This window comes from Arvicanthis niloticus, chromosome 8 (genome assembly GCF_011762505.2).
Source record: "Arvicanthis niloticus isolate mArvNil1 chromosome 8, mArvNil1.pat.X, whole genome shotgun sequence".
NCBI lineage: Eukaryota > Metazoa > Chordata > Mammalia > Rodentia > Muridae > Arvicanthis > Arvicanthis niloticus.
The window spans coordinates 74,952,702-75,074,451 of record NC_047665.1 but is presented as its reverse complement, the minus strand read 5'-3'; the positions used below and the strand labels follow the sequence as shown (position 1 = coordinate 75,074,451).

Sequence of the window (121,750 nt, the reverse complement as noted above, 5' to 3'; positions counted from 1 at the left end):
CAGCACTGGTTTAGTCTCTGAGAGCAATTTCCTAAAAACCTGTCAGTCAAGCTGCCCTTTCTTTGACTTCCAAAAAAAAAAAAAAAAAAAAAAAAAAAAAGCCACTGTGCACCCACTGTTGTCAATAGGGATTTAGCAGGAGCCATTAGGCAAGGAAGACGACTTTGGTGACTCCAAAAGCAGTGACATTATTTTGGGTTTTGGGTTTGTTTGTTTGTTTAGATGGTTTGGTTTGGTTTAGTTTGGAGTTTTTGTTTTTGTTGGTTTTGGCTGTTGATTTGGAGAGGTATATTTGATTCCATTAGGGGCTTTCACTAACAGCTGGATGGGCTCACTTACTAGACCAGGCTGGCCCAGGAATGAAAGAAATCTGCCTGCCTCTGCCTCCCATATGCCAGGATTAACAATATGCACCACCACACCCAGCCATATTTGCAACTTTTTCTTAGCAGAAACAAGCACCACTTAGCCTGATAAGTGAGAAGCCATCCAGTCTTTTTTCTGCCCTTTGGAGCAGTCTGTCCTTCACTGTATCTACGCTGTTGGATGTGTCTGCTTGAGTTAGGAACATTTTCAACATTTGAATTACTTACTCCTTTACTTCTCATGAGCCCTGTAATTTCTTTATTCTCTGGGTAATAATGTCAGTGTGATATGGGACTGAAGATGAGCCTGGAAACACTAACAAAAACTGCATAATATTTGCATAAAAGCAGACAGGTTGGCCAATGAAACTGATTGAAGACACAGAAAACAACCCTCACATCTACTGACACTAGATTTTGACAAAGAAGCAAAAACCATACAATGGGGGAAAAAACAAGGTATCCTCAATAAATGCTGTGAGTCTAACTGGATGTCTTCATGTTACAAAATGCAAATAGATTCACAACTCAAGCCCAAGTAGATCAAAGAGCTCAACATAAAACCAGATATAGTAACTCTAATAGAAGGGAAAGTGGGGACTAGCCTTGAATGCATTGGTACAGGAGACAACTTCCTGGACAGAATACCAACACCTCGGTCACTGAGATCATCACTTAATAAATGGGACCTCGGGAAGTGAAAAATCTTCTGTAAGGCAAAGGACACCATCAACAGGACAAAACAGCCTATAGAATTGGAAAAGGTCTTCACCAACCCTACATCCAACACAGGGGGTAATACCCAAAATATATAAAGAACACACGAAATTAGACACCAACAAACAAAATAGCCCAATGAGAAGGTAAGGTACAGAACTAAACAAAGAATTCTCAACAGAGGAATCTCTAATGGCCGAGGAGCACTTAAAGAAATATTTAATGTCCTTAGTCACTGGGGAAATGCAAATCAGAATGACTCCAATATTCCATCTTACAACCAATAAAATGGCTAAGTTTAAAATCTCAAGTGATATTCCCATGCCATTGGTGAGCATGAATCCCTGACACTGTTAATGATACACTGTTGTACTTGCAGATGAGATACTAACATGGCTGTCATCTGAGAGGCTCCACCCAGCATCTGACTAAGACAAATGTGGAAACCCACAGGCACAGTGAATGGAGTTTGGGGACTCTTAAGGAAGAATGGGAGGAAGGGGTTTAGCACCTAAGGGGTTATGAACTCTATAGGAAGACCAACAGGATCAACTGACCTGGATCTTTGGGGCTCTCAGAGACTGAACCAAAACATACATGGGCTGAACCTAGGCTATCCCAGAAATATATAGCACATGTAAATCCAGGCCTTCATGTGAGTTTCAAACAACTGGAGAAAGGGCTGTTCCAACAGCTGTTACCTACACTTGGAATATGTTCTTCTACCTGGGCTACTTTGTTGGCCTCAGTGGGTAAGGATGTGCCTGGCCTCAAGACACTTGATATGCTTGGGTAGGGGGATAATAAGGAGGCCCCCAACCACGCAGAAGAGATGGGGAGGTGGAATAGGAGAAGGATTATGAGAGGGGGTGTCTGGGAAGTAGGCAATAGTGAGATGTAAACAACTTACAAAAATAATAATGAATGAAATTTATTTTTTAATTTATTATTTTATTTATTTACATTTCAAATACTGTCCCACATTCTACTATCCCCTCTGCAAACCCTCTATCCAATTTCCTCTCACCTTTGCCTCTAATAGGGTGTCCCCCCACCCACCTACTCACTTCTGTCTCACCCTTCTAGCATATAGCATCTCCCTTTGCTGGAACAACAAGCCTCCACAGGCCCAACCACCTTCCCTGCCACTGACACCAGATAAGGCAATCCTCGGCTAAGTAGTATCAGGAGCCATGGACCCTCCCATGTATGTTTTGGTTGTTGGTTTAGTCCCTGGCCACTCTGAGGGGTCCAGTTAGTTGATATTGTTGCTCGTCTGAGGAATTGCAAACCCCTTCAGCTCCTTCACTACCTTCCCTAACTCTTCCATTGGGGTCCAAGGGCTCAATCCAATGGTTGGCTGTGAGTATCTGCATCTGTCTTAGTCAGGTGCTGGCAGAGCCTCTCAGAGGACAGTCATATTAAGCTCCTGTCTACAAGCACTTCTTGGCATCAGCAATAGTGTCAGGGTTTGGTGTCAGCAAATGAGATGGATCCCAAGGTGGGGCAGTCTCTGAATGGCTTTTCTTTTGGTCTCTACTCCATTTTTGTTCCTGTGTTGCCCTTAGACAGGAACAAAAATGGCTAAAAATTATGAAATGGGTGGGTGGCCCCACTCCTCAACTGGGGGCCATGCCTGTCTACTAGAGGTAATCTCTTCAGGTTTTCTCTTCCTGCTGTAGTGTATTTCATCTAATGTCATCCCCATTGGGTCCTGGAAGACTCTTGTAACCCTGGCATCTGGGACTTGGTAGCAGGTCCCCTCATTTCCCATGCACCAGTGTTATATATTTCTATTCATTCTCCTGGCACTCTGGACTTCTTTCCTGTCTCTTCCTATATCTGGTCCTGCCCTCCCTTTTCCCTCCCAGCCCCCACTCCCATGCAGGTTGCTCCCTCTCTCTACCTGCAATGATTATTTTGTCCCCCCTTCTAAATGGGAATGAAGCATCCAGACTTTGGCCTTCCTAATTCTAAGCTCTATATGGTCTGTGAGTTGTATTATGGATAATCAGAGCTTTAGGCAATATCCTAAATCACTAATATCAGTGAGTATATACCATGTATGTCCTTCTGAGTCTCTGTTACCTCACTCAGGATGACATTTTCTAGTTCCTTCCATTTGCCTGCAAAATCCGTGATGTTGTCATTTTTAGTAGCTGAGTAGTATTCCATCCTGTAAATGTACCACAATTGATGGGGATTGTATTAAATCTGTAAATTGCTTTTGGCAAGATGGCCATTTTTACTATATTAATCCTACCGATCCATGAGCATGGGAGATCTTTCCATATTCTGAGGTTTCAATTCTGAGGTCTTCTTCAATTTTTTTCTTCAGGGACTTGAAGTTCTTGTCATATGGATCTTTCACTTGCTTGATTAGAGTTACACCAAGATATTTTATATTATTTGTGACTATTATAAAGAGTGTTGTTTGTTAGGAGCCGCGTGAGCGTGACAACATTCTCCATTACAAGATGGTGCGGGCATCCTGTCCTCCCACTAGTAAACAACTGACTACGCAGGTGCAAAAGGCAAAAAGCGAGCCAAAGTCACTGCCCATCCCAGGGCGTATTATGGGTAATGAGTGAACAACCAATCAGAAGTGAACATGCCACTCTAGGGTGTATATAAGCAGTGCCTTTTCTGGGCTTTCCGTCTTTCCACTTCTGCTTATACAAGAATAAAGCCTCGCTGTGGTAACCACCCAAACACTGCCTCACGTGTCTCTTTCGCGGGCGAAGGGGACTCAAAAAGGGGCGCAGAACATCTGGCGTCGAAACCCAGGATCTTCAAGGCGCCGGAGACTCCCCAAGTTTTGGGGCCGGTTAAAAGACTACAGGAACGAGGTACGTCTCTGAGAGGTATGCCTGGGGTGGAAGCCTTCATTCCGAGCAGACTTTTATTCACCGCCACCGCTCCACTAGCTAGCCTCTTGCTTGCGTTGCTTTTGCTTTCAGCTATTAGTGCAAGTCAAGAGGTTTCAGGAGAGGGCCACCCTAGCATACCAGAACCAGAGCATGTTAGCCGGCATCAGGCCAAGGAGCCTGGAGATCAGGCCAAGGAGCCTGGAGAAAAAGATCAGGCCAAGGAGCCTGGAAAGGGGAAGCAGGCAAGAAGGCCTGGACAAAAGAAGCAGACCCAGGAGTCTGGTAAAAAGAGAGAGTACTCAAAAGAAACAAGGGCTATTGCAGAGCCTGTTAAGGTTAAGGACCCTCCACCAGCTAGTGGAGAGAGAGTGGAGGACAAAAGGACCCTCCTTTATGGCAGAATCTTTGGGGAACCAGAGCAAGCAATGCCAGTGATAGAGCAGATGATCCTTGAAAATGCCACAGCTGAATGCCATGCAGCCATTGTCCCTCGTAGGAACAAGGGGCTACAAGACTGGCTGAGAGCCTGTTGTGGCCTGGGAGGCCTCCTCACTAAGGCAGGACTTGCTGCGGCCCTTCTCCAAGGTCAGGGACTCGATAGGCCCCCACCATGGCCGGGGAGGGGAGCTGTTTGTGTTTATTCCACAGGTGAAGACAATCCAATTTGGGTCCCTACACGGCTGGTGCAGATTGTGAAGAATGAAGCTAGATTGCAAGATGACGGCTCTGATTCTCCTGATACTGATGTTCGATTTGGGGATAAGTATACCACTATGGGCCATAGTTAGATCTTGGCCTGTTCCCATGCCAGTACATTCAAATTCTGCAGTGCTGCCATTGTTTACAGCTATTGAGTGTTACTTGGTTGTCCCGTCCTCACTGCACACCCACCAGCAGCCTGAGTTATATAATGCTACAAGTTTTCCATTAAATTTTACACTTTGTTTTGTGGCAGCAAAACTTTATAGCATAAAGGTAATCTACTTGGTGTTGATTTTAGAGAAAATAGATTGCTTACATCGTTAAAGATTGGTTTTGTTTCTCAAAAATATGGTTATACTCTAATATTACAAAAGAGGCTTAAAAACATAGTTAAACTGCCAATATTCCATTGGCTACAGTTGGTAGTTCAACCAAGAGTTTGAAAATTTTTGATTTGCCTATGTTTATAGAGAAAAGATACAACACGTGTCTTTTAAAGTTTACAGTTTAAATTTAAGGTTTAAAGTTAAAGTCAAAATCGCACAGTTCAGGCCTAGCCAAGCCTCAGAGAACAGGCTGGAGGGAGGTTAAGCGCATTTACATTTGAATTAAGACAATGCAGACTGAGCTGCAGAAGCCCAGGTGCTAAGCATCCCTTTTGTTCTGGGTCTTCACCACCTGGTCCTAGAAATGTGTTTACCGGAATTCATCTTTTGTCTTCATTGTTTCTTGTGAGAAGAGGGATAAATCTAAGACCCAAAGACTTTACAACAGTCTGTGGGCTAAAAGTTATGATTATGCTGGAGACATTAAAATTATGCCTACTTCCCTCCATGAGTATAACTGTACCTGCTGATAAAATATTGTTCAAATTGTTTTAATTCCTTTATATTCAAAGTTGTTAAAAATGAGATGCTTTGGATTCCTCTAATATATGTAACAATTATTAGAGAATAAGGTTGGCTTTTATCTGATATATTCATTGGACTAAAAAAGATTGGTTATTAAATTAATCCAAAATAAAGTTCAAATTTAAGATTTATACAGCCTAACTTGCCTACTCCAGCTGCCATTTCAGTAAATGCTTATAGAATTATTATAGATATAAAAGATGTTTTTATACCATCCCTTTACATTTCTGGTAAAGGTGAGAGGTTTACAGTCAGTAAATTTATTCATAATTTTTAAGAGCCCATGAAGCGATATTTGTTAGAAATAATTGCTTCAGAAAATGGTTAATTGTTTTACATTTTATATATATAAATATTGTTGTTGCTTTAATACAAAAAATTAAGAGGTTAAGTCTTTTAGTGTATATTATTCATTGTGTGATGCTTTATTAGTGGATTTCTCTAAAGAAGTTTTTCCGCAAGCCTTTGCTCCAATATAACGAGCTTAAAAAAAATTTTTTTTAGAGTACTTGTTGCTCCAAAAAAGGTTCAAAGACAGTGTCTTTCAATATTTGAGACCTCAGTTATATCCTAATCAGATTGTGACACAGAAAATTCTAATAAAAATAGATAGTAGGGGCTGAAGAGGTGGCTCAGTGGTTAAGAGCACTGACTGCTCTTCCAGAGGTCCTGAGTTCAATTCCCAACTATTTTCTTGAGTTTACCCTACTTCAACACAATTAAATTATGTGTTGTAGCCACTGTTTAGGATGTTAAAAAAGGTGTATCTGCCTTTGTCTTGTTGAATGGTATATTTCATGAAGTGCAAAATGTTTCAGCTACACGAGCTAATATCTCTAGCCATTTGAATAACATTAAAATTAATAAGGTGTTTAGAAATGCATCTTCACAACCGGTGTCGGTGTGTGTGGACCCCCCCATTTTTCTTTATGTTATCCAACTTTCAAAATAATTCTGATATCTTGGATTGTAAGAATGTTACATGCCTTTTGGCACAATGCTGGAATGGATCACTAGACCTAGCCTTGGTTGTGCATGTGCCTACCTTTGTGCCCATCCCAGTAGAAGCTGATCCTGAAACTTTCCCTACTACATCATTATTGAGACATAAAAGAGACTTTGGCATTACTGCAGCCATTATCACTGCTATTACCATCTCTGCAGCTGCAGCTGTGACAGTCGGCATAGCCTTGGCTAATCAAGTTACAGCAGCTACTGTTGTTAATCAGATTTCAGAAAAGACCTCTGAGGCTTTGACCATTCTACAGAAAGTGGATGCATACCTGGCATCAGGCATCCTGTTGGTCAATCAGAGAGTTGATTTGCTCCAAGCCCATGTGGAGCAGCTCACGGATGTGGTTCAAATGAGCTGTGTGTCAGCAACCCCACATGTTGTATTACACCTCTGAGATTTGTGAATGATGCATTTGTTCAAAGCCATAATCTTTCTGCTTATTTACAAGGGAAGTGGACTAGGGAGCTGGACCAGGTGCAGCAGCAATTGCAGATCCGGATTTTGAGCCTTAATGGAACACAAGTGGACCCCGTTACCCCTGGCGATTTTACTTCTTGGCTTATCTCTGCCTTTTCTTTCTTTCTTAAAGGGTGGGGATAGGCCTGTTTGGTACAGCCCTATGTTGTGGATTAGTGTTCATGTTATGATTGGTCTGCAAGCTCAGAGCCCAACAAAAACGTGACAAGGTCACTATCGCCCAAGCACTCGTAGCCTTGAGCAAGCATCTCCCCCTGAAATTTGGCTATCTAGGCTAAGAAAGTAGCCGATGACTGAGACCCTCAGTCGATGCACCCCAAGGGTTCAGCCCATTGCACTGGGTCTATGAGAGGTCTAAGTCTAGCCAGCCCTTGCCTGAGTAACTGTGGTACCTGAATATTTAGAGATGTTGCGAGTGGGTACTCGACAGGGAATGTTCCACGAGTGTGGATAGATTTCCCGAAAGTATGCCTGATTGCACAAAGGTTTGATGCCAAGAAACCTCCCCTGGTGGTGCCCCAGGGTGGAGGCTCCCTTTCCCTGCCAAAAGGCATCGAGATGGGTATGGGAAGTATTCCTCATTGCATGACTACGAGAGAAGAAACCCATTACAATATCTCATTTTGCACAGGGGATCAGGCCTCTGCTTTCCCTCACTGAGTTGGTGCCGTGCTTGATAGGCAATAGGCTGTTCCATCTTAAATATATAGATGGGGGGAGATGTTAGGAGCCTCATGAGCATGACAGCATTTGCCATTACAAGATGGCGCGGGCATCCTGTCCTCCCACTAGTAAACAACTGACTGTGCAGGTGCAAAAGGCAAAAAGCCTCACGTGTCTCTTTCACGGGCGAAGGGGACTCAAAAAGGGGCACAGAACAGTTGTTTCCCTAATTTTTTTTTTAACCTGTTTGTCCTTTGTATAGAGGAAGTCATCTGATTTGAGTTATTTTTATATCCAACCATATTGCTGAAGTTGTTTATCACCTGTAGGGATTCTCTGATAGAATTTTGAGGGTTCATTATGTATACTATCATATCATCTGCAAATACTGATATCTGGACTTCTTCCTTTCTAATTTGTATCCCTTTGACCTCCTTTTGTTGTCTTATTTCTCTAGTTAGAATTTCAAGTATTGTATTGAATAGATAGGCCAAGAGTAAGCAGCCACATTTTATCACTGATTTTAATGGGATTGCATCAGGTTTCTCTTCGTTTAATTTGATGTTGGCTATTGGTTTGCTGTATATTGCTTTCATTATGTTTAGGTATGTGCCTTAAATTCCTAATCTTTCCAAGATGTTTAATGTAAAGGGGTGTTGTACGTTGTCAAAGGTTTTTTCATCATCTAATGAGATGATCATGTTTTTTTTTCTTTCAGTTTGTTTATATGGTATATTGTGTTGATAAATATTGAACCACCCCTGCATTTCTGGAATGAAGCTTAATGGCTCCTGGTGGGTGTTGTTTTTGATGTGTTCTTGAATTCTCTTTACCAGTATTCTCTTTTCTTTTCTTTTCTTTTCTTTTCCTTTCCTTTCTTTTCTTTTCTCTTTTCTTTCTGTCATTTTGTTGTTGAGTATTTGTTTTGTTCATAGTGGAATTTGGACTGAAATTCTCTTTTTATGTTGAGTCTTTGTATGATTTAGGTATCAAGGTTGCTGTAGCCTCATAGAATGAGCTGGCAAGGTTCCTTCTGCTTGCATTTTGTGGGATAATTTGAGCAGATTGGAATTAGCTCTTCCTTGGAAATCTGGTAAAATTTTGAGCTAAAGCCACCTGACCCTGGGCTCTTTTTAGTTGATAAACAAGGGAGAGAGGACCAAGAGAGAGGAGTGAAATCAGTTGGGTTGGAGGTCACATCTCTGGAACTAAGCAGAGACCTGGGATATGTAAAGCTCCAGAGAGTCTATGGGATTGACCCTTGCTGAGATGACTAGCATTGAGGAATATGGAATCTGAAGTGGCCTCCTTTGGTGGCCAGGCAGGACTTTCAGTGTAGGGGTAATGACACCAACCCATCCACAAAAACCTTTGGCCCAAATTTGTCCTGCCTACAAGATATGCAGAGATAAAGATGGAGCAGGGATTGAGGGAATGGCCAACCAATGAATGGCCCAACTTAAAACTCAAGCCCTGGGTAAGGTCCAATTATTAATTGGCTCTATTAATGAGTCTCTGCTCTGCTTGCAGACAGGAGCCTGGTATAACTGTCCTATGAGAGGCTTTACCCAGCAACTGATGGAAACCATTACCCAGAGCCAAACATTAGACAGAGAACAGGGAGTTTTGTGGAAGAGTTAGGGGGTGGGAGGAATAAGGAACCTGGAGGGCTCCTGGACACTGCAAAAAGACCTACAGAGTCCACTAACCTGGGCCCTTGAATGCTCACAGAGACTGAACAACTAACCAAAGAACATAACACGGACTGGAACTTAGCCCCCCCCACACACACATATATGTAGCATATGTCCAGATTGGTCTTTATTTGGTTTCCCAACAAATGGGTTGGGGCTGTCACTGACTCTGTTACCTGCCGTTGAATCCCTTTCTCTGTGCTGAACTGCTTTGTCTGCCCTCAGTGGGAGAGGATGTGCCTAGTCCTGCAGCAAGGTGATGTACCAGGGCAGGTTTGCCACCAAAAGGGCCTCTCCCTTCTCTTTAAAGAAGGAAAGATGAATTGGGGAAGGGGGAGTTTTGAGGGGAGATGAGCTAGAAGGAGAATAGGTAGGGGACCTGTGATTGGGATATACACTGAATGAACAAATTGGTGGGAAAAAAATAAATTCTAACTAAGAAGGAAAACAAAAGAAAAAGGAAGGAAGGAAGGAAGAAACAAAGGAAGGAAGGAAGGAAGGAAGGAAGGAAGGAAGGAAGGAAGAAAAAAGACAGAAAGAGAAAATCCTAACAAAAAAAAACACTGTGTAATATTCCTTTTAATTTATTTTTATTGAACATGTTATTGATTAACGTTTCAAATGTTATCCCATTTCCCAGTTTGCCCTTCTCAAAACCCCTATCCCAAAGCCCCTCCACACTGCTTCTATTAGGGTGCTCCCCCTCTCACCCTCCCACCCTCCCCCCACACTGCCCTGACATTTCTCTAGCCTGGGGCATGGAGACTACACAGGACCAAAGACCTCTCTTCCCATTGATGCCAGATAAGGCAGTCCTCTCCTTCATATGCAGCTGGAGCCATGAGTCCCTTTGGTTGGTGGTTTTGTCCTTGGGAAATGTGGTGGTGGGGGGGGGTTGGTTGGTTGATATTGTTGTTCTTGCTATGAGGTTGAAAACCCCTTCAGCTCCTTCAGTCCTTCTCCTAATTCCTCCATTGGGGTCCCCGTGCTCATTCTGATGGTTACCTACAAGCATCTGCATCTGTATTTGTCAGGCTCTGGCAGAGACTCTCAGGAGACAGCTATTTCAGGCTCCTGCCACCAACCACTTCTTGGCATAAGCAATAGTATCTGGGTTTGGTGTCTGCATATGGGATGAATCCCCAGGTGGGGCAATGGCCTTTCATTCAGTCTCTGCTCCACTCTTTGTTCCTGTATTTCCTTTAGACGGGAGCAATTTTTGGATGAACATTTTTAAGAAGGATGAGTGGCCCCATCCCTCAACCAGAGACTGTGCCTAACCTCTGGATATGGTCTCTACAAGTTCTTTCCCCCTTTGTTGGGTATTTCAGCTAATGTCATCCCTGTTGTGTTCTAGGAGCTTCTTGCTTTCCTGGCATCTGGGACTTTCTGGTAGCTACCCCCAGTTCCCCATCCCCCATGGCTACACACCTCTGTTCAATTTTCTGACCCTCTGTACATCTCCCCTGTCTTCTTCCACAACTGTTCCTGCCCCCTTTTTCCCCTTCTCCTTCTCTCTCCCTCTCAACTCCCTCCGTCTAACCTCTTGTGATGATTTTGTTTCCCCTTCTAAATAAAACTGAAGCATCCACATTTTGGGATTCCTTCTTCTTGAGCTTCACACGATCTATAAGTTGTATTGTGGCTATTCTGAGCTTTTTGCCTAATACCCACTTATCAGTGAGTACATACCATGTATGTCCTATTGTGACTGGGTTACCACACCCAGGATGATATTTTCTAGTTCCATTGATTTGCATGTGAATTTCATGAAGTCATTGCTTACAACAGCTGAGTAGTACTTCATTGTGTAAATGTACCACAATTTCTGTATCCATTCCTCTATTGAGGGAACATCTTGGTTATTTCCAACTTCTGGCAATTATAAATAAGGTTGCTATGATTACAGTGCAGTATGTGTCCTCGTTATATGTTGGAGCGTCTTTTGAGTATACACCCAGGAGTGGTATAGATGGGTTCTCAGGTAGTACTATTTTCTGAGGAACCACAAGATTGATTTCCAGAGTGGTTGTGTCAGCTTGCAATCCTACGAGCAATGGAGAAGTGTTCCTCCTTCTCCACATCCTCACCAGCATCTGATGTCACCTGAGTTTTTGATTCTTACCATTCTGACTGGTGTGAAGTAGAACCTCAGGGTCATTTTGATTTGCATTTCCCTGATAATTAAAGATGTTGAACATTTCCTTAGGTGCTTCTGGCCATTCAAGATTCCTCAGTTGAGAATTCTCTGTTTAGCTTTGTACCTCATTTTTAGTATGGTTATTTGGTTCTCTGGAGCCTACCTTTTTAAGTTCTTTGTATATATTGGGTATTAGCCCTCTATCAGATATAGAATTAGTAAAGATCTTTGCCCAATCTGTAGGTTGCCATTTTGTCCTGATAACAGAACCTTTGCCTTACAGAAGCTTTTCAATTTTATGAGATCCCATTTGTCTATAGTTGATCTTAGAGTTTGAGCCAATGGTGCTTTGTTCAGGAGATTTCCCCCTGTGCCGATGTGTTTGAGGCTCTTTCCTACTTTCTCTTCTATTAGATTCAGTGTATCTGGTTTTATATGGAGGTCCTTGATTCACTTGAAATTGAGCTTTGTACAAGGAGATAAGAACATGTCTATTTGCATTCTTCTACATGCTGACTGCCACTTAAGCCAGCACCATTTGTTGAATATGCTGTCTTTTTTCCACTAGATGGTTTTGGCTTCTTTGTCAATGATCAGGTGACCATAAGTGTGTGGCTTTAATTCTAAGTCTTCAATTTTGTTCCGTTGATCTACCTACCTGTCTCTGTGGTTTTTATCACTAATGTTCTGCTGTAGAGCTTGAGGTCAAGAATGTTGATTCCCGTGGAAATTCTCTGTTTTTGAGAATAGTTTTCACTCTCTTGGGTTATTTATTGTTCCAAATCAATTTGAGAATTGTTCTTTCTATCTCTGTGAAGAATTGAATTGGAAATTTATGGGAATTGCATTGAATTTGTAGATTGATTTTGGCAAGATGGCCATCCTATGGCTATGTTAATCCTGCTGATGCATGACCACAGGAAATCCTTCTATCTTCGGAGGTCTTCTCCAATTTCCTTCTTCAGAGACATGAAGTTCTTGTCACACAGATCTTTCACTTGCTTGATTAGAGTTACTCCAGGGTATTTTATATTATTGTAGTGGTTGGAGATCTTTGAGACCTCCCTCACCAACAACCACAAAAGAGGTCATTCATTCCTTGGATTGGACGTTCTGTTTCAATGTGATACCCAGAAAGAACATTGTCATCCTATTATGAGATCTTTTTTTTCTTACAAGTGCATGTTTTTAGGGAGCTCCTCCAAAGGATGTTTATGTACAGCTTTTTTGAAAGGTCTTTAGTGTTATTGTACTTAAACACTCCTATGGTCCTTCATTCGTGTCTGTTTTATCTACCTTACTGTAACTGTGTAAGTATTTTTAAATGCTGTTCATTCTGCAGAGTCATCACATTACTGGACAGAAAATTGTTTATATTTTTGTTATCCCTCCTACTAGAGGCTTCTTTCAATTATTTATACTAAATTTTGTTGCCATTGTCTCGGCTGGATCCAGAGTGAGCCTCTGAAGACCTTCTATTTTCCTTTATTAGCCTTCTCTAGCTAATCTTTATTTCTGATTTGAAATCCAGTTCTGAGTTATATGATATTTTCCACTTCCTCTCAGAAACCCACAAATATTATCATTCTACTTTTTATACCTCTACAAAATTCCATTGTGGGTGAATCCTACGATTTCATATTCTCAAGTTTCAAAAGAAAATAAACAGTTTCTTTTGCGGAACTTGTGGATGTGGAGCTAATTGGCAAAGTATTGACCAGCGACGGCTGCTCGCTTGTCAATACTAGGACATAAGTGAACTGTAGACATAAGCCAGGGCACAGACTCCTTTTGTTGACCCAGTCCCTCCTTTTGTCACAGAATTCTGTCCTTGCCACTGGCAGGTGATTTGGGTTTCAGCTTAATTCTCTATGAGGTGAAGATTTAGGTTAAAGGCTCTTTTCTTCCATAAGTGGCCAGAAGTGAAATTCATACTCCCAAATTTAAAAAAAAAAAACAACTTTATTTTGGAATTCCACCTGACTCTCTGCAGTACACCCATACATTTTCCTTTTATTTGTTTCTTAGTATGTGAGTGCGAATAACCTGGTAAGATTTGAAATTATACTGGCCAAATTAGAGAGCCTTTGGAGGCCCCCAAATTAGTGATACCTACTTGTAGTGGGCCTGTTTTAGAACAGACAAGTAGGTAGGTGTCTTGATTTTACAGGTATGCTGAAGCATTCAAAAACACATTGGAAAAGATTGTTTCCAACTGCACTGTAGCCAAATACAGTCTTTAAGACAACATGTGTCCTAGGGCTGCCATCTATTCTGAAGATGTTTTTCCTGCTCTGGCCTAAGTTCCATTACTTCTCCTTTACTTTCTCCTCCTCTTTTTACTCCTCCTCATATTACTCCTCCTCCTGCTTCCCCTCTTAGTCCTACTCCTCCTCTTCCTCCTCCTCCTCCTCCCCTTCCTTCTATCCTCCTATCCATACCTCCTTCTATGATTGTCCTCTTCTTTTTTTCATCTTCCTCCAACTCCCAACTCAGGTGTTTGTATACCATCACAAGTCCCAGCTGTAATGTTTCAAGGACCCTCCTAGGCTTTCCATATAGCAGTGATTTAGCTAAAGTGCTTGTTCTTTCTGGTGGGTCATGCTTCCAACCACCCACCCAAGAGCTCTCTGGATTTGAGAAAGAATCACACACATACACACTTCCATTAATTTTGATAAACCTTGACTAACTTAATGGCTGAGCATCTTTAAATCTCACCACTGCTATTCTCACCTTCAACTTTCCTGAGTCAACTTGCAAAAACAGTATTTTGTCTCTGCTGCCCCAGACCCAATCTGGGAAGTGGCACTAAGAGCCACTTACTGAAATTCTTATATGGCTGGTTGGCTTTTTCTCCTGTAGCTCTTATGTCTCATGCCTCTGCCATGCAAGTCATGAAGAGTCTCCTTCCTTTCTCCAATTCTCTCTCTCTCTCTCTCTCTCTCTCTCTCTCTCTCTCTCTCTCTCTCTCTCTCTCTCCCCAGCCATTGGAGACAAGCACATTCAGCATTTTACAAGAAAACATGGGAATTCCCATGTAATTTGGGAATCAATTAAATCAAGTCCTCAACATTTCCCTTTTTATATATCATTTGTGTTGCCATTTTAATGGTAGATTTATTAGAAATACACATTTCTCAAAATACACACATTTTCTTCTCCTGAAAGGGTAGCACCTTTTTAATGGAGCATTCTGAGAAAATAAAAACAAGTACAACAACCAAAATACCCAGATTCACATCTTATTTTTCCATAACTCAACAACAAAAACACCAGAAAACAGGCTTTCACAAAGCTTATGACACTAAACCTCATATTCACAGATATTGTAAGAATTCATTCAGCTACCCTAATTAAAATAGAAATCCCTCCACACTCCCTTCTGAGTTTGAGAACATCTATCGGCAGAATCTCTTGAATTAAAACCCATTATAGAATAATTTATTAAATGAATACTAACTAAATAATACATTTAATTTCATGCACCATCTCATGCAATACCCAAACTCTTCATGCTAAAATGACAAATGCCAAAGGATGGCAGTTAGCAGCCTAAGGGCAATTTGCACCAGCATACCTCAGCTTCCAACCATCCCCAACTTCCATACCCTCCTGTCCATGCCAAGAAACCACACACAGCTGTGTATATTGCAGCCAGCACACGTCCCGTCAGCATCTACGTGGACTCCAATAGCCAAAGTTTTGTTTCCACTTGAAGCAACTACCACCACATCTGAGCTGGCATTTCCTAGGACCATATTCAAAAACTCAACTCTCACAAATTCTCCTCTGAACTGGTAGGTGTAGCCCTTTTTTTAAATCAATGCTCTCAGAACATATACTCTCTTCTCTGTACAATGAGTACAACAAACTCACATGAGTGTAGCCTCCACCTTTGAAGGCAATCAGCACTGAAGGAGCAAAAACCTCTGAGGATAAAGTCCAATTTATAACTCACTTAAGTACTAGGACAGCCTGATGCCTCCATTCAGAGAGGGAACAACAATCGGTCCTATAGGACTGTGTTGAGTATAGGGGACTGTGTGCCTGGCAAAAACAGAAACTTGCCACAAGAAGAGTATGTTATCCACAAACTTCTCTCTTCCTCATATGCCACATTCTCGTGCCCTCTAAGCATGCTTCAGAAATGGCCGCACTTGCCTCATGCCCCCAAATACAAGAAGGCTTGTGTTGACAAATCGGGAATACTTGTTGTAATAGTTCATCCTACAGGAAAGACGCAGCAGCACTGAGCATTTAGTGGCTCACTCCCTATTCCAGCTTTACACTCCATGCCTGAGGTAGGAGAGCAAATTCAAGACCAGACTGAGCAACATCCCAAGACCCTGTCTCAAAAATAAGCATGTGCCAAGAGGTTAGCAAGCATTTGTTTCTCCAGCTCTGAATAATGTCAGCTTAATATCAGATTCATGCCAAACCTGATAAAGTTTAGCGCATTGTGAGGCTGAATTACAACAAACAGTGAAATTAAACTACATATGTATTGTTTTCTTTGTACCTCCATGTTCCCTCCTCTACTTCTGTAAGCGTCCTTTTTCCTCTGCAGGGTTATTTATCAGAATTATCATTATTATTACTGAAAGGCAAATACAAAATCTCTGAACGTAAAATGAAACACAATTATGGGATCAGAACAATGATTTAGTTAATTTGTGAGGAAAACATTATTATTATTATTATTATTATTATTATTATTATTATTATTTTATTATTATTATTATTATTATTATTATTATTATTATTATTAGGCTAAATTTCAAGAGCAGCCTGCTCTTCATAAGGAGTCCCAGGACAGCTAGGGCCTGTCTTCTAACAAGACCTGTCTCCTCAATAACCAATAAACAGATGGATGACAGACAGATAGACACACAGGTACACAAACAGAAGATGAGTTTTAGAAAAATTTTAAAATAACATTGAAGTTTACACTAAGCCACAATGGATGGACTCCCATGACTGGGAGGGGGCAACCCAGGAGGTCATAATTTTTCCCTTGTAGGAAGATCTTTCTGTGAGATAAATGGAGAGAGAGGGGACACACAGGACATCAAGGAGACTCACTTTGGAGAGTCCCCATACATTTTCCACACAGATTCATCACTGTTCGGATCCCATTCTTACGTTTCCCATTCTTACATATAATTTTAAGTTTTGAGCACTATGTAAAGGATGTTAATTATTCAGGTATTTCCTGAGGCTTCGCTATCCAGGGGACTCCTGCCTCCAACTCCATCCACAGGCAATTAGAAAAGGATTAGCACAAAATTGTCTTTCAGGCTGTGTGTGTCACATTTTCGGATACTGAACATGTTTATTATGTGTTTTACCAAGAAAGCAAAAGTCCTGTTTTGAGGGAAACAATTGTTTACTTTTTTTTTATTAAGTTATTTACTTTACACTTTACATCCTGATTGCTGCCCCCCCCCCACGTGATCCTTACAAACAATACTTCACCATCTCCCCTCTGCTTCTCTAAGAGAGTGGAGGGCCCCTGGATATTCTCTCATCCTGGCACATCAAATTCCATTACAGTTTCACACTGAAATAAGTACAATGTCATTTCAATTTCTTTAATAACACTCTGCCTCCCTCTACTGGTCAGTTTTAAAAATTTAGTAGGAATCTCACTTTTTTTTTTTAATTGGTTTTTATTTATTTACATTTCAAATCTTATCCCCCTTCCAGATTTCCCATTCTCAAATCCCCTATCCCATTCTCCCTCACTCTGTTTCTATGAGGGTGCTCCCCTACCCACCATCCTACTCCCACCTCGCCGCCCTTGCATTCCCTTACTTTGAGAAATCAAGCCTTCACTGGACCAAGGGCCTCTCTCCCATTGATCCCAGATAAGGCAATCCTCTGCTACATATGCATCTGGAGACATGGGTCCCTCCATGCAAAATGACACCCAATTTGATCCAATTTGGATCAAAGTTTTAAAAAAAATAGTGATACATGAAGATTCTAAAGACCAAATCACAAGTCTAAACCATTGCTACCTATTACCATAATCTCCTAAAAGTTACCAAAGGTCAACCCCGAGGTCCCTCTGATAACACTCTGGCTTAATAGTGCTTAATTTACAATAGTCATGATATAAAATATCTTGGTGTGACTCTAACCAAGCAAGTGAAAGATCTACACATTCCATTCTAAAAACACAAGGCAATCACTTCACATAGGAGAGCTTAAAGGAAAGTGATTGGAGCTGATTCTTTAACTATTTTAACAAACATTAGATACATTTTTATGTTAATTCCTAACATTTGTATATAGAGTGATATAATAACATGTCTCCCAGAAAATTTTAAGCTTTAGATCAAAAAAATCAGGGGCATAAAAATATCTCTAATACATTAATTTGACATCTCTCTTTATACATTTAGGGGAAATTATATCTTGGTTAGAAAATAAAGATTCACTTTAATCTTAGCACTTGGGAGACAGAGGGATGTAGAGCTCTATAAATTTGAGGCCAGCCTGAACTACAAAGAAAGGTTCCCGATAGCCAGAGCTGTTACAGAAGAAAACCTGGTCTTGAAAAGGAAAAAGGGAAATAATGATACATGAAGATTCTAAAGACCAAAACCCAAGTCTAAACCATAGCTACCTATTACCATAATCTCCTAAAAGTTACCAAAGGTCAACCCAGAGGTCCCTCTGATGGCACTCTGGCTTAAGCTCCAGGGATGTGGAGCAATGTGTCTTCACATGACAGGGTAAAATGATCTGACTTTCACTTAGCCAATTACAAGATGCAGTTGTCTATTTCTCTTTGATCCCTCCTCTCCCCATCACTGACAGGCAAGGAATTAAGACTCAATATTCATTCTCCCAAGATGCACAGCCACTGAAATGGTAGCAAAACTATGGGTCTCACAGGTAAACATTGGACTTCCAGTGCTGTTGCCCTCAAAAGAATCATGGGAAATGGGACACATCTTGTGGTTCAGTTTGGCAGAGTGTTCGCCTACCATGCTTGAACCCTGAGTCCAGTACCTGGCACTACCTAAAACTAGACATTGTGGAGCTTACTTAAGAGGTCATCCTCAGCTACCACAGCAAGTTTCAAGCCAGCCTGAGCTACATGAGACCATATCTGATACCATACCAGGTGTCCCCAGTGTCGGCTGATGCTTAGACTCCTGGGGAGTAGAGTGGGGGTTTCATGTATCCTGATGTGATCAGACTTCCACAGACCAATTAACACAATATTGGTAAAGCTTTCTGAAGAGTTCCACAATTGAAAACTACTGCTCCAGGATAGAGTGTAATAACATTCTCCCTGGAGGAACAGCATAAGCATTTAGTCTTTGTAGGCTATATAATCTTGCTACAATTGTCATAATTACATAACCAGTTATTACCAAACATGAACAATGCGTAAATGAGCACTGAAAATCGAATTAGGCAGAATTTTCACATCTTTGTATATTACCATTCCTTTTACTTTTTGCAGTCTCTTTCTTCCTTTTCTTTCTTTTGTCATCCTTCTCTCTCCCTTTTTCTCTCTTTTTTTTTCATTTCTTCTTTTTTGTCCCTCCAAGCTCTATTTCCATCCATTCTGTTTCATACAGGCCCCCACCACTCACATATGTCTTAGTTAAGGTTTTAGTGCTGTAAAGAGACACCATGACCAATACAACTCTTATAAAAAGTTATGATACTTATAAAAATATTTAATTGAGTCTGGATTACGCTTTCAGAGGTTCAGTCCATTATTAACATTGGGGTAGCACTGCAGTGTGCAGGTAGACATGGTAATGGAGGAGCCAAGAATTCTACATCTTGATCCTGGTACACATGATTCTTGATCATGTGCTTGAACACTTGGTCCTGGGTTCTTGTTATTGTTACAGAAGATTCTGAAACCTTAAATGGGCAGAGCCCCACTGAAGGATGTAGGTCCCCTAGGAATAGGCCTTGAGGTTTTGCCACCCAGCTCCACTTCCTGTTTGTTCCTGGTTCCTGCTCCTATGCCTTCCCAGACACTAGGGGTCTTGTCCCCTTCCTATACGATGAGGTAAGCACATCCTTCCCCTCCCTCCTTGTTTCTTACCAGGTCACAGAAATGAAGAAAGTAATACCACTGAATAGATAGATGATAGATAGATAGATAGATAGATAGATAGATAGATAGATAGATAGATAGATAGGCAGGCAGGCAGAGCCATCTCCCATGCTGGCATCTCATGGGTGGCAGGGCTGGTGTTTCTGGCCATTTCTAGCTTCAGCATGCATGTAGCCTCTGGCCATGGAACATGGTAGCTGAGCTAGGCAGAGCCACTGCAGCTTAGATAGTCGCCTTGACCAGATTTTAATAATTACCTCAGCAAAGTGCCACACCAGTTTCGGGCACAAATTCACTAGAAATCTAAGTCTATTCACCTGAGAGTAAATGTTGTATTTTAAGAAAGAGAGAGAGAGAGAGAGAGAGAGAGAGAGAGAGAGAGAGAGAGAGAGAGAGAGAGAGAGAGAGAGAGAGAAAGGAAGGAAGGAAGAAAGAAAGAAAGAAAGAAAGAAAGAAAGAAAGAAAGAAAGAAAAGAAAGTGAATGATTGGCACTGATAGGAGTCACGTGACTCCAGCGCAGAAACTGTGAACAAAGAAACTGCTGGTGGGCAGGTTCTCTGCTGAGAGAAATTTGTAGGCTGCTCTGAGCCAAGAGAGCCAAATAAATAAGCCTCCATTGTAGAGCAGTTACTGATTTAAGTATAAAGTTAAAATATAGGGATTATTTGCTTTTAGGAAAGATTTATAAACAGATTTGTCCGAATAAGGTGGGGATTATCGCCCATGGTTTGGAACTTAGATAGGGAAAATTGTCACTGGCTCTAGAGTGGAGACTACAGTGTACAAGTGAAAGCTGCTCTGGAGTACAGAGCCAAACAGATAGATGGTAAAAATAAAAAACTGTTCTGGGCAGAGGGCTGAACAAAAAGATAGTGTAAGTCAGGCGTATTCAGATGATATAAAGTTATATTGCCTCACAGGAGACTCGGGTTCTGTCTAACATGGGCCCCACAGGAATTCTGGGTTTATTTCCTGCCTCTATTGGAAAATAGAGGAAGCCTAAGAATAGTCACATACAGTATTTTAATTAAGATAGGGAAAATTGTCACTGACTCTAGAGTAGAGAGTACAGTGTATAAATAGAGATTGTTCCGGCAGAGGGCCGAACAGAAAAACAGTGTAAATCAGGTGTATTCAGATGATATAAAGTTATATTGCCTCACAGGAGACTTGGGTTCTGTCTAACATGGGCCCCATGAGAATTCTGGGTTCATTTCCTGTTTGGCAAAATAGGAAAAGCCTAAGAATAGGCAAATACAGTACTTTAGTTATTAAATTGATTTCATTTTCAAGATGGGTGTGATTTTCAGGTTTTTGGTTATTTTCCTCTGGGAAAGAGGTCAAGATAAAGGTTTTTCTGGTTACTGGCTCAAGGATATGCTGTTTAGGAAAAATGTTTTGTCTGTGTGTTGTCAGAAGAGATGATTAAGATATTTCTACCTCCTGGAATTATATGGATTAGACAGGACAGAAGACTAGATTCCAGAATTCAAACAAAAAATTATCTTGATACTAAAATCTGTTTTGAGAATTGTATATTGCAGAATACGCAGCCTTGGTGTATCTACTCATCAAGCAAGCTGAGAAGACCTGCTCGAACCTCTGATGCCCTGGAATTTCAGCTAGATGCAGTGAAGACACAGCGTCAGAGGCTTATCAATTTACCTTCCCCCCACCCCTCTTCTAATATCTCAATGCCCAAACTCAGCTTGAAGAAGTTAATGAAGAGTCATCACCCCTATTCCCTGGGATTGGGGGCTGAGGTGGTTAATAGTAGGCTGTCCTTCTAGGGAAAACTAATGATTTTATTGGAACAGGGAAGAATAGTTAAAATTGATTACTTAGCTATAACCTATTTGGTAGAAATCTATATAATTGTTATTAAGCTAAAGTTATATTTCTTAAATGCTACAAAATTTACTTTGATTCCAAACTTAAGGTTTTCATTGGTATGAGTTTCTTATTAATATAAAAGTGAGATTAATAGTGTTACTCTCATAGGCATTGTGCCTATATAACACATCTAGGAATACAAGGCTTAGACCCAGTCCTTCTTTAACTTTTTTAACTGATTTGAGATGGTTAGACTGTGAGTTAAGGGCCTATAGCAAATTCATGGCTCTGAGTTTATTGTTAGGGTGTTTTCTATATTTTATTTAGAAATAGCTGAGAGAAGTTAACAGACAACAGTCCAAATTGCCTTACATGGCTAGTTGGTTTTTAAAACATCAGAAGTCCACAGAATTGAGGTTACAAACATTTCTGTATTGATGTTCATTTTGATTAGAGACCTGTCTGCTCTTGACAGCTTCCATGTCTTGGGTTCTAAGAAGAAACTGAGCATCTTTGGAGTTACTCCAGTTGTGGTGAGACAGCCACTAAGCAAGAATTGCCTCTTTCCATCTACAGACAAATTACTGTCCAGAAAAGGACACACTTGAGGAATAGTCGACTGATTATATCTGCCAATACAGAGTAATCAGCCCTTAATAATTCTGCATCACTAGGTCTGTCAGATGATCCTGGGCCAGAAGGCTGAAGATCAGATGCTCCAACGTTTTGAGGTTTAGGGACTGTCCAGGTGTTCAGCAGTCTCTATAATTTGGCTAAGTTTTAGAAGCTATGTTTAGTGCTTCCCATAATTTCAGTTAATTCAGTCATTCTGAATTTCTGATGGGGTTGAAGACTTATAGTCTCATAGCCAACCCAGGCTATTTACTTTGAGAGAACAGATTTGAAAGGATAGTTTTCAGCTGACATTCATTCTAAAGCCAAGAAAAAGGCCAGGTTCAGAACTAAGTCTTTTTGTTAGGAGAGATGACAGAGGTTCTGGTTAGTCAACAAAATGATGGACTGGGTATTAGGTCTATCTTGGACCTTACTGATACAAATTGGTATAGTTATGCTCTAATTATATTTTGAGAGAAATTTTTTTTATTTTAACAGAGAGGGTGATATGTAGAAGGAGCTAAGGTGGGAGGAGTAAAGAGAGGAAGAGGAGGAAGAGGAGGAGCTAGAGAGAGAGAGAGACTAGAGAAAGAGGGGAACATGGAGGCAGATGTTCACATGTCTCCTGCAGTCAAAGGTAGTTGGTATATCTAGGTTGGCCATTGAGTTACACCTCTGATTGAGTGGGCATCTTGTTATTGTTCATTACCAAATATATAAGCCTTTGGATAATCTGAGCATTTCGAGTCTCATTTGTACTGAGCCTTCATGGTTGGCAGGATGGTCTGGGCAATGCCCAGCCTTTCGGAGACAGCATGGGAGATTGGCAGAGCCATCTCCCATGCTGGCATCTCATGGGTGGCAGGGCTGGTGTTTCTGGCTGGCCATTTCTAGCTGCAGCATGCACGTGGCCTCTGGCCATGGAACATGGTGGCTGAGCTAGGCAGAGCTGCTGCAGCTTAAATAGTCAGCTTGACCAGAGGTCATTTTTAATAATTAATTCAACACCTGAGTGCAAAGATTAAAATGCATGCATTACCATGCCTGGATTTTATTTATGTGTAAAAGTTAGTAAGTGTATAGTATGTAGGTGTCTGTAGAGGACAGTAGAAACCATTGTGTAAGAGTCAGTAAGCTTATAACATATATGTAGGTGTCTGTAGAGGACAGTAGAGTCAATTGTGTAAGAGTTAGTAAGCATATAACATGTATGTAGGTGTCTGTAGAGAACAGTAGAGACCATTGGATCCGTTGGAGCTGGTGCTATAGGGTTTAGGAGCCTCCCAGTATGGTTTATGTACACAAACAAACATTAAAAAAAAAACAATGCGCTGGGCGGTGGTGGCGCACACCTTTAATCCCAGCACTTGGGAGGCAGAGGCAGGTGGATTTCTGAGTTCGAGGCCAGCCTGGTCTACAGAGTGAGTTCCAGGACAGCCAGGGCTACTAAGAGAAACCCTGTCTCGAAAAACCAAAAAAAAAAAAAAAAAAAAAAAAAAAACCGCACACTTTAAATGCAACTTTAAAAATCAATTCCATTTTTAATATTTATTTGAGAGTAGGTGCATAGGGCAGAACATATATGTAGAATTCCTAAAACAACTTCCTGGAGTCAGTTCTCTCCTTCCACCATGTGAGACCCAAGGAACTCAGGTTGTCAGGCTTGGCAGCAAGTGCCTCTACCCACTGGCCCATCTTGTCTGCCCTAGTAAAGCTTTTCAAATGACTGGAGAACATGGAGATATCATCTAAAGAGTGACCCTTCCTTCCTGCACTATTTTAGCTTTTAAAGAACATTTAAAATAAGAAGTCAGGTTGTGGGAGGGTAACCTGTGAGGCTGTAGCTCATGCGTGGGCGTGGGTCCTGTTGGACTGTGTTGTGGTTCTTACATGTCTGCCACAGCTCAGGGAGGCAGAAGCATGGGAATTTGACTGAGTTCCCTCCACATTGTGTCAGGCAGACACTGGGCTGTAAAAAGCCACCAAGCTCCGCTCAGGTGTGAAGTTCTCAACCTGAAGTCCCATGGGGGCAGAGCTCCTGAGTGCAAGTCTCCAGGCCGGAGTGTCTGACAGGGAGACTGGTGGTCTCTGTCTTTGGGCTCCCAGATGCCATTGGACTGGCCCACAGCCAAGAGGGACAAGGAAGATCAGCTCTGGCACCACCCCGTGGGGTGAGAGACTCTTGGTTATGGCACTTGCTTGGCTGGATCACTGCTGGCTCAGCTAGCTTGCTTGAGTTGGTGGCCTTCGTGGCTGGAACGTAGAAAAGTCTTCTAGCAGGAGATTAAGCAGTGGCTTGGTAATCAAATGCCTTCTCTACCGTTCTCCACGCAGGCCCCAAAGACACAAGTCAGTCCATGGTTTTAAAAGGTTTATTGTCATGGCAGAAAGTGGTTGAAGCTGTACCCTCACACCCCCAGGGTGGGCCTTTGGTTAAGCACTGTTTGTAAGGAGAAGGGTCTTGGAAGGAATGCTTAATTGGCTACATCCTCTGGCCTTTAGGTATCTCATTAATATAGAAATCTCTTGAGGCTGAGGCCTGTAGTCACGCCCTCTACCTGTGGAGGGGCTGTAGGGGCGTTGCCCTATGTGACTGAAAGGCGCTGATCAATGGAGGTCTTCGGCCATGTGTCAGGAGCCTGGAGTCTGGGAATGTGGTGAAATGTGTGCCATCCCTTGTAGAAATACCTGTTGGGTCTCTGGCCATCTCTAGCCAGTGCTCTACCAGAAACCAAACTATCCTTTCATGGTCCCACAGTAACCCTTCATGTGAAATATGAGCCAGCACCTTTTCAGCCAGGACACTTCCACTCAAGCTCACATGTGCTCAAGTTGAATAGGCTGGGAAAATTTGCCAGTTACAATTTGAGTATATTTATGAGTATCTGTGAATGTTATGTTTCTAAACCTCAACCTAAGTCAACAGCGACCCCGTCCTTGTCCACAAAGCCACTGCAGTCTAAAACCTTTTTGTTTTGAACTCTGGTTAAGTTTTAAGACACTCCTCATATTGAGAAAATAATGGTAGATGATGATGATGATGATGATGATGATGATGATGATGATGATGATGATTTTTCTGAAGGATTTTGAAAGTTAGTCCTCTGATTAATGACTCACCCACACAGAGATTAAAAACCAGTCTGAACATATTTTTATAGTAACACTTCTTTGAAATTTAACCGTCTGTTTTCTTTACAGTATCAGCAAATATCATGGCCAAAGTAGAGAAAACAGAGGTTCAGATGGGTTAGATGTCCATGCCTGAGCAGCAGAGAAAGTTAATACAAACACTATGAGCACATCCCAGGGACCCTGTCCCTGGCCACAAGACTCCAGTGAAACAGGCCTTTGTTACTCTTCCTATTCTTACAGCCATAGTGGGTTTGTTTCAGCAGTCATCGTCAAACAAGATGTATTCGAAAAAACAATAATCAGACACAGTGGCCTATGCTAATGTCCCATCTACTGAGGGAAGGGAATGGGAAGGTGAAGGCAAATTAATATTACCATCAATTAATAGTTTCAGCCCTGGAATTGCTATCCTTTTCCTGTTAATTTCATGTTTCATATCAAAACTCACTGCATTTGAGATGTTCAAAGGCTTGTTACCTAATAGTCATTACTGTCACTTATGGAGTCATCAAAGCCTACTAGTGCTTTCATCCGCAAATACATATTCTCAATTTGTTATAATATGCAGAACTTGGCATCTTCTAGGCAACAGAATATAGTTTCAAAATGTATAGTCAAAATATACCATTACACTCACAATGAATAGTTTCTATGTAACATCACTAACTTCTAGCATCAGGATAGACTCATCAGAATCGCCACCACACCGGCTTCGATAGCAAATAAACACTAAACAACCAAGCAGACAAAGTAGTAGAGAAGGGAGCCTATGGCAGGGAACAGAGACTAAGACAGTCCCTGTTCTACTTGTTAGCAGACCCACATGAAGACCAAGTCACATATTTGCTACAATGTGTAGTGTGTCTAGGTCCAGCTCCTGCATGCTCTGGTTGGTGATCCAGTCTTTATGAGGCCCCATAGTCCCAGGTTAATTGACTCTGTGGGTCTTCTTGTAGTGTTCTTTAGACTTCCAACTTCCTCACTTCTATCTCCTGCTCTTCCACAAAACTCCCCAGATTCCACCTGAAGTTTGGCTGTGGGTTTATGCATCTGCCTCCATCCTCTGCTGGATGAAGCCTCTCAGGAGACATTTATGCTAGGGGAGAGGATGTGTCTAGACTGCTGGGACTAGATGCCCCGGCAAAGGGTGGTATCCAAGGTGGGGCTTCCCTTCTCTGAGGAGAAGGAATAGGGAAAGTAGGAGAGGGATTAGTAAGGGTGGGACTGGAAAGAAAGGAGGGAGGGGGTTGTGATCAGGATGCAAAGTGAATAGAAAAATAAAATAAAAAGTCAGGACTCTGCAGGTAGGGGTATAAAATATCCAGTACGACACCAGGCCTGACAACCAGAAGTTCATCCCCAGGATTCACACAAGTTATCCTGTGATATTCACATGTGGCCTATGAAATACATGCCTACACAAATGCATGCATAAGGTACATGAATAAAATATTTAAATGATTGAAGAGCCATCCCTGGTTGAGTGACGGGTGCACAAGCACTTTGACCTTTATACCTAATTTTCAAGTTTGTTCTAGTCACCTAAAGTAATCAGGGGGGAAAAAAGGTAAGCAACATTTCTAACTTTGCTAAGTAAGTACTGGCTTTAAAGCCATTTGTTGGCTAAAAATATATATGCCTTGGAAACAACTTATATGCTAGCTACATCTAATAGCTCACTCCACTTCCATGTTGATCTGCACCTCTGTGCCCTTGAAGAAAAAGCTACAGTTGAAGGATTTCCTTTTTGAATTTTGCCCAGTATCCCCTCCCTCATACTATTTCACCCAGACTCATCCATTGCTGTAAGACTATCTCACTAAACTTGAGAAAACTTCTTTGACCCTTTTGCCTTCATGGGACCATGGCATACTTGGAGAGTCTGTAATGAGAAAGAAATGGTGCTCATTGCTTGTTTTCTGGTATCCAGTAGAAGATTTATTTCTTGAGGGTTCAATCCCAACCACTCATTCAGGAACCAAGTAACACAGACCATAGGGGCTAGGCCTGTGAATTCCCACTGATGTGGACAGCAATGGAAAATAAGGAGGAAGAGAGTAGTTGAGCCTTGGCTCCATACACAGCTCCCCCAATGGAGATGTCTCCCTCTGGTTGGTTAGAGTAGATAGAGTAGACCCTGACAAGAACATTAGAATGCTCAATCAACTTCACGGATTTCTTGAGGCTTTTAGCTTCCCTCCTCCATCCAAGCTACCCTCACTCTGTCACTTACCTGTATCCCAGGGGTGCCATTGTCACACTCACAATTAACAGCATCTCCTCATGGTAGACACCCTCCTTTTAGGCTGAGTGTGACAACTGGTACTATAATTGTCAGGGATGGCCATGACACTGAGTTTAGGTGTAAGCTGTGGGTAGGTTCTTGCTCATGGATGCTACAGTGTAATATATGTATGGAACATAAAGGATAACCCCGAGAACACAGTTCTCTCCTAGAATGTGAGTTTGAGAGGCCAAACTCAGGTCACCAGACTTGGAGGCAAGGGCCTTATCTACAGAGCTCCCTCACTGAAAGAAAAGAATCTGAAAATATTCTCCTAGTCCTCTTAAAATTTCAGACCACCTTAGAAATAACATGAGCTCATTTTATTTGAGCAAGTATAATTAAGTATAGCAGAGCTCAGCTCACTTTCTCCTTTATCATTTTCTGTCCCTGATAGAATTATGTTTGAAGAAATTGGTTGTGAAGATTCTTAAATCTCATAACTAAACTGTCATACAGTAGTTTCAGACAAAAGATCTCTCAAGAATAAATAGTGTATTGAAAATGGTTTGTAGAACAGAAAGCATACATATAGTTTAGTAGTCAGATGCTTGATTAACATGTGTGGGATTCTGATTTACACACAAAAACATATTCTTTACATTAAAATATTTAAGCCCCTAGAATATGCTAGGTGTAGTGACATGTGTATATAATCCCGGCACTCAGAAAGCTGAAGTAGACGAACCATATGAGTTCGAGGCCAATTTGAGCCATCTAGCAAGTACCAGGCTAGGCAGAGGCTAATAGCAAAGACCCTGTCTCATAAAACAAAAAAGTTCTATAATATAAAGTGCATGCATGATAAAATATTTCATAGAAAAAGTCACAAAGTATAAAAGATACTGTGGCTCACAGATTCATGGCTTGGTAAGATTAATGACTCCTTTTTCCTCTAGTAACATACACAGCACTTTTCAGCACTATGAAAGCTAGCCAATAGAAATGAAGCTTCTGGGTCACAAACAGCTTGATTTGTCCATATTCCATGACTAAACATGTATGGAGTCTACAGCAATGGGGTCTTGCCATCAAGTTCTGGAGGGTAGCCAAGAGAACTGGCCAATAATATTTAGGGTTATATGAGACCTCTGTGGGCAACAACTCCAAAAAAAAGCAACCCATTCCTGGCACTGAACTTTTTATATATTGTTTGGCAAAGACATGCCACTGGAGCAGCAATCACAGGATTGTCATGGGAGTAGTCAACCATTTTATGGCCAAATTTAAGGCCTGCTCCATAAGAGAGAACCTACACCTAGAACTGTCGCCATGGCCAGGAAGTTGGACCTAGAAAGCTCATGGACCATAGAGGAGAATTGGCTAATATTACTCTCCTAAATTGTGATAGTATTAAATCAAATCCTAGTGACTTATCATTACACTCATAAATTAGTGCATCTCTCAATCCTCGTCAGACAAACTTCTTTTTACAGTAGATGGAGATTAACACAGAGACTGACAACTGGTCAAAGTGCAGAGAATGAGACACTTTACTCAGCCCTAAAACACACACACACACACACACACACACACACACACACACACACTCCTCCTCCTCCTCCTCCTCCTCCTCCTCCTCCTCATCATCATCATCATCATCATGTCACTTCCATCACATCACATCCTCTCTCCCAAGGGGTCAGGAAAAAGGGGTGCAAAATGATTTTAAAAGCCAGAGGTGGTGGTGGATATCTAATAAAGATGTGTTTTCTAGACACAGAAGGTAAGTTGCATGTGTAAATTCATTGTGGTTGTGACTGCATGCACAATTTCAATGCAGGCAAAATTCCCACAGTGGAGAGGGGAGGTAAACAGGTCAACGCAGAGCCTCATCCCTAGCTATTATGAATCAGTGGCTGCTGTGATATGGAGAGTCAGTTGTCTCTAATGGTGTGGCTCCTATTAAGTCAACCATGTTCTGATAAATGACACACTCAAGAGTATATGAGAAAGCTGAAGGTATTGCCCAGTGGTTATGAGCACTGACTGATCTTTCAGAGGACCTGAATTAGATTCTCAGCACCCACATGGCAGCTTGCAACCACTATAGCTCCAGTTCTAGGAGATCCAATGACCTCTTCTGGCCTTCAAGTTACTGCATGCACACATGTGGGGCACAGATACACATGCTCATGTGCAGGCAAGACACTCTCACATACATAAAGATCAAAAAATTTGAGAAAGGCCTTATCTGTGTAGACTTGGCTGTCTGGAGAGTTGCTCTGTAGACCAGGCTGGCCTTGAACTCAACAGACCACCTGCCTTTGCCTCCCAAGTAAAAGATTAAAAGTGTGCACCACCACCAGGCAGTGGTGGCACACGCCTTTAATCCCAGCACTTGGGAGGCAGAGGCAGGCGGATTTCTGAGTTCGAGGCCAGCCTGTTCTACTGAGTGAGTTCCAGGACAGCCAGGGCTACACAGAGAAACCCTGCCTCAAAAAAAAAAAAAAAAAAAAAAAAAAAAAAAAGTTTGAGAATTTCATTATATGCAAATAATGCATTTCTATCAAATTCACCCTTTATAAAAAAAAAAAAAAGTGTGCACCACCACTATCCCAACTTAATCTTTAACAAAAAAAAAAAAAGGATATGGTTAACAAAAAATGTGGTTGATAGAATTTTTTTCTTAAGGACACAAAGTTGGGTTGGTAGAAAAATGGGGAGTGGATCAGAGAGGGAATTAGGAAAGGGTGTAAATATACTGTATGAAATTCTCAAAAACTATCAAAAATATATCCCTTGTATAACACACACACCACCACCATTTATAATCTCATCTGTGTCCTTTGGAATTGTTAGTTTTAATTATCAATTTGACCAATGTAGAATCATCTGGGAAGAGAGTGCCACTGAGGAATTGTTTAGGGCCAGCTTGCATGTCAACATGTCTGTGGGGGATTGTCTGAACTGCCTTAACTGACAAAAGGAAGATCTAGCCTCAAAGTGGGCAGCATGATCCCTGGTTTAGACCATGTAGCAGAGTACAGAAAAACTGAGCCTCAGACATGCATGAGATCATTTCTCTCTGCTCTTGACCCAATGTGATGTGTCTGTTTGAAGTTCCAGCACCTCAACTTCCCTGCTATGATTGACTGTAACTTGGAATTGTAAGCTAAAACAAGCTCCTCCAATGTTTAGTCAGTTTATTTTATCACAACAGAAATGAAGCTGGGACAGAAACAAATAGAAAAGATGTGAGCTTGCTGCTGTGACAAACCTGACCATGAGACCTTTAAGCTTTGGAACTGTCAGAGAAAGATGGAACCATTTGGTATGTTGGACTAGGAAAGCCATAAATGCTGGAAGACGAGACACATGGACTATTCTTATGTGAGCTTCAAGACAGTGATGCTGAGAGACAGACAGACAGACAGAAAAGGCCTGCCTCATGGTTCAGAGGGGAACAGGACTGGGTTTGGGACCATTCCAATGTTATTTTAGACAAGAATTTGCCTTTATTGTCTGTGTTCTGAAAACCTAGTGAAGTTGAATTTAAAGGTAATGGACTAGCTTGTTTGACAGAGAAAATTTTGGGTGGGAGAGCCTTCAGGCCAGTGCTGCAGAAGCAGCTGTTATTGATAGATCTGTACCATCATACGAAACCTTGTTCACTGCATCAATAGTGTGCTTTCCTAAGGGTCAGCTTCCAAGAGGGCTCAGCTACATCCCACGTGGCAGCAGAACTTGGTAATGCTGTGTATGTCATCCATGTTGTTTTGGTTTTGAGAGTATGAAAGATGAGAAAGGATGAAAGGGCATCCTGGAGAGCAGGCACCCTGGGGCAAGAGTTGCTGCAGAGGCACTTGGAGGCCACGGCACAAAAATGTGCCAGTGAAGCCTCAGTTACGATGGAGATACTAGGATACTAAAGACTGTGAGATATTCCCCAAGAAGAAATCAGGTGTAGAGCTGGCCTAGGCCTGCAAGTGAAGCCATCTGTGCTGCGAGTGGCAGAGCTAGATGGGTGGAGCTACCAAAGCCCTCCAGAACCAGAAGACAGCGTCCTGAGCTCCACGTGCTACACATGCAGCTGTAAGACCTGGTGTTCTGACTGCTGATTTGTGGAGGTGTTGTGGTATGATGATTCATTTTCTATGGTGTATTTTCCTGCTTAGAAGAAGGCTGTGAACATGTAAACATGTGGAAAGTGTGTAACTTGTTTTTCATTTTATAAAGGTTCTAAGTTAAGATATTTTGGACCTTCAAAGACTTTGGTGAGTTTTCAAGTTGACCTATATTTCTTGAGGTAAATGGGAGACTCTGGGTAAAAGACTGTGCTTTAAAGTAATATTTTTGCATGTCAAGTTCACAAAGGATCAAGTTGTGACCATTCCTTTTCATTGTCAATTGATACAACCTGAGAAGATAGTCTCAAGTGAGGGGCTGCATTAGCAGCCAGGAACTCTCTGCTGTGACTGTAGATGTAACATGACAGCATCACACTCCTGCTATCTTGGCATTCCTGCTTTAATGAAGTACAACCTGGACTTGAGATAAAATGAGCTCTTTCAACTCACTGGTTGCTTCTTGTCAGTATATTACACCACAGCGACAGAAACAAAACTGGGACGTGAGGGATCTCAAGAAACAATTAAGGTCCATTGGATTTGAGTTCTAGAAACAAAGAGCTGCTACAGTAAAGCAGAATGGAATCAGCTATATTGTGGAGAGCCAAGTGCTAACACCTATGCTTGCCTTACATGTCAAAACTATCTGGTTTTGGTATGTGCAAGAAAAAAAGTATTGATTTTAAGAGCCTTTTAGACACATAAAAGACAGTGTGCACTGAACATAACAAAGAGTACATGAAGAAAATTTACACACATGGATGATGAAGCACCAGGTAGAGCCTGACCAATAAAGATGCAGAGGCTCGCAACCAACCATCAGACTGAGCATGGGTTCCCCAGTGGAGGAGTTAGGGGAAGGACTGAAGGAGCTGAAGGGGTTTACAGCCCATAGGAAGAACAACAATATCAACCAACCAGACCCCCCACAGAACTCCCAGGGACTAAACCACAGACCAGAGTACACATGGAGGGACAAATGGCTCCAGTGGCATATGTAGCAGAGACATATGCCTTGTCTGGCATCAGTGGGAGGGGAGGCCCTTGGTCCTGTGAAGGCTCAATGTCCCAGTGAAGGGGAATGCTAGGATGGTGAAGTGGGAGTGGGTGGGTGGGTGGGTGGGTGGGCTAGCACCCTCATAGAAGCAGGGGAGGGGGGGGGATAGGAGGTTTGTGGAGGGAAAACCAGGAAGAGAGATAACATTTGAAATGTAAATAAATAAAATAACCAATAAAAAATTTTAAAAAGAGAGAGAGAGAGCACCAGGTAATAAAACAGCAGCCATCTATCCATCTATGGCAAGTATGATGATTCTGGTGTTCTCAATGTGGGACAAGTATAATAGTCACCTGCACATAAATGCATTTTCTGTGTCCTTTCATCATATGGGACTTACCATCATAAAGTGTCCAATTAAATAACACAATCACATGCTGTAATCTCATAATCCAGGATGAGTCCTTTGTACAGCACATAACCTAGATTCTAAAACTGTTAATATGGGTGGGAGAGATAGATACAGTGACAGCTCTGGATTCTAGATGACACTGAAGTACAGGATATACAATGTTCATGAAAAGTTTCCAAATTACTGCTCCTTCTATTCACTGGGAGACAACAGGCAACATCTGATGGTTCTGTATAAGTGGCAAAGGCTTGGTTTACAGAAACAAAAAATAGATGAGAATGAACATGAGTTCCTGTGTATCTCTGGGAGTTTGGCCCAAATCCCAGCTCTCTCCCAAGCTGTCCTCAATTTTATGAATGCTTTTAAGCACTCATCAACCCACAGAAGTCATTCCTAGTTGCTTATTTACATCTTTTCCAGGCCCAATCCTGTCTCACAAACAAGAGAAGACAAGAGTGTAGATGCTGAGAGTGCCTGCCCTTGCTAGCCTTGTTGCCTGGAAGTGTGCCATCAGCATTAGGATCAGGAACCAGCAAAGGACAGCAGCCCAGATGAGGAGACTCTAGCCAAATCTCCACTGTTAAGTGACTGAATTAAGCAACTTGTGGGATCTCCTGATTGTGGACTTTTTTGTGTGAGATTAAAAAATATATCCTTACTATTTAAGCCGCTGGCCTTGAGTGGCTGAATAGTCCCCACCCTCTGAAATAACATGACACTATAAATCACACATATGCATTCATACACAAACATTCACCTCCCTACTTTATGAATGGAACCAAGTCTTGTAGGAGTGCTAACATTATTACCTCCTTGAACCCTAAAACCCAGCTTGAGGTGAAATGCAGGTTCTGCTCTCCATCTGGAATCATTCCTCCCGGCACTCCCAGGTCAAACTCAAACTCCTCCATGAAGCCTCCTCTTTAACGCCCCTGAATCTCTAACTCAAAACACCTTACAGGTCCGCATCTGGTCTACCAATCCTTATGTCTTGCAATATTAACCATGAGCACACAATTGCACTGGCCAAGGGATGCACTTTACTTCACCTGAAACCTGGGCTTTCCTTTCCCATTTCTTTTTGTATTGTCTCCTCAACTGACCATAAAAGAAATCACAGAAAGGAGATAAAAGAAATTTAAAGATGAGACACCACAGGAAAAATAATTTAGAATAAAGCCCAAATTGGTATTTCTACTAAGGTTATGATGTTTCAAAGATTTATTTATTTTTATTTTGTGAATGAATGTTTTGCCTGCATGCATATATGTGCACCACGTGCATGCCAGGTGTCCATAGGGATCAGAAAGCTGCATCAGACCCTCTGGAGCTAGAGTTATAAACAGATTTGAGCACCGTATGGGTGTTGGAAACCAAGCACAGGTCCTCTGAAAGAGCATCATGTGCTTTTAACTGCTGAGACACATCTCTAGTCCCTAAGCTGGTGAGTTTTAATTGTTAACTTGACACAGTCTAAATTCACCTGTGGAGAGAGTCACAGTGAAATACTGTCCAGATGTGGTTGGCCTGTGGGCATGTCTGTGGAAGGTTACCTTGATTCTGTCACTAGATGCACACCATTCACTGGTTTTGAGTCTTGGATTTTATAAAAAAAAAAAAAAAATGAGCTGAATATTGGTAACCAGGTATACATATTCTCTCTTTCCCTCCCCTTCTCTCTCTCTCTCTCTCTCTCTCTCTCTCTCTCTCTCTCTCTCTCTCTCTCTCTCTCTCTCTCTCTCTCTCTCTCTCTCTCTCTCTGTTCATGCTGTGTGTGTGTTCATGTGTGGATGTGACCAGCTACTTCAAATTCCTGTTGCCTTGACTTCCATGCCTTGATGGTTTATCCAACCGGGGTAAGTAAGCTCTTTTCTACCCTAAGTTGTTTCTGTCCGGGTATTTTATCACAGAAATAAAACCAAGACAAAACCTACATTTTGGAAGTTATAGATAAGGAAAAGACACACTGGAAATGGCAACTGGATGCCAAACCACCTCCTACTCACTACCAGATCCACTATCAACCCTGTTGATAGTGAAGGAAGGTGGGCAGATTCTTAACAAATCAGAGGTCAGCCACAGGCAACTAAGCAACTCTAGCCTGCAGTCCAGTCAGTACCTGCTGGTGAGAGAAAGATGCCGTAGCAGCATAGGGTTAGGGATTCAAGCTTATACCTTGAGTTTTTTCCTTATAAAAACAAACTATGGATACTACTAGCAACAAAGCTATCCCGATTGTAATGAATTTCATTTGAACGTTCTGGCATAAGGATATTTTATCATGAGGCTGGAGAGATGGCTCAGCCGTTTAAAACATGTGCTGCTCTTGCAGAATACCTGAGTTCAGTTCCCAGCACCCATGTTGGGAGGCTCACAACTATCCATAACTCTAGCTCCAGGGGAACCTGATGCTTCTGGCCTCCTTGGGAACCTGTATTCACATACACATAGACATACACACAGGCAATTAAAAAGAAAGTAGTATTTTCTAAAAGAATACTTGATCAAACTGGATATTCTAGCCCACATCTGTAATCCAAGCACTCAGATGCTGAGGCAAGAAAATCGTGAGTTCAAGGCTAGCCTGAACCTACATGATACATGTACATAGCTATAGTCTAAAAAGCAAAACAACATTGATCCAAGTTGCGAAATCAAAAATGACACCTTGGGTTGTTTTTAAAATGTTAACATTCCTGAGGCTGCAAGAATTCACAATGGAGGGCCATCAGCAGAAACTCTCCAGACCATCAGCAGGAAGCCTAGTACAGCACAAAGGCTGACTCTGACCTCTGCCCCTCATCCCATGTGCAGACCTCTAGGTCTTCCCTTTCAAACACTATCACTCAGTTTTGTTACAGTGCTGTTGATTGAACATGTAGCCTTGCACATGTTAGGCAAGTGCTCCACATTGAACTCTGTCCCTAGAACCCTGCAGTTGTCCTCTGATGAAACAGTCCAGTATTTGCAAGGTTGACCCAGTATAGCAATAAGTTCATACTTGTGGAACTCATTCCAAATAATAAAAATATGTTGTCTCTTTCATTAGGTAATAGCAAAGCAGCACAAACTTCTGTAGGATTACACATACTAGGAAGCTGTAGTAAATGTTCAAATACTTAAATAAACACCACATAGTACAAAGAGCAACCAACATGGTTCTATTGAAAACTGTCTTTAACTGCGGCACCCAAGGACAGCAATACAATATTTTCTTTACAAAGTGACGATTATAAAAATCTATAAATGCACAAATTCATTCCTAGGCTATTCTCATATAGCCATGTCATCAGGATACACTTCCTTTCATTGTTCCTGAGGTATCTCTGTGGGTTGATTTTATCGTACTACTGGAGAGATGCACTGCCTTTGATCATCCTTCCCTAAAATGATTCTTAAAACCCGCAAAATTTGTATTGCATAGGACACTATTCATGACAGGGAGACTTGGGAACTGCAAATATGTTGCACTGGAACAAGTCTTACAAATATTTCATTTTAAGAATTTGTTACATACATTTTTTACAGTTTGTCTCTTCTAAAAAATTGACCTTAGAGGTAAGAGCAAATTAAATACAATGAAGCATCTTAGGAATGTTAGTTTTAGAAAGTTAGATGAATGATACAAAGGAAAAAGCCATAATTCTTGCCGGCTATATATTGTATTGCATTCAAAAGCAACTGTACATGCTGTAATCAGTTCATAGTTAAATATTTCTACTAATCTGTTTTGGGAGAGCAAATGTCTTTCAAGGTTTCAAGCTCCTCTATAAGCTTCTTGTTCTGAACTTCCAGCACTGCGACTCGACTCTCCAGACACTTCACATACTCTTTCTTTCGACGTCGACATTCTTTAGCAGCTTCCCTGAAAAAAGTAGAAGCAAAAGGGCAAACAAAACATATGTTGCATGCTATTGGCAATAGAGCAAGCTTGGTTGTGAGGAGAGCTGAATTCCAACCCAGGGAATTGAGAACAGAATTCCCAACTCACACCCTACAGCAGACTTGCATTCTTAAGCAACCGTTAAGAGACCCATCTACAAGTCCACATGGCCATTATAAGGATGCTGCCATCACCTGCCCCGATTAGAGTTCACAGTCAACAAGGTCCAAGTCAAACACAGTTACTCTGCTTTATGGCAATAAAGGTCTTTGAGGGCCTTGAGTTCCTCAATGAGGGTCTTGTTTTGATTTTCAAGCACAGCCACACGATTTTCAAGACATTTGACATATTCTTTCTTCTTCCTGCGACACTCCCGGGCAGCTTCCCTGGAAGCAACACAAGGCAAATGACAACAGGAACAACCTCCCAGCACAATCCAGAATGGCTCCGTGAACATCCCCCGCCCCCTTCTACCCAGTCAACAGCCAATCCATCTGAGGAAAGTTATACAAAGCTGCACAACAAACAGAACAAAGCAGATGGCTTGTAGAGAACAACAGAGCAAAGGAAGATCACTGGTAGCTTCTCACAAACAGTGTTCTCTTGGGCCATCCATCCATGCCAAGAATGACCCTCTGTGTACAATAAACAACAACAAAAGGACCACATGCCCAGCACAATCCCTCCTACAACACTCACAGAGCCTTTCAGCACAATCCCTCCTACAACACTCACAGAGCCTTTTAGTCCTCTCAGTTAATTTTTGGTTGTCAAAAAAACACATGCTCATCACCACGAGAAAATGTCACTTAATGAAAATGAGTATAAGAGTCCTATGAAGTCTCAAATGCCAATATTGAACAGTTGTGTACTTTGAGACTAAATCTCAACAAAACAAGCACAGTTGTCAGAAAAAAACCTGACTAGAAAACACAACATAGATAAATTATAACAATAAATAAAACATGGATGCTTATGCACCCAGGGAAAATGGGCACTGCTTGTGAGAATTATAGACTGGTATAACATGACACAAAACAACGCAGACAATTTAAGCCAACAAATGTTAGAATACCACAATTACAAATATTAAAAAGGAAGCTGGCATGGTGGTACATGTCTGTAGACCTGGCACTTTGGAGGTAGAGACAGAAGAACCATAAGTACAAAACCAGGGGCTAGAGAGATCAGTGGCTACAAACACTGGGTGCTTTCCCAGAGGACCTGGAAGATTCAATCCCAAGCATCCACATGCTGCCTCATGACTGTCTATAACTCCAGTTCCAGGGTGGCCACCAGGCATACAAGTGTTGCACAGATATACACTCAGGCCAAATACACATACACATTTTTTAAAACAAAGTCAGGGCCAGCCTCATTTACTTTACAAGCACAAGGCTAATCGGGGGTCTATGGGAGCCTATCATAAATAAACAGACAGACAGACAAACTTATGATAATGGAAGCTACTAGCTAACTGAAAAGAACTATTATGCAGTTCTCTAACCACATGCATTTCATTTACATTGAACACATTTCACAGCACTTTAAGCAAACCAAGCAAAAGGACAGGCCAACCAGCACCCAAATAACTGAAACTAACAAAGATAAGTTAGTCACTTTTATGCATGATTCCAGTAAACAATACCTAATATTGGCCCCATTTTCTCTCTCCTTTTTTTCAGAGAGGGACAGGATAGAGGCTACTTCACTTAACTGCTCTAAGGAGAGACCCTCTGATAAAGCTTTATATGAGAGTACTCAGTTCTCAGAAGTTGCCAGTCACTGTCACTCAACTGAATTCACAAAGGTAATGTTGCATGAGTAGGTAACAGTCACTGCACTGTCAGCAATGCCATCCTCCAACTGTGACATGAGCAACAGACATGGCCAAGTGCTGTATCTTTAGAAGAATTGAATTGACTCTCATGGACTGGATCTGTCTTGTCTTTCCTCATGCAAAGCAAGTCAGCAGAAAATGAATGTTGAAATCTTGATGGGCTGCAGAAAAAAGAATAAGCCCTAGTTCCTAGCCAAGAGTGCTGTATTCACCCTGTGAACTCACCAAGGGCTGCACAACTGGGCAGTGAAAAACTAAAACATGTCAAAGTAAATGGAGCTTGGTAAAGCAGTGGTTACAGTAATCCAAACGGTGCACAGGCGAGAGTGTCGGCATGTCCAAGCACACATAGCTGCCATAGGGGAACTGAAATGTATTTATAAGTATCTATGTTTTCATCATTAAATATGTTAAACTCTAAATATAAAAGGAAGACAGTCTTTCCATACAGACTTTAAATGTAAGTTTAAATACAATGTTGTGAGGTGGTCAGCTTTTAGCCTCTTGCTTACTGTAAATATCCACACTTCATATCAGACAAACACTGTGTGTGAGATGTGACTGGAGTCAAAATGTCCCAAGCACAAAGCTTTAGTGATCGCACAAGTGGTTGGTACATTCCTAAGTATTCTCAGCTGTGGGGAACACCTGTTTCTTCTATTAATAGGTAGCTCAGTTTGCAGGCTTGAGTTTGACTAAATCCATCCTCAGCACTGAGAGGAAACCACTTGGCAAACCGCAGGAAAAGAGTGAAGAGCCAGCTGTGCTGCACACCTGTGCCAGCAACACTCAGGAGGTGAAGGCAGGCTAGAGAAGCACTCAGTCTCAAAGCCAATGTCAAGCTAAACAGGCAATGGGGACCGGGCTACAAAGGAATCAAACCTACTGCTGATCAGTGTGGCAGGGATATAATTATCTGTTATCAATGTCAGCTGACACCTGACCTTACCCTTCCTAACTGTAAAACCTGCATCCTCTCCATGAAGTCCAGACTGAAGCTTTACATCAAGGTCCTTTTGAGGTGACCTTGCTGTAAGGACAGAGGAAGGCTCTGGAAGAAAGAACTGCTAGGCAGCATATCCTACTTCTGGTTCCCTGGCTCTATGATTTTGGCCAACTTGCCACTTAACCATTCCAACTCCAGTTCCTCATCTCCAGAGTGAACCAGGACCACTCTGTGCTTACAGACTTGGGTGAGACTTAAGGAAACTGAAGGAAGAAGCACTTGAAATTTGCTAAGCTAATGCTGAGTCACCAAGAGCCACATGCTGCCGCTTTTCTCTAGCCATCTCTAATCTGACACTGGCAGGATAATAATGCTTCTCAGAGTCCCTTGTAGTGGGGACCCATTTCTAGCCAATGAAATATAGGTAAAGACAGCTAGAAACATCTTCTAGGAAAAAATCTTCTGGAGAAACAGACTGAGTTAGCTGAATTCTTTGACCACAGCCATCCTCTCCTCTTCCTGTCAGCAGCAGCAGCAGCAGCAGATATCCTGTGGTCACAACAACAAAATGTACACGCTGAAGATGCAGTAGTAAGGAGCCTGGCTCCCTGGAGACACCAGGAAACATTGTTCTGGCTGTACATACCTCTGTACCTGCCATAAAGATCAAAAATCTGACTACATGTTTTAGCATCTAGTCCCATATGTGCCAATAATTAGTAATTACATAATTGAAATATAGATGTGTAACAGTCTGACCTATATGCTGGAAACCAAACTTGGTTCTTTCAGAAGAACAGCAAATGCTCTTGACCTCTGAGCCACCTCTCCAGCCACTGCTTCTGGATCTTTAAACAACAACACTGCTGATGAAAAAATATGACCTGGGACAAAGCACTGATAAATGTTTCTATTTTTACGATCCCACTTCTAGTGTATGTGTACTCACCATTTACTGATCTAGGCAAGCAATAAGTTTGGCAAATGTAGCCAACTTAAGGAGTTACACAGTATATGAAACTGAATCTTTTTTTAAAAAAAGATATATGTTTGTTTCTTTTATAAAAATTTTTGTTGTAGTTTTTGATTATTTGTTTATCATCCTAGGTAGCCTAGAACTGTATATGTAGACCAGGCTGGCCTCAAACTCACTATATCTACCTGACTCTTCCTCCCAAGTGATAGGATAAAAGGTGTATATCACCACACTCAGCCCTATTTTTATGCATATAGGTGTTTTGCAAGAATGTATGTATGTGCAACATGTGCATGCCTGGTGCCTACTGAGGCAAGAGCAGGGTACCAATCACCCAAGAAATGGAGTTACAAGAAGTTATAAACCCCAAAACCTCCACCAGAGAACTCCTAATCCTGATAAACAACTTCAACAAAGTGGCTGGATATAAAATCAACTCAAACAAATCAGTAGCCTTCCTCTACTCAAGGGATAAACAGGCTGAGAAAGAAATTAAGGAAATGACACCCTTCACAATAGTCACAAATAATATAAAATACCTTGGTATGGATCTAACCAAGCAAGTGAAAGATCTGTATGACAAGAACTTCAAGTCTCTGAAGAAAGAAATTGAAGATCTCAGAAGATGGAAAGATCTCCCATGCTCATGGATTGGCAGGATTAATATAGTAAAACTGGCCATCTTGCCAAAAGCAATCTACAGATTCAATGCAATCCCCATCAAAATTCCAAATCAATTCTTCATAGAGATAGAAAGAGCAATTTAGAAATTCATTTGAAATAACAAAAAACCCAGAATAGTAAGAACTATTCTCAACAATAAAAGAACTTCTGGGGGAATCACTATCCCTGACCTCAAACTGTACTACAGGGCAATAGTGATTTAAAAAAAAAAAAACAACAACAACAACTGCATGGTATTGATACAGAGACAGGCACAAAGATCAATGAAATAAAATTGAAGACCCAGAAATGAACCTGCACACCTACGGTCACTTTGATCTTTGACAAAGGAGCTAAAACCATCCAGTGGAAAAAGGACAGAATTTTCAACAAATGGTGCCGGTTCAACTGGAGGTAAGCATGTAGAAGAATACAAATCGATCCATTCTTATCTCCTTGTACAAAGTTCAAGTTCAAGTGGATAAAGGACCTTCACAAAACCAGATACACAGAAACTAATAGAAGAGAAGGTGGGGAAGATCCTTGAATACCTAGGCACAGAGAAAAAGTTACTGAACAGAACACCAATGGCTTATGCTCTAAGATCAAGAATTGACAAATAGGACCTCATAAAATTGCAAAGCTTCTGTAAGGCAAAGGACACTGTCAATAGGACAAAACAGCAACCAACAGATTAGGAAAAGATCTTTACCAATCCTACATCTGATAGAGGGCTAATATCCAAAATTGTAATACAAAGAACTCAAGAAACTAGACTCCAGACAACCTAATAACCCTATTAAAAAATGGAGTACAGAGCTAACAAAAAATTGGGGGGTAGGGTTCAAGACAGGGTTTCTCTGTGTAGCCCTGGCTGTCCTGGAACTCACTCTGTAGACCAGGCTGGCCTCTAATTCAGACATCCGCCTACCTCTGCCTCCCAAGTGCTAGGATTAAAGGCGTGCACCACCACTGCCCAACAACAAAGAATTCTTAACTGAGGAAATTAGAATGGCCGAGAAGTATCTAAAGAAATATTCAATATCCTTAGTCATCAGGGAAATGCAAATTAAAACAACCCTAAGATTCCACCTCACACCAGTCAGAATGGCTAAGATAAAAAACTCAGGTGATAGATGCTGGCAAGGATGTGGAGAAAGAGGAACACTCCTCCATTGTTGGTGGGATTGTAAGCTGGTACAACTACTCTGGAAATCAGTCTGGTGGTTCCTCAGAAAATTGGACATAGCATTACCTCAGGACCCAGCTATACCACTCCTGGGCATATACCCAGAAGATGCTCCAACATATAACAAGAACATACACTCCACTATGTTCATAGCAGCCTTATGGACACAGATGTCCTTCAACAGAGGAATAGATACAGAAAATGTGGGACAGAAACTGAAGGAGGAGTCATCTAGAGACTGTTCTACCTGGGTATCCATCCCATGTGCAGTCACCAAAGGTAGACAATGATGTGGATACCAGGAAGTGCATGCTGTATATGTAGGGGAGGATGGCACCATTGGGCATAGGTGGCGAGGAGGTCCTTTGTCCCATAAAGGCTGGATGCCCCAGTGTGGGGGAATTCGAGGGCAGGGAGGTGGGAGTGTTTGGGTGGCTGGGTGAGTGGTTCCTGGGTGGGGAGAAATGGGGAAAGAGGGTAACATCTGTAATGTAAATAAAATATCTAATAAAAAAAGAAAAAGTTATAAACCACCATGTAGGAGCTGAGAATCAAACCTGGGTCTTCTGTAAGAACAGCAAGTGCTCTTAACTGCTAAGCCATCTCTCCAGTCCTTATTTTTATTTTTTAAGTGTGTGTGTGTGTGTGTGTGTGTGTGTGTGTGTGTGTGCAAGCATGTGCCTCTGAATGCTAGAAGAGGGACCTTGGAGTTACAAAGTACTGTGAGCCACCAGATACAGTTGCTGGGAACAGAACTCAGGTCCTCGGCAGGAACACTAGATGCTCTTAACTGTGGACTCATCTCGCTTAGCTCCCAAACTGTCTTCTAAAGAACCACAAATGCAGTGAATGTAAACACCTCAGACAAGACCCAGTTTCCAAGACAGTGATGATCTCGGAACTGAGTTTCAGGGATTCCACTGCCACAATCTGTAGATTAACTAGGTTAGAAACATCCAATAAAACTGTGTCAAAGACCACAGTCTGCTTCTGTTCTACAGACAAGCAAAGCAGCTGACCCCACCTAATGTGCTTTATTTTCTTGCAATTAGGATATAATTTAACACAAAAGAATAGGTGACAAAATATACTTGGAAACAGTTAAGGCAACTCTGTTCATTTTGAAAATCAAACTGAGTTGTACCATTCCCCATAATAACTAAAGAATTAATATGCAAATCGTATAAATAAAATGTTATTACTTAAGTATGATTTTCACACGGCAGGCTGGTGCCTAAGCAGAGAGAGAAGTGGAGGCGATCAAGAGACAGACTCAGAGCACAGGTAGGAGAAGATGAGAGAGGACTGCAAGCGTTCCTACTACAGCATTAGCCAGTAGCTAGATGCAGGGGCATGAGTAGGTTTTGTTATTTTATTTATGCATGACTAAAATGTCAAAAGAGCATGTACTTCATTATTCTGGAGTAAAAACAATACAAAGTAGCTAGAATGATAAAATATAAAACAATGCTTTAACACTTAAATTTATTTTGCTAATAAAGAAGCTAAAAAATCAGGGTCAGAGATATATCTCAATGTTTGCCTGGCATGCCCTAGGTCCTAGGTTCTATCTATAATACCAATTTAAGGGGTGAAATGTACTTACCAGAACTATTTCACAAAATATATAAAACAAGTTTATCATCAAGAATATAATAATGCTGTTTTTAAAAATTACATATCTTTTGATATTCCTCACAACATAAAGGAACATATCTGCTGCTTGTGAAGCATCAGTGACGAGGAACTCACCAGAAGATAAACTATCATCATGGGCAGAGCATAAGCACACACAAGAAGCCACAGGACACTAACCTGAGAAACACTTAACACACGTACACTAAGAGCCCCGCAGTAGTGAATGTTTCCTGCAGTGGCTCTAGATTACCCAGTACTTTACCTGTTTTTCATCAGCCTCAGCTCCCGCTTGCGAGTTGCTTCTTCTGCTAGTTGCTGGGGACTGTGCAGACTTCCTGGTGAGGCAGCCATCACCACACCTTGTGGCAAAGCGGTAGTAGGAGCTCGGATCTGGTAAGTTGGCATGTCACCTGTGGCAGCTGCAATGAAACAAGGCATTACAAGCTTATATCACCAATTCACTCACTAATATTTTACATAAAATTAACCTAGAAATGGTACGCTTTGTACATGTCAGTAGAGCTTGTTTTGAGGTAAAAAAAAAAATATTGTTCTTAGTATTATAGGGATATTAAGCATAAAGAACTTTATTTGACAAATTAGAACAAAGTTACAAATATTCTAGCCTGTTCCTGACATTTTAGAAAATGTCTTAGCTCATTTTAGACCTCTTTTTATCACAGGCTAAAGCAATAGGGTTTTTTACCACAGTTCATTTAGCTTGTGTTAGCAGTGTGTTGGTAACTATAAGGAGTTATTCTTCCGGGACAGAAACAAGGATTCCTTCTCTTCAGTCTGATGACTTCCACAGTGAAAACACTTGCACTGTAGCAAGTTCCACCAAGTTCAAAGACATCAACATGACCTCACTCAGTGTCAAGCTAAGGAGAAAAATGCTCACAAATGGAAATGACCTGAAGATTATTTGAAATTATAAGTATTTGAGGACTATTGCTGCTTTCAATAGAATCTATTTAAATGTGTGGACATATAGATACACTGATAATTGTTAATAACAGCTATTTTCACAACCATCTCACAAAAGTCCTGAAACTTAACAACTGGCTCTAGCAAGCCAGTAAAGGCAACACGAATACTCTAAGTAGGCATGGCCATCCTCTGGAAGCTTCAACTCGGGCTTCCATTTGCCTACACCTAAAACAGATATAGAAAGCCTCCCAATACCGAAATTTTAAAAGGGGAGGGGGGTAAGGCAAGGGAAGGAATCTAATTGGCTGTATATTCGTTAATGGTAACAGGAAGAAAGGGAAGAAAAAAGTGATGTTCTTAAATCAGTTTCTTAAGTCCTCAATTTTATTTCATGATAGTTGCCAATGCTATACACAAGGACATCTCATTAGAAGTGCAAATTGTGGAGCTGGAGAGATGGCTCAGTGGTTAAGAGCACTGATTGCTCTTCCAGGGGTCCTGAGTTCAATTCCCAGCAACCACATGGTGGCTCACAACCATCTGTAATGGGATCCAATACCCTCTTCTGGTGTATCTGAAACAGCAGTAGTGTACTCATATACAATAAATAAATATTTTTTTAAAAATAAGAAGTGCAAATTGTAAATATTTAAGGAGAAATCGACATATAAAAACATGATAGAATCTCCTTATTCTGTTGGTCATTGTGTAGCGAGAGGTAAGAGTGGGAACTGAGGCCACAGTCCTCCCACTTTCCTTTACCCACATCCAGCTGTAAATCAACAAATACTGAAACAATACCCTAGCTGGCGGCTGTCCAGAATTTCTAAAGTGCACATAATAGCCAGTGACCAAATTTGCACACTCCAGCCCTCAAATCTTGCTGGCAGCCTGAATATACACCTGCTTCCAACCCTTCTTTGAAACTGCTCACAAATATGTAAAAACAATACTAAAAAAGTACAGAGAGTGAGGGGTTCTTCTGTTGCTACCATATCCTAAATATAGAAACTGCTTTTCTAAGAGGGAGAGGAAGACAGGAAAGGGAGGAAGCAATGGTTTCACTGCACTCCACTGTTGTACACAATCATTATTTTCTATAATATGAGTGAGAACAGAATGTTTGAAAGCTGGTTTAAGGGCATTCTTTTCATTCTTTTAAGGGAAGAGAAGAGACATGTCACAGATGAAATACATATTAAAAATAAAACAAAGCAAGGCAACAACAAAAGACCTTTTGTCTGTCTGCAGAAGCTAGAGAAGCCCTTGGAGAACCAGACTTGGCAACATGCAGGAAAAGGGAAATGCCAAATAGGGCATTCTTCAAACCTGTCAGGCAGAACCTCAGTCATTTTGTATCTTCAGGGGATGATATATAGGATATATCAGAGAAGTGTGGTTTCATTGTACCTCAGATGTATATTGACTCTATTTGTTATAACACAAGTCCAGGATGCCAACTCACTACTTCAAGCAAGTAGGAATTAGTGTAGCTTAGGAGTCTAAAATAAATTTCTACCACAACCCAAAGACTCTATGATACACTTCTAATGGTGAATGGATACAGTCTATACATGCAAATGTAATCTTAGTAAAGTACACTACAACAATGGAAAAAGTCTTTTGAGGTAATCTAAATGTCAGATTTTGAAACAAGTTATGAGAGATGTTTATGTTAGCATCAGTCTCTATCATTGTAAATTCAGTGGTAATTTCTAAGAACCATCCTACATTCTCTAGTGATATAATTTTACTTCTGTACTATTTATAAAGCCCAATCCTAGCCCATCTAAGTACTAAAGGTGTCAGAACTATTTTGTAAGGCTTTTTTTAGAGAAGATCTTGCCATGTAACTTAGATTGGCATTAAGCTTTCAATTTTCTTGCCTTAGATTTCTAAGTGCTGGAGGTTACAAGAAGATGCCACCACACCTGACTTTAGAATTTCATATTTATCTTTTGAGAATTTACAAGTCATGTATAGGGGCTTAAAATCATGACTGAAGATAAATAATAAGAAAATATGTTTATACTGCTATAGTTTACCCCAAGTTTATTCTCAGGCAGGCAAGAATGTTCAGACAAGTCAAGAACAGTATCTTTTCACTTTATGCTCTGGAATCTAGCACAGGACTTTGTATGGAGGGTGCTTAATGGGCTGATGTGCCCTCTACAAAGTCAATTTTAAACTCCCTAGGGGATTGCACAGGCATGCTGTCATCTGAGTGTTTAATAAGCATTCTTCTGTGAACATGTTATTGTAACTGTCTTTAACACAGATAAAGTCCCATGAGATGCCACATGTTCATTCAATCTGGCATTTCTTGACAAAAGACATTGTTCCTCCTTAATACACTTTAGATATAGCAAACACGGCACCTTAGAGGCAGGGATTCTGATAGTGTGTTTCTAACCATGTAACTCCTGGCATGAAAAACAAGTCCTGGGGCTGTCAATTCTGATCATGAACTTCATACCTCTCTTTTTTCAAGCTCTAACACGGTACAGCAGAAAAGGCATTGGTTTGGGGGTCTGGGTTCTAGTCCAGCTCTGCCACTTACCAGCCATGTGACTTGGGGCAAGGTCAGTCTCCTCATCTGTAAAATGGGGATACATCATCTCATTTCAAACTCACAAGAAACCCTGTAATATATGTCAAAGTGTCTAGCACAGTGCCTGGCACACAGAAGACATTTAATACATTAGTTCCCTTCCAATCCCCCCCCCCCTTGATGCCGGAAATACAGTGTTCCAAATAACATATAATACACATATGTTCCAAATAACATATACTACACGTAGCTAAAAGGTCTATAACACCACCAGTAATTTTTCCCATTACAGTTTACCCTTCTAGCAAGTCTGATAAATCAAAGTCTATGACTCCTAGTTCTTAGGGAAAACAAGTCAGATACGGAAACAAATAAGTAACAAATATCCCAAGTGCCTGTTTTGATAGCTATCAAAAAGGAACTATTTGTGAACACCCCGAAAAGATTGTTATTCTATGTAATTATTTATTATCAGGGTGCATATGGACTGAGTACACGGGGCTTTGTTGTTTGCTTTGGTGCTTTGGGACAGGACCTTGAAATCACAATCTGTCTACCTCAGTTTCCAGAGTACTGGGACCATAGACATAAGCCATCACACCTACACAACCCCCACCTTTATGCCACTTCACTGATCATAAGAACAGTAAACAGAAAGGGTGACTCAGCAGTCATTCTTGTAACTAAGGAGAGTTGCTTTCCCAAAGCTCCAAAACCCATTGGCATCTTCCTTATCCCTCCCCCAATTTTTTTTTTTAATTTCAGCCCGAAGGTTTTTATTTATTTACTATAGCTATCTTCAGACACCCCATAAGAAGGCATCAGATCTCATTATGGATGGTTGTAAACCACCATGTGGTTGCTGGGATTTGAACTCATGACCTCTGGAAGAGCAGTCAGTGCTCTTAACAGCTGAGCCATCTTACCAGCCCCCTCCCCCAATTTTCTATCTCTTAAATAGCACACCAGTGCTTCTAGCTCCATATCAGGCTTCTCCATGCCTTGTATCCCATTCTGTCACAGTTTCCCTTCCTTCTTTTCCATGTAAATGAAATCACATAAAGGTGACTAGCAAGCAGTGAGAATTTTCAACTGTATTTAAAGTCCTACACAGAATTAAGTCATTAAATGTTTTCTGTTTGAGGGTGGAAAAACAGCTCAAGGTATAAAAATACTTGTCATGCAAACTGACAACCTTACTTTGATCTCTTGGAATACAGGAGGGAAGAGAATCAATGCCTCAAATCTGTCCTCTGACATCCACATGCATGCCATAGCATGAGCTGCAGGTGCCCACACACACACAGAAACACACACACCTGCACATATACATATTAATAATAAATAAATTTTAAATAAATATTTTCAGTTTTTATTTATTTATTGAGGTATAGTTAACAAATTAAAATTTTATATATATGTGTGTGTAATCAAAGGTGTACAAATGATACTTTGATATATTTATATAAAATATGAAATAATTAATATATTCAACCCAAGATACACATAAAAAGTCTTCTTAGATTGTTTTTTTTTTTTGATGAAAGTCTTAAAAGTTAGGAAATCTATGAAAAATACAGGAAATTATGAATACTGGAAGTTTAAGGTTCTACAGAAAGACAAATACCCCACTGCCTTATCAGAATAGTAGTCTAGGAAAAAACTCCATTTTGATTACTTAAAAGTGATGCTAGCTTCAATTTATATTGTAAAAACTATGTCTTGCATGCTATTATGACCCATGCTACATTAGCATTTACTTATCAGTGTCATGAGAGCAGCATAGTACAGAATGAGCAGAATCAGAGGTTTCTGACGAGCTGAGCCGCATCACTGCTTGCTAGCTTGGTAACTCAGAAGAGTCCCTGCCTACTCTGATCTGCATTCAGTCATACCACTATCTGTGCAGTAGTGTGTCCCCTGTGTGATCAGTGAGCATGAATGGAAAGCACCTGTCCTTTTCCAGTGTTTCAGATGGCTTCCTCTAGGTGGGTCTCCAGGGCTCCGACCTCTATTTCCTTTCTTCTGGGTCTTCTTTACAATCTGAGTACTTTGCTAGCTCTTTTATTCATTTGTATTTATGCTTACTTGTAATATTTTATACATATTTACATAAATGCAATTTATTGCTTTATCAGACAATATGTTCAGATAGAAAACAAGATAGAAAAAAGTAAAATAACGATACCAAACACTGCATTAAGACATGCTGACCAGTGGAGACAGCACGACGCTGTCCTCTGAGCTTTGAGGCCTTATTTAACTCACAGCAAGTTATTCTTCTATCTACTTCCAATACAAGTATAATTTGCTTTAATATCAACTAAAAAAGTTAAACCCTAATCAAAACTACCCCTTTATGTTAAATTTTCCTAAGAGAAATCACAAAAGTGGTAAGTATCCGTGTTCTCCTACATCAAATACTAAGATACTATATTCCAAATCTGAATAGTTGAAAAGTTTGTTTTAACTTTAATCCAGGTCTTAAAACAGTAAACTCAGCTCCAACAATAATCAATTATAAAAAAACAAAAAAAAAAAGACAATACAAATTTACATTACACCAAGCAGAATTAATGATATCATTCTTTTATTTGATTCCATGATCCTACTAGAGACGCCATAAAGATCTTTTCTAGGGCAGTATCAAGATAAGAATCTTGATTTGAGTCTGGATCTCAGGAATACATTACAGACCATGGGTCATAAAGTCAATTTCATGGGTCAAGCTAACAGTTAAAGCAAAAAAAAAAATTAGAAAATAATTATGTTTTCATATTACTTCTGTGTTTGAAACTTGCTTTATATAAATTCAGAGTGAGACACACATGTCACTGTGTCATGATATAAAATGCTGGTGGTGATCAAAGGTTTCTAAGTCCTTGGTCTAAAGCAATTTCCTCAGCTTGACAACCCATACTATCCCAGAGCCAGGAATCCAAAGCCTGCTAAGAGCCTCTCTGCCACACTACCAAAAAAGCTTTTCAATTGAGTGCAGTTTTGTTCATTAATAAAAAGAATATAAATGTCATTTATTGTTTTCAATATGACACTTTTTCAAATGTCACTGAGAAAAGTGACAGATTCAAAAATTTTTCTAAACTACAGTTGGGTCTTATGGGAAATGTTCTATATCGTTCAAAATTTATAAGCTTTAGTATTTTTGAAATTTAAATTTGAAACTGTGGCTTAGTCATTGTAAACAAGTGTAAGGAGAAGGTGCTTCGAGGATGACAGTTCACTCCATCAACACAAGTGTGTATGAATATATAATTCACAGGCAATGACCAATTTTAATATAAACGCATACCTTAATTATTCACCTTTAAATATACTTGGTACTTTAATTTAATTACTCTATTTTATTGTATTACTATATTCTCTCCTGCTCTAACAGTCAAGTGGTGAATAGAAATTTAAAGTTTGCTTAGATGAAACAAACCAACAATTTTTCTAAAATAAATGCATGTACAAAAAAAGTCATTGATTTTAGGATCACACTACAACAGTGTCTGGTTTGAGGCTCCGCGGTTGCTCCAGAGCTGCTGCAATCTACAGTACATCTACAGACCATCTGACAAAAGCACCATCTGACAAAACAACAGCTTCTTAAAGACCATTTCAGAAACAATGCAATGTGAGCTAAACTGTGGGGAAGCCATGTAATCCTCTTCATTCTCAATTCAACTGCAAATTCAAAAATGGGTTACAAATAAATCCAACTGAACAAACAATGTCGCAAACCACACAAAGGTCACTTGTAACTCAGTATTTCAAAATCACTTATCTATAACTAAGAAAAGCAAAACCTAATGAACTTATTACAAAACTTAAGTAGAAAAGGCTGAGGAAACAATGCAAGACAAGCACGTCCCTGCCAAGGCACTAGAGGGCACTCTGCCTTTGGATCTAGCTAACCAAAACCTCGGCCTAAATATAGCCCACTTGTCACTAGGCAGGTGCTGGGAGGTACTAAGCTGGGAGGTACTTTACCACTAAGCTTGCCACACAACCCCTGAGCTGTGCTCATGAAAGCATTACAGGTGCCCTAATGCGTCCCTACCTTCAAGCAGATATTTAACTTACCACAAGAGAAATGCTAAAGTCAGACTTGCTATTCGGTCTGAAGCCGTTCCCGCAGCCAGAAGCAGTCGTGAACTAGTTAACAAACTTGCAATCTGTCGGCCAAGCTTGACAAAGCAGAAAGGAACTGACTAAATCACAACATGACTCGGAGCTGACGTCAATGTGCAGCTCACTTGGAGTTTAACTTTTCCACTTCCCCGCTGAAACACGATTCCAGGAAATGTAATGACGTCAGCCCTTTGAACTCAATTAGCCGAAGAGCAGACCATTTTTTAAAGGCAGGAGGAAAGAACTAGCAGGCTGAAAAACATCCATTCTTAGTACGCTGTTTCCCCTATCCGGTGCGGAGCTAGCTACTACCTAGTAGCTCAAGTGTTTACAACATGGACATCAGATATTTTAACTGGTAGCTGGATTGAATTTCCAACAGGTTGCAGATGAATTATTAGCCTATTTTAGTAAGGCAGAACGACTAGGGTAAGATACGAATGGAGGAAGGGGAAGAGAAAAGCAAGGCGAGCGGGCAGATAACTGCCTTAGCCAACAGAGCATTAAAGCCACGGAGCAAAGATACAATAGCACTATAAACAAGCAATCGCACTATGATGTCTTAACAAAGCAGGCTGAATGTGCAGAGGTGCACAAAAACAAACTTCTTATGCATAAGCAACTTTACAAAATCACACTTCCTAAAACACTCAGAAGTTCCTAAATATTTCTAAACCCTATATTAAAACAAAACAAAATTAATGTAAATCCCCCTTTAAGTTCTTACCAGTTTCATCTCCAGTTACAGCCATGTTGGGCTTTTGCATACAGAGTGGTCTTGTCGGCTGTACCACAGTCCAAAATAAAGTGTTCCAAACTAGCAAGCATGTGTAAGATAAGTAGGAGCACTGACATCACAGTGACGTCACCAGCCTATCACTGCCATCAATTTGCTTTGTCACATAACAGCTCACTGAAAGCAAAGCCCTGTAAAAACTCTTCCTGTAATAAACCATCCGAATGTTCTTGTTTCTCACTTTTGACATAAAAATCTTTTCAGATGGGCTCTGGCAAACAAATAAAAATGAAAAGTTACAGGGCTGTAACTCACGGAGCTGTGGAGACACGGGAAGAGATGGTCCTCATCTGTTTCTCAGAACCCAAAGAAGGAAGCATTTGAAGATCCACATTTCAGAGAATGAACAAAAAAATCCTGACGGTCAGTACAAAAAATGCATTTCATAGGCACTTCTAAACTTACTGAGCTAGAAATATCCAGGTGCCTCCATTCAGTTACTTTTGCTAAACCATTTGCTATCACACCATAAAATCTAGCTGTTCCCAGGATGACTTGGAATTTGCTCACTTTACCTGAAGTGAGGAAATGCCGACAGTCTAGAAACTCACTATGCCAAAGCAGCAAGTGGTATACAGTGTCTTCCTTAACCGCCAGAGTAATGTGAACTTGCAGATATTTGATCCTTTTGACCCATATAAATAGAAATTTGCAATTCAATGTAATACCTTGAAGTTTAGTAATTTTAAAATTCATAACTAAAATTGCTACTCATATTTTTAATGTCAGCTTTTATTTGGATAACTTGATGAGATTTCTGCACATGAAAAGCTGGATAATTATTGAAATATTAACAATACCAAGGTCATACAAGAAGTTGACATATGTTCTAAAACATACGAGCCTCCACAGCATGGAATATTTTTTCACCTTTATGAAAGAAACAAAGAAAGAAACAAAGAAAGAAAAAAAAAAAACCTGACATGTTGCTTCATGAGATCTTCTCCCTCACCCCCCAACTCCCAGTGGGCTGTAAAAATCCACTGTTTTGTATGATTAAAACTCAACTTGGCCAGGCAGTGGTGGCGTAAGCCTTTAATCCCAGCACTTGGGAGGCAGAGACAGGCAGATTTCTGAGTTCGAGGCCAGCCTGGTCTGCAGAGTGAGTTCCAGGACAGCCAGGGCTACACAGAGAAACCCTGTCTCGAAAAACAAACAAACAAACAAAAAACAACAACAAAAAAACTCAACCTGACTTTATATTAATAATCTATTTGTCTGTCATAAATGGTCAATAATTTTTCTTTTGAGACAGGGTCTCACTATGTATCCCTGGCTGGTCTGGAACTCAGAGATCCATTTGCCTCACTCCTGTGTGCTGGGATTAAAGGTATGCACCACCACACCTTATACAATGATTTCTTTTAAATGCTGATTTCTACGTTGTTCAGTTAAGCATGCTGCAGTAAAGGCAAGGACTGTATGTTGTGGCATGGGTGAGGTGACCAAAGGTCATCCATGTTTCTACTGGTTTATGCTGTGGCATGGGTGAGGTGACCAAAGATCATCCATGTTTCTACTGGTTTATGCTGTGGCATGGGTGAGGTGACCAAAGATCATCTATGCTTCTACTGGTTTTGCAGAGTCCTTGAAATGAAAGTGGAATTGCAACTGAAGATTGAAGACAAGGACTTGCTGGGCGGTGGTGGCGCACGCCTTTAATCCCAGCACTTGGGAGGCAGAGGCAGGCGGATTTCTGAGTTCAAGGCCAGCCTGGTCTACAGAGTGAGTTCCAGGACAGCCAGGACTACACAGAGAAACCCTGTCTCGAAAAAACAAAAACAAACAAACAAACAAAAAACAAAACCAAAAAAAAAAAAAAAAAAGAAGACAAGAACTTGTGGACAGTCTCAGCAAGGCTCCCCCAGGGGCTCTTTCCCATCCAGGTACACCTAAGGCTCTGAGGTTCAGAATAATATTAATAATCCATATTTCAAATTTCAGAACCTAGGTTTATTTTTATCTCAATATTTCTTTAAACTTGCACACTGACAGCTAATAAATACTGTATAAAAGAGGGAAGGGGCCATGAGATGGCTCAGCAGATAAAGGCATGTGTTACCAACCCTGACAACCTGAGTTTGATCACCAGGACCTACTTTTGGAAGGAGAGAACTAATTCCTGCAAGTTGTCCTCTAACATGTGTATGATATATCCATCCCCACACATAAAAACAAATGTAATTTTTAAAGTGGAGGTGACTACTGCTATTAGGAGAGCTTTAATACAGCCCTACCTACACTAAACTGTTGATCTGACCTTATATTTTCAGATATAGGGAGGGGTCTTTTTCTTATTTGACCAGAACCTCCCTCTGTAGCCTTCAGATTGATAATTCCAAGTGCTGGGATTATAGACGTGTACCACTGCAGCACTTCCATTTGGAAAATGTTTACCTTTATCACATGACAGATCTTGGTAGATACTAAAGGCAAATGCAAATACGACTTAGCATTGAAGTGGAGGCAGAGTGACAGTCCATGCACTCTATCACCTAAGCAGATGCATTGGGAACTGTGGAGTTGCCTAGGCCAGATGTGGAAGGCCAGACAGAAGAGTCTTTCTGGAGAAGATCTTGTCTAAGATGAAACCTGAATAATGTATAGAAGCTGAGGAAAGGGTGCCTGTCAGGACAAGGAATAGATATAAAGGAGAGAGAAAAAGCCTGACAGAGGAAATGAAAGAAATGGGATTACATGTCAGGAGGAATGAAGGAAGGCCTGAAAAAGACCAAGCTCTCCATAGGAGGAAGAAGTAGGCAACACAAAGGATGTCTAACTTTGCCTGGCACATGCCCAGCATTCACTGGCATCCTCAGTGTACTAGACTATGCTACTATGCTACAGAGCAAATGAGTGTGCAACTCCTCATTCCTAGGTTGAAATCCTAACCCCAGTGCAACAGCATTGGAAGTAGTTACATTCTGAGAGTAGAGTTCTTCTGTGTAATGATTTTGTTCTACTGAAAATATATCCCTTCCCTTCCTCTAGTGGGAAGATGAGGCCTCTAAGACTCACAAGTAAACAAGTGTCCCAGACGCTCCAGAAACTAAGATTTATGAGCCCCTGCCCATGGTTATTACTCCACAAGTAGTAATGGGTGCTGAGAAGAAGGGACTCTCCCCACCCAGAGCTGCCTGCAGGATGGACAGGCAGCGCCAGGCCATCAGCTATGCTGGGGTGATCTTTTCTGTGATGCAGCTGCATTTGAATGTTCTTAAAAGTGACCATCCACATGTACTCCTGTAAGCAACCAAATCAACGCACAGGTTCACAGCACCAGACTTGGAAACAATCATTTCCATGTCATCACTGCCACCCCGGCGTGGGTTGACAGGCATTTGTTCACGTTTCTCAGGAAAAGTTATATAACAAGATTTCATTAATTGGGTTTAATGTCCTTAAGGCCCTAGAGAGCCCCTTGTTTTTCTATATGTATAGAGACAGCTAATGGCTTGTGTGAATCAGCAGGCACTCCAGAGACCCTTAGATTCATAGACTTCCATAAACTTGTGTGTGTGTGTGTGTGTGTGTGTGTGTGTGTGTGTGTGTATTATGAAAGCAATCCAGTCTATAGGATTATATCTCAATGTGAACAGATTTAGAGAATGTAAGTGGAATATTAGGGCATCCACTGTAACCTGCAGACACAAAAGTGTATTAAAGAAGCAGAGATATTAGAGATAACATCTTGCTTATAAAAAGTATTAGAGGCCTAGAATCATTAGAAGGTGATGGCAAGAATTTAAGTGAACTCTGACATAGTGTTCCCCCAAAATTGAGCCAGGAAGTATTAAAAAGTTGCTACAGCTCTCAGCTCCAAGAAGGCTGATTGTTGTGGTCATCCAGACCACAGGGACAGCTGCCTAGACAGGCTAATGACAGGAGGAAAAGAAATGAAACCTTTTAACTTTACCATGGGGAAGTGTCTATACAGGGACTCTGGACAGAAAGGAGTAGAAAGTGTGAAGGGTAACTATGAGTTTCCATCTTGAAACAACAGAAAACAGAAAAAGCAAAAAGGAGGCTGGAAAAGTGCTTAGACAGTAAAGTGCTTGCCACACAAGCTTGAGGATCCAAGCTTGGTCCCCAGCATCTATGTAAAAAGCCAAGCCCAGCATATATCTGCAATCCCAGAAGTTGAAAGAAACAAACCCAATACCAAACTTATAAAGCCTATGATTAACATTTCTTAAAAAAATGTATAAATGCAAAAAGGAAAAGGGGGCATGGGATAGTGGTTTTCTAAGGGGGGGGGGGAATGGGGAAACGGGATGGTATCTGAAGTGTAAATGAAAGATCTAATAAAAAAAAAAAAAAAAAAAAAGAAAGAAACAAACCCACCCAGATACAGACATGTACCTGATATACAAGTATACCCCACACACAAAGTGAATACAGGTTTGAAACTTGTAAAATAAAATAATTTTAACCCCCAAGGCATAAAACTTAGGTTTATAGTAATAACATAAAATGCAAAAAAGTCTAAAAACTTTTTTTAAAGTACCAATTTTGCATTATCAATTTCTCCATATAAAACAGGTGATATGAAAATGTTTATTCATTTAGAAAAACAAGGTTTGAACATAGGAAAAATTAACAAATGGTTTTAATTTTAATGTAAGATAAACGTTAGTATGTAAACAGTATTTTCTCCCCATAAAATACCACCACTTTTTTGTCTTTGTTTTATTGTTTGTTTGCATGGGGCAGGGGAGGGTGTCACTATAGCACCCTTGCTGGCTGGGAACTCTTAGTCTAGGCTCGCTTAAAACTCAGAGTAATCCTTAGCCTCCCAAGTACTGAAATTACTGGCATGCACTAGTAAACCCAACTTCAGTCTTTCTTTTTATTTTAAGGTTAGATTTACTTGTTTAGTTTGTTGTTTGTATATGTTTCTGCTGTATTGAGTATATGCGCACATGTGTATGCATGGCCAGTTCTCCTCCTCTCTGATGATTTCTTTGAGGTAGGATCTCTTTCTTAACCTGGGGTTCCTGTTTTCTCAGCTAGGTTGGCAGTCAGAAAGTCCCAGAAATCCTCCTATCTCCACTCTCTGGAGCTATGGTTCCAGGCAAATACATTGCACCTAACCGGTTTTGTGAGTGCTGGGATCTAAACTCTAGTGTTCATGACCGTGCAGCAAGCCCTCAGAACCACGGAGCCATCTTTCCAGAACTTTTCAGACTCTGTATTTTCTTATTATACCCTACAGTCATCCCCCAAGTACATAAGAGTAAAAGGATTCATCAACCAGGAATGCCACTCTACATGGCTGTAAGCTCAGCATTCAAGAAGCTGAGACAAGGAAATTTCTTCATTCTAAGTCAGCTGGGCCATATTTCCAAGAAATTCAGAATAAAAGAACAGATACTACTTTCCTTAAAGTGAGTGTGATACATTCTAGACAAATAGATCCAAAAGATTAGAATTAAAACATGATTTTTAAGTTGTATTAAATACATGTTTTATACTTATCATAAGTATACTTATCATAAAACAGCTGAATGAAATTAAAATAATGTATTACCCAGTTTGACCTGAACTTATATGTAATCCTAAAAGCTTATGGCTACATCTTGTTTTATTTCACTATAGACTCTTTTCACAAGAGCTGTAAGAGTCTACTAGTCAGGCTGGAGAGAAGGCTCAGCGGTTAAGAGCACTGACTGCTCTTTCAGAGGTCATGAACCACATTATGACTCAATCATCTGTAATGGGATCTGACACCCTCTTCTGGTGTGTCTGAAGACACCTACAATGTATTCATACATAAAATAAAAAAGTAAATCTTCTTTTTTAAAGAGTCTTCATACTAAAAAGGGTCTAAAAGACATAAAAATCAGCACTTGTTTGAAATGAGTTGTGTGAAAGTTAGACTTAGAAAATAAGCTAGGAAAAAAAGAACAAATCAAGATATCACTGACTATATACTTAAATACCCCTATAAAAAGTAATAGAAATATGCTGGAGACCAGTGAGATGGCTCAATCAGTAAAGGACTTTTACTGCACAAGCCTGATAAGCTGGGTCTGATCTCCAGAACCCACATAAAACGTGAGCCAAGATAAATGACTCCACAAAGTTGTCCTCTGACCTCACACCATGGCATGAACACTGTGCTCCCTCACATATGAACACACACACACACACACACACACACACACACACACCTCAATATAAACAAATTTTTAAAATACACTAGGTGCGGCATGTGACATTAGCCTCTCTAAAATTACCCTTTCTTCAGAGTAGGTGAAAACCATACTTTAGGTTCTCTGAAGTATAAACATTTCTTTGAATGTTTTTTAAGTGATTCCCTACCCCTCCTAAAACTCTATCCCAGTATATTTCACAATACTATACACAGACACTAAAATGTGTGACACAGGTATTCTAGATGCATTAGATTAATAAAATATACCTTGAACAACAACCTGGCTGCCTGGGACAAAGAACTGCTGTGTGCCATCGGCTGATTGTGCTGCGTACTGTACAATTGTAGCACCCGGCGGAGGAGCTCCTGAATTTGTCATTGTTAATGCCTGGAGTCCCTGAACACCATCAGATCCTGGGTTAGAAATCTGGATTGTTCCACCTTGGGCTATAGCAACTTAATAGAAAAAGAGAGGAAATATTAGATAATTCTGAGTCATTTTAATCCCATATTGGGAGAATATAATATCTTCTATTTATTACCACTGCTTCCACTGTTACTTTCTAAGTAAGACCAACAAGACCATCAGGTTCTTTATAGTGAGATGAACGTTGTAAAAGATTACTACCAACATACATGTATTTTATTTTGGTTTTGCTGGTCAGTGTATTTTGTACTCAGAATTTTAATTCCTAGAGTCCACAAAGTTTTCCTTCTAGGCATCCATTCCAAACCCATTATTTTATTATTATTTTATGTGTATGGATGCTTTGGCTACATGTATGTCTGTGCACTACATGCATCCTTGTGACTGTGAAGGCCAAAGGGGAGCACTGGATCTCCTAGAACTGGAGTTCCATAGTTGTGAGACACCATGCAGATGCTGGGAATCAACTAGGGTCCCTGAAAGAGCAGCCACATTGTTAACTGCTGAACCATCTCTCCAGGCTCCTCCACTAAACTACTTAAGAGAAAAGGTAAAGAGAAAGACAGAACGTCCAGCTTTGAAGTATTACCTAGTCTTTCAAATATTATAAGCAACATTCTTCTGAGAATTAGGAAATGGTCAGTAAGATTTCCAGTTGTCACTGCAATTACGTTAGGCTTGTGCTTTAAGTCACCTAACTACATTTCTAATTTATTTTGGAAGGCAGCTAAGGGTGTAAAGTGCATGCTGAGATCATGCACTAGGCTCAGTGTTCAATCGTAAGCATTCACAGAAAGGAGGGAAGGAGGGAAGGAGGGAAGAGAAGGGAAGGGAAAGGAGAAGAAAGGAAGAAGAAAGGCAAGAAGGAGGAAGATCAAAAGGAAGGAGGGAAGAAAGGAGGGATGGAGGAAGGGAGGGAGGCAGAAGGAATCTGCAACTCTAAGTGAGTTAAATGAAATTCCAATTACAGAAATTGAATTTTCTCTTTCATGTTTGAGACAAGGTCTCATGTATCCCAAATCTTGCTATACACGAGCCAAAGATGCTAGCCAAAGATGACCTACTTTTGCCCACTTGGTGCTGATATCAGACCTGCACCATTATGCCCAGTTTCACAAAGCAATAGGGGTTGAACCCAGGGCTTCATGCTTTGGGGGCACATACTCTAACAAGGACTACATCCTAACCTTCAGAACTTAATTTTCAACAACCATACAATATCATGCTTTTGTAGCAGTTTTTAGAATACTGAGATAAAGACCAAATTACTTTGGTTTTTCCTATTTTTTTTTGGCTTACTTTCTGCCTTTTTAATATTTTCAAAGTAATTTTCTCTAAATTTCCAACTAAAGCTTTTTTGTGTTCATAATATAAACATCACAATATTGAGTCCATCATCTTATTTTCTGTCATTTATTTAACATACATAATATTTAAATATAATATTTAAAATATAAAATACATTTGAAAAATACAAGTATATTTTTCAAAATATAATTAAAACTGAAAATCCACATACCCACAGGCATACACCCCACCCATCCCACAGCATAGCAGGCTCTAGCACATGCCACCATGCAGGGCATGGGAAAACATTTCTACTGATGAATCTCTTACATTAGCCCTTCATACTTGGGATGGCATACATGTAATGGCAGGGCATTATGAAATGACAGAGGACCTTCCCATTCAAAATGGTAAGTACTGTTGGAGAATAAAACCTAATGTTTCAGAGATTCTGGAAATGTGTTATCTGTAGGAATACATTCAAGCAGGAAACTTCTAAAAAGCCAAAATATCCAGGGTTAGAATAATTTGCTTATAATAAACATCAATCAAGAGGAAAGGTAGGAAAATAAGATACATCTGAATGAATTTAAATATAATATTTTATTTTAGCCTTTAAAAAAACAACAAACAAAACTTATCAGCCAGGCATGGTGGCATGTGCCTGTAATCCTAGCAGTCTGGAGGCATTGTAGAACAGCTGTGAATTCTAGGCTAGTCTGGCTACAGAGAGACCTTGTCCTAAAATAACAAAACCATTACAGAAAGTTTCCAAATATATAACAGTGAAAAGAAATGTGTTTGTTGTTTCAAGTTTTTGATGTGGGGTCTCATGCAGCCCAGGTTGTCCTAGAACTAGAAGATGACCTTTAACTCTTGATTCTATTGCCTCTACCGTCTACATGCTGGAACTGTAGGCACACACTGCCATATTTAGCTGGTATTATAAGCCCACATTACCATACTCAGCTGGGATCACAGGCACACACTGTCATACTCAGCTGGGATCACAGGCACACACTGTCATACTCAGCTGGGATCACAGGCACACACTGTCATACTCAGCTGGGATCACAGGCACACACTGCCATACTCAGCTGGGATCACAGGCACACACTGCCATCCATACTCAGCTGAGATCACAGGCACACACTGCCATACTCAGCTGGGATCACAGGCACACACTGCCATACTCAGCTGGGATCACAGGCACACACTGCCATACTCAGCTGGGATCACAGGCACACACTGCCATACTCAGCTGGGATCACAGGCACACACTGCCATACTCAGCTGGGATCACAGGCACACACTGTCATACTCAGCTGGGATCACAGGCACACACTGTCATACTCAGCTGGGATCACAGGCACACACTGCCATACTCAGCTGGGATCACAGGCACACACTGTCATACTCAGCTGGGATCACAGGCACACACTGTCATACTCAGCTGGGATCACAGGCACACACTGTCATACTCAGCTGGGATCACAGGCACACACTGCCATACTCAGCTGGGATCACAGGCACACACTGCCATCCATACTCAGCTGAGATCACAGGCACACACTGCCATACTCAGCTGGGATCACAGGCACACACTGCCATACTCAGCTGGGATCACAGGCACACACTGCCATACTCAGCTGGGATCACAGGCACACACTGCCATACTCAGCTGGGATCACAGGCACACACTGCCATACTCAGCTGGGATCACAGGCACACACTGTCATACTCAGCTGGGATCACAGGCACACACTGTCATACTCAGCTGGGATCACAGGCACACACTGCCATACTCAGCTGGGATCACAGGCACACACTGCCATCCATACTCAGCTGGGATCACAGGCACACACTGCCATCCATACTCAGCTGAGATCACAGGCACACACTGCCATCCATACTCAGCTGGGATCACAGGCACACACTGCCATACTCAGCTGGGATCACAGGCACACACTGCCATACTCAGCTGGGATCACAGGCACACACTGTCATACTCAGCTGGGATCACAGGCACACACTGCCATACTCAGCTGGGATCACAGGCACACACTGTCATACTCAGCTGGGATCACAGGCACACACTGCCATCCATACTCAGCTGAGATCACAGGCACACACTGCCATACTCAGCTGGGATCACAGGCACACACTGCCATACTCAGCTGGGATCACAGGCACACACTGCCATACTCATCTGTGAAGAGATATTTCTGTCATTCATTCATTCCCTTACCTATTCATCTCTTAAGCCACTAATTTTCAGTTATACATCCCCAGGCCCATAAGGCAAATTTTAGGTCTTATATAACTGGTAAAGACAGAAAACATGGATTTTGAAAGTGGGAACCTAGCCAGGCATGGTGGTGTACCCCTTTAATACCAGTACTGTGGAAGAAGAGATAAAAAAGTTAAACAGATGAGTATGGATTCAGGGTCAGCCTGTCTACACAATGAATTCCAGCCAGAGCTCCATTGTGATACCTTGTCTCAAAAACAGAAACAAAAAACCCCTGAAAACTGGAAAAGTTCCCAAGCAAAGGAGCACAATATATTCAACTTAAAGTAAGACCTGAGCTCTCTTCACTTGATGCATGTTTCTTTTCAATTGTAAACTTTTGCATAGAAGTAGTTCAAATACATATAAGCATGTAAATATTTAATCAGATATAATTCAAAACTACCCTAATTTCAAGCTGTAATTAGAAGATTCAAAACTGAAATCTCACAACATTAATTTTGTTATTGGGGGGGTTGTTTTGTGGTTTTTGGTTTTGTTTGTTTGTTTGTTTGTTTGACACAGGGTTTCTTTGTGCAACCCTGGCTGTCCTGGAATTCACTATGTAGGCCAGGCTGGCCTCAAACACAGAGACTCACCTGAATCTGTCTCCTCAATGCTGCTGGGATTCAAGGCTTGCTGTGCCACTACACCTAGCTCCACTACATTAGTGTGTGTGTGTGTGTGTGTGTGTGTGTGTGTGTGTGTGTGTGTGTCTGTGTCTGTGTGTGTGTGTCTGTGTCTGTGTGTGTGTCTGTGTGTGTGTCTGTGTGTGTGTCTGTGTGCGTGCACGTGTGTGTGTGTGTGTGTGTGTGTGTGTGTGTGTGTGTGTGTGTTGGGGAGGAGTAGGAGGAGACAAAATGGGGAGAAAAACTAATACCTGTGTCTTGAAAGCCAGAGGTACAGAAAAGATTAAATCACAGTAGCCATTAGAACAGTAACACAACCATCAAAGAGGCACATTTACATGTCATTAAGTACATAAATAATTTTGAGTTACTTGAGGGATGTAAGTAATGTCACTGCTAAGAATATACAAACTCAGTTTCTTTAGAATGTGTAAGCCAATTGCCTTTATGAGAAAAGTGTTTATTCATATGATCATCCTAAGGATTCTGAATTCTTATCAAGGATATATACATGTATGAATATGTCATAATAAATCACATTCCATAACTAATAAAATATTTTAATTCTTTAAGCAGTTTACAATGTCCATATTTGTCATTTTATGAAGGTGGATTTTAGTTTGACCGACTTACCTTTGGTATACAAGAATAAAAAGATGAGTCATAGACTCGTTCCAATAAGGTTCTTAGGAAAATATAATACAAACAGAGAAAACTCTTGGGACACACTATCTAGAAAGAATAGTGTAAAGTCTTGGCACCAGCCTTTCATTGGTAAAGGAAAAGGTTGGATATAACAGAGTGTACGTTTAAAACACCTTTCCTAAGAGAACAAAGTTTATTGAATTAAAATTTTCAATCATTGGGGCTGGACCCAGGTTTATTCCCAGCACCCATATGACAGCATACAACTGTTTGTAACTCCATCCCCGGAGGAGCTGAAGCTCCTTTGAACTCCTCAGATACCAGGGACATACATAATGAACAGACATACACTCACACAAAAATTACCCATACACACAAAAAAATTTTAACTTCATTTAAAATTTTAAGACATTTAATTTTCTTTTCACTTTTGCATTTATGAATTCACTGTATATTTTCAATGTTTTATGTAGCAAGCAACATTCTTTATCTCTATCTCTAACACTATCTCTAATGCCATCATATGGTAGCTTATCTCAAGATATTCCCCTGAGATACAGCAGATTTTCCTTCACCAAATCAATTGGCTGTGGTGCTTGAGATTGAAGCCAAGGCTTACACACCAGGTGAATGCTTTCATAGGAAGCCATATCTCTAGCAACACACGTACTGCAAGTTTCTGTACTCCCAGCAAAGTCTCTGCGGGTATAGCTATTATTTAGTACTATAACAATAAATCCTTGCCTGTTTAATGCTTACATTTTTAAGTTCTATTTTTAAAGCTGCCTACTTTTCCTGTACTCAGTAAAAGTATTTAACTTCTATGATAAACAGTAGTTAGAAGGTAAGAGTGTATGTAGCTCAGTGATAGGGCACTTGCCTAACATGTACAAGGTTCATGATGGATCCCTGGAACTACCAAAAAAATTAAAATAGGAAATCAAAATAATAAAATCAATTTTCAACAAATATCTTTCAACTACTAAAACTATGACTCTGGGCTAGGGAGATGACTCAGCTGTGTAAACATGAGGACCTGAGTTCACTCCCCAGCAACCATGTAAAAGCCAGGGTTGCTGTTCTATATCTGTAACCTCAGCAGCTAGTGGAGAGGAATGAATACCAGGGGCTTACTGGCCAGAAAATCTTGCCAAAATAGTGAGCTCCAGGTGAGCTCAAAACATAAGGTGCAGGAGCCATAGAAGACACCTATGTCAGCCTCTAGCCTTTATATATACATAAGTGTATTCACATATACTTACGTACACACATATAAATACACAGAAAAAAATTAATGTTACTATATGTGGGAGATATTGTATTTCATCAAGTTTGATATTTTTGTCACAATTAAGATTATGAAAGTGACTCAAAACAATGCATAGAAAAATATACAGAACTTCTAGTCAAACTACTCTAAAATCCAAAGAATGCTAGCAGCTTTTTCTATTCTTAAATACTTATATATAACATAAAAGCATCAACACTTGCTAAGTTTTTAATAGTAAGAAGATTAATTAAAATGGATCTTGTATGTATAAAGGTATAATATAAATATTCCCTAATGAAGTATAGAAATTATTCTTGTGGGCAAACAAATATACATTATACTTCTAAACACAGCTGCCTCATTTACCCCTGAATTTCTGACTCATTCCCCAGCCTTGCAGCTGACATACAGTAAGCTAGAATGCCAAGTATAGACTCTGGTGCTGGGAGCACCGGAACCACGGCACAGAGGCTATGGCACAGAAGCTCATTGAAAGAAAAGGCCTAATGAGCACAAAGACCATCTCAACTAATCAAAACTCCTTTGTCTCCTCCCAATGTTTGCACATCTTTTTCTCCCCACTTAGACCTACGCTTTTCTTTTATCTTCACATATACCCCCACAGTTTGGCCACTGAAATTATACCTACTCCAAAGACTAAAACCTGAGATGCCTCATGACCTGATCATTGAGTGAGCAAATACAGATACCAGAGCCCTTCACCATATCCCCTCCAGCTTCAACATTCTCTTAGCCTTCATTTCACTATGTCATGTTTTGTGGCAATAATCTAGGAAAATTAACCCAGAGCATCAACTTCCCTTGTTCCCTGTTAATAGATCACTGCTGCCATGAAAAGTCCTATGTAGCATCAGGCTATGCCGGAGAAATGCCAAGATTACAGCCTCTTAGCTGATCTTCAAAACTTTAAATGTTAACATTCTTGCCCCAGTATTTTCCAACCTTTACCCTGTCAAATCACAAACAGAAAACAGTAGCATGAACAGAACACTGGGTAAATGGGCAACGTTGCTCAAGGCTGAAGATCAGTCCGGAGGCTCTAGCTCCCCAGGCCTGTTCAGCCTGTCTAGAGACGGAGGGCTGAGGAGCTCTCTGCCCTCCAGGAACCTAGAACTGTACTACAGAGGCACAAAAGCTGGCAAGCCCTGGTTTACACTCATCACATAGTTCCAGTGGCCCAAAGAAACCAAGATAAACACAAAAGGTTGTGGGAATTTTCTTCACATTCATTTTGAATGTGTGCATTCAGCATCTGGCAGAGAGTTGACAAGTTATACCCATCTCTGACAGGTCATGATGACAGCTACCCAAAATTACAAGCAGGATTTAATTTGCTATTGCAAATACTATCACCACAAGAGAAATTCTAAGAAACAAACAACAACAAATCCTAATAACTACCTAAGATCTTCCATACAGAAAAGGAGATAAGATGTTTTAATAGCCAAGTCTTGAGGCTTTTCAGGTATCACTCACTATGTTATAAAAGAAAAAAATGAAAATATAGTCTTCGAACTTTTATTTGGACACAGTATATAACATTACACACATCCTCAAGGACCCAAGCAGTTGTTTCTCCTGGCTTCCTTTCTTTCCAATACTTAGCTTTCTAGATCTCATTATTCTTATTTATCAAATGTGCTTGACCTGGGAAAATCATTAGGCTTTAATAATAACAAAAAGGACAGAAGTAACAATACATTAAAATGCACAAGACTAAATGCCAGTATATCTGTTTATTAGAGCTTCCAGTGTGTAAAGTTCAAAGAAAATGATCTATCCAATTGCTATAGTTTGAAAGTTAAATGATTCTTGTTCTTTTAGAAAAACTGCAGCACAAATTAACAAAGTAATAAAAACAAAAGTACATTTAAAACACAACTTAGGAAACATATTTACCTCTTTTATATGATTAAAAGTGTAATAAGTTGTTGGCAACAAAAGCCAGCAACAATGAAATACAGACATTTATAGGATAAAAACAACAAAAACAAGAATTTTAAAAACTTTGAGATGAATATGAACATGTAAATAGGAACCCTGCCTTTAATTTTTAACCACTTATCATTCATATTCAGCAATAAAGACTTTTCAGCTATCAGTACAAATATCTTACTGCTTTAACATGTACTGTTTATTCTGTGACACACAGCTATTAAGGATGCACAGTTTTTCATGAAACACTCAGATGCCCAAGCCCACACTGCTTCACGGTAATAGGGAAGACTTAAGCTAGCACTGTGTCTATGGAATCATAGCATACATACTGTATTGCCCCGTGCTAGTCTGATATATGCTAGTTGGTACTGCCATGGTAGCAATGTTAGGTGGTGTCCCTTCTTCCTCTGATTTTTCTTCTTCAATCTTGGGAATACCAGGCACATCAGAGGAAAGTTCATTCAGTATTTTTCTAAAATATAACAATACAAGCAATTAGGATATAGAAAGAGACAACAGGAAAGGTATAAAGAATAGTTGTTTTGCTCTACAATTATTGTGTCTTTTGGGAAGGAAATATTCCAGTTGGAAAGTTAGTTAACTCACCTATATGAGGGTCTTCGTGAAAGAATTTCTCTACGTTTATGCGAATCGATTACTTCTGAGTCTGCAGAATCATCTGTCTCTGCAATTGTTGCTACCTATAATACAAGACTTTCTGAAATGCATCATAAAACATATGATCTTCATCTTCACTCAAAAATGGTGATTAAGAGTCTGAGAATAGAACTCTGCTTAGAGGGAAACAAGGAATGGAAGTGATAATAGTTCTATATAAATTCAATAGAAAAGTACTTGGAATACCAAGTAAGGCTTCAAAGAAAAGGGAAAAGTATCCAACACTTAAGACCCAAAACCTCAAACCTGAATTTGTCCTTGTAAGTTCAGATATCAGTAAGACCATAACAGATGCAGAAAAACTACCCAATTTAGTGCTCTCTCTACATCATCATTGGCTTAAGCTGGGTGTAAAAGTTAGGATATTAGGTAGGCCCAAAGAAGAATGAATACTTATGTAAACAAGTCAGTAAAACCATGTTTGATGAGAGAAGGCTTTATATTATAAGGAGTATATTAGAGTTTAAAGATTCTGAAGTCAAAACAAATTTATATTTAAAGGCCCAGTAAAATGGCTCAGTGAATAAAAACACTTGCCACTATGCCTGACAACCTGAGTTCAGTCCCAAGACCCACATATCAGACAGAGAACAGATTCCCACTAGTTGTCCTCTAACCTACAAGTAGATACTATGGAATGCACCTGAAGACACATCCACATAAAAGACTGGTGGGTGGGATGGATGATAGACAGACAGACAGACAGACAGACAGACAGACAGACAGTTGTAAAAATAAAAGTATCAGAGTTTTCAAACCAGGCAACAATATAATGATATGACAATTAAAGAAAGTGAGAAAACTAAAATGACAAATCTCTAAACATGTCTTCTGTCAATATATTTAGTCAGGGAGGTAGATTTGCAAAATTTCATGTTACATGGAGAAAAAAACTAAGAATCAAGAATGAAAACAACACATAGCTCCTGTTGTTATGCCACATGGTGAGTCCAGTCAAGAACAGCACAGGGCTGAGGAGGCAACTTGGTTGTTAGAGTGCTTTCATCATGCACAATGCCATATATTTGATCGCCAACATCACATAAAACCTGGTATAGTGGTGAATTCCTCTAATCCCAGCATTTGAAGGCAGAAACATACAAAATCCAAGGACAGTTTTAAATATACTATGAGCCTGAAACCAGCTTTAGCTTCAAAAATCTCTAGAAAAATGCCAAGAAGGAGGAAGAGGGGGAGAAAAAAGAATATTACTATATTCCACTTGAAAATTACAAAAGTTTATGTAGACTTAGCATATTTAAAGTGTTTCTAGCATGAGAAAATGATATAAAATAATACATATTTTAATTAGCCAATTTCGTCATGCCACAATGTATACACACTTTAAAACAAAATGTTGTTCAGAATAAATTGATAAAAAAAAATTTTACCAATTAAAATGCATACTAAAAATTTATTTCTGATTTTAATAAAAGGAATTATATAGTCTTCAACGCATGTAGACAGGCATGTGTGTAAACAAGTCAGTAAAACCAGGCTTGTTGGGAGAAGGATTTATATTATAAGGAGTATATTAGAGTTTAAAGATTCGGAAGTCGCCAGGCAGTGGTGGCGCATGCCTTTAATCCCAGCACTTGGGAGGCAGAGGCAGACAGATTTCTGAGTTCAAGGCCAGCCTGGTCTACAGAGTGAGTTCCAGGACAACCAGGGCTACACAGAGAAACACTGTCTGGAGAAACCAAATTAAAAAAAAAAAAAAAAAAGATTCTGAAGTCAAAACAAATTTACATTTAAAGGACCAGTAAGATAGCTCAGTGAATAAAACATACACACATACACACATGCATCTACAAATATATGTTTTGGTCATAGATACTCTACACCAACACTCACACACTGAACAGAACCTACTAGGAAAAAAAAAATGTTATTGCCTTACACGGTCATACACCATGTATCTTACACTGGGAATATACTTCACACAGCTGTCCAAAACCACAGCAATTCCCTCATGTGCATTACAGCCCATTACTTCATCCAGTTTAGAAAAGCTGAGATGAAAAGAGCAGTGGTAGCTCACATCTTTAATCCCAGCATTTGGAAGACAGAAGCAAGTAGATGTCTGTGAGCTTGAGGCCACCTAGTCTACAGAGCAAATTCTAGTACAGTATGGAATGTCATAATAATGAAAACACTATTGTATATAATTAATATATGCTAATAAAAACATTTTAAAAATTGAAGTTCATGTAGAAGATTTGCCATTTAAACCACAGGAGTTCTATGGTAAGATCTAAGAGCATTTATCTCTACAAAGACAATCAAATTATTCACTTAACAAAACAACAGCAATAATAAAGTATTCTTATTATAAGACAATGTTACCTTCCAATACCAGCCAGGTAAAGTTTTTACTGGCAATAAAATCCATAATGCAAGGAAGAGCAAAGGGAAACTTTCTTACTTTATAATTAGAATCAGAAATTACAAATTCTTGGAATCAAGGGTCATCAGAGAAAACTAAAGACAATGGTAGGAGTTGTTTCTACACCCTGGGACAAAGACAAGATACCTATGCTGAGAAGCAAGAAGAGAAGCAAGCTCAGAAACTATGGAAATGTATCATGTCAGTGCTGTGCTGTGGCCCTCACAGCATTGTGAGAAACTAATCTCAAGCATGCAGACAAAGGCAAGATTAAGTATATGCACATCCATTTTCCTCACAGATTTGAGCTTGTTACCACTTAAATTCAAATACTTTCTACACTTAAAGAATAAGAACAAATTGACCTAAAAATAAACAGAAATCAGTTTAGTAAATATAAAACATATGCTATAAAGTATGCACATAATAAATAATATCAATGAAAAAACTACCTTCAAGAGTTTAGGGTGTGACCATTTTGATAATAACAACGATGATAAGTCATAAAATAAGTATCTGTACCACAATCACATCTACAAAAGCCCAGGTTCAACCTGAGGAGTGTATGGCATGGAAATAAAGTGCCCAAGTGACAAGGATCTGTACTTTTGGGCTGGGGTACAGGAGGTATTAGAGCATGTACTTAGCATGCACAAAGATCAGCAGTTTAAGTCCCAGCATCAAATATCCTGAATTTCTAAGGGCTGCATTCACTAATCTATAATCAATTTCTGACCAAGTGCAATGATGCACTCAAGAAGCTGAAGCAGGAGGTTTGATGCTAACTTGGGTTACATAGTGAATCCAAAGCCACTCTTCATAGTACCATGATTATTACATCTTCCAAGAACCTTCAAAATACCACTAGTGAGCTTTGCTAAATATAAGTCTGAAAAAAAGAAGCTAAGACATAGAACTGCCTATTTACCAATTACTCATTGTACAAAATTAAGAAAATCTAACCCATAAGTCAGTCTATATACATAGCCCAACACAATGTACCATTCATAAAAAGAAATTCTCCAAGTATCCAAGAAGACACAATATAAAGTTACACCAAAGAGCCAAATGGAGTGGCACATGCCTGTAATTCCATGGTTTGAGAACCTGAGGAGGATAAGGTGTTCAAAGCCAACCTTGGCTACATAGTGAAACCTTATCTCTAAAAGAGTAAAGGAAAATAAAGAAAATTATGATAAATGAATTAAACAACAGAAAAAAAATAAATCTCAAAAAAGTCAAAGACAAATCGTCAAGGAAGGACGCTAACCTGAACAGTTTGTATTTGTGGTGACTGAATAACCGATGGATGTGGTGTCTGAATTACTCCCTGGACCTGTACAGTTTGGCCTGAAGGTAACTGCACTAGAGTCACAGCTGGGGAGCCTCTTCCAGTGCCTGATCCAGCTACAGAAACCTGAAAAAATGACCGTCATTGAGGATTAAAGCTGGACTTGGTTTGCTTTTGTTTATTTTTAAAAGTACCACTTGCTACCACAACCAGCCTACTTCTCTCTTTTTTTTTTTTTTTCTGAATCTAAGAAATGAAGAACAAGTGAGGTACTTACCATTAGGAGGTAGTCACTGTCCTGGAACTGTCATTCTCTGATGTGACAGATACTAAAGAACCCATGTGCCTCACTTTTGCTGCCCATGCTTTGGCAGCTAAGAATGTTCCGAGCACAAAGTTCTAAAGCAGTTAAACTACCTCAGTGCAACCTCTTGGCCACTAACAGGGTCACCCTTTTCAGGCCAAAACACAAACTCCTCCTCTTTAACTGATTAAGAGGAACCGAAGAAAATTCAAATGTGGTGGATTACTTTTTGATAAATGAAATGTCTTGCATATGGCAATTCTTTCACTATTTTAGATGTAAGCTGATATACTGTCTCAATATTAGTTTAAGAAAAAGTCATTTTTATATTCTATAACCACATGTGCGTACCTGTTTCTACTGTCTCTGTCTCTCTGTCTCTCTCTCACAAACACACACACACTACACCATAGAACAAAGAAATTGCAGGACCTTTCAAGCCTTTCATGTCTGTTCCAAAAAAACCCTCCTGCCTCAGGGCTGGTGTGGTAGCCCTCTTCCCAACATGGAATATCAGTTGAGAGGTACAGAGCCCCATCAGTCTTGAACTGAGAGATGAGTGACAAAGGCATCTCCCTATATCACCCTACTGAGTGTATCTGCAAACACCCATTGGATTAGACTCAAAGTCTATAGCAATCAGTCTGTTGTCCTGGTCACTATAATTTTAGAAACTTTCATAATTTTAGAAACTTTTCTTAATTTTACTCAGTTCACTATGCATTTTGATTTATTCAAACTACTCAAAGATCTTGAAAATGAAATACAGTGGGAGTTTCTATCTTGAGTAATAAAAGAACCTCAAGGTGTTAATTTTCACGAAAGCCTCTATCTTTTAAGAAACACCAATGAGTCCCAGGCTACTTTACTAATGTTTATTACTTTTTAAACTATTTGAATATGGCTTTGCAAGGTTGGCACAGTGGTATATGTTTGAAATCTCAGCACTCAGGAAGCTGAAGCAGAAGGATCATGAATTTGTGGTCAGGATAAAAAAACACAGAAAAAAGCCCTGTCTGGGAGAGGGGAAAATAGATTTACAACAAATAGTTAAGATTTACTTACAATGTCATTTTCTAGAAAGCAAATACTTTAACATATAAAAAAGAAACCTATGTCTAGCACTGTACTTCATGGACTGAGGTATAAAGTAGAATTGGAAAAACTGATGCCTAAAAGACAACCTGCTCTACTTTACTAGCCATGACTATCACAGGGGTATAGAAGAAAGATCAGTGTAGCCCTGAACAAAAAGTGAAGGCTTTCTGTGGGAGCCAGAGCTGAAGCCAGACCTTGATCTAAGCCTAGATTAGGAAGTGAAAAATGAGGTCAAACGCAACTGATACAGACAACGTACCAGGCAATTTCAGCCTACCTATCCCAGTATCCTCATCTACTTATATTATATAAGTATATTTTATCTATATTAAAAGTACCTCGAGTGTGTGTGTCTCTGTGTGTGTATATGTGTGTATGTGTGTGTGTGTGTGTGTGTGTGTGTGCATTTGTGCATGTGTGTTGAACAGCTAAAGGTACAAAGAAAAAGGATTTGTTCTACAAATCTCAGTACAAAAGCCAATACTGTACAAATGATGGAAGGACATTTAGCACTGTGTTAACTGGCAGAAAGGTCCCTCCTCCTGTCAAGTAACCTCAAACTCTTTCTCTCATGACATCTTTATACTTAAACTTGCTAACTACCTCAGAGGTTTTTGCTGTTGTTTTCAATTTTTTTATTACATGCAGAGTAAGTTTGTATATGTGTATATGTTACTTTGTGTGTTCATGCCATTGTGTCATGTGAAGTTGAAAGGCTGAAAGGACAACTTGTTGGAGTTGGTCTCTCCTTCTACCACATAGTTCCAGAGGATCAAACTCAGGTCATCAAGTTCAGCAGTAAGTGCTTTTAGCATCTGAGCCATCCCACCAGCCCTAAAGAGGTTTCAGTATCTGAACTGACTGGATTTTTACCTAGTAAAGTGATGGTAAATATTTAATAATCAGATCCTAGGAAGTGGAATCCTGGCGTACAGTTTTTGTTTATTTGTGTGACATAAACAATGCATTATGAATCATGACTTGTTTCAGGCTGCAAATAGGGATGATGGACACTGGGTCTCTGACAAGCCATGCCAGAAACCCAGTGTATCTCAATGATTTGCTTTTTTTAACCACAAAAAGTAAAACATTTAAAGATAACAAACTTGAATCTCAAGAGAAACAGCAGAGAAACTCAAGAATACTAGAAATATTCTCAAAAGTTGTGCTGTGTAATGAAGGATCTGCAATCTGTGTACTCACTTCCTGTGAATTAACACTGTGTCCTCAAAGGATGAGATCATTTGAAGAACTAAAGCAAGGATAAATCATAACATATGCACATGTGAATACACACACACACACACACACACACACACACACACAGTCCTAGTTAGGGTTAGTATTGCTGTGATGAAACACCATGACCAAAGTAACTTGCAGAGGAAAGAGTCCTCAATCTTTGTTTCAGTTTACACTACCTGGTAAGAATCCATCACGGAGAGAAGTAAGGATAGGAAGCTGGAGACTATAGCTAATGCAGAGGCAATGGAGGGGTGCTGCTTACTAGTTTGCTCTTCATGGCTTGCTCAGCCTGCTTCTTATAGAACCCAGGATCACCAGGGGTGGTACCACTCATAATGGGCTAGGCCCTAGCACATCAATCACTAATTAAGAAAATGTTAGACAGGCTTGCTGACAAGCTGATCTTATAGAGGCATTAATCTTAATAGAGGTTCCCTCCACTCAGATGATTTCAGCTTGTGTCAAGTTGACATAAAACTAGCTAATATACATACATACATACATATATACATACATACATACATACATACAATTATACTAGGTATATATGGTATGTGTATATATCATATATATATATATGTGTGTGTACATATACAAATAATTATAGAACATGCTTTCAGTTGCTTTATCTTTCAAGTATAATTCTCAGAACTCCATATTAAACAATAGTTCTATCAAAAGTTTTAGTGTCAAGAATACTTGATGTAGACCAACAAGATAACTCAGTGAATAAAGTCCCTTGCTGTCAAGATTGATGTCCTGTGTCTGATCCTGGAACTCCATCATGGAAGACCATAATCACCTCTCATAGCTGTTCTTTGATTTCCACATACACCATGGTACACATGTGCTCACACCCATATACACACAAAATAAATAACAAAAACATATCTTTTAAAGACTACCTGGGCCAGGTATAGTGGTGCATGCCTTTCCATGTCAGCCCTCAGGAGGTAGACAGACCTCTGTGAATTTGAAGCCAGCTTAGTCTACATAGTGAGTTCCAGGCCAGCCAGAAGTACATAGTGAAACTCTGTCTCAGGAAAACCAAACAAAAACTAATGCAGAAACAAGTTGTAAGTTCCCACCAACACAGGCTGCGACCTCAAAGTCCTAGAGGTGAGCTAAGTGAATTCTGCAATGATACCTCTGCTATGTCCAAACTGTGGGGGTGCAAAAGCTTAAGAGTCTATCACTAAACTCTTAAAACACAAATAATATATCCTTGACGCTAGACTTTAAATGGATCCTTTTAATCAAGAAAGCACTTAGATCTGTACAACTGCCATCCTATATGCTCACTAGCTTTGAGAAAGCTGGTAAGTGATAAGCATTAAACCTGTAATTGTATAGAGTTAATTATCTTAAACTTCATTATTGCTCTTAAAATCTCAAACGGCAGCACTGTCCAGGAACAACTTTCACCAGGAGCCTGGCCCCCACGGCCTCCTGCATCCCACTTCCCAAGTTTAGGTCCAACTATACCACCCAGAAACCATACTCCAGGCGCTGGTCATTGCCTCCTGCTATAGGCCCATCCTACAGTCCCCAACAATCCTGCACAGCCTCCTGCAGCAAGCAGGAGACCCAGCTTCCCCTGCTTAGGCCCACCTATGTTGCTCATATTCTTCCTATACCTGCTGGCCTGTCAGACCTACTTAGTCCTTTCCTGGATACTGTAAATACCACCACTGAAGGAAGACAACAAAAGAAAGAAAAGAGAGAGACAAACACAAAGAGATGGGAAGGAAGGAAGGAAGGAAGGAAGGAAGGAAGGAAGGAAGGAAGGAAGGAAAGGGAAGGAAGTTACAATTAACATACTACTACTCTAGATACACAAGTCTACCTAGCGCACAAACAAAATCAGAAACCAAGATGACATGGATCCCCCACAACTAAATTCTCTAATAATGGAACCTAATGAAAGAGACTTGGAAGAACTTCCAAAGAATTAAAAAGGATTATTATAATAATGTTCAAACAACTCATAGAAGGCAGAGTATACTCCAAGAGCAAACAACAATGACATGGATGAAGTAAAGAATGCAATCCAAGATGTGAAAACAGAATTTAACAGAGAGAGAACTGCTGAAGAAAAGCCCAACTGAAATAATGCTGAAAATGCAAAACTCAATAAGCCAAACATATACCTTAGTGGAAAGCCTTACCAATGGGATGGACCATAGGAAAATAGAGACTCTGGGCTTGGAGGACAAGGCAGAGGTCAATTGAGAAATTCTGAAATAAATATGAAGAGAAAGTAGGATACCAAGAAAAGATCTAACCTGTAGATTGTGGAAATAAAAGGACACTATCACACTGAAGGCATAGAATATATTTTCAATAAAATAACAGAGAGGCTGGGCATCATAGCAAACAGTCTTGAATATCAGCATCCAAGAGGTAGAGGCAGGTGGATGTTTGTGACCACAAAGCAAGCCTGCTCTACACTGTGAGTTTCAGGCCAGTTAGTATTACATAGTGAGACTTGGCATCTGAAACAAAACAAAACAAAACAAAAATCAGAAAAGAAAGTTTCTCAAACCTAGAAAAAGAAATACCCATCCAAGTACAAGAGGCCTACAGAACTCCAAATAGACAGAGCCAAAAAAGAAGCTCCTCACAAAATATTAGACTCAAAACATTAAAAACACAAAATAAAGGGAACAACATCCGTAAGTCACTTATACCGGCAGGCCCATCAACAGATTAACAGATTATTCAACAAAAACTTCTGGCTTTGCAATGTATTCCAAGTTCTGAAAGATCAAAATTGTCACTCCAAACATTATACCCAAACAAACTACCTATTAAAATTAAAGAAGAAATAAAATCTTTCCATGATAAAAACAGATTAAATGAATTTATGACCACTAAGCCAGCTCTATAGAAATTATTAGATGAATACTCCAGACCGAAGAAAAAAATAAACATGCCCAGGAGGTCACAGGTAATAAATAATTCCAATTGTTACTCAAAAGATGTCTAAGAAAACAACATAAAAACAACATGTAAGTAATTAATACACAACTCTCAATAAATATACACAGACTATTAGCCTGGATTAGAAAACAGGACCCATCTTTTTGCTGCTTCTAAGAAACAAATCTCATCATCAATAATAAACACCACTTTAAAATAAAAGAATGACAAAATGTATTCTAAGGAAATGTAACTAATATATAAATAGGCATTTTTAATATAAATGTATAAATACATATGAATTTTAATGTCTAACTAAAGAAACTTCAAACTCAAACCAGCCAGAAAAGATAAGGTCACTTCATATTCACTATGAGAACAATCTACCAAGAAAATACTCTCAATTCTAAACCTAAAGCATACCATAACAGATGCACTCAATTTCAGAAAAGAAATATCACTAGATCTAAAACCACAGATTAACTTCATTACAGTAATGCGACACAGTAGATGACTTCAATACCTCACTCTTACCTGTAACAGGTCATCCTGACAAAAACTAAGCCCCCCACCCCAAAAAAACCCATTGGAGTTAAAGAATATATTAAGTCAGGCAAACACGAAGATATCTACATTCTTCTCAGAAGCCCATGAAAATTTCTAAACAACCGATCCCATATTAGGACACAAAACAAGTGTCAACAATATGTGCATCCGCACCATGCGTATGCTTGTTACTTATGGAGGTCAGAAGAGGACATAGATAGTTGTGAGCCACTATGTGAGTGCTGGAAGCCAAAATTTATAATAGGTAAAGTGTGATAAGTATTCTACCTGACTACAGTGGAACAAAGCTGGTTATCAACAGCAAGAGAAACCACAGAAAATATGCAAGCCTGTGAAGACTAAAAACATACTACTGAATCATAATTGGTTGCATATTTGAATAAAATCAAGAGAGAAATCCATATACATATGTAATTACTTATAAAATGCAAAGGCTCTAAAGACGTTCTGGGCACACTGGGAATTAGTAAAGTAGGCCTGGAAGCACACCCTATAATCGCAGCATTAAGGAGGCAGATGCAGGATTCCTCAGGTTTAAAACTAGCCTAGGCTGCATAAGATGATCATGTCTCAAAAGTAAATCAAATTTTTAAAAAGTTAAATCAAAAGACTAAAAATAAAATTACTTATAGGAAGACAATAAAGTGCACTTGAACTAAAATAAGCAGATAGAAACTGAGAAATATCTTATTTACAACAAAACTTATTCTAAAACTACTGTTATTTTCTTGTTTGTTCCTTTTGTGTTTGTGAGACTGGACCTTGCTATGTAGTTGGGGAAGGCCTCAAATTTGCAATTCTTCTGTCTCAGCCTCCTGAATTCTAGGAATATAGACATGTGCCATTGTGTATGACCTAAAACAAAAATTTCTAGACTAGGTTATTTTATATATGAGTGTTTTGCCTGCACTTAAGTATGTCATCATGTGTGGTGGTCACCTACAGGTCAGAAGGAACTGAAGGGGTTTTTGTTTGTTTGTTTTGTTTTGAGTTTTTGTTTGGTTGGTTGGTTTGGTTTGGGGGGCTTTAGGGGGTTTGGGGGGGTTATTTTGCCATCATGTGGATGCTGGAAACAATCTCTGTAAGAACAAGTGCTATGTAGATAAAATTTAATTTTGTAATATCTAAGTAGAAATTAGCAGATTTGCAAGTATGTTATAACCTGAGAAATCTTCCAAAGTGCAACGAGAAAAAGTAGTAAAGAGAAAACAAAGACAAGTATTTGTGGATAGAGAAGAGTAACAGGTACTTTTGACTGCTGAACCATCTCTCAGGCTGGCCTAAAACATTTTTTAAACATATATGTATGTGTGAACAAGAGCACACGTGGATATCAGAGAACAACTTGCAGGAGTTACTTCTCTTCTTTCATCATGTGGATCAGGAAATTGAACTCAGTTGTCAGTGCCTTTACCCCTGACCCAGCTTCTCTCCCAGGCCCCTAAAACAATTTTAAAATCAGAAAATTGGCAGGAATATGCCACATTTTTTAATTAATTGACTCTTCTGTTAACTAACAGTGCTTTCTGGTCACTTGATCAGGGTTTCATGGGACAGTGAGGATTAAGCAGAAACCATGCAAATCCCTACATTCCCAATTTAGAAAGAAAAAAGACAATTGGTAAAACAAATATTTTGGGTAGTGTTCAATTCTTAAAAAAAAAAAAATTAAGGCAAGGAATTAGAAAGTAATGCAGCAAAGAAACACGGAAAGAGATGATGTAGTGTCAAGGGGAGGAGACACTGGCATAGAAAGCCTACATGAGAAGAAAGCAAAAGTCGTGGGGAGAGCTAAGAATATACATGTCCCATTCCAAAGATCAAACAGGCACCCTTCTCAAAAACAAGCTAAAAACATAAAGTTGGTGTATATTCTACTTTATAGCTTGAAACTATTTTTCTGAGGCTTTAAAAACATATATAATGAAATCACAGTAGATAAAAATTTACCTTTTTATCCAGATCCCCTGAAGAATAATCTTCTTCTATAGGATGCCTGAAGCATAGGTTATGCTGATGCCACCACATCCACTGAAAACCCACTAAAGACAGTAGTTAATCTGAAGAAACAGGGTAAGGTGATGCGACTGATAGCCTCACTTGGATTTGGAACTTTTTTTAAAAGTTCTAATAATGACACTTATAGTGGGGAAACCTCACAGTGTTGTAGCACAGCATGCGATCAGCACCTAGTAGACCAGCTCCAGTGCGTAGCTAGGTTCCGTCATGGTGGAGTTTGTGATGTCACAATACAGCTAAGAACATCACAGACACGGGCCTCAATCACGACAGCTAAATAAATGATTAAAGAAATGTGAATTCACAATATAGCAGACCATTGACTCTGTCCACTCTGCTGCCTGACAGATCAAATTTGTTTTATCTAGACTAACATCAAGGACTAGAATCAAAATTCCTTTTCGTGATCTAAGAAAGTTGTTGAAAACTACTCCATTTCTATGTGTCTTGTAGAAAAATAGTGTTAAATAATATCTCAAATATTTAAAAACTGAAAAGAGAAAAACAGAACATTATAAATTGAACTCTTGAGGCCAGTCAGTAGCAGCACATTCCTTTAATCACAGCAGCATTTGGGAGGCAGAGGCAGGTGGATTTCTTTGAGGCCAGCCTAATCTACAGAGTGAATTCCAGGACAGCCCAGGCTACAAAGAGAAACTCTGTCTCAAAAAACAAACCAACAAATAAATTGAACACTTGAAGATGCAAAATATCTTACTTCGATATTTTTAAGAACTCATTTAATTATGCTCACTAGCATAATTAATATAGAATCATTTGGTCTTTCTCTTTTTAAGTTTTTGGTTGTACTGGGGATTGAACATTTTAGGCAAAACCTCTCCCAGGTGCTAGGGATGGAGCCTGGATCTCGCACTTGCTAGGTAAGTGCTGTACCAGTGAGCTCTGCATCTCTAGCTTCATTTTAATGTAATTTTAAACAGGGTATCATGGATTAAAGGCATGCATCACCATACCTAGTAGACTTTTTATTATTATTTTGTTGGGGATTTCGTTTTGTTTTCCTTTGTTAGGAGTGAAGTGGGGTATCTAGTCAAGCCTGGATTAGAACTAGCAATGTAAACTCATGGCAATCTTCCTACCTCTGTCTCCCAAGAAGACTACAGGCCTGTGTCACTTCACCCAAGTTACAGCAACTACTTACAAGAACATCTAGGAAGCAGTCAAATTTGCAATTTTTAATATTCTGATTCATTTTATTATTTGGTATTATTCTAAAGTACCACAAAACAACTTCAAAACAGAGCCTCCTAGGGCTGAAGAAATGGCACAGAAGTCATTAGCACTCACTCCTCTTCCAGAAGACCCAGGTTTGTTTCCCAGAATATATACTGTGGCTAACAGCCATCTGTAACTCCAGATCACTGGATCTAACACCCACTTCTGGTCTCCATAGGCACTGCATTAATGTGGTACAGGCATATAAGCAGGCAAAACACTCATACACATCCATAGGTGTAAAGGTTATCATAAGTGTCCTTCCTTCCTTTCTGTGTGCCTTTTGGTTGCTGTCAAAAATATCAAGTTTGTGAAACCTTGAAGAGTGGTGCTGAGCTGACCATGGTGGTGTATGCCTTTAATCTCAGCATTCTGGAGGCAGAGGCAGGTGGATCTCTGTGAGTTCAAGGCCAGTATGGTCTATAGAGTAAGTTCCCAGACTACACACACACACACACACACACACACATATATATATACAAAATCCTGTCTTGAAATATAATATTATAATAATAATAATAACAACAACAGTAACAACAAATAGAGGAAGAAGTAAGGTATGGTGGCACACACCTTTAATCTCAGCATTCAGGAGACAATAGCAGGTAGATCTCTAAGTTCAAGGCAAGCCTAGTCTACAAAGTTCCAGGACAGTCAGAGCTATACATAGAAACCCTGTCTCAAAATACAAACAACAACAAAAAAACATTAATAACAAAATATAACAATGATATACAAGAAACTATTATATATGGCCTTAAAAAAGAAAACTTATTACAAGCTACATGAATGAACCTAGAGGAAATCATGACAAATTAAATAAGCCAATCACAAAATAATAAATCCTAGACAATTCTATGCCAAGGAGGAAGCTAGTTAAATTTCATAAAAACAGAAAGTAGAATGGTTATAAGAACCAAAAGGAAGAAAAAAGAACTGTTATGGGTTTGGTTTTATATTTCCAGGATGGAAAATATAAACAACAATAGAGATTAAACTTAACACTACTCAACTGTTTAGCTAAAAAACAGCTAAAACTGATGGCTCAGTGGAGAATACTACTTACTGTTTGAGAATGAGAAGCTGAGTGTGGACCTCTAGTACCCATGTAAAAATCCAGGTGTGGCCCTGGAAGTACCTGTAACCAATGTAGTCCTCCCCTCCGCTCCCCTAGATACCATACAAGCACATACAGGCAAGCATATATGTCTCCCACACATACATAAACTAATAAAAAAAGTAAATTAAAAAAATTACTATGGCTGGCAAAATGGTTCAGTGTGTAAAAGTACTTGCCACCAAGCAAGTAAATAATGTGAGTTCAATCCCTGAGACCCACACTGCAGAACTGGCTCCTCTGACCTATGTGTGTGCCCCAATGTACATACAAGATGTATAAATAAAATATTATTTTAAAAAATGGTTAAAGGGACTGAAGAGATGAATCATCAATTAAGAGCACTTGTTCTTGCAGAGGACCCAGACTCAACTCCCAGCATTCACATGGTGGCTCATAACCTAAACTCCAATTCTAAGGGATCCAACTCTGCCTTCTGACCTTTACAGGCTCTATGCAGGCAAAACACACACACACACACACACACACACACACACACACACACACACACCTAAACAAAATAATAAATGATTACAAATACCTGAGCACGGTAGGTCATGCCTTGATCCTAGCACCTAGGAAGCTAAGGCAGGAGGATTTAGTTCCAGAGTATGTAAATATAACTAAAATTATTTATATATGTAGTATTTTGTTTTTTAGCATTCTGATTTTTGGAAAGAGTTTCTTCTTGGGTTATTTAAAATATGTTCTCTAAATTATTAACAAGTGTTTTTCAGGGCTGGGTTGGATCTTAGTCTTATATATCAGAGCATAAACTTAAGATAATAGTTTCAATTAAATAAGGTAACATAAAATAACTGTGTGTGTGTGCATATGTCACAGCGTACATGTGGAGGTCAGAAGATAACTTGTGGGAGTCAGCTCTCTTCTAACCTGTGAGTCTTGAGGATGGAACTCATGTTGTTAGACTCAGCCATAAGTATCTCTATCTGCTAAGCAATCTTGCTTAGTTTTGTTTCTTGAGGAGAGTCTCTCATGTGCCCCAGGCTGGCTTTGAAGCCACTATGTAACAGAGCCTGGTCTTGGGAGCCCTAACCCTCCCGCCTCCAACTCCCAAGTACCAGGAATTATAGGCATAGAGCACTATACATAGCTACCCTGTAGCTTAACCTTTGAGCAGAGATGAAAATGGTGCTGCATGTAACTGGAAAGTTATAAAGCCAAGAAACATAAAGCTCCTGCCTTTGTCTGGTGGGTTCCTTCCCTCCATTCCCTGTAAAGAGCCTTAAGGTCAATAGTTTTCAGATTTTTGAAAATATTATCTTCAGGGTAACTGATTAGCAGAAGCTCTAAAAAAGTCAGGGCTACTAACACTTCAAACACAACTGGTCACAATATTTAATCCAACAATTTAATGATGATTCAGTCACACAAATAAGAAAATACTCTTCATATAAAGCTGAACTTAAGTCTAAACTACCACAGAGTTTACCATCCTCAAGTTTAAGTAAATCAAGTCACCAGTATGCCGAAGTTGCTTGTGCTATCAGGAACCACTGAGAATAATTAGCCATTTTGGACATATATTGCAGGATTTAAATATGTTTTAGCTTGACTTTTTAATCCACATATATGCTATTCTATGGTGACAGCAAATATTCAAGACTCAAACACCTTTAGATACTACAAGAATCTGAGCCACCATGCAGTTGCTGGGAATTGAACTCAGGACCTTTGGAGAAGAACAGCTCTTAACCACTGACCCATCTTGTCAGCCTGCTTATAAGATTTTAGCTAAGAATAGTATAATTCTTCCAACTGTCATGGTCCATGCAAAACACAGCATTAACTAACCCATAACTAAAATAATTCAGAAATTATCTCATACTACTTTTTCACTACTTTTTCACTTCTTTACATTAGTAGGATATAAAAGATAAAAACTGTGGTTCATCTTTTGAGACAAGGTCTTACTACATAGCCAAGGTTAGTCTGGAAGTTGACCTCCTCTGCTTCAGCCTCCCATGTGCTCCTAGAGGCTGGGATTAATAGGTGTGTGCCATTACATCAGGATCCATGGTTTTGTTTTTACAGACTCCACTGAGGCATTTTATTTTATATATATGCTATAGGGCACATATATAAAATAAAATAATTCAAGGATTAAAATAAAAAAATTCAAGAATTTCCCCCACATGTATTTTTTGTCTTGGTTTTTCATGGTCCACAATGCCAGCTGAGGCTGTCATACAATGAAAACCAGCTACTTAAGGAGAATGGTTTATTCTGCCATTTTCCAGCTCTTTGAATGGCACATCAAGCTGGGGCTAATCATCCCATGCTTGTTTAACCTGCCTGGGAGAACCACAATGATCAGCCCTATGATCAGTAGTGGTTCCAAATTTGCTAGTGTAGCCATGCTTCCTAATTACATTTAGAAACCAGTCAAAAACTTTAGAGCACAGCCTAGTAAGATGTTCCTGACAACAGCCATGACATTTACATACACCATTATGGTAGCACAGAAAGATGGTGGAAAGAGCTTCATGGTTTATTTGTGATCAAATACAGAAAATAAAAAAACAAAATTGATGCTAGGCAGTGGTGGTGCACGCCTTTAATCCCAGCACTTGGGAGGCAGAGGCAGGAGGATTTCTGAGTTCAAGGCCAGCCTGGTCTACAGAGTGAGTTCCAGGACAACCAGGGCTACACAGAGAAACCCTGTCTCGAAAAATAAAAATTTAAAAAAAAAGAAGAAAAAGAAAGAAAGGAAAGAAAAGAAACAAAATTCATATGCTTGCTATGTGGAATTTATTTGTTATTTGTTATTTTGAAATAACCATCATAAACCAGAGTTTTTTCCAGTTCCTTGAGTCAGCCATCTCCAAAGTCTTTATCCTTTCTATGTTCATTAACCCATCTTAAAGAATCTATATACTCTTAGTTTCCCTCTTCTTTCTATTTATCAATTCTCTAAACCTACTAAAACTCATTTTTTGGAGTGACTGAGATAGCTCGGTGGGTAAAGGTACCTGTTGCCAAGCAGATAATTGAACTTTGATTCCCAAAAGGAAAAAGCTGACTCCTCCAAGTTGTCCTCTAACCTCCACATGAGCACCATAGCACTCACACAGACATGGACACATGGACACACACACACTAGATAGGTAGGTAGATGGATGGATAGATGGATAGGTAGGTAGGTAGATAGATAGATAGATAGATAGATAGATAGATAGATAGATAGAAATATGTGATGAAATTAATCATAGTATAAAATACTAGTTTCTGCCCACTGGATTAAATTCCCAAATTACATAAGTTACAGGTGCTTTTGAAGCATCTTAGTGAGGACCCGTTTAGTGATTTGTATGACTGAAGCTTACAAAGCTGGAGATCACCAGCCTGAAGATCCCTTATAAACTTCACATTATTGACTTAAAATGAAGGGACCCAATATGCTGACCATGCTGGGCCAGATGTCTCTGGGGAAATGACATAAGCTGAAGTTAGTCATTTCCTAAAGAAAAGAAAGTAGGGAGAAAAGGAAGGTTTGCTTTCAACTTTGACTTCAGCAAGAAATGTCAGAATTTAAGGGCAGAAGTTACAGCCTTAAAACAAGACAAAACAAGTGAGAAAATATGCTTTTCATTTTATTCTATTCTCAAAGACAATAAATAAATAGCACAAAATGTCAATATATAAAATCTCTGGGTTTTAAGATATGAGCATCTTTATGCTGTTCCTTTTTCATTTGCTTACTAATTTCCTAACGTACGTAATTATCACTTTTGTGTGTGTATGTGTAGTACTCCACTGCCATAACACATATAAATGGAGATTAAAAGAACAACTTTGGAAACTAGCTTTCTCCTTCCTTCATGTGGGTCCTAGAAATCAAACTCAGGTTATCAGGTTTGATGACAAGTACCTTTACCTACTAAGTCAATATGCCATCACACACAAGAAAGCTAAAAAAAAAAACTAAGCATTTTTACTTAAGATTCTGGGGCAGCTGGCTAGAGGCTGGTCTGAAATGTAGAGTGATTGCTGCTTTTGGAGAGGACTCAAGTTTGAGTCCAACTGTCTCTAACTCCAGTCCAAGGGATCCAACAATTTCTTCTGACCTCCATTGTACTTGTAGACACATGTGCATGTTCATACATACACACACAAACACACACACAGTATTTCTTTTAATTCTGAAAAACTGTACTGGTCCTTGCATCCCACAGCACCATGGCTCCACTAGAATCCCGGTGATGGCCTGCCTATTGGCTCACTGGCTTCTAACCCCATCTCCACAGTGCTACTAGTATTCTAAACACAGTAGGCATCTGAAAATACTTCAGTCATATTTAGAGTACAGGATACTTTAAAGTCTCAACTCTCTACAACCTTCCGCTTACTTTTGCCAGTTCTGTTTCCCAGACTAGACAATGGTTTCCCACTTATAAGATGTTGCTTATCTGTAGTTTCCCATATGCTGACTTTGTGCTTCTGTACACATTCTTCCCTCTACCCAAAATACACTTCTTCCCTCCCCACACCCACATAAAAAACTCCTAATAACCCTTGTACCTACCTCAAATGAAAAAAAAAAAAACATAGAGTGCCTAGTCAGCTAGCTATTCCCTCTGCTTATGCCTTATATTTTTTTGCATTATACACAGCATTTAACAGCACTTCCTGTGTACTGAAATTAAGACATCTGTATTACTCAATGAGGTTTTATCTGATTACTCACAGTAATTAGAAGGTAAATGTTCCCCATAGGTTCATGTATTTGAACACTTAGCCCTCACTGGTGGCACTATTTGGGTAGGTTTGAAAAGTAGTTTTGTTTGAGGAAATACATCACTGGAGGCAGGGAGTTTAAAGACTCCTGCCTTTCCTAGTTCACTCTCTCTGCTTTATGCTTTGTTCAAGATATGAACTCTCAACATCTTGCTCCAGCCACCACACCTGCTGCTTGCTACCATTCCTCCATTCTGCCATTTGACTTCTACCCCTCTAGAACCATAAACCCCAAATAAACTCTTTCTTCTTGAGCTTGACTTGGTATAGTATTTTACCACAGGAAGTGAATTTGGCCTAATGCTGCCTATATTATAACGTTAATTTTGGTCCCCAAACCTGTTTACATCTAGTGCCAGCAAATAAGACACTGAGGGACCCTGCCCCCAGGTAGTTCTGGTTGGTAAATAAAGATGCCAGCAACCAATGATTGGGCAGGGCAGGCAGAGGTGGGACTTTTAGGAAGGAGAAAGAAGGAGATCTGCCTGTCAGAAGGAGAGGAGAGACACCATGCCTGAGAATGGTGAAAGACAGGGAGGCATAGCCAACATGTAAAGGAGTCAGGAAAGTGCAGCCCAGCTGGGCAGCCTTCTGGGTCCAGGGCAGCCAAGGTAGAATATAGATTTTAGTAAGTAATAACTTGGGATTATTGGCTGGAGATGGATGTTAGAAAGTGACTCAGCTGTTGCACTGTTTAAGGCATATCAAAAGATAAAGGCTGTGTGTATGACTTTCATTCAGGAAGTTAAGCATTGAGGCAGGTAGTAACCCTGCTGCTGGGATTTATATATAAAATATTGCTACAGAAAGGTAATTAGTATACTACTCCAAAAGCTTTATTTAAAGCCAGAAGCTAGCTATAAATCTATGTCTAGAACTCTGCCAAGATTCAGTAGGTATTCTTTAAAACACTTATATTAAGAATTTGTTAATTTTGTTGAGTATTTGCTAAACCAATAAATTCATAAATGTACTTGTTCTCTCTCTCTCTCTCTCTCTCTCTCTCTCTCTCTCTCTCTCTGTGTGTGTGTGTGTGTGTGTGTGTGTGTGTGTGTGTGTGTGTGTGTGTTATCATTCTCTGAATGGAAACTATTTCAAAGTTTCAAACCTAACTGAAGCCAGATGTGGTAGCTCATTCTTGGAATTCTAAGACTTGGGAGACTAAGGCAGAAACATTACCTTGAGTTTGAGGTCAACCTGCACTAACTACATTGTGAGTTGTAGGTCATCTTGGGATACAGAATGACATCCTCTGTTTTTACTAGAGGTAACAACACCCCTTTTAGACATCATACAGTAATAAAAGCCCTTGTGGTAGGTTGAATAAGAATAGCCCCCATAGACTCATGCTTGAATGTTTGGTTCCCAGTTGGTGGACTGTTTAGAAAAAACACAGTCCATAAATGAAGCTGTGTGAGATCTCTGAGAACTTGTGAGAAAATTCCAAGTAAACAAAACAAGAATCTTGTAATCTCTATTCCTCCATAATATACGTCATTCTTGGAATGTGCTTTCATGCCTCTCCCACTTCAGATTATTCATTGTAACTGGCTATTTGTTTATATGCCTCTATGGAAAAACATGTTTTTGCCATGTGGTCCTGTGATTGTATACTTTACTCAGGTGTGTTAGTAACTTTACTTTCAGGCTCGAAAGTAAAACCAGATCCATCAGCAACTACGCCATTTCTCTCAGCTCCCTTCCTGGAGCCCCCTTTAGATATGTATCCTCCATTGCTTGAAAATGACACTGAGTGGGGAATTTAATAATCAATATAATCTTGAATTCTCTCTCCTTTCTGACAAGAATTTAGGAGAGCCTATGAAAAAGCTACCTTTACAATCCAGGCAAGTTGGCCGGGCGGTGGTGGCGCACACCTTTAATCCCAGCACTTGGGAGGCAGAAGCAGTCGGATTTCTGAGTTTGAGGCCAGCCTGGTTTACAGAGTGATAGCCAGGACTACACAGAGAAATCCTGTGTCGAAAAACCAAGAGAGAGAGAGAGAGAGAGAGAGAGAGAGAGAGAGAGAGAGAGAGAGAGAGAGAGAGAATGAGAATCCAGGCAAGTTAGGGCACAGCAGGAAATGGAATTTGTTTACCAATTCTTCTCCAGGCTCAGGAATTGCACTTGGCATTTTCAGTGCAAATTTCAGCAAAATCAAAATGTTTACCTAATTTTGCACTAAACAATATATATATCTCCAGAAGGAGAGGCATCTTTGGTCAGTCCTTGCATATTATCTCAAGAGGCAAGGAAAGAACTACAGCTATTTGAATCCAAACAAAAAGAAGCATTTGTGATTCATGTAGATCCTTCACTGCCTTTAAACTTACTTATTTTCCCACTAAACTGTCTCCTACAGGCATTATAACACAGGAGGATAAAACTTTGGAATGGATCTATTTATACCATAAGGGCCATAAAATGCTAACTGCTCAATTAGCAAATCAGGGGAGAACCAGATGTCAACAATTATATGGACTTGGTCCTCGCTGTATTATAATACCCTTAACTAGCAATCATTTTTTAAGAATGTTACACAGCTCTATAGATTTCAAATTTCATTTGCAAATTATTATGGAAGGATAGGCAATCATTATTCAGCTTGCAAACCCTGGATTTTCTCATATGAACTGAATTAGTAATCACAAAACCTGTCCAACCTTCTCCCATTTCACAAGTAGATACTAATTTTATTGATGGCTCATCTATTGGTATAAACGGGATTCATGGCCCAGATATTCATTAATCTATTAATACTTCCTTTTCCTCAGTCCAACAGGTGGAACTGGCTGTTTTGACTCATTTTTTACAGTAAGTTAAATATCATTTCAGAGTCTGTTTATTATTGTAGAATTATTTCTAGCATTAGACTCATATTCTTGCACATGCTAACCCCTCTGGTTTTAATGCAGAAGGAAACAAGCAAGCTGATGCATTAACGTGTAGCATTTCTTCTCCAGAAAAAAACTGGGAAGGGGTGGGTATGCATCTGTCATTGTAGACGGACCCACTGAAACACTATGAATGCCTCTTTCCATCTGCCAGCCTCCGGCCATCACAGAAAACAGCAGAGGGCAAGGAAACAGCAGCAATCACCATAAAGATGGCAAGCCTCCAGCTGAAGGGCAAAGAAGGTGTCACCCACACTCAAAAGTCAAGCCTGCCCACCTGGGGCCAAATTAAGGCCCTATGCACACAAGAGACGTTACTTTACTAATGTCTCTGGGACCTTGGGACTATAATAGACTCATTTTTGAGTCTATGAGGCTATGAGTCTATGAGAGGGGGCTGTGTTTAATTTTTCCTTGAGATCTAAATCTCTTCTTAGTTGCATAGGACAGCATAACATTTGTATTCCTATTAGAAGGCATATACAGGCTTATGTTTTACCAGATACCAAAACTACTAATCATGTGGGTCTCTTTTCAAGCTATTCTCTAAATTTTTCTGATCAATATAATAATGTGACTAATAGTACTGGACATAGTTTGGGTCTCAGTTTTTGGTGGCACAGTATTATACACGATGCTTTCACTATTCTAATATTATAGATTATTTTCTTATAGGATATTCATGCATTAAATGACAATTAGATTTATCTTACAACATCTCAATCATTCTGTGTCTCCTGATATTAACAAATTAAAAGGGGGCAGATATCAGAACACAGTCCATGAAATGAAGCTGTGTGACATTTCTGAGAGCTTGTGAGAAAACTCCAAGTAAATAAGATACGATTCTTGTAATGTCTATCCCTCCATAATGGGTTGTTCTTGGAATGTGCTTTACTCCCAGGTAGAGCAGACAAGAATGAGTTCACTTCAGATTACTCATTATAGCTGCTATTATTTGTTTATATGCCTCTATGAGAAAACCATGGTTTTTCCATATAAAGGTTGAACTTGTAATAGTATGCTTTACCGAGGTAACTCTTCCTGACCCTCAGAGTATAAATTATCTGATGCTTTGAATAAAGTTGGCTATTGAAGGGGACTTCAGTCAACCTTAGTTTTAGGCCCTGCCCATGCCCAGGTTCATGCTGCAAACTAGTCAGTAAACAGGAAGGATTAGGAGGTACGGCCTTGTTGGAGGTGTGTCGCTGGTGGTGAACTTTGAGGTTTCAGAAGCCTACACAGGCCAGTCTCTGTCTGGTTCCTAAAAATCAGTATATAAAGTGCTCAGCTACAGCTTCAGCATCATCCCTGCCAGCCTGGCCCCATGCTTCCTGCCATGATGATCATGGACTAATAACCCTCTACAACAGTAAGCAAACTCCAAATGAAATACTTTCTAAGTTTCCTTAGTCAGGGTGTCTCTTCACAGCAATAGAACAGTAGTAACTACGATAACCCTAACACTAAGAATGGATTAGCTCTCTTGGAGATGTTAACAAGTGAGACCCAATAGAACCTACAGATAACTACTGCCAATGTTCTTGGTTATCTTCTAAAACAAGACAGAAGACTCTATTGGTAAAATGTCACATAGTAGAATCTTAAAACATGGAAGTACTAATCTAGTAGTGACCTGAAAGCTTTATCCCTACTGACTAGCTTCAATATGCTGCAAAGTGCTATTCATGTTACGAGAGGAGAAAAAAAAATAATTATCAGTCTTACCCAACTGTGAACCGTGCAAGTTACAATAGTGATTGACCTGGCAAGACATGTTCACTGCTACACTAGTGGCATAAAGATCATGGAAGCAAACAACCACTTTCTGGTTAAATTTAAAGCCTGCTGGATAAGATGAAGCCTTACCTAGCATTTTTGCTAGACAAGTCATAGTACCTAGGGAAGAACCTACTACCATTTTGCTGTTAAATGGACATAGTATTAAACTATCTCCTAACGATTTAACATTATACCCATAAATTAATATAGCTCTCGACCCTGATCAGAGAAGCTTCTATTTATAATAGGTGGAAATCGACATATACCCACAATGGGCCGAGGTACAGAGGCTAAGAGACTGTAGAAATGACTGGGTGTGGTGATGTTCACTTTAATCTCAGCACTCAGAAGGCAGAGGCAAGTGGATCTCTGTAGATTCTAGACCAGGCTGGTCTACATGGTAGGCTCCAGGCCAGCCAGGACTACACAGTGAGATCCAGTTTCACAAAAGAAAAAAAAAATAAAAAAAGACAACATTGGGAAGGTAGGGAAAACAGGGTTGAAACTGGAGAGGTTAGAAGGGTAAATATGACCAAAATGTGTACAAAATTCTCAAAGAACTGATAGGAAAGTAAAGATCAAGATAAATACATAATGGGCAAACAAAATTTCCACAAACTTTAATAACTATGATATTAGAACTGTATATATGTGGAATTAGCAAACCAGTCAAGTAATAACTTAGAATTTCCATGCTACACAGGAGTTTGTGTCAGGGGTCAGCAGCATTATCAAGCATATGTTACAATGCCAAAATGTCTTCTCATCAAAGTAAAAATCAATAAATATAGGCTGTATTTAAGGTAACTGAAAAAACTTCACACAATTCTCATTTCTATCTATTTAAACTTTCATTGTACCTGCCTATGGCCTACCTGAGCTAGAGTAGGAACAGAAATTTGGCCAGTCTGCATATGAGCAGAGCTATGCTCTGCCACAGAATGTGTTACACTTCGATCCTGCTGTGATTCAACTGTTTCCATGGTCATTTGCCTAAAAGACAAAAAGAAAAACCCATTAAGGCAATAACTGAATGATCTAGAAATACTGACTACTGCTTCTAACTACCTTTCTGATATTTACTTCTGGCAGCCACCTATACCACTTTTTTTTTTTTGTAAGAAATAAGTTTTGTAGTAGATCCTTAATACTCTGACATTAATTCTCTGCTCAATAAATTCAAAGGAGGCCAAGGAAGTACTTTAATGTATTTTATGGGTAGCTGTTTAGCTGTTTAGTGCCTGCTGCCAAGCCTGATGACTTGGGTTCAATCTTCAAGATGGTATAGACTAAACAACTCAACAGAATCAAGTGGTCCTCTCTCTCTCTCTCTCTCTCTCTCTCTCTCTCTCTCTCTCTCTCTTTCTCTCTCACACACACACACACTTTTCTTATCACCTTCCATCACACTATCTGATGTATGTGTGGATGGAAGTGAAGTGGAAGGTGCTTTTTGTGAGACGAGATCTCACTATGTAGGCCAGGCTGGCTTTGAACTTGTGAGTCCCAGCCTCCCAAGTGCTAAGATCACAGTCCTACCATAAAGCCAAGGACAAGTAACTTGTTAACTATGTGGTGCATACTACATGCTTTGAGAACACAGGCAGAAATGATAATGGCTGCTGAGGATGGAGCCACACGAGCAGCATTTTGAAGACTATGTAGGCAAAAGAAAAAAAAAAAGAAAAAAAACATTTTTAAAAAAGCTATCAGGGGCACCCAGGAAGCAATTTTTAAAAGTTAGGATCAAAGAAGAGAAGACGAATCACAGTTCACAGATATTAACTAAAAAATAAGACAGCTTTAAAACTGTATAATTAGCCGGGTGGTGCACACCTTTAATCCCAGCACTTGGGAGGCAGAGGCAGGCAGATTTCTGAGTTCGAGGCCAGCCTGGTCTACAGAGTGAGTTCCAGGACAGCCAGGGCTACACAGAGAAACCCTGTCTCCAAAAAAAAAAAAAAAAAAAAAAAAAAAAAAAAAAAAAAAAAAAAAAAAAAAAAAGCTGTATAATTAAAGTGTTCAGTTAACTAGTAAACATGTAGGTTGAGGTCTTTCCAACTTAAAAAATCACATTAAGCTGGTAAATGAGTAAATTACCCTTGAAGAAGAAAAAACAACCCATTAATGCCCCTCCCCATTTAATATTAGGTCTCAGGTAGCCCAGTCTGGTCTCAAATTTGGTATGCAGCCCAAGATGACCTTGAACTCTTCATTCTCCTGCCTATCCATGTGGAGGCCTGTCCATCATGCCCAGTGTATGTGTGCTGCTAAGGCTAGAACTTAGGCTTCATGCACGCTAGGCAAGCACTCATCAATTGAGCTACATTTGGCTTGGGCCAAAATGTGTTCTTATTTTCAAGCAGCTTTACCAAAAAGGCATTAAAAAATGTATGTTCTCTGTAGATATAAATCTGACTGATGATAAAATTTTTCTGTGGGTATTTTCTGAGGGTAACCAAAAGAAAACTTGAAGATTTCTGATTTGTAAAACCCTGTGGAGATTGTTTTCTCCTTTTCAAGTATAATAGCAAGGGAGATGCCTCAGACCCTGTAGTGGTGATTCCTGGTTGTCAACTTGACTATATCTGGAATGAACTACAATCCAGAATTGGAAGGCTCACCTGTGATCCTGATCTTGAGGCAGGGGGATACAAGTTTCTGACCTGGATCTTGGCATGGAGATCTTGAGGCATAGTGGCTATGAATCCCAAGGAGATCTCTGAGTTCAAGGTCATCTGGGACAAAGCAGGTCCCAGATCCAGGCGTGGTGGCACATACCTTTAATCTAGACCACACCTTCTGCAGGAGACCTACCATAAGGACATTGGAAGAAGGAAGATTGCTCTTCTTCACTTGCGTGCCTTGTGGGACTGAGCAACTGCTAGATTCTTGGGCTTCCATTCACAGCTGCTGCTGACCATTGTTGGGGAGTTGGACTACAGACTGTAAGTCATCAATAAATTCCCTTACTATATAGAGACTACCCATAAGTTCTGTGACTCTAGAGAACGCAAAGACAGACCCTGAGGATTCCTCTAATTCTGTAATTCCCCCAAACCATCCACATACAGATAGGCATGTCTACTTTTTGCTGAGGATGCCACCAATACTCAGCAAAGCCAAATGTGAACACTCACTTCAGCTTCATCCCCTACTCTACCCTTAGCTGTGTGGCTAAGTGATGTCAGTACATGTTATCACAACATACATACATTCACACGTGCAGACCTGTGTGCCTACAGGTACCACCAATCTGCTTATCACTGGAACTTTCAGCTCTAGGCAAGACCTTCCAAAGAACAAGAAAACATATCCACCTACCTTACATTTGTCCTCATATACTTTTTCCTGCCACATTTGCTCATTATTATTACATGTGTAATCAATGCTTTGTTCCTTCCCTGTTTTCTTCTTTATTTATCCTGCAGTAAAATCACAATTGTGAATTAGGAGGCCATAACATTTTATTCTTAAAAAAATTAAATCTCTCAGAGCTAAGCCAGAAAAATGATTCCTCCTCCTCCTCCTCCTCCTCCTCCTCCTCCTCCTCCTCCTCCTCCTCCTCTTCCTCCTCCTCTTCCTCCTCTTCTTCCTCCCCCCTCTTTCTCTTCTTCCTCTTCCTCCTCCTTCTTCTTCTCTTCTTCTTTTAAGACAGGGTCTTCCTATACAGCTCTGTCTGGCCTAAAACTTTCTATGTAGCCCTGGCTGGCTTAGATCAAATTCACAGAGATCCACAAGCTTCTGCCTCCCACTAGTAAATAATCTAGCTTCTTTAGAACTAAAACCAAAATTAAAGGATGAAAGGACTCTGTATTATTCTTCAAACATCAATTTATGCCAGATGTGGTGGCATATACCTTTAATCCTAATACTTGAGAAGCAGAGGTGGGCAGAACTCTGTGAGTTCCAGGCCATCCTGGTCTATATATTCCAGATCACCCAGGGTTACACTGTGAGACCATCTAAGAAAATAACACATACAGACACATACATACATGCATACATGCATACATACATACATGCATACATACATACATACATGCATACATACATACATGCATGCATACATACATACATACATGCATACATACATACATACATACATGCATACATGCATACATACATACATACATGCATACATACATACATACATGCATACATACATACATACGTACATGCATACATACATACGTACATGCATACATACATACGTACATGCATGCATGCATACATGCATACATGCATACATACATACATGCATACATACATACATGCATACATACATACATACATGCATACATACATACATACATGCATACATACATACATACATGCATACATACATACATACATGCATACATACATACATACATGCATACATACATACATACATGCATACATGCATACATACATACATACATGCATACATACATACATACATGCATACATACATACATACATGCATACATACATACATACATACATACATTAGGGGCTGGAGAAATAGCACAATATTTAAGAGCTCGTGTACTCTTCCAAAGACCTAAGTTTGGTCCCTGTTCATTGAGTGGCTCACAATTGCCTGCTACCCCAGCTCCAGGGAATCTAATGCTCTCCCTAGTCTCCACTATCCACTGCACACATATGTTGTACTCACAGAGTCACAAAAATAAAATGAACTTTTTTTTCTTGAGACAAGATTTCACTATCCAGCTCTGGCTGGCTGGAACACACAGTGTAAACCAAAGTGACCTGGTACTCACAGAGTACGCCCACCTCTGCAGAACTCCCAAGAACTGAAAGTAATGGTGTACATTCAGCATGATAAATCTTTTTTAAAAGTTTTTAAACATTTTGTTTTTAAACATTTAACACTGTGAAATGAGGTTAAACTAGTGAAGAAAAAAAACAAAACATAGAAGATTTAAATATTTTTTTAACGTTTTTAACCATCTTACTTCTAAATGTTTAACAATGTGAAATGAGGTGAAACTAGTGAAGAAAAAGACCAAAATGTAGAAGATTATATTTCAGAGCTGAAATGAAAGATTGGAATTCAGGGATTAGCCATGGATACACTGCTCCCAGAAACCCCTCCTAACTGGGTCTCTCTTTAAAACTGCAGGCAACAAACAAGCTTACCAAACACTGACATACCTGTAATCCCTGAACTCAAGATGGTGACTTAAGGGAATCGGGAGTCATCCTTGGTCACCCCTGGCTACCCACAGAGTCCAAGGCCGCTTGAGCTATAAGATACACTGCATTAAAAGAAGGGAAGGAGGCAGGGTGCCTTTAATTCCAGCGCCTGAAGGCAGAGGCAGGCAGATCTGTGACTGGAGGCCTGTCTGATCTACAAAGTGAGTTCCAGGACTACACAGAGAAGCCCTATGTCAAAAACAAAACAGAAACAAAAACAAAAAAAGAGGAGGGAAGGGAGATGGCTCATCAGTTAAGCTCTCCTAAAGGACGCAGGCTTGGTTTCCATCATCCTCACAGTGGTTAACAACTGTAATTTCAGTTCCAGAGAAGCCAATGCCCTCTTCTGGACTTCCCCCAGGCACTGCATGCATATGGTACACAGACAGACATATATACACTGTAAAATGAGGTAAAACTGGTTAAGAAAAAGATCAAAGTATACAAGATTTCATCTCAGAGCTAGAAAGAAGACCAGAAATTTGGGATAAATGCCAAGAATGTAGGCAAAACAACTATATACATAAAAAAAATCTTGGAATAAAAAGTGAAGAACTGACAAGACAGCTGAACTGATAAGCTATTGGCTATATAAAAGTCTGGTGGTCTGATTTCAACCTCCAGAACCCATGTAAGGGAAGAGAGAGAACCAACTCTACAAAGTTGTCCTCTGATCAAAAAACACATCTTTCAATCCCCAGAGCATACACATACTCACTAATGATGACGATGATAATAATTTTTAAAGATAAGGTTCCATTCCTTGTGATTAAACCTGTTACATGATGCTAGCCTTTCATAAGGAGACATCTTATCCTCTTTAAAAGTCCTATAACCAATAGAAAGGATAGGGCCCATCAGTTCACTAAATACTAATACTAATCAGAACCCGCTATATATATATCATGCTCTTACACAAAGTCCTGGAAACACTCTACAATATAGACACTCTACTCTCCAAGAGCCTTCAGTCTAAAGAGAGAACAGATGTATAAACAAAGAATAATGATCATACCTGAGCAATAACCATCACAGGACAAAAAAAAAATAGAAAACTGATAATTTCTATGTTTCACTATAAAATATTTTTAATTCATTGAGTAATATAGTTCTTAAATTTCATCTTTATCATTATTTTGTGTATATGCATGAGGAAGTGAACCAGTATATGTCAGAGTACAACTTTGTGGACTCAACTTCTCCTTTCACTGTGAAACTTAGGAATTAATCTCAGATCATCAGGCCTGCAGATCAAGCGCTTTTACCCACTTCACCATTTTGCCTGTCCTGATTAACTAATACATTCTGTTGTTGAAATAGTCTCACTGTATAGACCCTGTTGACCTAGAGTTTGCTATATAGACCACCTGGACTTGAATTTACAGAGATTCCCCCTCCTCCAATATGCTGAGAATAAAGACATGTACCACCATCTTATATATTCTTAAGAGTTAATATTTTTTAAAATAAAGAAGAAAAAGTAAATAAAAATCTCAGCACTTGTGAGGTAGAGGCTGACAGATCTCTCTGAGTGCAAGGCTACTCTGGTCTAACTATAAGTTCCAGGACAGCCAAGACTATAATGTGAGACCAATTCTCAAAAAAAAAAAAAAAAAAAAAAAAAAAAAAAAAAAAAAAAAACAATAACAAAGAAAACATGACAAAGTAAAAAAAACAAAAACTGATGGAAAAGTAGTTAGTGAAGTTCAGGAACAGCTACCATTCCTTTTCCTAGTGGCAGCCATCACTGAAGACCCATTTCCTGACATCACAAGCATGTCAAAAGAGTAGCCTCAATAACGAACTACACTAGATTCTGGCTCCGAATTATCAGAAAACTATTTCACTCGTCTTGGGTCTCAGTTCTCTTTCTCTTTCTTTCTCTCTCTCTCTCTCTCTCTCTCTCTGTCGCTCTCTCTCTCTCTCTCTCTCGCACCCTCCCTCTCTCTCTCTCCCTCTCCCCCTGGTTGCCACCTTGCCAAGTCTATAGGATACTTTTTAGGCTCCATTTTCCTTAATGTCTCCTCAGCATTTCCTACTTCAAATTCCAACCTCTTGAAGTATTTGTTAACACCACAAATAATTAATCAAATTAATTAGCCCTTTGTTCTCTCTTGATTTTTGTTTTTGAAACAGGATCTTGGGGCTGGAAAGATGGCTTGATGGATAAGAGCACTGGCTGCTCATCCAGGACTTTATTCCCAATACCCACATGGTGGTTCACAACCATCCAAAACTCCAGTCCCAGAGAATCTGATGCCCTCAGAAACCTCTGAAGGTATCAGGCATGCACATGATATGCAAACATATACACAGAACACCTATACACAAAATACAGTAAACACGTGAAACAGAATCTCACTTTCAAACTCATAGTGATCCTCCTGCCTCAGCCTTCTAAGTGCTGCTGGGATTACAGAAATCAGCCTATTTAAACCACATCTGCTGATCTACTCACATAAAATTGGTATTCCAGCTGGGTGTGGTGGTACATCCAATCAATTCTAGCACTGAGAAGACAGAGGCAGGCTGATCTCTATGAGTTCAATGCTAGCTAGGTCTAAATAGCAAGTTTTAGGCAAGCCTGGGCTACATAGTGAGACTCAAAAAAACAAAACAAAAAAGGTTAGCTTTCCCCAGGCCTCCAGGAACAATAATGCTCCATACTTTCCCTAGGCCATTTCATATTTAATTGATGATTCTCAATTTTCACTTCAGGCTATATTTCTCCTGAACACCATCCTCCCAAGAATCTACCAGATGTTTCTTAGTGGTTGGCACACAGATCTTAAACAAAAATGCTCAAAGCTACACCGAAGCTCCCTTCTCATCCAGCAATGGTCCCTTGATGTTCTCCTACTTCAATGACAGAGCTACTGACTCAGCCACCCTCGCAGCCCTCTCCCTTCATACCTAATACCTTTGTCCCCAACTGCTAAGGTAGAAATGTGGCTGTCTAGTACAATGATAGTATGGTGACACTAGTATGGTGATAGAGGTGGGTAAAGAGCATTGCCAGTTGATGGAGTAGAAACTAAGTTTCACCACTTTCAAGTTGTGTGATCTAAGCTACTTACCTACATCACTGAATCTAAAATGTCCAGCTCTTCTTCAAATGTGGAATTAGAATCACTATTCAGTCCCAATAATTCTATCTCCTAGGCTTCATCCCTTTCTATTTTGTTCCCCTTGTCAGTGCTTTTAGTTACCACTCTAACCATTTTCTAGCAGGAGGAAATAAGTCTTTTCCTACTGCACTTCACTGACACCTCTCAACTTCTTATAATCTGCCTCACTTGGTCACAGAAGTATTTGAAATGCTATTTCCTTACTTGAAGTCATCCATAGTTCCTCTTACCTTAAGGATGACTATCCAAAGTCCTAAGCACAGTAACTGCAGGAATTCGTGTGGAGGAGCATAGCTTGCTACAAGGGCACTGAGACATTAAGGAATGCCATCCCATCATTTCCAGTCTCCAGGTTTGGGAGGACTTTGTGAGAATCTATTAAACCAGCGCTTTCAGATTATTTCACTATGAACTATATATAATTTGAGTTTTTAAATTTTTATGTATGAGTGTGTAGTACTAGTGATTAATGCATTTTAGGCAAGCACTTTAGCACTAAACTACACCTGTTTCGGGGGGGGGGGTGGGCATTTTGGTTTTTAGTATCTCAAGCAGATTATCTGAAGCTCAGACTGGCCTCAAGCTGGCAATGCTCCTGCCTAAGTCTCCTGAATGCTAGTCGTAAGCATTAGAAGAAAAATAGGCAAATTACAGCTTATTTAAGTACAAAAAAATTAGTTCAAAAATTGCTTTCCCTAGATATGGATTTCTGAATGCATTTGGTTAGAAATTTGTATACCATATCCATGAAAACTTTACAGCATATAAGGCTTGGTTATACAAACAGTATTTGGTATTTATCTCACCTATCACCAATATGTTGTTCTGTTTACACCTCTTGACATAAATGTTCCAGTTAATTACAATGCTCTATCAGTACCCAAAATATCCATGCAGATCACAGAAAATTTTATATTAAAATTATATTTGGAATATTATGAACATGTACTATGCTTTGGTTAACTGAATTAATATTACAAAGTAACTTTCAAGAAAAAATTAATTATTTATATATATATATATTATATATTATATATATGATATATATATATATGATATATATCATATATATATGATATATATCATATATATATATATATATATATATATATATATATATATATACTTCTAACAAAGCTCTCAGAAGGCTGAGGCAGGGAAACTGAGTTTAAGGCCAGCCTAGAGTTATCTGGTAAAATTTTACCGCCAAAAAAAGAAAAATATATAAAAACTAACTAGTCAGTTTCCATCACGTTCTCTAGGCAGCCAAGGGCTTGGCAACAGTGTTTGCTTAGCTGGCCAGCTGTGCTTGTCAACAGGCTTCATTATGCTAGACACATTTGCTGTAGTTTAGAACTCTGTTAAACAGTACATTAGATAGCCAAACCATTTAAAAAGAGAGCAATACCTCTGAAAACTAAGCTAAATGTTTTGAAACTAATTTTCCCTTTAGAAACTATACTTTTGGGGACTAGAGAAACAGCTCAACAGTTAAGAGTACTTGATGTTCTTCCAGAGGACCCAAGTTCAACATCCAACAGCCATCTGTATCTCCAGCTACAGTAGATGTGATGGCGCTGGCATCCTCTGCCACCTACACTCACGTGCATAAACAGACATGAAGGTACACACACATACACATAATAAATAATAATAAACTTTTTAAATTCTACTTTGGGATTGTATACTATAAATAAAGCTAAATATAAAATACTGGAAAAAGCATTATAAAAATTAGGAGTACTATATAAAACATGTATAAAACAGTCAAAGTTTTGTCTTTATTCCCTTTAAATACCAAAAATAGATTCTATAAATCATTCACTGTTAAGATTATGTTTTGCAAGAAAGTAATGAAAGCAAAAAGAAAAAGAATTAAAAACTACAATTAGCGTAACTGTGGATATGAGACAGTGCAAAGTGGTAAGAACACCTGGCTTCTTCTAGCACTCTTTACCATGTATACACACACACACACCCCAAAGGGCACAGACATATGCAGGCAAAACACTCATACACATAAAATAAAAGTTATAAAAGTAGAAGCTGGGCAGTAATAGCACACACCTTTAGTCCTAGCACTTGGGAGAGACAGGTGGCTTTCTGAGTTTTGAGACCAGCCTGATCTACTGAATTAGGTCCAAGACAGCCAAGGCTACAGAGAGAATCCCTGTCTCAAAAAAAAAAAAAAAACCATAGATGGATGGATGGATGGATGGATGGATGGATGGATGGATAGATGGATGGATGGATAAATAATAAAATACAGATATATAAAACATGAATATGAGGAAATAGACACTTGAATTAGCCAGTATTCAGAGAGAAGAATGTAAACATTATACTTACCTAGTTTGGTTCTAGCTTTTATATCTGAACAAAATACCTAAGGGACTGGAGAGATGGCTCAGTAGTTAAAAGTACATGTTGGTCTTACAGAGGACCTAGGTTCTATTCTACTCACAACTATCTATAACTCTAGTTTCAGGGGACTGAACAACTTCTTCTGACCTCTAAGGATAACAGGCATGCATGTGGTACATAGATATACATGCAAGCAAAACAACCATACACATAAAACAATTTTTTTAAATTTTTCTTTAAATAATACTTAAGTGAAGAAATACAACCAAATTTAATCCCTTTGGCAATTTTAATAATATAGCATCTACCCAGCACCTGAGAGATAGCAGCAGGACCAATATTCAAGACGACTCTCAGCTACACAGGAAGTTTGAGTCTAACCTGGGCAATATGAGACTTTGCCTCAAAATAATCAAATAAATAAAAGCATCATAGGCTAGGAAGATAGCTCAGTGGGTAAGAATGCTTACTCTATAAGAATGAAAAAACATAAGGACTGGAGTTCAAATTCTGAGCACCCACCTAAAAAGTGAGGCATGACTGTACATGCCATTAACCCCAAGATTTTCAAGTAAACATAGATATTCCAGGAACTCTCTGGGCACCCAGTCTGGCTCAGTTGGCAAGCTTCCAGCTCAGTGAGATCCTGTCTCAAGACAATTCGGCAAAAAGCAATAAATAGCACTCAGTGTCTTGCTCTGGATTCAGTATGCAGACACACAAAAGAGCATACTGCACACACATGTGAACACCACACACACACAAATTATAAAAATAAAGTATCCAAAGTATCTGTCAGCAGTAGTGTGTGTCTTCATATATGATAAAGTTGTCCTAATTCCAGAGCTGAAGGCTTTCATCCTATCAAACTAAGCTGAGACTATAGTTTAAGAGTAGAGTGTTTGCCTAGTATATGCAAGGCCCATCTTGTTACTCACTGAAGAAAAAGAATTCTCTAAAAACATTTGTGGTGGTTTGAATGAGAATGGCCTCTCATAAGCCATAAGAGTTGAATGTTTGGTCTATAGTTGGTTTAAACTATTTAGCAAGGACAGTGGATCTTGACCCTAATGTTATGACACTTTAGTACAGTTCCTCATGTTATGGTGATTCCCCCAACCATAAAATTATTTTTGTTGCTATTTCATAACTGTAATGTTGCTGTTATAAGTCATAATGTAAATATCTGATATGTAAGATATCTGATATTTAACCCCTGTGAAAGAGTTGTTTGACACCCCCCAAAGGGGTTGTGACCCACAGGTTGAAAAACACTGGATTAAGAAGCATGGCTTTGCAATGGAACAGGTATGTCACTGGTGATGAGCTTTGAGGTTTCAAAACCCCACATCACTTTGTTAGCTCTTTCTGCCTAATGCTTGTGGATCAGATCTAGGATCTGAGCTACATACCACCATGTCTGCCTGCCTGCTGCCTGCTGCCTGCTGCCTGCTGCCTGCTGCCTGCTGCCTGCTGCCTGCTGCCTGCTGCCTGCTGCCTGCTGCCTGCTGCCTGCTGCCTGCTGCTATGCTCCCCACCATAATGGTCATGGACTCTAACCCTCTGGAACCATGAGCCCAATTAAATGCTTTCTTTTATAAACTGACTTGACCAGGGCTGGTGAGAAAGTTAAGGGCACTGGCTGCTCTTTCAGAAGTTCCCAACAACCACATGGTGGCTCACAAACATCTATAGCAGGAGCTGATGCCCTTTTCTGACATATAGATGTGTAGATATACTCAAACAAACAAAAACACAAGCTCCTTGGTCGTAGTGTTGTCATAGAAATAGAAAAGTAAGACATTTCCAAGCAAAATAAAACTAAAATGCACTATCAGAGAAGAAAATTGAGACATTTTTCTGTTCTGAAAACCAGCCTTACTCTACATGGTGGGACACAGTTTCAAGAGAAATAAAAACAAATGCCCACTAACATTCCCTGAGATTTCCTTCTTCATTCTCTTCCATCACAAAAAAAATAATAATAATAATAAAAAAATAAAATAACAAAACAAAAACAGTTCTTACTATACAGTTGTCATGGTAGAAAATACATTTTAAAAACTTCATGTGTTTCTTTTCTGTTTGTGGGCAGGGAATTAAGATACAGGTGAGTGAGCCTACCAGGGGACTCCCCAATGCTAGACAGTGTTCCACCACTGAACTAAAGTTAATTATTAATGTAACCACTTCAAAGTGTTCATTTATGCCCACTGTGTTACAGATGAGACATTCTTTTTCCCCCTAACATCTCTATGTTTAAGTTCCTGCACTGATACATCCAATGTGTTTATCTCTTCTCAAAGTTGACTTTTGGTCAGGCCTGGTGGCACACACCTATAATTCCAGCATTTGGACACTGAGGGAGGATTATCACAAATTCAAGGATATACTGGGACACAGCATGACATCCTGTCTCAAAACAACAAAAATTTCTTTTATTTATTAAATTCATTAGTTTAATAAAGTAAAAATATTTTAAATTTTCAGATATTTCAGATTTGTTTCCCCATAAACCAATGTTCTAACACTTCTCTAAAAGCCTCTCAATGGCAAGAGTTCAAATTTTTGCTCCATTTTTTTAAAAGTCTTTCTAAATAAAATTGGAGAAGTAGCTTAGCTATTAAGATCACCTCTTGCTCTTTCAGAGGACCTGAATTGAGTCCCCAGCTCCCACACCAGGCAGCACACAACCACTGTAATACCAGCTCCAAGAGCACCCAAATATACATAGCATTCATTCTCTCTCTCCCTGCTCTCTCCCCCTTTCTCCCTCTCACCCTCTCTCTCTCTCTCTCACCCTCTCTTTCTCTGTCTGTCTGTCTGTCTGTCTCTCTCTCTCTCTCTCTCTCTCTCTCTCTCTCTCTCTCTCTCTCACACACACACACACACACACACACACACAGAGACTTCAAAATTCAATCTCTTTAGCATATTTTTAAGTCTATCAAATGGGCCAGGACATTTGCAAGCATCCCAGTAGACTACCTACCTTCAGCAATAACCTGGCTCAATTTTATAACCCAATATGTATTTAATAACATGAGAAATTAAAGATTTGGCCAGGATTCCTATGTGTTATTTTTTGATAACATGCCATTTTTCTAGGCAAGACTGTCTAGTCATGCAGTTACGCACTTCTGTAGGAAACCCCTACAGTGCTGGAGTGTGTTACATTTTTTTCAGTAGAGAAAAATTTCATTAACCTTTGGGCACAATGTAAAAACAAAAAGACTAAAAGTCCCTGTGTTATTTTTATGCATTTAAAAGTTTATTTATATCTTACAGATATAGTACACATCACTGTAACTACAATTTCACACTTCCCAAAATGATTCCCCATGAAGCATTGTCATTTGGGAAAACACTAGTTACACTGATCTGTTTACAGTTTCCCCCAAATAGTTGTGTCATTATCAATAAGAAATATGGAAATTACAGTTCAGTCGTGAAGGATTAAAACCTAAGGTTTTTGTTTGGTTACACTAACACACAATGGTGCATGCCTAAAATCCCAGCACACGACACACATAACAGGAGGACCAGAAGTTCAAAGTCAGCCATTACATAACTAGGGCTACATGAGACCCTCTCTCAGAAAGTTTCGGTCAAATAATCACATTTATTGGCCAAAACACATTGTTCCTTTGAGGAGTGTGAGGTTCCGAGATTTAAATAGGTGTCTTACAAAGAGAAATAAGCTTGTTATCCCGAACTGGGAGAAGGGCTCGGTGACCAGGGTGAAAACACGAACATTAAATTATTGTAACTAATGTGACGCTGGATGAAGACTGTCCGGGTCAGCCCCCGCTTCACGAAAGTCACCCAAGCCACACCGGCAGCAGGGGCTCAGCTTGACTGTGGGGTGCTGATTTAGCGGACAGCAGCTTTCCCGGGTAGGGTGCCGGGAAAGTTAAAGCGGTTAGTTACCCCTGTAACAAGCGACAAAAGACTCTGTTGGACAGGTCTCCCCTACTTCGGGTCTGGGGATCCAGAAGTCGACGCTCCGAAAAAAGTCAGGAGAGACCCCTCGGGAGACCCAACTGCGACTCGCCCGGCCGCTCGCCACCGCACCCCCGGCTCTATAGTATTTGGAGACAAAATGACTCAACCGTGGAGTCCCTGAGCCACCCTTCTTAAAGAAATGGGGCACGTTATTTTCCATCTACACCGCGTACGCAACGCTGGGGCGAAGGCGCTACGGCGGCCCCAGGGCCGTGGTGAGCAGGACCGACGCCCTTTTCCTGTCAGACTGAGAAGCCCGGGCGGCCGCCCGGCTCTCCGAAGGCAGGCTTTCTCGCCGGTACCAAGACGAAGCACGGAAGAGGGCGAGCGCAGACGGCCCGCTGCGCGCCGGGGAAGCTCTCGGTGGCGAGCCGCGAGCGGCCGGGCGGCGGTGCGGGCAGGCCGGGCGGAAGGCCGCGTCCCGAGCAGCCGCCGCCCGCCGCGGGCTGTGATGCGAGGCGGCGCGCCACTTACCCGCCGCAAAGGGTTTACGTAGCGGACCTCGTCATTGATTACGGACGGGAGGAGGTGGGGACGCAGAGCCCGACGGCCGCCGCCCAGGCAACCCGGCGGCTGCGGCCCCACGTCGCGCCCACGTCAGCTCTGATGCGGTTGTCGCGGCCTCTCCGCCGACGCGAACAGAAAGCAGCGCAAGCAGCGGACCGAACTGCGGCCTCGAGCCCCGCCCTCCCCTCCCCCACGCCGAGCACGGCCGGACGAGGAAAAAAAAAGTTGCAGGCTCGAACTCTGCCCCCTGCTGGCCGTCAGCGGGATTGCAGAGGTGACAATCCAACAATTAAATAGAACGAGGGGGGGTCGGTCGGGTCGGCGCCTTGGGGGCGGGGCTATCTTGGGGGCGGGGCGTGGAGGACGCCTGGTTGAGGCGGATGACTAGGAGGGGCTACGGGGTGGGACAGGAAACCGGAAACCACATCCTCTGCGCGTGCGCTCGAAGGGCCTTCCTCTCCAACTACAGTAATGCGGTGCTCTGCCTCGTCATTTTTTTTTTCCTAAATACTTCTAGGACGACTCCTGACCCTGACCTCAGTCCCAAAGTGTGGGGTTCGGTTCCTTTCAGAGGCGCGTGCTGGGCGCTAAAGCCTGCCGAAGTTCCCCGGCTTCAAGAGTGGTTCTGGAAACCGCCGCTAGGTCTGGAGTGTACTCTGGCGCCGTCCCTGTACCTAGCCTGCCATCTCGAGGGAACTTGTTTGTCCCAACGTCCCAAACAAATAGCTACAGGCCCTAGGCAGAGGAGAGTAAAACGGTTTGGTAAAAGCCAGAACTTTTTTTTTTAAAGAGCCTGTTAATAAGAATTATAATAATAATTCTTCTTATTAATAATAATGTTATTAATAATGAATAATGTTAATAATAATGAAGAATTTCGGTTTCAAACGTGAGATTCTGCATAAGACCTGTAAAGCAGTCACCTATCGTGATTGGCATCTTTCTGATACCTCCTCTTACTCCATGCGTCCTCAAGAGAGTCTGGTCCTCTGAAAGGCAAAGTCACTATGCAATCTGAAACAACAACAAAAATGAACCAGCACTCTCAAGACTGGCCATCTGGAAATCTTTAGTGAAAAGTTTCTGGGAAGGAAATGCCTAGAACAAGGAAGTACACTTTCAGAAGGGATGTATTGTGTGTGACAAGAGTACCTGTAGAACACGGGATGTGGCTCAGGGTTACAGCAGTTGCCTAAGGGCTAGCGTGGAAGGAGGCACTGTAACAGAAACCTGCTGTTTACCAAATTTTGGCCAAACTACTAGTTATAATTACAAAAAGAAAAAAGGCAGAGTAACACCTGGTCAAGGTGGTACATGCCTTTAGTCTCAGCACTCAGGAGGCAGAAGCAGGTGGATCTCTGTGAGTTCTAGGCCAGCCTGGTCTACAAAGTGAGTCCAGGACAACCAGGTCTAAACAAACAAAGTCAGAATAAAACCTGATCACTTACAGGACATTTTGGCTCACCCCTTTAATCTCAGCAATTTGTAGTAAAGACAGACCTTGAACCCCTAGTCCTCCTGCTTCAACATCCAAAGTACTAGGGCTATTTCTATAGCCCCAGCACAATCAAACCTCTTTTAAGATCTGCAGATCAGTTTTTACAGCTGTGAGATAATCCCTCTGTAGTACTATAGCTAACTACATGCTGACCCATAGAAATGCCTTACATTTTCCAACTCATGTACATAGTCTTTATTCTCTCCATTTCCACGATAATTGCTTGTATCCCTTTATTAAAATTTTGTCATCCTTTAAGACAGCTAAATATCACTTCTTTTTACTTGTTGCTTGGGGAGTAGGAGGTTCCTGGGGATTAAATCTATGACCTCAGGCATGCTTTGAATATTCACTAGTACTAAGCTATGACCCCAGCACCACCACCCCTTTTACTTTCCTCTTTAATCTTGAGACAGGATCTCACTAATAATTGTTCACGCTTACCTTAAAATAACTGGGTAACTTGGGCTGACCTTGAGTTTTCAAATCCTTTTGCTTTAGGTTCCTAAGTAGCTGGGACAGTAGGCCTAGGCTACCAGGCTCAAATAGAGGCTACTGTCTTGAAGGCCAGAGTCCTCAGCCTGAGAAGAACCAAGACCACCCATCACCATCACCACCCCAGTCTGACTATCACCATACATTCTCTCCTCCAACGCTGTTCTATCCTCTGCGTCTAAGTGCTGTGGCATGGCCCTACTGACCTGGTTTTGTTCGGACCCTTCTGAACTTGGAATAATTCAAACCATCAGAGATGTGAGATCTGTGTGCAGTTGAGATTTTAAAGCCTATAAGTGGGAGACCAGATTTAGAGGTCTATGCTTTGACTAGTTGATTGTTGAGAAGTCCCTCCCGCCCCCCACCCCACCATAAAGTTTAGAAGGCATTCAAAGGGTGGTGAGGGTGTGCCGGCTTTTTTGCTGTTTGGAAAAAGCAAGAGTGAAAAATGGATACTTATATAGAGAACTGAAGAAGTTCAGGGAATAAAATAGTCTAAGAAAAATGCTCGGAAAATAAGTTTCCCGAGAGCTTGAGCAGACTACATACAAAACGAGCAAGACACCTGCATCAAAGTCAAAATAAAGCTGATGTTCCCAGAAGGTTAACCAATAGTTGCACTCAGCATTAAGCTGACAATATTAGGCACTAAAAAGCATGGCAAATTAGGAGCTCAAACAGCAGCACTGTGCAAATGTAGACCCACAGAAATAAGAGTTAGAAGGAACTTTGGAATTCTGATTTTTAACTTTGTTCAGCATGTTAACAATGCTTTCTTGTTTGCTTGCTTGCTTTTGTGACAAGGTCTTTACTTTCCACCCAGACCGGCCTCGAACTTTTGATCCTCCTGTGTCAACCATCTTAGTGCTATGATTATAAGTGTACATGCCTCACAAATTTAAAACTATTTTGTTTTTGTTGTTGTTGGTATTTTTGGTTTTGTTTGTTTTTTTGAGACAGGCTTTCTCTGAGTAGCCCTGGCTGTCCTAGGGCTCACTTTGTAGACCAGGCCGGCCTGGAACCCAGAGATCCACTGCTAAACCTATTTTAAGATAAAATAAGTGGACTGATGAAAAGAGGCCCGCTAAAGATGAAATTGAGCTCTACTTTCTCCAAAAAGGAGGATATAGATGAAAATATCCTTCATATTTCCCCGTTAGAAATGAAGATCATGTGACTGGATGTAGTAGCACACCCTTTAACCCTAGAAACTTGGGAGTTAGAGGCAGACAGATCTCTTAGTTCCAAGCCAGCCTGTGTGAGTTCCAGGGCAGCCAGAGCTACATAGAAAGACCCTGTCTCCAATGCCACAAAGAACATCAGGTAATGAACATTAAATGGTATTTTGCACAGACACTGTGTATTGACAGTAAAGGTGGGAACCAGAGACCCACCACCATTGTTAGAGAAAAAAAATTGGGGCCAGCAAGATGGCATACCAAATAATGGTGCCTGCAACCTAGCCTAGCGGGAAAGAACCAACTCTTGAAAAGAAATGTGTGGATTAGGGAACAAACCAGTAAGGAGTAGGAGGAAAGAGGGGAAGCTGAGGAGCTAGTAGAGGAATCCTTTTAAAACTAATTTTTAGGGCTCGTGATGTGGCTCAGTGGTAAAGGCACATGCTGTCAAACCTGGTAACGTGAGTTTGATCCCTGGGATCCATATGGTAAAAGGAAAGAACTAACTCCCATAAATTGTTCTCTGACCTCCCACACATGCCCCTTGGCTTGTGAGCACACACACACATACACACACACACACACACACACACACACTATCTATCTATCTATCTATCTATCTATCTATCTATCTATCTAGATCTCATCTAGATCTCACATCTCACATGGGAGAAAATACTTGCAATCATTTCTCTTTCTTCCTCTCCATCACTCTTGTTCCATCTCTTCTTTGTATTAAAATCACCACCATGCTCACATAGCCCAGCTTTGACTTTCCTGTCTGTGATGCCTGTTCATGGTTGCCAGTTTGACAATATCAGGAACTAACTAAAACCCAAATGATTGAACACACCTGTGAGATAAAAATTTTTTCTTTTAAAAAAATATTTATTTATTTATTTATTTATTTATTCTTCCCTCATATATTACATCCTGACTAAAGTTTTCTCTCTCTCATCCTCTTCCCCACCTTCCCCCAAATCCCTCTCTCCCTCACATCCATTTCTCCTGTTCCCCTTCAGAAAAGGGCTGGCCTCCCAGGGATGTGAACCAAACATGGCATAACAATTTGCAGTATATATCCTCATATTAATGCTGAACTAGTCAACCAGGTAGGAGAAAAGGGGTCCCAAAAGCAGGCAAAAGAGTCAGAGATAACCCCACTCCCACTGTTAGAAGTCCTACAAGAACACCAAGCTACATAAGCATAACATATACACAGAGGACCTAGGTCAGACCCACGCAGGCTCCCTTTTTGTCATTCAGTCTGTGTGAGCGCCCACGATCCCCGGTTGACTCTGACAACCCATGTTCTTGTGATGTCCTTGAACCCTCTGGCAACTATAATCCTTTCTCTCCCTCTATAAGAGATTACCTTAGTTCCACCTAAAGTATGGCTGTGTGTCTTTGCATCTGTACTATCAATTCCTGGATGAAGCCTCTGTGGTGATAATTATCCTAGGTCCCAGTCTAGAACACAGGAGACTATCATTAGGAATTATTTATTTATTTATTTATTTATTTATTTTTGCCAGTCATGTTTGGTTCTTTCCTAGGTCTCTGGGCTATTTAGCCTCTGGTTGCTGGCAGTGTCAGATGTAAGAACCCGCCCTTCCCCCCCCCCCCATGAAGGGAGGACCTCCCTCAAGCCTCAGAAATTTGCAGCCACCCCAATAACTCACAAGACACCATTCTTGATGCAACAGCATGAGGTATATTTTGGGATCAGTCGACTGAGGCCGAGACTCGTGACCCACGCAGGGGCAGAGGAATGTCGACCCAGTCAGCTGGGAGTGGAGGGCTTATAAAAGGCGGAACCACAAACCAAGGGGGGGTAAGGGGGTTACCAAGGAAACATAACATAAAAACATTAGGAAGTCTTAAAAGGTCCCAACCCAAATTTAGTCAGGGTCATGCGGAAAACATCTTATACACTTTACTTTTGTAAGAATGTAACCTCACCCAACCATTCATCTTGTGGTCAGCCAGTTCTTGGGACCACCCAGATGACTTGCATCTTTCTTTGTAGTCAGGAATGTGTCTTCCTGCTTTGGGCCTTCCCCACCAACAGGTGGGTTCTCTTCCCTGAGGATTGAGGAATGTTAATCCAGCAAGTGTCCTCTGACTCAGGGATAATGTACTCCTCCCGGAATGTATCCTGGGGTAGTGAAGGCCTGAAATCTTACATTCAGTTCAGCTTTCTTGGAACTAGTGAACCTGCATTCTTTTGCTCAGGTCTAGGGGTCATAAAAACTTTCTATATTTTTCATAAGTTTTTTAATATCTTTCACAGGAAAGGGCTTCCTCACATGAAATGAATCTCAAGTCGGACCAATCATTGGTTGGCCACTCCCACAAGTTCTGTGCCACCTTTACTCCAACAAATCTTGCAGGCAAGACAAATTGTTGGTCGAAGGTTATGGCTGAGTTGGTGTCTCTGTTCCTCCACTGGAAGTCTTGCCTGGTTACAGAAGTTGGGAGTCTTTGCTATGGTCACCCTTATAGATTCCAGGGAGTTTCCATTGCACTACGTTTCTACTTCACCCCAGAAATGACCACCAATTCGACTATTTCCCAGTACTCTCTCCCACCCTGGAAATCTATTCTGTTTCCCCTTCCCAGAGAGATCCAAGCATCCCACTGTGACCACTCCTTGTTATGTAGCCTCTCTGGGTCCATGAATTTGTAATATGATTATTCTTTATAACTAATGTTCACTTATAAGTGAATATATACCATGTTTTTCTTTCTGGGTCTGAATTACCTCACTCAGGATGGTTTCTTTCTAGTTCCATCCATTTGCCTGAAAATGTTATGATGTCATTTTTTTTAACAGCTGAGAAATACTCCATTGTGTACCACATTTTCCACATTTACTTTATTCATTCTTCAGTTGAGAGACAGCTAAGTTGCTTTCAGTTTCTGGCTTGTTGGCATGTAGAAGGATGCAAACAGATCTATATCTATCACCCTGCACAAAACTCAAGTCCAGTTGGATCTAAGACCTAAACATACAATCAGATTCACTAAACCTTATAGAATAGAAAGTAGGGAATAGCCTTGAACACACTGGCATAAGGGACAACTCCTGAACTGCCCCGGCCCGCGGGGATTCGACGAGACCTTAGGGAAGGGGACAAACGAATGAAAGGACAAGAGACACAAAGAATGAGAGCAAGTCTGGGTTCTGATCAAGCTCTGAAACTTTAATTTTGGGGGCAGGTTATAAAGACACAGCAAACCGGGAAGTTTGGGCGAGGGTCATTGTTTAGGGCTATCTTACTATGGAATCCTTACTGTCTAAGACCTTCCCAGTATCATAATCTTATCACCCTAGACCATCCCACTGTCATAATCTGCTCCAAGGAAATGCCAGACATTCTTTAAGTTCCTGGGACCTGAGACCTGTGAATGTCCTTTCTTAACCTTGTACTGACTAGACTTTCTAGAACAGCAGGTAATTTCCTGAGTTTGGCTCCCGGCACTGAACAGAACACTTATGAAACTTATGAATCTTAAGCTCAGAAACTTAAGATCAACAAATTAATAAATGGGACCTCAGGAAACTAAAACGATTGTGTAAGGCAAAGGACACTGTCAATAAGACAAAATGGCAGCCTACAAAATGGAAAAAGATTTTCTTTTTACCAACTTCACATCTGACAAAGGGATACTCAAGAAACTAGACATAATAATCCAGTTTTTAAAATGGGGTACAGCCAGGAATGGTGGTACATGCCTTTAAGTCCTTTAAGCACTTAGGAGGCTCAGGGAGCTTCTGAGTTTGTGGCCAACCTGGTCTACAGACTGAGTTCTAGGACAGTCAGGGCTAAATGGAGAAACTCTGTCTCAAAAAAACAAACAACCAAAAAAAAATGGAGTACAGATCTAAACAGAGAATAACAGAGGAATTGCAAATGGCTAAGAAGCACTTAAAGAAATGGTCAACATCCTTAACCATCAGGGAAATGCAAATCAGAACAACTTTGAAAGTCCATCTTAAAACTGTTCAGAATGGCTAAGATAGAAAAAAAAACCACAAGTGACAGACAGCTTATGCTGGGGAGGATGTGGAGCTAGGGGAACACTCCTCCATTGCTGATGAGAATGCAAATGTGTACAGCCACCTTGGAAATCCATATGGTGGTTTCTCCAAAAATGGGACTCAATCTACCTCCAGACCCAGCTATACCACTCCTGGGCATATACCCAAAGGGTATTCCATCCTACCACAAAGACTATGTTAACTATGTTAAGAGCAGTTTTTGTTTGTTTATTTATTTTTGTTTTTGTAATTGTTTTTGGTTTTTTGCTTTTTGTTTTTCAAGACTGATTTCTCTGTGTAGCCTTGGCTGTAGGACATGCTGGCCTCAAATTCAGAGATCTGCCTGCCTCTGCCTCCAGTGCTGATATTAAAGGCATGTACCACCACTGCCTGGTTGCGGTATTTTTCTTAGTTAAATCATTTGAAGTCAGAGGACCCACTTGTAATCTGGATCTTTGATGTGAGAAGATAAACTTTTAATTCAGATAATTTGAAATGAGAAGATCCATCTTTAATCTGGGCCACACCATCTGTTGGCAGCCTATATAAAGGACATAGAAAAAGAAACTCTCTCCTCTTTGCCTGATTGTTCTCATCCTTGTTAGCAAGTTCATTCCTTCTCTGGTGTTAGAGCCTACTTCTTCTGGAGTCCAGCATATACTGAAGGCCAGCTGGCACATCTAGCCTCATGGACTAAACAACTACTGGTTGAAATAGAGGCATGAAGCCGGGCGGTGGTGGCGCACGCCTTTAATCCCAGCACTTGGGAGGCAGAGGCAGGCGGATTTCTGAGTTCAAGGCCAGACTGGTCTACAGAGTGAGTTCCAGGACAGCCAGGGCTACACAGAGAAACCCTGTCTCGAAAAAAAAAAAAAAAAAAAGAAAGAAAGAAAGAAAGAAAAAAAAAGAAATAAGAGGCATGTGAGATTGAGACACTCATAAATCTTAGAAGATTCAAGAAGCTCACAAAATTATGAGAGTCATGAAACTCCTCCTCAAGGTTATATAAACAGTAAACAATTTCTGGGTGGGCCTGTGGGTTGGCCAGGGTGCTCCAGGGTGCTCCAAGGATACAGCTTTCTTTTGGTATCACAGATACTGGGTGCTCTTTTCAGTGATGCAGTTGTCTTTGTGTAGTGAGTCAGCCTGATCCTGCTTGTATTCTAATGCTAAATACTGATTTTTCATGATGTGGTTGCCTGGAAGGAGCAGACCATCATGTACCTTCTCCCCAGTTTAACTTGTCAATAAAAGTCTAGAGACTGTGATTGGACACTGGAAGGGGAAAGATGGGACTAGAGGCTTGAAGAGGTTGTTGCAGAAAGAGGAAGGGAGGGAGGGAGGAGAGACAGGAGGAGGAGGAACAGGAGGAGGAAGAGGAAGAACAGGAGGAGGAGGAAGAGGAAGAACAGGAGGAGGAGAAAGAGGAGGAAGAGGAGAAAGAATTGACCACAGACAGGAACAGCATGGGCAGGAGAAACAGCAAGTAACAAGGGGCTTTATAGCTGGGGAATAAGTTAGTATATCCCTAGATCTGCCCAATCTAGGCATATGGCCTTTAAATAAAATATCTGGAGTGTGTTTATTATTAGGATTGTAAATTCCAACACCACCTTTGAGTCATCCATGCTTCTGTAACTAACCCCTCACATGTGCTCTTGTAAATAACACCAATAAAAACTGGTTTGCCAATCAAGAACTGGGTAAAATGATTTTTTTGGTCTGCCATCAGTGTCCTGTCCATAGTGAAGAGATGTTTGCTCATCTCCCCAGAAATGTCATGCAACATAATTGGTGCCCGAACCAAGATTAACAGAAGCAAAGATGAGCTGGGGAGAAGCATTTGCATGGGCCCTGTGGTACATGATAAGACCTCCAATTAATGTTGATCTTTGATGGTGGAGCATTCACATCGTGACCTTTTCCCCTGTCTCAGGAGATGGTTTGCCTCTTTCTTATTGTGTTAGTTGTATGCTTCCCGAAATGGTTGATAAAGCATGTACCTTAGGTCAACCTGTCTGAGAATAGAGCATCATATGGAAGAATCCCAGTTGGCTGCTTTTCTCTACATGCTATGAAGTGGCATGCCTCCTCAATGGACACATATGCCTCCAAGTCATCTGAGAGAGTAGGATACCGTATACTGCAATCCCTGACAGGACACATGGAACATGACTATAAGGAGGCTGTATTGTGTGGTATAAGTCATGTTGCTTTTGCTGTGGGTGGTGAGACATGCAGCCGAGGTCAGCTGTCTTTCCAGGGACAACATGCCCCTGTGAGGAAAAAAATACAATGAAAAGAACAACACAGAGATGTTATTCACTACACCAACCTCAGATTTGGCAGGAAAAATAATGATTAAAAAAAAAAAAAAACCAGAATGAGATGGAGACTTGGCTTGCTGGTTTTTTTCTTTGCTTGTTTTTTTACAGATGGCAGGATGCAAGAAAAAGAGTTTAAGTTTGATCTGAGAGCCCTTCCTGGAGTCCAAAATCCTGGACCTCTGTAGAAAAGTAGATAGCAAGAAAGAATAAAGTGAGGTGAAAGTGTAGGCCTCAGGTCTGACGTGTGCAGTTTAGGAAACTGATAATTAGGGTTCCTCTGCAGCAGAACTGCATGGATTTAGGGATGCTCCTAACTAAGCATCGCTTACAGCCTGCCTGTGAGGCTATGGGACATGGGTGTGGTGGGATTAGCCTGAGTTCTGTACAAGCAGAGAATCTGAGAAACATAGCTACTTATATCTCCTTATATTGCTCTTAGAGAAATTGTCCCTGATGGACTCACTTATATGAGTCGTGAGGTGCACTTGGGTATTGAAGGCTTGCTGAGGCATCATAAGTATGGGGGACTGGAAGGCAGTAGAGAAGGAATTAGTGAGGAAAGTGGACACTTGGGGCACTGCATGATGCCAATTCACAGTGGACTCTATTCACAAGTGACTTAAGAAAAAAAGCTGAGGTCAGCAAGATGGCACAGTATGTTGCTGGCTGGCCCAGAGTTCCATCTCTGGGTCGTACACAGTGGAAGGAGAGAACCAACTCCATTAAGTTGTCCTCTGACTTTTACAGACATACCCTCTTAGTTAGGGTTTGTACTGCTTGTGATGACCACAGCAACTCTTAGAAAGGGAAACACTTAATTGGTGCTGGCTTACAGTTTCGGTGATGTAGTTTGTTATAGTCACCTCAGGAAACATGGCATCGTGCAGGCAGACATGGTAATGGAAAAGAAGCTGAGAACTCCTGGATCAGCTGGCAGCAGGAAGTAAACTGACACACTTCCTCCAACAAAGCCACACCTAATCCAACAAAGCCACATCTCCTAGTAGTGCCATGCCCTATGGGGGTCATTTTCATCCAAACTACCACACAGGCCATGCCATGAAAAATAAATAGAAATATAATTTTAAAAGGAAAAGGATAGATTGAACAGGGACCTCAGGGCTTGCATGGGACCATAGTAGCTTACTGAACTCCATGTTAGAACAGGAACTTCAGGAGACAGAAGAGGCTCTGAGAGATTTGATTGGTCTTACTAGCATTCAAACTGTGCTCAGAAAAAATGCTGAAGCATTCAAGAGGGGCAAGAACAGGACAAAGCAGACTCAGGATTCTGTCTGAGTCACTGGAAGCCAAATATGACAAGACATGTTGAGGCAAAGTTTCTAGGGAGAAATATAACAGAAAGCCAAATGTGCTCTGTAAGTTATTTTTTCTAACTCTGAGCATGTGTCACAGAAAATACAAATGATAAAATGGCTCACATGAAAAGATTAAGCTTGTCACTTTTGTGGGCAGTTGTCCTCCCTGCCCCGCCCCATCCCAAAGTATGTCTCTTTTGCAAGAGAACATTTGAGGATAGGGGAAAGAGGCAAAGAGCAGTTCAGTAAAATGGCTTGTCTGATAAGCTTGTCTTGCTGACAAATCTGATGACCTGAATTTGATTCCCAGAACCCACATGATGGACAGAATCAACACCTGCAAGTTGTCCTCTGACTCCGCATGTACACCTCTGCATGGGCACACTCACACATATATGCAAATAAATTAATTAAAATGTAATTTAAAAATAAAGTATGTATGTTGAAGTTAGATATCAGTCACCCTGCCCCATAGTCTTTTAAACCACCAAGTAAGAACAGTAGAAAAGCAAAGGCCCTGTACAAACCCAGAGCTCATTAGAATAGCTCGATTGCACCCGCTCCTCACAATCAGAAAGGCATCCAGAGAGAGGAGAGGACAGAAGAGCTTCTAGAAAGAGAGAACAGAAGGGCTTCCAGAGAGAGAGAGAGGAGAGAGGGGTTTTGAGAGAGAATAGTTAAGAATCCTGAATAAACTGCGTTGAGAACTCTGAGTTGCGTTGTTCCTGTCTGCTGGTCGGATAGAGAAGCGACAGCTCTATCAGAAGTTATAGCAGGCTAGACTGCGGCCTTGCTCCACCATAGGGCCTGAATGGGGAAAAGCACATGCTAAGCAAGCAACTCCAACCCCCAGCACTGTGTAAATGGGGCATGGTGCCCTGTAATTTCAGCATCCCATGGGTATGGTGGTTTGAAGAAGACCACCATGTATTTGAATGCTTAGTCACCAGGAAGTGGAAGGAACTCTTTAGAAAGATTAGAAGGATTCAGAGGTAGCCTTGTTGGAGGAAGCGTGTCACTGAGAATGGGCTTTGAGGTTTCAAAAGCCCCAAGCCAAGGGCAATCTCTCTCTCTCACTGATGCCTATGGATCAAAATTTAGAACTCTTGAGCTCCTTCTCCGGTACTGTGTAGGCCTGCATGTTGCCATGCTTCCTACCATGATGATAATGAACTGAACCTCTGAAGCTGTAAGCAAGCCCCAATTAAATGCTTTCTTTTATAAGCATTGCCTTGGTCACTGTCCCATCACAGTAATAGAACAATGACTAAGACAGTGGGTAAAAGCAGGAAGAGCAGAAAGCCAATGTACCAGTAATTCCAGCACCTGTGAGGTGGAAAGGGGAGAATTAGGAATTCAAGGCCAGTCAGATCTATATAATGATTTTGAGGCCAGGCTAGGATTTATGAGGTGCTATCTCAAACAAACAAACAAACAAACAAACAAAAATCGGGAGGAACGTGTGAAATGTTTAGGAGACAGGTAACAATACTTGCTGCAAAGCCTGAAGACCTGAGTTCCACATGACAAAATGAGAGAACTAACTTTTGCAAATTGTCTTCTGCTTTCTATAAGTGTGCTATAACAGGAACATACATGCACACACACATACACAAACAAATGAATATATAAATATTAAGGTTTGTTTAAAGTGTATAATAATTCCCCACCTGGCCCTTTTCCCTGGGGCAGACTCATAGCTGGTCTGCTCCCAGGAAGATACCATATTCAGACCCATCCCAGAGGATCTGCTTCATTCAGCAGTTGAAGTTCCACTGAACTCAGAGCAGCTGACTCCTAGCTGGTCTGCTCCAGTGAAGACAACATACCCTGATCCATTGGCATGAATTCCTTCCATTCTGAGCTGGTGCACTGAGCAGACCTTGGGCACTATCTCTGCAACAAATCTCACAATACCCAGAGGAAGCTGGACTCCCAGGGAATCTAACACCCCCAGAATCATAGAGGAAGCTGGACTCCCAGGTCTAACACACTCAGAATCATACAGAAAGCTGGACTCACAGGAGCTCTAACACACCCAGGATCATAAGATTACAGGATCCCAGAGGCAGCCTGACTCCCAGGAGCTCAGACACCCAGGATCACTGGATTACAGAGACAACTGGACTCTGAGGAGCTCTGACACAACCAAAATAACAGGAGAGACAGTCTCCAGTCAGAGACACCGAGTGAAGGTAGCACTAGAGATAACCAGATGGTGAAAGGCAAGTGCAAGAATGTAAGCAACAGAAACCAAGGTTACTTGGTATCATCAGAACCCAATTCTCCTACCATAGCAAGTCCTGGATACACCATCACACCAGAAAAGCAGGATTCAGATTTGAAATGACTTCTCATGATGATGATAGAGGACTTTAAGAAGGCCATAAATAATTCACTTAAAGAAATACAGGAGAAAACATGTAAACAGATAGAAGCCCTTAAAGAGGAAACACAAAAATCCCTTAAAGAATTACAAAAAATAAAATAAAATACAACCAAACAGGTGAAGGAATTGAACAAGACCATCCAGGATTTAAAAATGGAAGTAGAAACAATAAAGAAATCATAGAGGGAGACTAGCCTGGAGATAGAAAACCTAGGAAAGAGATCAGAAGTCATCACCAACAGAATACAAGAGACAGAAGAGAGACTCTCGTGTGCAGAAGATAACATGGAAAACATTGACACAACTGTCAAAATGCAAAATGCAAAAAGCTCCTAACCCAAAACATCCAGAAAATCCAGGACACAATAAGAAGACCAAACCTAAGGATGATAGGTATAGATGAGAGTGAAGATTCCCAACTTAAAGGGCCAGAATATCTTCAACAAAATTATAGAAGAAAACTTCCCTAACCTAAAGAAAGAGATGCCCATGAACATACAAGAAGCCTACAGAACTTATAAAGGCAAATGACTTATTTTTTTAGATTTATTTATTTATTTTATGTATGAGTATACCATTGCTGTCTTCAGACACACCAGAAGAGAGCATCAGACTCCATTACAGATGATTGTGAGCCACCATGTGGTTGCCAGGAATTGAAATCAGGACCTCTGGCAGAGCAGTTGGTGCTCTTAATCACTGAGCCATCTCTCCAGGCCTGGCAAGTAATTATAAAGACAGACTTACCAGAATTACACCAGACTTCTTACCAGAGATTGTGAAATCCAGAAGATCCTGGATAGATATCATACAGACTTTATGAGAACACAAATGCCAGCCCACGTTACTATACCCAGCAAAACTCTCAATTACCATGGATAGAGAAACCAAGAAATTCCATGACAAAACCAAATATACAGAATATCTTTCCACAAATCCAGCCCTACAGAGGATAATAAATAGAAAACTCCAACACAAGTGAAAACTACATCCTAGATAAAGCAAGAAAGTAATCTTCCAACAAACCCAAAAGGAGATAACCACACAAGCATAATTCCACCTCTAATAACAAAATAACAGGAAGCAATTCACTTTTCCTTAATATCTCTTAACATCAATGGACTCAATTCCCCAATAAAAAGACATAGACTAATGGACTGGATACATATATTCTGGCCCTTTAAGTTGGGAATCTTCACTCTCATCTATACCTATCATCCTTAGGTTTGGTCTTCTTATTGTGTCCTGGATTTTCTGGATGTTTTGGGTTAGGAGCTTTTTGCATTTTGCATTTTGACAGTTGTGTCAATGTTTTCCATGTTATCTTCTGCACACGAGAGTCTCTCTTCTGTCTCTTGTATTCTGTTGGTGATGACTTCTGATCTCTTTCCTAGGTTTTCTATCTCCAGGCTAGTCTCCCTCTATGATTTCTTTATTGTTTCTACTTCCATTTTTAAATCCTGGATGGTCTTGTTCAATTCCTTCACCTGTTTGGTTGTATTTTATTTTATTTTTTGTAATTCTTTAAGGGATTTTTGTGTTTCCTCTTTAAGGGCTTCTATCTGTTTACATGTTTTCTCCTGTATTTCTTTAAGTGAATTATTTATGGCCTTCTTAAAGTCCTCTATCATCATCATGAGAAGTCATTTCAAATCTGAATCCTGCTTTTCTGGTGTGATGGTGTATCCAGGACTTGCTATGGTAGGAGAATTGGGTTCTGATGATACCAAGTAACCTTGGTTTCTGTTGCTTACATTCTTGCACTTGAACATATAATTGGCCACAAAACA

At 40.2% G+C, this 121,750-nt stretch overlaps 1 protein-coding gene and 1 long non-coding RNA gene across 26 annotated transcripts; one reads left to right on the top strand and one right to left on the bottom strand.

The window, feature by feature from the left end:
* Positions 1 to 36,134: 36,134 nt before the first annotated feature.
* Crem (cAMP responsive element modulator) lies at positions 36,135 to 106,965 on the bottom strand. 25 transcript variants are annotated; one of them, XM_076939638.1, is made up of 12 exons: positions 106,677 to 106,828; positions 102,720 to 102,843; positions 96,664 to 96,755; positions 94,828 to 94,928; positions 92,379 to 92,496; positions 71,541 to 71,687; positions 67,813 to 67,907; positions 67,536 to 67,678; positions 58,967 to 59,155; positions 47,622 to 47,657; positions 44,394 to 44,550; positions 36,135 to 37,265 (listed from the first exon to the last, which is right to left on the bottom strand). In XM_076939638.1, exons 4-12 carry the CDS (start codon positions 94,869 to 94,871, stop codon positions 37,121 to 37,123), a joined length of 1,074 nt encoding a protein of 357 aa, XP_076795753.1. In that variant the 5' UTR covers positions 94,872 to 94,928; positions 96,664 to 96,755; positions 102,720 to 102,843; positions 106,677 to 106,828; the 3' UTR covers positions 36,135 to 37,120. The 25 variants fall into 25 exon arrangements, with proteins under 25 accessions (XP_076795753.1, XP_076795756.1, XP_076795754.1 ...); XM_076939641.1 differs by lacking the exon at positions 102,720 to 102,843 and having other exon boundaries at positions 36,135 to 36,861; positions 106,677 to 106,843; XM_076939639.1 differs by lacking the exon at positions 96,664 to 96,755.
* Positions 106,847 to 115,624, top strand: LOC143443383 (uncharacterized). The gene is made up of 2 exons (XR_013112336.1): positions 106,847 to 106,983; positions 108,709 to 115,624. It is a non-coding gene; the product is annotated as an uncharacterized LOC143443383 (long non-coding RNA).
* Positions 115,625 to 121,750: the final 6,126 nt, after the last annotated feature.

Coding starts and splice junctions, on each gene's coding strand:
- Crem (XM_034510137.2), bottom strand. CDS start 94,871: ATGAGCAAATGTGGCAGGAAAAAGTATATGAGGACAAATGTAAG. Junction 92,497..94,827: donor TATATGAGGACAAATGTAAG/GTAGGTGGATAT, acceptor TTTGTCTTTTAG/GCAAATGACCATGGAAACAG. Junction 67,679..67,812: donor TCACGAAGACCCTCATATAG/GTGAGTTAACTA, acceptor GTTATATTTTAG/AAAAATACTGAATGAACTTT.